The 109,127-nt window shown below is 38.1% G+C and overlaps 5 protein-coding genes across 14 annotated transcripts; 1 reads left to right on the top strand and 4 right to left on the bottom strand.

Moving 5' to 3' along the window:
* Positions 1-1,505: 1,505 nt before the first annotated feature.
* LOC102217627 (inactive phospholipid phosphatase 7) lies at positions 1,506-7,589 on the bottom strand. Its single transcript, XM_005810066.3, has 3 exons — positions 7,369-7,589; positions 6,513-7,246; positions 1,506-2,078 (listed from the first exon to the last, which is right to left on the bottom strand). The coding sequence occupies exons 2-3, from the start codon at positions 6,991-6,993 to the stop codon at positions 1,690-1,692; spliced, it is 870 nt and encodes a 289-aa protein (XP_005810123.1). The 5' UTR covers positions 6,994-7,246; positions 7,369-7,589; the 3' UTR covers positions 1,506-1,689.
* Positions 7,590-9,199: 1,610 nt separating this feature from the next.
* fam78a (family with sequence similarity 78 member A) lies at positions 9,200-22,204 on the top strand. 3 transcript variants are annotated; one of them, XM_023338581.1, is made up of 4 exons: positions 9,200-9,370; positions 10,501-10,804; positions 16,900-17,390; positions 21,635-22,204. In XM_023338581.1, exons 2-4 carry the CDS (start codon positions 10,542-10,544, stop codon positions 21,736-21,738), a joined length of 858 nt encoding a protein of 285 aa, XP_023194349.1. In that variant the 5' UTR covers positions 9,200-9,370; positions 10,501-10,541; the 3' UTR covers positions 21,739-22,204. The 3 variants fall into 3 exon arrangements, with proteins under 3 accessions (XP_023194349.1, XP_023194347.1, XP_005810115.1); XM_023338579.1 differs by having other exon boundaries at positions 9,200-10,804; XM_005810058.2 differs by lacking the exon at positions 21,635-22,204 and having other exon boundaries at positions 9,200-10,804; positions 16,900-20,957.
* A 7,918-nt stretch (positions 22,205-30,122) lies between these two features.
* On the bottom strand, positions 30,123-57,970 carry nup214 (nucleoporin 214). Of its 5 annotated transcripts, none has more exons than XM_023338115.1 (36): positions 57,798-57,970; positions 55,956-56,151; positions 55,674-55,828; positions 55,179-55,377; positions 54,997-55,067; positions 54,846-54,909; positions 54,349-54,452; positions 53,896-54,002; positions 53,700-53,766; positions 53,149-53,272; positions 50,131-50,289; positions 48,854-49,307; positions 48,623-48,750; positions 48,398-48,486; positions 47,276-47,359; positions 45,764-45,913; positions 45,201-45,359; positions 44,967-45,070; positions 44,695-44,877; positions 43,745-43,833; positions 43,579-43,665; positions 43,108-43,407; positions 42,795-42,956; positions 41,336-41,447; positions 40,909-40,966; positions 39,836-39,905; positions 39,554-39,638; positions 39,403-39,455; positions 37,772-39,310; positions 37,115-37,182; positions 36,860-37,028; positions 36,056-36,214; positions 34,851-35,022; positions 33,578-33,723; positions 32,719-32,752; positions 30,123-30,756 (listed from the first exon to the last, which is right to left on the bottom strand). In XM_023338115.1, exons 1-36 carry the CDS (start codon positions 57,837-57,839, stop codon positions 30,720-30,722), a joined length of 5,979 nt encoding a protein of 1,992 aa, XP_023193883.1. In that variant the 5' UTR covers positions 57,840-57,970; the 3' UTR covers positions 30,123-30,719. The 5 variants fall into 5 exon arrangements, with proteins under 5 accessions (XP_023193883.1, XP_023193885.1, XP_014328398.1 ...); XM_023338117.1 differs by having other exon boundaries at positions 37,772-39,307; XM_014472912.2 differs by having other exon boundaries at positions 40,915-40,966.
* A 1,263-nt stretch (positions 57,971-59,233) lies between these two features.
* LOC102217118 (nucleus accumbens-associated protein 2) lies at positions 59,234-96,394 on the bottom strand. 3 transcript variants are annotated; one of them, XM_014472913.2, is made up of 7 exons: positions 95,954-96,394; positions 71,277-71,451; positions 70,423-71,193; positions 67,268-67,444; positions 65,642-65,747; positions 65,320-65,417; positions 59,234-65,227 (listed from the first exon to the last, which is right to left on the bottom strand). In XM_014472913.2, the coding sequence occupies exons 2-7, from the start codon at positions 71,386-71,388 to the stop codon at positions 64,710-64,712; spliced, it is 1,782 nt and encodes a 593-aa protein (XP_014328399.1). In that variant the 5' UTR covers positions 71,389-71,451; positions 95,954-96,394; the 3' UTR covers positions 59,234-64,709. The 3 variants fall into 3 exon arrangements, with proteins under 3 accessions (XP_014328399.1, XP_023193869.1, XP_023193870.1); XM_023338101.1 differs by lacking the exon at positions 95,954-96,394 and adding an exon at positions 72,536-72,879; XM_023338102.1 differs by lacking the exon at positions 95,954-96,394 and adding an exon at positions 72,115-72,243.
* Positions 96,395-99,378: 2,984 nt separating this feature from the next.
* On the bottom strand, positions 99,379-102,375 carry tmem250 (transmembrane protein 250). Of its 2 annotated transcripts, none has more exons than XM_023337968.1 (2): positions 102,175-102,375; positions 99,379-101,941 (listed from the first exon to the last, which is right to left on the bottom strand). In XM_023337968.1, exon 2 carries the CDS (start codon positions 101,787-101,789, stop codon positions 101,370-101,372), a length of 420 nt encoding a protein of 139 aa, XP_023193736.1. In that variant the 5' UTR covers positions 101,790-101,941; positions 102,175-102,375; the 3' UTR covers positions 99,379-101,369. The 2 variants fall into 2 exon arrangements, with proteins under 2 accessions (XP_023193736.1, XP_023193734.1); XM_023337966.1 differs by having other exon boundaries at positions 102,186-102,375.
* Between the last annotated feature and the right edge of the window lie 6,752 nt (positions 102,376-109,127).

Below are 109,127 nucleotides of genomic sequence, written 5' to 3'. Positions count from 1 at the left end.
ATAGAACCTTGCAAACATTTTCAACAGGATGTGAACCTTTTTCACTTTTTATCATATTGCAAAAACAAAACCTAACAATTTTACACTGGACTTTTTTTTTGTTAATAGACCAACTTTGCAGACAACTTTGTAATGCAATAATTTCTGTAAAGGTTCCGGAAGTAGAATAAGGAATTTCAGTTCCTCATTTTAGCTGTGTTAAAGACCACAAAGCATTGCGTTAGTGCTGCTTCTTTTTTTGTGATTGTGAAATAATACAGCTTACTGCCCAGATCCTGTTCAGTTTGTGAATATTTGGGTCCCAAGTATAATTGAGGTATGAAGAAACAACAGATTGAAATGGTATGAATGAATACAATTTTGCTCATGTCCAACATTTCACATGGTAGAAAGATCTCACGTTTAATGTGCAGTAATTCTGGGACAACTTTAAACAGCTACACAGAAAAATGTATGTGCTTGTTTCTCCGGCACATACATTGCAAATTGAGAAGAAATGAGAAGGTACTGTAACTTAGAATTTCAATGAAGACACATCTTTTTTTCTTTCTTGTTTTTTCTTTTGGTTTTTTTTTGCTGACCCTGTTGAATCACATATGATACATTGAAGTGCATGTGATGTTTGAAGCGAAATGAATGTATTCGAATGAAGCCCTACAATTCAGGTAAACATCTCATTAATCATATTTATTCCTGGATAGGATTGGTAAACCTTAAGAAACTCAAGTCACGATCATTTCTGCATAAAAAAAAACATTTTTGTTATTGGAAATTTTGTGCCACAGAATTGATAAAACCCAAAGACATATTTTGCAACTGTATATCTGGATTTATTTTTGAGCTGCAGCAACAAAGTGTAAACATTGTACACAGATTTCTGCACAGTACAAAGCTAACTCATGTACACTATACATTGTTCATTTCAAATATCAAACAAGTTCCACCAAAAAGTAAGAAAGAAAAAAACACACACTTCATATGCACGCATATGCTGAAGCCTTTCAGTGAGGCAGAGAGCCTTTAATGACAAATCAATATCATTTGTAAGGTTAATTTTTGAAAGAACAAAGAAAAATGTTGAATTCTCCTTGTAAACTGTGCATAAATGGCTCAAATCAGCTGCATAAAAAAGGGTAAAGAGTGGAACATAACAATAAAAAGTGCAAAAAATCCATTAAAAATATATAAATATTACATCAGGGCCAAATAAGAATAATGAAATGTAGGATATGTTCTACAACCAACTCCCTACACTGTTCATTATGGTGTCAGTTAAAAAAAATCAAAGAAAGGAAGAGGAAGAATGAGACATAGCAAAACTGAATGGAGGCATGATACAACCAAGAGCCAGAAGAGAAATTACAGGTTAAATTACTGATGAAAACAGGATAACATTTTTCAGATTTTTTTTTGTCTTCAGTGTTTGTTAAAACTGGAGATTAAAGATGAAATCTAGAATTTCTTAAGTTGTATGAAGATTCTGAAGGGCCCAGGGGACCATGTGCCTTTTTTTTTTTTTTTTTGCTTATTGCATGCAAGTCAGCGTCTGCATCCAAATATCAGCTTTCAGTGGTCACAGCTTAGAAAAACCTCCCTGCTGCATAAATAGCTCCTTGAGACCAAAGATCAAAGTCTGCAGTATTGCACAGTTGAAATATTAGTTGCAAGATCATTTAAGCCGAGCAAAGCTCAATAAAAAGGGCTCCAGCTGAGTGTACTTATGGATATAATAGTCTGACAGGTGTTTGAGGACAGCCACACCGTCTCCATCAGACTAAAGTGAAACATGCCCAGAGCAAAGCCACACACCATGTCAGTTAGGTGGTGTTTACCCAGGAGCACTCGAGAAATGCCCACCAGGAAGGCCCACAGCACCAACAGGATGCGCAGCGGCACGGCCAGGACCAGGTGAGACAGCAGGAATTTGGAGACCATGGCGGCCCGACTGGCATGAGCAGCAGGGAAAGAGTACACATCCATGGCGACGCAATCCAAGAAGCCTGGCGTCATCTCCCATGGTCCTCTGCGCTTCACCAGTCTCTGGACTCCAGCCACCGTCATGACATCAAGGATGAGGGCTATAAGAACAAATGAGAGTGTAAGAATCAAAATCTTAATGCATAAAATGTTCAAAGAGTTTCACTGCATAAATGTTCCCACCAAGGGAGTCATTAGTTTATATCCACGACATAGACAGTAGATCTGACTTTTCCTTTTAGCTTTTCTTGCAAAGGATTTGTGATATGCAATATGCAATGTTAATTACAAAAAAGTGGAAATATATACTGTATTAGAAATAGTAAAAACACAGATTTGCTGAAAATAACAACAGGCAACAAAACAGTTTAAATAAATGACGTGAAATAATTCACACCTAAAATTGTGTTCGCACCATTTTAAAACTAAATAGTGAATCTTCCTTTGACAAACATTTGGTACTGATTGACCAGGAACCACCCTGAGGTAGTGGTTTGGTGTATTCATATATATGAAGATGCTAATACATCTAACCCCTCCATCCATTATGTTTTCATGCTAATGCAGAGCCATATCATTACACTCCCCCCACCTTGCCTTGTTGTAGTCATGAGTATGGATTCACTGGTAATTCTGGCCAGATTCATTCAGAATTATGATATAGTTTACCAAATATTTTTGGTTAAAACAGATGACATGCAGTCAGTTGTAACCCTTGTCTATGTGTATTTTATCAGTGTTTAAATTTTTTAATTCCCTTGTTTTTCAGTTGAGGTTAATGTCACTTAGCAGTTCTCTCATTTCTTGGAATATTTCAAACTATCAATCAATGTATTTGTTCAAGCATGCAAGCAGTAATCTGACTGTCACATAGGTTGTGATAAACTGTACAATGTCCTGCTTTACACCTCTTGATAATAACTGCAAGTGAAATACTGATTTTTATAGGCTATGAACCTGCATGTACTTGTTTCATTATTGTAAGGTCTCGCAATCCTGCTGAGTCCGAAAACAACTGGAATAAATGTGTAAACAGATATCTTGGCAACTAAGAATAACCAGTGTGGCATACAATAATACCAAGCAACATTTGCTCCAAGCTCGCATGGCAGAGATTTGTAGAGTCTTTTTATAACTCAGCGACAGTCCCAGAAATACCCATGTCCCCTTTGCTATCTCCAACTTCAAGTCTGCCATCGTCACACACTTAAAATCAACTGTTGGACAAACTGGTTTTGGTGCCCTGATTCAGCGTTCTCATAATGCTATTTATTCCAGCCAGAGTTACCAAGGGAATGGTTTAAATCAAAACATATTCATTTGTTAGAATGGCCCAGTCAAAGTACAGTCCTTAATCCAAAATTGAATAAGGCTGGATGGTTTCGTTGAAAAATGTACCACAATATAAGTGTCTCATATCAGTCGATGTTGATAATAATTGATTAGTTGTTTTTTTTTGTTTGTTTGTTTGTTTTAGATATCTGAAATAGTGCCAAACTGGCAGCATGACCTTTCCTGTTTCATCCACAATTTTCACTCCACGCCGCTGTTGTTTATTTTTAAGCAGTAATGAGGCACAGTGGGGGAAGCTTAAACTGTTGCTGCACATGTTACTCAACAGGTTATTGCTAGGTAACCAAAGAGTGAGTGAGTTAGCTAACAAACCTTGCTAAGCTGGCTGCGAGACTTTGAACAGCTAAAGTCTTTCCTCTGCTTACATCCCCCAGAATGCTGCGTGGCTTTGGATTGGAGTTAAGTGAAATTATTGAATATTCTATCAAACATATTATCTATAAATATTGATCATGTGTCTATTACGACATATCTGTGGCAAGACTTGATATTCAGAGGTCCTCTTCATCCTATCCAGATTAGTTTGTGCAATTTAGCAAAAAGAAAAGGGCAAACAAATTCACTCTCTGAAAGACAGCTGGTATGGCCCAAAACATTTCCAGCTGGAATGTAAGGTGGTTTTACAGACTAAAGAGGTGGGTGGGTAAGTTCCTCCCACTGCACTATTAAGCACTACTTCGTGTTGGTCCATCACATAAAATTCCAATAAAATGCAATTGCAATTTCAGTTGTGAAGGGTCCAAAGGTGATAGACGTTTTATAAATATGAATTATTCTGCAAGGCATTCAAAATGCGGTTTCAGGAGGTTTATATATCTAAATATTCAAATATTCAATTTCAAGATTCAGATATTAGAATTTTGAAGTGATAGTTTCAAAACAACACAACTTTAAAAAAAGTGTATCATATCAAATTCAACTGATATATATATATATATATGTATATATATATATATATATATATATATGTATACTGTATATACTGTATATATAGTATATGGTAGTATATCTGTACTGTATATATACAGTATATATATATATTACTGTGACAGCAGACAAGCAGACAGCTGTCGCTTCTGCTTGTGGATTTTCTCCTGAACAAAAAAACCCAAAAACAAATAATGAACAAGCACTGGAGCTCAAATAATACCCCAAACACAATGCAACAGTGTCCCAAATCCAGAGATTTGTTGGCTTCCAATCAGTTCCAGCATGGCTTTAGTGAGTAGATTTGTAATACTTTCAATGTGATTAATCTGCATTTTGTGCTGAGACTGGGCATTTGACTGCATACATGTGACTACAAACACACAGATGTCTGAATGATTCTGAAAAGATCAAGCTTTGTTTTTGATGCAGGCTAAAAAAAATGGACATTTAACAGAGCAAAATTATTTACGAGTCTGAACATGACACAACCTAAAAAATTAAGTAATGCAAACAAGCTTTTCACTGCTTAGGTTTCAGGCGTATGTGTTGCTCTGCTGGATCAAAATTAAACTATTAAAGTTTTTGAATAAGGCTATGCATACAACCTAGCATCAAATATGAATCACGATAAATATCTTATTGTAATTGGGAAATATCTAATTTTTAGTTTGATGTTCATCTTATGTTTCCAAAATAAATTGAATATGGGAATGATGTTGATAACTCTGAAATGTAATTTTTTAAAGGAATGTCAGGATTCATGTTTCTGTCTGAGCTATGTTTTGAGTCCTTGGCAAAAAATCTAAAATATTTTTGAAAGTCGTCTAAGCAGTTTTTAATGTATAGCAGTAAGCAAAGCCAAAGTTTCAAAGTAAAAATTTGTTTGAGATAAAATTGTACTTTCTAAAAGATAGTAAACTATCAAACTTCTTGACAATAACATTATTTTTAAATTGCTAAATACAAGAATTATTGTTCATCGTGCAAGTACATTTCTCTTGATTCACATATTCCAAATATCAAATTGATAAACTTTATACAAATTGTTAAAACTTTTACACAAGCAGGCTTTCACATTGGGATTAAAACCACACAAAAAGAAGGGATTTTCCAAGATTTCGCTCTACCTACGGTTGAATGTTTTTAAGATGTTCTTGCATTATTTTGGAGCTTGCATTATTTTGAGCATGTCATAGGCATGGACTTTCTAAAATACTCGTATCCCTAATCATTTTCCACATGTTGTCACTTTACAACAACGAATTTTAATGCATTTTAATGGGAATTTTTATGTGACTGACTCACACAAGCAGCATGTCAGAAGCTTTGAATCACACAGAGTTGTGTTCCATCAATCACTTAGATAAAAAGAGTCAGGAACTGCAAACCTATTTTAACATGGCCAACCTGACCAGGCAAGAATAGCATTAATCACTTAGGCAGTGAAGAGGACCGTGCAACTCTGGAGGAGCTGCCTTGTACCACAGTTCAGGTTGAATGATGACTAATTAATTAATGCCTACTATTAGACGTGCTATCCGCAAAGCTGGCCTTTGTCGAAGAAGGGAAAAACAAACCCATTGTTGAAAGAAATTCATTAGAATTTCCGACTGCAGTTTGCCACAAGCCTTGTAACAGAGCAAACGTGTTTATTATAAGACTTAAAATTGAACTTGCATCAGAAAAATCTATGGAACAAAAAAGTAACACTGCACATCATCCTGGACGCACCTTTCCCATGGTGTAGTATGGTGGTGGCAGCATCATGCTATTTAATGCTTTTCTTTAGCATGAAGCTTTTGGTGTTGCTAAACACTGTATACTTTCTTCTCATCAAAATATATATAAAAATATAGAGCCTATAAATACTGTATATATCCTATCCTGATCCTTGATTTAACTGTGACCTATAGTTAAAATAATTGTTTTCTTGTGTTATTTAAAAATGCCATTTAATTTAGAATTTTCTGCTCACAGTGGGAAAATCAGTATCATTAATCGCTGCTTTTACCCATGTTTCTGTTTTTGTGAAACAATGATAAATTTCTGATTATAACACTTATAATTGTGTTATTATGTATTAAATTAACGGTTATTAGCTTAAAACATTTTAGCTGATGTATCAGATTTGATAAGAATTTATGCATGAGACAAAGAAATAAAGCAGCAAAAAGTGGATGTGAATCAGAATTACTCCCAAATAATAACCCGGTGTGTTGCAACTTGGTGAATGTGATGTGGTATTTATTTACCCAGCAGCAGATTGACCAGGACCTCCTGACCAGCCAGAGTGTTGCTCCGTGTCAGACATACGATAGTGCCAATGATCCACGTGATGCCGTGCCCCGTGAGCGCTAGCAGGGCCACCATGGACCTGCAGCCTCCCCAGGAGGACGACGTGGAAGCGCACACCCCCATTCGTTTGGACAGGCAGATGTCAATGGCGAGGAGGGAATTCATTGCTATCCCTTTGAAGGAAGGGTTGAGCTGCATGCAGTCTTCCTCTGGCATCTTGGTGGACTCTCTTCTGTCCTTGCTGCCGCCGTCGGTAGGTTCTTCGCTCTTCTGGATCGCTTGGTGCTTGGTTTGAGGCGCGCGTTTAGGACCGCAGCGGTTCTCCGGGGGCCCGGAGCCGCCACGGAGGGGTTGATGATTGAGAGACATGAACTCGGGTCTGCTCAGGACGCTGTTCCTCTCCCGCGCCCTGGATCTCACGTTGTTCGCCGAGGGCATGCTTGGTCAGAATCGAGCTTTCCTTCTGAGGGCCCAATAAAAGATAAATCCCCGGAAGGTAAACCACCTGGGTTTGAGTTCACCACGACGGCCCACTGTCTCGGAATAACACCAGTCCTCCCCCTCCTGTGGCCTTAATAGCTATATTTAGTGTGTGGGGAATGCGCGATGTCCATGTTGTTTATATCACGCAGACGGGCAGAGCGCAGCTACTGAATGGCATCAGCTTCCAGCCAATCCCGTGAAACCCGACCTACAGCATGGGCACAAAACAATTTTAATATCAACATGAGCATTTCAGTTAGACACAACAATACAGCACAGCTCAGCGTAAAATGTGCAAGAAACTCTCAAGCTGCGGCGCTGTGGTCTCACCTCCGGCATCAGATCCTCCTCGCAGCATCCATCACACCTCTCACATCCTGGGAGCGAGTCGCCATATTCTGGACGTAGTAAAACCCGAGAGAGCACAAAGAAAGGAGGAAGACAATGCAGCTGTGTTGGTGCTGCATCTAGTGCTGCTGCGCAGATTTGACGTAGTTCACGCACAACCACTATTCAGATTAAGTGGTGCGCCCTGACGTAAAGCGGAGTTCTCCAAGGTACTTAAAAAAAACCCCCCACAAAACAAAGCTGATAGGCTCATTTCTTATGGATCTCCAAACACCACAGTTTATAAGAAAAAACAAAACACCTTTATTAAATAATAACTAGAGTAAATTATTATTGGAATATAGAACAAATACATATTTTTTTTCATAAATACAAACTTTAACACGCTTAAAACACATTTTTATTTTCCAAACCAAATATTCTTTAAATTATTTCACTATTTCTCTAATAATTTCTGCAATGTTACTTTACAACCCCACCCATCGCAAACAATGCGTGACTAGATGTTGTTGGTCAACACGGGCAGCTTAACCAATCAAATGTTAGGAACTGGTTGAAAAGGCAGTGACAGTTTTAATTATGTCTTGCTGATCTGCAGTAAAATAATCAAGAACTAGTTGAATAACAGTTGAAATTATTATTATTACAATTACTATTACTATCATCATCATCATCATCATCATCATCATCATCATTATTTTACATTCTAAAAACAATTAATTTTAATTAGTTTGTGATTTAGGTCCTTACTCAATAAATGTGTGGTATTTTAAAACACTTCAGGAGACATATTTATGTACATTAAGGTCCTACTTATTATTTATTAGATCTCGGTTTTTTGACAGTAACTAAGCAAGTTAGGAATATATAACAGTATTAAACAGAAAATGGAAATGTTAACAAATAAGTGCAAATAAAGTTTGGAACTTAAATTATGCTTTTGGAAACTAAGGTTGGACAAAATAGGCCAGTTACAATTTCAGCGATCACAATACTAGAACTGAAAACTTTACAAAATATAAAGTGCACCAACATTTCACAATATCTGATATTTTCTTAGAACAAAAAATAATTCGGCTTTTCAGAATTATTTTAAATAGGGCCACATTTTGCTAATACCACTGAAGTTTTTAAAATTGATGTGCATTTAATTATGATTAACCCATCCCCAGAGGTCAATGACAGACAATCGTCAGCTTTATGTCACAGTTCCTTACAGAAGTATTCACACCCCCTGTGAACTGTTTCTCATTTTGCAACATCGCAATAGGAAAAACAGTTTTCAAAGACAGCCACAAGAAACCCAATTTGTAGGCGGAATGATTTTGACCAAATTTTGTAAGAACATTAGAACAACAGACAAAAGCATCAGTTTATGTTGGGGTTATGCGAATACCCCAAAAGACAATTGGAGCTGTAATTATATAGAAAGGTGGTTTTACAAAGTATTGACTTGGGAAGGCTGAATACAAATGCATGCAGCACATTTTATATTCTTATTTCCAAAAGATTTAGAAAATCATTTCCCTTTCACATCACCTACATGCTACTTCATGTTGTTCTGTTAAAAATCCTCAATCAAATACAATAAAGTTAGTGGGATTGTAACGTGAAAAGGGGAGAAAAAAAAAGCTGCATTGTGCGGTACGTCATGTGGTACTTTTTTCTTGAAAGCGAAAAATAAAATAAAAAAATAGAGAGAGAGCTGTCTATTATGCAGTAATTATGTTGATTCTCATGCTGCCTACATTTCCCAGCGTGCTCACTGCTCAAGGCGGAAGTGTCGTCATGGAGATGCTTATAAAGCTGCTTCTCCGGCGGCTCTGTGAGCAGCGGGGTGAACCTGCCGTTGTAACGATGGGACGGTGACAGAGATCTGACAGCTCGCTCAGGAATTTCACTCCAACAGCTGCATAACAACCCGAAATGCTAGCATGCGACCCACTGGCTTCAACAATGTGACAAGATGAATTGTTTGGATTAGGTCTGTCATTTTTTTTTTTTTTTTTTACATTTATTTATTTCGGACTTTAGTGTTTTTTGGTTTTTGTTTTTTTTAATCTAGTCCTATGTTACCGATGGAACAGGGGGCAAATCGTTGACCCTGCAGTGTCCTTTGGATGTCGCCGATGTAGTCTTAAACTCTGCCGGGGATGGCTCTCCTCTCTCGGCGGGACGGCTACCGCAGCCGCCGCTGTGGAGAAGAATAACGGGAGGGGGGATAACGGAATTACCTCTCTGACCGAAGAACTGTGCGAGTCAACGCCTCGCTCCTGTACACTCCAGGAATTTTACACCGCTGAAGACACTGGATATATTACACTCTGTTGTTTTATAGGTAGACCTCGTTTTGCATGCTGTTTTTTTTTCTTCTTCTTTTTAATCGGCTATAAATAGACAAAACTCATGCATTCACACTGCACGAACCCTTAATCCGACATACAGCTGTCTTAACTCGTTAAGTCACATTTTCATGCGGAATTGGGACTCTAAATTAAGAATATGTGGACTGTAGCCTATATATGCTTCAGACAGTCACTTCATTTTAAGAACTGATCCACGACAGCGGTCTTTGATCATGATTCATGTCACCGGCTTGGACGTCGTCGTCTCCCTGCGGATTATCTTCTGATGAATTATACAAACGGAAATCTGACTCCAAGATGTAACATTAGTAGTTCTTTTAATAATTTAGGTCAGAATTGCCACCAGCCTCTCAATGATCTTGTCAAATCTATCTCTAGATCCCCTTTCCGTGCAGTTGTTTTGTATCTTGACAGTATGCGGCCATCAGTGCACGCATCAGAAAAAGTTGCGATGCCCAACTTCTGCAAGTGAAGTCGCATTTTCGCACCGGAAAGCATGCGCTCTGCGGCTGTGAAGCTTCTCTATTGGCTCGCCTTCCTCTCCTGTGACAGTATCGGATCAACGCATGGCAATTTTGGTCACTCTTGATATATAAAGGCGTTTTGGTTTTGTAGATCTTTTTTCTTTTTTTTTTCTTTTTTTTTGGAGGGTTGGGGAGGGAGAAAGGAGCGTGTAGGTCCAAACTTATGGTGATTCTTCCTGCTGTTTCCATGCGTCTTTCTTCTTCTCCCCCACCTCCTTCTCCAGAGCTTTGGGCGCTTTTGTGGACTGTGTTACAATTCAGTGCAATGGGCTGCATCCAGAGCCTCAAGTGTAAGCCCAAGAGTTTCCGAGACAGCGTTATCGTCCTGGAGCTGAACACGTCCATCGACTCCAACCCCACCAGCATCGACGAGGCGTCCAGCGTGGTTCTGCGCTACCGGACGCCGCACTTCCGAGCTCATGCGCGTCTCCTGGTGCCGCCTGTAGCGGCCAAAGAGACGTGGACCATCGGGTGGATCCAGGCGTGTAACCAGATGATGTTCTACAATACCTACCGGGACAAAGGGATGTGAGTATATGCGCCTGGCTCTTTTGGCATGTTTGACGAGTGAGTGCTGGTGTTAAAATATAGCAAAAATAATATAAAGTAAAATAAAATAAAGCAAAGTAAAATGAAATGAAATAAAATTGAACTTTTAATAAAATCATTCATCTATGTAAATTTACTTTTTAAAATTAGATATATTTTTAGATGACATAGTATTAATAATAATAATAATAATAATAATAATAATAATAATAATAATAATAATAATAATAAAAATGACTATTAAATTTATTATTTAAATGGCAAAATATCATAAGAAATTGAGCTTAGCGTTTTGACTTATTTTCTGTGCTACTTGCACTTTAATATCATTATCCAAGTTTGAGTAGAACAGAAAATCACCCAATTGGAACTGTGTCTCATTCTAGTATAAATAAATACATTTTAAGGAAATTATAAGCAGGAGGATTAAATTATGTATAAACAATTAAAATTACAGTGGTCCTTTCAGAAAAAAAATCTTTAAAAGTATTTTGAATTTAAAAGATAATTGTTCAGTCTTAAAACACAGAGAGCAGGGAATGACTGAAAGAGTGAGAGCCCAGTTGCCAACAGGGAGACTTTTTTTCTTCTCTATTTTTTGCTTAATTTCATTGGCTGAAGGTTTGAATTCCTGTTTTCGTGCAACAAGTAATGCTAAAATTACGTGGCAGAGGAAATGTCACTCAGAAGTGAAACTCTTGCAGCATCTGGGTTACACAAGAACACCTGTGGGGTTTTTTGCATTGTCTGAAAAAAAAAAGACTAACATGTTCAAAGCTAAATGTGCAACAGCTCTCGCCTATGGCTACATAGATGGGAGTATTTAGATGAATAATAATTGCTGTGACCTTTCATATCCTAGTGACAGCTAGCACTAGTGTTGTCCTTTCTTCTGTTTCCTGTGTGTCAGACATGCAGTCCTCGTCTTATTTACTGTGGGCGACCACACGCTGATCAGAATATACTTTATCTGTAAAGAAGAGGATGTCTGAGTGCTGCAGCACTAAGATTAGAGCCAGACACCCCCACCCATGTGTATGGCCCAACATGTTTCTTTTCCCTGTAAGCCCCCCGTTTCAGTGTCAGTAAAGGTGCATCCTCCCAAGTGTGTGATGGAGAGATGGATAAAAGGAAACATTAACCTTTAAAAGTTCAGCTTCATTTGTTCACCCAATCTGCAGGTGCATCTGTCAGAATGTCACCAAAAACTTCATTTCCTTTAATTTATTTCAAAAAGTGGAACTTATGTGTAATGTGGAGTCATTACACATAAATAAATATATATTTTCAAGTGTTTATTTCTGTTAAATATGATGGTTATGGCTCACAGTCAATAAAAACCAAAAATAGTTTTATTTATAGTTTTTATTTCATTTATTATTTATTAAAATAAATAATTTGCATGTTCTTACTACGCATGTCATGCATAAGTTCTCTCTTGATTCTCAAGCTTCCTTTCACAATCAAAAAACAGGACTGTTAAGTTAATTGGTTGCTCTAAATTGCCCATATGTGTTTGCATGTATGGTTGTTTATCCTTTGTGTCTCTCCCTGTAATGGGCACCCTGCACGAATTATGAACATGGACCTGTTAAGTATTTATAGAACTATTTTTGTGGGGTTTTTATAAATGTATTTATTGCCTCATTTGTGCCACTAAGCTGCTTCTGTTCAAGATTTATTGTATGTAAGGGAGAAACAGCTTTTTAGGGATACAGTAGGTGTTGTTGGTTGGAGGAATCAAATACTTTGTGACCACTGTAATATTGTTATTTGTGTTGGATGATGTTGGACATGAAGGTAGGCTGTGAAAAAGCAAATTCAGGCAATGGTGAGCAATAAATGCTTTTAAACTGATAAGATAAACGCCACTGGAGATATTGGACTTTCTCAGTTTTCATCCACAACTGTGATGTGTGCATTAACCCAGTTCGTTGTGCTCCTTAGGGTCTTCAAGCATACATAGGCCCAGCCTTCACAGTATTAGTAAAAAAAGTTTTGTCATGCCTACATCTCGCTATATGAAGGCGAAGATATTTGAGAAAAATATACTAAATAAGTTATTTTAGTAAATGCAAATGCCACAGCCCAAAAGTACCCCACATACCCATTTTCTGGAGTTTAAAAGTTACCGTCAAGATGCAGTAGAAGATGAATTCTCCTTGCTCGAATCTCATACCACATAGTTGCTTTTGGTGGTGATAACGGCCCAGCATGCTGTAATTGCACAGAACAGCTGAGGATGGTAATATTGATAATTTCTCTGTTGGGTTTGGACGGTGCACTCAGAATTCTGTGCACATTCATCACTCCCATGTGCACCGTTGGGATATTGCGAGGTATGGTTTGGTTGGTTTCGACATCCCGTGTGCGTCTGTTAGGAGGCAGGCGTATACTTGCATGCACGTAGAAATGAAAAGAAAAAGAGATTGCTGTTTACAGCTCAGACTTTACACTAAAAGGCTTCTCAGTTTTCTTAATGTAAACACTCGTCTACTCTGTCTCTTGGACACATTTACTTTGCCTTACCTTAGTAGGTATCTGTACTTATCGACAACATGCAAAGTAACAGGAAACAGCAAAGAGGTCTAGTAGTGGTTGTAGATATGTGTTTTGTCTCCCATGAAGGAAACCTGTCAGGTCCTTAAAATCATGCACAATGTTCCAAATTCATTCATTTAATCTGGGTGGTTTTGAAGCAATCATAAAACATGCACCGCTTACAAATCTTCAAGCTTGAGTTTCTGTCCGGAAAGGCAAGCAAACAGGAAGTGGACACTGGTGGTGGTTTCCACACTCGCAGTGACAGCTCCGGAGTGGGTAGAGATACAGACTCTGGTTTACCTGTGTTCACTGCTTGGTGCTTCCTGTCTCCTTTAAATATTTTGATGCCGGGTGTAGTAAATGCTGCATCTGAATAGAAGAGTCGAAGACAACGCTCTTGAATGTTTTACTTCTTGTTCCGACTTAGGCGTGTGGAAATTTTTATATATGTTTCGTGATAAATTAAAGTTGAGAGACTTTAAATAAACAGCACAGTTTCTTGGCTTTCCCATTTTGAAGAGTAGCTAAGAGAAAATCGGCTTTGCGCCACATGCTTTTGTAATAACTTGGATTAATAGTTTGTGTAATAGAAATTGTAGGGATGCCACTGATTTTGCCACCCACGCTTTTGTTTTCTCCATTATTCAGTGTGAGTTCATGCCACAGCAATAAAAGGTGCATTTATTTAATAAAGCTTCTTCCACTTTAATGCATGTAAGTAAATTTAGGGTAGAGAGGCAGTACGTTGTGTGGCCGCTCGTTGCACTGCTTCGCCTCTATTCTGCTGATCCTCCAAATCAGGGAACGAAAGGTAATCTATTATCACACTGCAGACAGAAAATCAATGTTGGACAGAACAGAGGGACTGAGTCACTTAAGATGTTCTTTGTCACCTGCTGTATGTGTCAAAATGTTTCATTACTGTATTGTAGTTTTAAGTCAGAAGGAAGAAAACCAGAAGTATTAAGCTGTCAGGCTTTGAATCGGCTTTCTTGTGTTGTTAGATAACAAGGTTGAAATGAGTTACTGTCAATGCCGAAAACAAAGAAAACACATCAAATGTGACTTGGACATAAAATGTGACTTGGTTTGCAGTTTGTGTCATTTAATCACAGATTTGGTCATTTCTTTAAGTCATGGCCATACTAATTTATTTATTTTTTACTGTTGCTATTAACATTTTTGAACTTGTCAATAATTGAGAATAAAGAATGACAGCAAGAAAGTAAGGCACACATCCTCTTACATTCACATAAAAGCTTCACAAACAACTTTTTGGTATGTTAAAGTGTATCTCCACCATGGTTTATACCAGGGGTGGGCACTCCTGGTCCTCGAGGGCCGGTGTCCTGCAACTTTTAGATGCATCTCTACTTCAACACACCTGAGTCAAATAATGAGGTCGTTAACAGGACTCTGGAGAACTTGACTGCACTTAGGAGGTGATTCAGCTGTTGGATTCAGGTGTGTTGGACCAGGGAGACATCTAAGAGTTGCAGGACACCGGCCCTCGAGGACCAGGAGTGCCCACCCCTGGTTTATACCGTTCTCTCCCCAACAAAACCAAAATAAAGTTTCCATTGTTGTCATTTCAACTGACAGCATAATAATCACAATGTTTAAATTATGAGATCATTTTTAAAAAGCCGAGTCTACAAAGCATCTCTCTGTGCAGTTGATACATTTCTCCCTGTGATTCTGCCACAGTAGCCAAGCTTTGCGGATCCTTTTTAATTTTTTCCAAGGCGAGATATATTCTGTTCCAAGGTGACCCAGCCAAAAGTTTTCGGATCAATACCTGCTGCAGGAGACGGCTCTTCAGCTCAGTCCTCAAACAGCAGACCAGTCAGTGGGCTGGATTGTGCATCTACACACTGCCTGCTTAGCAATCAGTTGTGCTGTATTTTCTTTGAGTAGTTAACATAAATGACCTGAACGTTTGTTTTGCACATTGTGAAAATTCTGCTACCCTGCATCAAAACTTTACCTGCACAATCCTATGAATTCGTTCAGTATGTGGCTTCCTGCCACTTGTCAAAGTTAATGTCAAATGAAGCTCATCTTAAGAAGTTCTGATATGGGCAGAGATTTATCGATAAGAGATTGTAGGCTGATGTTTCTTAAAACTTTGTCATGTCTGCTAAGATTGTTTCTGACCTAGTTTCTCGCTAAAAAGAAGTAATTACCTGGCTTGAAAGTAGTAGCCGTTAAACAGTGTTTAACCGATTGAAAACAGTCAAAATGATTTGAGTTAACACAGGATAACTAATAACTAAGAGATTGGTCGTTTTTCAAAAGGTTTGTTGGTTTTGGTGTTTTTGTCACTTTCAGCTGTCTCAGACAAATGCTGATTTAATGAGCTAAATTAAAGAGTTAACAGTTTGGATTAGATAGAAAATAGTCACTGTAATAGAGTTTCTACAAATGGCAGCATCATTGCAACAGAGACTTGGAGGACACCTGCGTGCGTTTGCATATCGCTGTTGCAGACCAGGTCTAAATACTGCAAAGCCGTGCAAGGTTTTCTGCTGTGTCTTATCTGATTTTCAGTGAGGGAGATGTGACTCTGTCTTTTACCCTAAAAAAGTCAGTCAGATTCATTTACTTCTCCTGTGCATGACTGTCTGTCTGGACAGCTCACGCTAAGATGAAGCAACTTTAAAAAAATAAATAAAATTGACTTTCCTACACATTGTGAGTTCAACTGAACCAATACAGAACAAAATGTAGCAATTTCAAGGGGTTACTTTTAGCTTGCCGTTGTTTAACTGAGGCTTTATTAACTTCTCAGACTTCAAGGGATGATCAGATTTTTGAGTAAATAAAAATTATGCAGCATAAAACATAAACTTGTTCTGCCTCTTTTAAAGATGGGGAAGCAGTTACTGTCCTTGGTCATTTTTCAGGCCCCTATGCTATGGTTAGCTTTACTAACTGTATTCATTTGTCTCAATTTGTATTCTGCAGAGATTTGTAAAAGGCTGCCAGTAGTTATAAATCCAGGATGTTCTATGAGAAACAGCTGTAACAAGCTTAAAAGGTTGAAACTTTGCCATTACACATTCTCCCATCATGGACTGAAGTTGGCTGGATCAGTTCTCCTTCATCAATTTGACAAAATATCTATTGATGTTCTTGAGCTGATGGCTTCTTTTCATACCAGACTTCTACCATGCATGATATAATCAAAACTACAAAAGTACAAAATAGTGAAGGTCAAATCAAACTGACCAGTACCTGTTGAGGCAGCCGAAATGAACAACCGACATCTCTTTGAAGGAAATAGTTTTCATTTAAATTGTTTTTTACATGTATGTTTTTCTGCCCGATTGTTGTCAGATTTCTAAATAGTTGTGTCCCCTTGCACTTAAAATAAGACCTCCATAATTTCAAACATTGTAATCGGAGAGCAGATAAATTCAACATTTCCAGAGTACAGTTTCCATACATTGACCCTTGATTACTTAAAATTAAAAAAAAGCTAAGTTTCTGTTTAAAGCCTCATTTGTGTCTCCATTTCTAACATCCAGGTCAAGTTGGGAGCTTCCAGACCTGCGTGATGGCAAGATCCAAGCAATCAGCGATTCAGACGGCGTCAACTACCCGTGGTATGGCAACACCACAGAGACCTGCACTGTGGTAGGGCCCACCAAGAAGGACAGCAAGTTCGCAGTCAGCATGAATGACAATTTTTACCCCAGTGTTACCTGGGGAGTACCGGTCAGTGACAGCAATGTGCCTCTGCTCAGCAGCATCCAACGCGACCAGAGCTTTACCACGTGGCTGGTTGCCATCAACCAAGCCACCTCAGAGACAGTCGTTCTCCGGACAATCCGCTGGAGAATGAGGCTTCATATTCAGGTGGACCCAGAGAAGCCTCTGGGTCAAAGGGCTGTTTTAAAGGAGCCTGTGGCCCAGGAACAGCCTCAGATACTGGGCAAGAATGAACCCATCCCCCCCAACGCCATGGTGAAGCCCAACGCCAATGACGCCCAGGTGCTTATGTGGCGGCCAAAGAAAGGTGATCCCATGATGGTCATCCCACCTAAATACTGATCTGCTCCTCTGACCAGACTGGCCTTTGATACCTGCTCTACTTCATCCCTTAACTATATGTTTTGTTTACGTTTCGCTCTCCGTTTTCACCAACCTCTCAGTGCTTTAATCCGTTTTTAATTGTTTTTTTTCTCCCCAATTCTTTACCTCTATAGTCCCCCACGTTAGAGAAATAAACACTGACAAACAAAAGAAAGAGGTTAAAAAAACCACAGCAGACAAAAGGAGCAGATGATCCTTTTGAGGAAGGAATTTACTGCAATTCACTGCAACCATTCTACCTTCAAACATAAGTCGGGTCTCACTGTGCTGAAATGCAAAAAATGAACAGAAGCAGTGTTTCATTTTTAGTTTTACACTCTGGCCAACTGAGCCAGCTGATTAGACCGTGGGTAAGGATAAGCAAGATATGATCGCGTGTGCAGACATGCTGCACAAGCCGTGTACGAATACAAGTCGTACTTTTTTTTTACTATTGTTATTGTTATAGGCTGGAAGAGGGTGCATTCACTTGTGTTTTATGTTGTTTGGTTATTTACATGACGAAATGCAATGAGTGACTTAGATTTTAGTCATTTTTAAGGAATTCTAGATCTTCGATCCATGCTGCCTTAAGTTTACATCGCTTTCCACTGCAAATGCTTTCGCCTTAAACTGAAGTGCAATGCAGTTATTTAGTCGGCGGTCCCAATTCTTCCAGGTGCTCGGTGCTGGGATGTGTGGGTTTAGGACTGGAACCAGAGCACAAAAGAAAATTTTTAGATAGAATCTTTGACGTGTAGAGGAATCCAGTGTCTAGCACCCGGCGTTATGAGTGGAAAACAGTTACACAATCAAACTAACTCAGTGTGTTGGGTTTCAAGTGCATTATGCAACAAACGAGATGCTCTGTGAAGCCATCAGTTGTACTTAGCACAGTAAACTAAGAACATCTGGAGAAAAATCTAGTGAAAGCACAGTTGACCTCATTTTTGTCACTTTATTCTGCCGATAGGCTGTTGTAGAATTGACTGCATCAATCCATCTCAGGGCCTTTGTTTTACTTCCTCCTTGTCTGTTTTCATCTAGCTTTGTCTTCCATGCTTCTTCCTACCTCTGTAGCCTACACAGGACATAGAGCAGTTTTGTTTTTATCTATGTGTAACTAAAAACAAGAATCTGTCTTTGAAGGAACTCCTCATGTACAACAGTATCCTCCACCCACCCTTTCTCACATTTTTTTTTTTCTCTCCGCTGTCGGGGCTGACTAGTAGAACAGGAAGCGGGCGAATTTAAGGCCGACTGCTCGGCTGGCATATAGATGACCCACTTCTCTTCTCTGCCTGTAGTAGCTCTCGCTGCATGCCGGGCCTGTCTCCCTTCATTTTACCGCCAGCGAGAGTTAACGCAGGCACACATGCATGAATAAAGAGCTCCGGTCAGCTAAACATCAGTGCTCAACAACCCAATGCTCATTTATCTAGAAAACTTTGAGAGGAAACCAAAATTAGAGCTGAATTTGACTTCAGAAATTTTCTTCCTCCAGAGACAGACATTTTTTTTTTCTTCATTTTTCAATTTTTATACCACCAGACAAATTGAATACACATAAGACTCACCAGTTTATATATTTAACTTCTTATTTAAATGCAAACCTTTCTGAAAATTGAATGAGAAGTGCAGCATTTGTCTCATATCAGTATTCTAGATCTGAAGCGGCATCCAGGAATTGCCCAAAAACAATAATAAAACTGCGACTGCCACTGCCTTTTGAAGCTTAACAGTTAAGCCATTTTATCTCATTTGCATAACATGCAAAAATAGAAGCATAGCTTCTTTTATCTTAAGGCTGGACTAAAGCTAGTATATCCTGACGACAGCTGGGAGAGGCTTCACCCACCCACCCCGTGACCCAAAACAGGATAAAGTGGATATAAAAAAATAAAAAGTATTTATTATTTTTTTTTTTTTTAGATGAATGAACATTTCTGAAAACCAATTGAAATTGTTCTCCTGACTACAGAAGTGGGTTAACACTGTTGGAGAATAATCTCCGAAGGCCCTGCAGCAAATGCGCTAGAAGTCAAACAACATGACAAAATTTACAGATCAAATCCATCTGTGGATTTAAAGTCAAGGAAAGGCAAAGTTCAGAATTTTTAAATTGAGGTTTTGTAATGTCTTCCCTGCAGTAGATAACACTCTTGCTGTTTTGGTTCAGTATAAATCCAGATGAGTTTTTCTCTAAGGCTAACGCCAAGAGGGACAAAGGTTCGAGACAACAGCAGACGTGTACCATCTTAAAACAACTCCTATCTCAAAAACGCCGTAGAGGTTTATTCAAATGGAGTTTTTATAAACCATTAAGCTAGCATGTTTACATCAAGCCTTTATTTAAAAAAACAAGCTGATGATTATTTACTCAGAAAATGTACATAGGTGTTGCACTACCAGTGGTCTTCCTGTACTCTGAATGGAGAATGCAGAAGTATTTGAAGTCAAAGTTTCTCTCAAGTAAATATTATAGCAGCTTGAATGAACGCTTTTTTATTTTTTGCACTGCCTTACTTTTCTTCTTGGTGGTTATTCTGACGGGAAGGGCTTTACTTCTTTCTTAGCATGTGTTTCACAAAGGAAACTAATTGGTGGTGCACTGCATCCTACCTCCATTTTCTGTGTAGATATTCATTATTTTTTTATTTTGTTTTAAGTAACCACATTGTGTAAATGTGACAATGACTTGAAGGTTTGTGAAATACTGTTGACGTACAGTAAATCACTATGACTATTTAATGATTAGAGCTGTTTTAAAACTATAAAAGTCTGCTTTAGTTTTGGCCTGTCTTGAACTGTCCATTTGATTTATCCTTCGGGACAGATTAATGCGGATTTCAAGTAAACGAAGACACCAAGACAGTTATCTGCTGTGGATGAGACGTTGTCCGCTGATAACTTTTTAACCAGACTTGACTTCTAAAGATCATGAACTATCCCTTAAATACTTTCTAATTTCAAGCATGGCTGACATCCATGCTTGGCATGAGACGGCCACAGTCCCAGGCTGAGTCACGGGTGAAAGAAAAGGGAGGCTCAGGCTTCCGCGGGACGGCTGTCACATTTAGATATGCAGTGACACACTTTCTGAAGCCCTCTTTGGGCCCAACAGAGCTGAGCTGGACTAGCTCGAGTCACGGCTCAGGCTTAAGGAGGCCAAATAATAACAGTAAAGGGCTGTCACAGTGAGAGGACTGAATGTAAAGGTGAAGACAAACTCAATCCTCTCATAAAAACGACGTATTTTTGGAAGCAACCTGGATGCGAGCCAAACATTATGAAAAGATTATTATTCTTTTTTTTTCTAATTTTATCCCATCACCCCGCTGCATGAGGACTCTATTTCACAGACTTTGTTCCAAGATCCCAGCCGGACAATACGTAGCGTAAATACTCCACTTGTCTGCTGCCATTTTCTCTCCTCCACATACAAACACACGCCCGCACACCTACACACACACACACACACGCACACACGCCCACACACGCACACACGCACACACACACACACACACACACACACACACACACACACACACACACACACACACACACACACACACACACACACACACACACACACACACACACACACACACAAAAGTACAGCTGAGGTTATGTCCTTGTCATAAAGCAGGGGTTGAGCGAGCCCACACCAGCATACAGCCTCCCCCCGAGGGGAAGGGAGCAGGCCGGTATCTGATTGTCACTGCGGTGTCACATTGGCAGTGTGTACTCATTTAGAGGGGGGGCGGCACGTGGATCATGCGACGACAGGCACGAGCGAACAGAGCCATAAGCACAACACACCTGCTCACTACTAATATTTAGGGAGTGATGTGCAGATGTGCAGCTTGTATTTTTAGTTTGTTTTAATATTTGAATTTTAATAATAGTAATAAGAAGAATAAAAAATGGAATTTAAGAGGTCACTGAGTGTGTGTTTGTCCATAATCATCAGTGTTTATATGTTGGATTGAAGCTAACGGGCACTAAGTGTCTTCTCTTTATCTCAACCTGTCATGCATGATCATAATGTGTAAGCTGTGTTCACACCAATGAAAAATGTCAGCAATGCTACATGTGCTTCCTTAAAAAAAAAGCCAGAGGAAAAACAAAACTTCCAGACTTAGCAGAAGGGTTGTTTTGTTGATGGTCTTTAATTTTGTTGTTCAGATGGTGAGATGTGCCAATGTTGGACAAGAGCCAAAACTATGCAGTGTGACGCTGATGCCCTCATGAACCTCCTGGCACCTGAAGTGGCCGCTTGGTTTGAATAAATGTTTTTATATTCCCAGAGAAACACTGTGGATTGAATCATGTCTGTGAGATTGTGTGCCAAGTAAATTGACATCTCCTCTCCTAAACTCACACCTTCACAGTTCTTCTGTGGGCAGCTACCTTTCCTTTGTGAAGAAGGTATCTGCTCTCCCCTGAGCCACTCAGGAATCCCTCGCCTCATTTCCTGGCTTTTGTTTTTGGTTTTATTTTGAGACAAATCCACTTTCCATAGGCCGTCCGGCTCTCTCATTATTTCAGTAAATTCAGTTCATCATTTTAAAGGTAACCCTCTCAAATGTAGCACACAAGATGACTAAAGAAAATGAGTTTGATTACTTGGAAGCACAGTGCACCACTGGAGTATTTTGGGCAGAATGTGTTCTTTTTTGTGTACCAATACTTGAAAATTGGTTGGTTCTGGCAATTGTTTAAAACTGTGAAACTGCACAACACCAGGGATACAAAGCCCATATATATATATATATATATATATATATATATATATATATATATATATATATATATATATATATATATGAATGAAAGATTTTTTCATGAAAGAATAAAATATACAAAACAGAAAATATTGTGCTTTCTTTATTTTAATCTGAGATGTGAATATTTCATCATATCTCTACTTTTTGGTATCACTTAAATTATTACATTATTATTACATGATTATGACATAATGGTAGAAAACAATAAGGGATGGAAGAGTGGCAAAGTATAGGAGAGCTATACGTACAGGTGTGCAGGTGATAGAGCAAGAATGAAGATGTTTGATATTTGCATCTTCCATAAATGCTTTTATGAAAGATGCTATGCTAAGGGGAAAAGAAAACTGTCTTTAGCTTGTACACATCTGAAGGAAAACTGCCTCATTAGGCTTTGTTTGTATTACACAATATCAAAGTGAAATAATAATATGAGCAACAATCTTGGAAAAACAATTATTACTCCTCATCTATCTGAGAAGGCTTGCTAGCCAGCATGGTTCTGCAGAGGTAACCAGTGAAGGTTGAGACAATTAGAAAAATCATACAAAAACTATGGCTTAAGAGGTCAGCAGTAAATACATTTTCCTTTAATGGAAGATAATGGAAGCATGCCTTACTTTATGCAAAGTTGCATCTGATTATAACTTCTATAACTCTGATGAATAAAACCAAAGTAAAAGTGCCTGGCGGGAAAGTACAATATCATGTTCCAGTCAAAGTGTAGATCTCATCCTGACAGAAATACTATAGTGTGTCCTGATGTGAGTTATGCAGGAACAAATGCTGGCAAATCTCACTGAATTGAATCAAGCTATAAAGAACAGTGGGCCTAAGTTACTCAACAACTATGCAGGCGATAGATAATATTACACAGGAAATAACTACTTCAAGGTGTTATACAAGCTGCTAAATCATGGTGTGTAATTAGTGTTTCCATGGAATATTAGTTTTTGTGTGTTGACATTTTCAATGTATGCCTGCCATTTAGAAATGTGTCATAAAATAACTTTACTTAGTTTTGTAAAACATTAGGAGAGACTGTAGCTAGTGAAAATGAAAACTGCAAATGTGCAAGATTATTTTCAGCCGTGGAATAATTGTCATTCGACATGGAAGCAAGAACTTACAAAATGCCGATTGACTTAGACTAGACCACAGCTCTTTGGGTCACACGGTAGTGAGGAAAACATAAGGCGACTACTGTGTGTTTCTCAAAGAAGAGCTTTTATTGAGATAATGATCAGGATTTTTGAAATAGAGAAATAAAGCATGAAGCTCTGGCAGAGTTAAATCAACACTGTGCTGAATCTGTTTGGTCTTTTTCAGAATTGGTTATTTCATTTTAATATTTCAAACAGTTAAACCTACTCAATGTTTTGTTGATGCAACTTTGTAAGAATTAAATTAATACCAATTCTGAAAAGGACCAAATAGACTCGACACAGTGTTGGCTTAAATCTGCCAAATTGCTGCTTCTGCTGAAACTGAATTTCTGCATAGATGTTCTCTGCATGCTCTGTTAATCTTCCCTTCAGATTGGATTATAAAAGAAGTCATCAGAAAATATAAACTCCCTGCTTCTGCTGTAACTGACATAAAATTATTTGTATCCAATTAAAAATAAGTTCTTAGTTAAAATAATAAGAAAAAAAGAAGGAAGATGCAAAATAAGTAGACTTCATCTTTCCTGTGTGCTAAATAACTTTTTACTTGAAGTATAAAGTGTGGGTCACTCGGGTACTTGTAATTTCTTTGCCAGGAAATTATCTCAAAAGATAATTAAACAATATAAAAGGATCATAAATCTAAAAACAAACATCTTTTTGTCCGTATATTATTGGAATAGCATTGTTCCTTAATTAGCTTTTTGCATGTTTTCACAGGAATTTCTGGATTTTTTTTTTTGTGACGAGTTCAAAGTCTTTTGATGAATGAAAAAGCCAGAGGTGAGTATCGACACTCCTTTGCATGGAAAGTTTACTTGACCCCAGTCAGCTCCAAGCATGCGGTCTCTGCTATCCTGGTCACATTCCTGAACTGCACATTCACGACTATATTTACATCGCGGCTGCAGCTCCCTGCAAACCTCCACCTGTCCCTATTTGTTCCTCCAAATAATAACCAAAGTATCTATTTAACTAAATTGTACTGCACTTCAGAAAATGCCAGGAAAGCTTGATTCCTCTGTGTGACATCACCTGTTAAGCAAAGTAAGACAATCCATTTTGGGACGTTGAATTGTCATGCTGTGTTTTTGTTTCACGCTGGTGTAAATTCTAAACTTAGTTGTTAGTAACTTGCAAACTGAGCCCAGCGCTGACAAAGGCATAAATATTTAAACAGTTTTATAAACTTCATTCAAAGTAAAGAAAGAAAGAAAGAAATCAGATTTTGATTTTCTGTAAAAGTAAATAAATACATAAATAAATAGGCCAAATTTAATGCCTTCTACAACATAAAGTGAGTTGGAATCTGACCATGCTCAAGTCAATCATGAGGAATGAAGGATGTTAGTCGGACAGGTAATCAACTTGAGAATGACCCCAGTGTAAGAGTAAAATCATAGCAGGTGAATCTTATTCAGCCTGATTTAAAGGACAAGACAGTCTGCTGGGAGGCTGACAGAGGGCACCTGGCTGTGCTTTAGACCAAGTTTTAGGAGTGAAGTCTTTGGATGATTGTCATTTGATGAAACAAAAGGTTGAGCTATTTGATGATGAGGAATTTTGAAGACTGGATTTCCTCATCATAACATTCCTATAGGTAAAAAGATAAAAAAAAACTGTTTTGTCTAAAGTCATCATTTATTTTAATAGAAGTTTAACTTGATTAAGTTTGTCAGATTTGATTTGGTGAAGTATGTGAATAGTTTTACAAGGCACTACAAGTAAAGGGAGAAACAGTTCAGGGGCTCAAACTCCAGTCCTCGAGGGCAGCTGTCCTACAGTGTTTAGATGTGCCACAGGTACAAAACACTGGAAAGAAATGGTTTAATGACCTCCTCCTTGTGTAGATCAGTTCTCCAGAGCCTTGCTAATGACTAATTATTCTATTCAGGTGTGGTGCAGCAGAGGCTCATCTAAAAGTTGCAGGACTGCGGCCCTCGAGGACTGGAGTTTGAGACCCCTGGTACAGTAAGGGGTATACTGGCATCCTCATGATGTGTTACTAAAAACACTCTGAGTTTTTAGTGGAGGGCATCATGAACAGGTGGAGATCAAATCCCTCCATGATTAATTGGATGTCACGGCGGCTGTGAGCCCCAGGGTCTAAAGGTTTATGATACATTTAGATTATCCACGTTTTAGTATTTATCCCAGAATAATGGCCAAAGCACAAATAAATCTATAAAGTTTTTATTAAACTGATAGAAGGTTGCCATGAGTCTCCTAACCGAAACAGGAGTCCCAAGGCCGCATTTCCAGACAGCTTTGCAATATGATAGAACGGCGTTTTATTAGTGAGATCAAACCCTGGGGCAGTCCTCTGCGAGTAAAATTTGAAACTTTTTAATACCCTCGAAGGCCGCGACGCTGTTCCGCGCTCGTAGATGCCATCCAGACAACGTAATGTAACATTTATTGAAATGAAACGCCGCAACAAAGCAGATAAATCACTCTTAAGCTCCGAGCCAGCCATTCCGGCCGCAGTCCCCGCAGTTATGTAAGAGGATGACGTTTGAGCGACACGTACATCTGGACCGTCAGGCCGAGGCTCGAGGTAGGACAATGGTTGATTAGCGTACACAGCATAATGTGATATTCCATTTAAATTAATGATAGCTATTAAGAGATGAACATCCCACAAGCCGAGGCAGGACGACTCGGAGGCAACCTTTGGCTGCCATCAGTGTAATTACAGCAGGTGATGGAGTTGGAGCCCACACCTCCCACACGCTGCCAAGGCTTTTAGTAATAAACTCAGACATCACAAGCAGCTCCTAAGGGGAAAGCATCAAGATACTTGGTGCAATTATAAACTCAGCCTTGTGTGAGAGTTAAACTCTCGTCTGACTCTAGTTCATAATTAATTTGCGTGAGTTTGAAAACTTTAACTCCCAGTAATGAAATAAAGCCAAAGGGTCCTTCAACTTAACGGTAACTTGCACTTTGATCTTGAAAGTTACACAACGTTATGGATAACAAAGACAGATGCAGGAAATGAACGCAAGAGAATGTGTGGAAATAGGCGAAACTGGTTACATTTTATGTCAGTTGATCATACATTCATACATCCTGCATATGATTTCACACAATTAAATATGACTTATGTTGCTCAATTGATGGGCTGCAGTGGAATCCGGACTCGACAAAAGATGTAATCTATAGCTGGATATTGATTTATCTGATTTAAGTTCACAAACTTTGCAGACAGAACACATCTGGTGACAATCTGCAGTGTTTAATTTGCATTGATTTGGAAGATGCTTGTTTGGTAAAGGAGGGGGAAAGTCTTTGATTCATTACCTATTCTACATATCGACAGAGTGAAAAGCTGAAACCAAAATGTTCTCAAGAGACCGCTTGCTTAAATAATGAACTCAACAGCCCCGGTGTTGCAAAATGTTAAAGCTACCGTCGTCAAACGGGGACGTCAGTATCTAAATTTAAATCCGGGGGGTGGAGAGAAGTAAAGTCAGATATCTTCCATTCTGATTAGCACTTCTTTGACCTTTCTGACCGCAGCTCTGACGATGCTGAAATCCTTTCGCCCTGACATCTGTGGTAATGCCCGACATCCACGACCATGCCTAATAGATAAGACTTTAAGCTCATTCTCGGTAATCCATTCTCACGCAAAGAAGCCAAATGCTTAAATTGCTGTAGCATGCACCTGTTTTTTTTTTTTTTTTCTTGTTGGGTTCCAAGTAAACAACTTTCCCTGCAAAGGTAAGAGTACTTTGTGTGAGCCCTTTGCTTTGAATAGTCAGAGTTTGACTGAAATTAAAGCGTTTAGTGTAAAGCTCCTTTGAAGTATCAAGATAAGTAACCTGCCTAATCCTCGAGCAAGTTAAAGGCAGAGAGAAAGTGAGCAAAGAAAAGCAGCTGAGGCAGGTAGTGTAATTAAAAGCTGTGAGGTTAAGGATGTTATCATTTGTGCTCCTCAAAGCTCAAAGTTCCTCTTTCAGCCCTTTCAGAATGGGTTACACTTTGACGGGTTGTGAATAAGCCTGTAATGACACCGTCATAAACATGACATAACCCCTGTCATGAACATGAGTAAGTCTTCATGATTATTTATCACTGTTTGATAACATAAAGCTACATAATTTTAAAAGTTTAATCAGTAATACTTTTATAACAAATTTATGTCAGATCATGATTTCTTGGTTAATGACAAGTTGTCACAACCTCATTCACAACCAGTCAAATAAGGCGTTACCTCAGAATGAGCGCTCCTACCGTCGGTATTTTAACAGGAAGAGAAAATGCAGAAAAGTCCCACAATTCACTGAGCGTCAGACTTAAAACCTTGCTATCTATAGGCTCCATTTAAGAATCTGTAAAACAGGAAGAGATTGTAGGAAAATCGTATAATTTTCTCACTTGTTTCAAGACAAATGTATACCAAAAACATAAATATCTTCAGAAACAATTGAATCTTGTTTGAATTAGATTAATGTAATTTCAAAAATGTTGAAACCCAAGAATCAAATGCAGACTTAATAAACATTTTCTGGATTTTTTCCCCCATCTTCACAGTGACATAACTTCTTACTCCAGCAGTACAAAGATGAAGTAATTTAGGCTCATCTTAAGATAAAATCACAAAAGTTCACAATCATTTTATTTCTGGTCAGGCTTTATAAAATGGAACCTGGAAAACTTTGAGTGAACGATGGAAATAAGGGAGGAAGGAGAGGAAAGAAAAGAGCTTTTGGACAAAAGGACAAGAATTAAAATATGGATAAAAAAAAACAATTTCCAAACCTGGAAAGTACTGAAATAAAATTTGACATACTGGATACAAACCCTGTGTGTGGATTAGAGAAAATCTGCATTATATTGTATAATATTGTATAATATAATGCAGATATACTGCAACTCTCAAATCAGCTCAGATGAATCGCTGAAAACTCTCCCCAGCATTGTACTGATGGATTTGGATGCATAACGCGGAAGTAAAAATGATCAGAGGAACCAAAGCAAATTCTTGCAAATGGCCCAGAATGAGGCTAAATACAATGACATGACATTTCTTTAGATTATTTCATGTAAAAAGAGCTCTTCACTAACTTTTCAGCACCTACTCACTACTGTAGACGTTGCTTCAGCAAAGCACTGCTGGGTTTATTTGTTAGAGGATTATTAGATCATCGGTGCACATAAAATTACCCACCAGGGTAAACGGAAGCCATTGCTCAGCTGAAACCCATGTTCAACAATGCTGTAAATAAAAAGAAGACGACAAAACTAGCTCACATTGCTGTGAGAAGACCAGAATGGTTGGTATATGTACAGTAAAGGAGACACCTGACTGACCACAACTAACATTTGCCAGAGAAATGTTCATGGAAATGCCTCATGGCACCAATGATGCTAGCGGCATGAAGTGCAGCCACACATGAAGAGATGATGAATATGTCAGCAAAGCGAGGCAGCGAAGAACTGCTAATCATTTCACAGTGGAGGTGGGACAGAACCAGGGTGCAGCTTGGGGAGCTTGTTTGGTTTGGACAAATCTATTTTTATCTGGATTCCGTGAAGACAGCTGCCAACCTCCTGAGCACTTTGTAATCACAGGGAACAAAGAGACAGAGACGGGGTACAATTACATTTGCATACTTCTGTCAGATGCGAGGTAAGGCGCAGTACAGCAAAAGGGACTCTGTTTTTACCGCCGTCATGGGGGACCCGTTGTGGCGTGGGCGCTGGGAATCTCATAAGCTCATCCGCTTTAGCTGAAAGCATTACAGAGTTTGGGGCTGTGCAACTGCCTGTATGGCGCTGTAATCTGTCAACGTGTCCGGCTGTAATTCCTTAACCAGAATGTGGAATAAATAAGTGCTGCGGAACAAACATCACTGTTTGGGTAACCTGATGCTGAAGAAACCTGCTCCGTTTCAGTTAACAATAACACTGGCCTCAAGATCCCATTTATATACACACTGAAACTCCAATGTGGACTTTACAATTTTAGCGGGTCTCTGTTAGAGGTCACATACTGCGACCCTGACATTTCTCAGGCCTCTTTCAGAGCTACTTAGGAGCTCTGCCACATGTTCTGGCCAAAGACAGAAGATAAGGGCTGATGAAGTGACACTGACACAATCCACAAGTCATACAACTCTGCTGCCAGAGGCTACATGCCACAATGCCACAGACCACACGACCCCCACAGAGTGGTGCCACGGCAGAGTGTAGCTCTGTATACGAGTGGATGTGCTCCTTGGTGAAGATGGAGGAATGAGCTGCATATAAACAAGGATTTAGCATTAATTACCAAACAGTGTGAAGGAGGCCCAGAGCTTGCTGCTGTGGCAATACATTAAAGCATAGTGCGCTATTGGGTTATCTTAGTACTCTTCTCATAATATTTGGAGGCACCTGCAATTATCAATCCCTGTTCGTGTTAGAATATTGTAATGCTACAACACAAATCCAGAATTGGGCACATGTACAGTGCTTCGAAAAACCTTAAATTAGTTTCTTCCTGAATGAGAAATCCGAGATTTAACACTGCTAGATCTGCAGTGTCAGAATAATACTTTTGTTTGTGGTAGAATGTAAATGAAGGGTTCCTACATATTAAAGCTGTCAGTCTACAAAAGTTCAAAACTATAAACACAAAAGCACATCTATAAAAATCCTATTAATTTACCAGAATCGAGCTTTAAATATCAGCAAAAATTGCATCTGTAATGTAAAAAAAAAAAAAAAATCAAATTCAGAAAAAGAATTTTTATTTCCATGTAAAAAAAAAATACAGAGATTTTTTTCACAAAAACAGACACCCTTGATTCTTATTTTAATTTAAAAAACAAAACAAACATGCATTTCTAATTCTTTTTCTAATTTAAACAGACCCATCAATGGTTTCACAAAGTGTTGTGGGCTGACTCTTAAAATACATCAACATTGTGACTAAAATTTGACATATTCACCTGAATGCTTTTGTACCGCTGCATTTTTATTTTTGAGTACAAAATATCTTAAAACTTGCCACAATATTTTGATTAGAAGAAATATCCTGTGACGAACATTAAGTATATAATTTCTTCTGCTTGTACAAACGGTTGCAGGTAAAGGACAAACTGAGCTCACAAAGTATGTATTGTGCTGAAATGTAGAACATGTAGATAAACAGCGATACTCTATAAGTTAGAGATTTTATTGTAATCTGAGGAAATGCATGATTTGCTTCACTTTATTTGCTCCTTTAACAAAGTTAGTCTCCCTTTTTCCCCGCATTGTGTGGCTCCAAAAGCTTGATTGCAGACAGAACTGAGCCTTGGTCAGTTTCTCTTGAAGATATCATGAACACTAGCTTCGCCAGCTAGAAAAAGTTTGGGAACTTGACCTAAAGAAAACAATACAAGAAAAATTATTATAAAGAATTTAAAAAGTCTGAACAGACAATAGTAATAAATACAAAGAAACTGTTACAACTTTTTATTTTTTTGTAATATTTTTGTTATTACAGTTATTAATGTTATTGCATTAAACAGTGCACGTTAAGAGAAACTTCAATTCTTTCAGCAGAATTGATGCATTGATATATTAATGTTTAATTTCATTACTCAACCATAACCTATTGTCTTTAATCTACAAACTGAAAATAATGTTTTTTAAATCAATAAAAACATCCAACTCCTGTAATCTGGGTGGGTAACTAATTCTCAGACAGTAGTCATCATATGACAATAAAATGACATGTCATATTGATAAGTAGAACTTTATATTATCTTACTGCAAATGATTATAGGCTAGAAAAACAATTGTTAAGCAAGAATAAAGCAGCAAATTCTTCTACATCTCTGTGTGTTTAGCCTAGTAATAAATAAAGTGCTATTAGTTGATTAGAACCACTTTAGCTTTTTACGTCAGTACAAAAATGAGGAAGGGACTGTAAGGTATTAGGAAATTTGACCAACAGGTAATAAACTATTATATTCCAAAACTCTGTGACCTTTAGCATCTGTATCAGCAGCTACTGCGCTGAGACTTTAGCAAAAAGGCTGAATATCCAATGGCATGCAAAGTCTGTATTCATGAAAACTGGAAACAACAAACACAAAACTTTGCATTAAAACAGTCCTTTGCTATGAAGTTTGCTATATTAATAAATGCACAAGATTATGGCTCGAACTGACTACTTGACTAACTTAAAATAAAAGTTGTTAATCTGTTTTTTATTATGGGAAAACCAAAGAGGGTGCTGATGTGGCTGCTCAGAGGTTTACAGTAGTCACCTTTAAGATTTTATTTTTATTTTTTTGTTAAGAAAAGCAGCAAATCAAAATTACTGTGCAGAATTAACACTTCATGCTGGCTGAATTTCAATTTTCTGACTGACCACCAACTGACCGGTTAGGGACCTCTAAAGAGCTGGATGTGAACCAGAAGCTGTAAGATGTCCAGTCCTCCCCTAATAAACTGAATACATAAATCTAAAAGAGTGGTTTCTTATCTCATAAACTACCAAAATGTTACTTCCAGTGTTACAAGAGCTATTTTGGTTAAACAGAAAACAGTGACGTAGTAAATCAAGATTCCATTGAGAACAGCCAATTAATATTAGCTACATTCAGTCTAAATTGTTTTTCTCAATTCTCAGTTAAGATAGTCGGCTTAAGTCTGCGTTTTTCTGCACTTCTCAGAACACATACACAAAAAAATACATAAAAAAAAAATAGAGTAATTATAAAATCAGAATATCAGAATGTGAATGTGTCCAATAAGCTAGGACGAGTCCACACAGTTCTGTGCACTTTAGTGTGCATTCGCTGGAAGAGACCCCGGGGCAACACTGGTTGCCATGTGACACACGGCAACATAAGGCAGCAGAAATGAAGAAAAGAGAACTAGAAAGGTAGGAGATGCACTAGCATAAAAACAGGAAAACTAATGACTAAAGGCAGCAGAACTGATGAGCCAAGCCTCCACAGACTTCAATACACATTTAATATGCCCAGCACTCTAACATCTTTAATATGAGCCAATGTTTTATTAATTTGGCTTCATTCATATTCAGTGGTCAAACAGAAAACGTTCTCTAGAAGTTCAATCAAATAACAGAGACCACTTCTAAATTCGGATAAATGGAGGGAAGAGAAGGGATGAGGTGGGGGAAGGAACCAAATTAGGCTGGATCAGGAGGTAGTAAATCAGAAAGGTTTAACCGAGAGCAGTGTTGTGGAAGAAAGGATGTGAGCTTCAAAGCCCCACAGGCGCAACGCACAGCAAACACACAGATATGTGGCTCTGTTCGCTCGTCGGCGCTCACAGAAAATGTCACTTCAAACACATTGACCACACTTACTGGCTCGCAGACCCGAACGTGTTTACTGGGAATCCTATGAAATAAAGAGGAGAGAGATTTAGAGTTATAGCAACATGCAGATAAACTCAATCATGGGTGTGAGTTGTCTGCAGATGGGAGAGCGTAACGGATAGATGGGCTGATAAATGGACAGGCGGATGGGTGATGGGGGGATGAAAGGACAGACGGGCAGATTGATGGATGGATAGTTGGATGAATGGATGAATAGATGGACGTACAGACAAATTGATGGAAAAATGGACAGATTGTATTTAAATGCATGGAAGACAGATAGATTGAGAGACTGCCAGAATGATGGATGAATGAACTGATGTTAGACAGATTGCCTAGAGGGATGGATAAATGTGACTTTTAGACAGCAGAATAAGTTATAATGTCTGGAAGTAGAAATGTTCTAAAAGCTCCATTTTCTTCTGACCCGGAAAATACTTAAAATCTAAGTCCATGCTTTTTCCAGATTGTGTAGCAATCCTGCATCATTTTTGGTTAGCAGGGGGAAAAAAATTGGCCAATTATTTTGATTCTTTATTTCGCTTTGAAAAATACAAATTTATTTTAAAAGCAATTAAGACAACACTATAAATGAATGACTGTAAAATTTAAGATAATTAACAAAACACCTGAGACACTGTTTGTTTTTATCTTGTAACCAGGTTGCTATGTATTGCAAATTTTTGCTCAGGTCCCTCTTGAAAATGAGAAGGAAAAATATATATATACTGTTAAACAACTAAAACTGTAAAAATTTGTTCCTGGAATTTAAAAATGGTGAGAGGAAACAACTACAACAAGAACAAAAAAAAACAAAAAACAAAGTCAAGTGAAATAAATGCCTCACCTCCAGTCTGTGGCTGCTGTCCAAAGCCTGAGAAGCTGCTGGGCTGACTTCCAAATGTGGAGCCCTGCTGGGCCAAGGTCCCGAACGAAGGAGGAGTCTGACTGGCCAGAGCACCAAACGAAGGGGCACTGGGAGCTGAAGAGAACCTGAAACACAAAGATAGTGTTATAGCAATACATCAAGGTTGAAACGAATTGGCACTAGCACATATAAGCCACCATTTGAATCAGTAATTTATGTAGACAAGCAGAAAACCATAATTCCCATCCTTGCTTGTAAAATTCCAAGGAAACATGTCTGAAAGGCGGAAGAAGTAGAATAACGTGCGAGGATTTTGAAATGAGAGGACACGATCTGTTCGTCTTTAATCTGTCCTACAGAAACCAAACCCACCGATTCCTGAGAGGGAAAACAGAGTATAAGCATCCCAGTGGAAGTAGTAGAGACAGCAGGCCTGTTTAATCTGCAGGCAGCATGACCCCAAAGTGGGATTATCTGAGGGGAATAATCTACTCCTGCGCAGAGATCCATAGTTTTAGGCCCAGAGCCAACCAACCCAACCACTATCAAAACACACAATCAGGAAGGACAACACAAGAGCTCAACGCTGACAGCATCATTGGATTTGAAAAGTTATGACAGGTGACAAAATTATATATTCCATTTCCTGTTAAATTTTAATTGTATTTTCTGTAAGAATAGAAATCGAAAAGCAAAAGGTAATTTGACAAATCACTGATCCAGCAAGGCTGAATACAAAGTCAACCCACACATTTCAGAGTATAATATACAGTAAAAACTGAATATTTTCAATTTCTGCCAACTGAAGTCTTAATGGGACAGGTGATTACTTTGAATTTGAAGATACATGTGATTTGACCAGGTAAGTGCTTTTCTAGACCACTGTATTTTCTTTCTTCGTTTATTGTACCGCTATAATGTGAAGATTTGCGTGTATGGTTTGTGTGTTTGAACTGAGCACACAGAGATGTTCAGATTTTCAAAAATGCTGGCTTGGGCTGCAGGCTGAATTCTGCTGCCGTTGCGCTTTCAGCTCAGCACCAACAGTCTGTTCATACCGACGTTTTCAAACTGTTTGAAACCGCAGCAATAAAATGACCCAAAACCAAGGATTGTATCCGACGCATCAAATAGCTACTCTCAGCAAAAGTCTGTCGTTGTGCAATTGATAATACAATTTATGTAAAATATTTTGTCTTTTTTTTTTCCTCCTGGTATGGAGACGAACTTAGATGCTAATCAAAATTCTTACCCAAATCCTCCCATGTTTGCAGCAGCCGTTCCCTCTCCAAACACTTTACCAGTTGAGGGATTCATTGCATTGCTGAAGGAGGGGCTTGTGCCAAATGATGCTGTATTACCAAAAGCTGGGGAACCACCAAAAGACGGGGGACTCCCAAACACTGGAGGACTGCCAAAGCCCCCTGCATGAAGGAAAACGCAAGTAAGCTTAGCAACTGTGCACAGCAGGAAAAATGGAAAACAAAAACGCTATACTTGGACATTGATTAAATTTTAAAAAGTAGTGTAAGACAAACTCTTTATAGGTAAAAAGGTTTCAATTTACACACAAAAAAATTTGAAAGTATTTTTCTTGAATGCATCTAAAACAAATTAAACTTATGAGTGCTGTGTCATTTATTTGTAGTATTTTTTACTAACTTAAAACAGAGCACTGTGATAACTTACAGACAGGACAAATAATTCACACCTAATTCGATGCTTCTGAGCAGCAGGGGAGAAGCGCAGTGCTGAAATTACAGCCAGGCCAGCAACATGCCCCAGTAAATAATTGATTGAGCTAATGTAACAAGATTACATTCCCCTTACAAAGGCCAGAGGTAGGACATTAATGTGCTGAGCTATACCAGTATCCCAGTGGAGCCAATAGCTGGGATCCCAGCAACAGCTAATTAGAAGAAAAATGACAAAAATTATGTTAGGATGAAACTCAGTTTAAATTTTATATCCCAGATACTGGTTTGGAATAAGATTATATTCGATTTTATGGTAATAAAAAAAGAACTCATTCCCAAGTGAGATCTCTTTTGATAAAACAAAATAAAAATGCTGTTACTGCTCTGTCCAGCAGATTAGACAGTTTAAGAACCGCAGGTCTAATTCAACCTCATCTAAAGGTTTAGAGAAATTAGTTTAAAAAAAGAGAAAAAAAATGCTTTTTTATCATTTTTGAATTTGTATGTTTTCAGTACGTGCAGAAGCAAAATATGAATAGAAAATTTGTTAAAATCAGCTTGTGATGTTGTAAAGCAAAGATGAATCATGTCAATTTAACAATATGGAGAACCAAATCTTTTTTCCCCACACCTAATTTTCTATTTCCATACCTATGCAGACCTGAAAAATGGTAAAGTAAATTTCCACAGTTCCTAGACTTTTCAAGACTGTATAAGATCTCTGATGTTGTGGTATGATTAGCATTTTATTACAACCTACCAGGTTTTGTTGGTGATGAAAAAGAGCCAAACCCCTGTGAAGCGACACTCCCTCCACCAGTGCTGAAAGTCCCACTGGGTTTCTGGTCTCCAAAGGCAGAGGAGGTCTGGCCGAACCCAAAGGCCTTTGCACCACTATTCCCAAAGAGATTGTTGGAACCTAGCAAGGAAATGGGAAAACAAAGGTCACAAGTAAACCTGCCGCAAGCCTGCCCATCATGCAATCACTTTATTGCATGATAAATTAAAACGAGCTCAATGATTTCCATTCTGAAGATAAATATTTTCTGAAGTGGAATTACTAATACAGAGACATAATAACTCATTGTATTTATTGCTTTGGTTGTGTGTGTGGTTTATTTCCAATTCATTTATAGTACTTGCTTGTGTTTTATATTTAAAATATCTTCCAGTTGCAGTTTGGAGTGTTCTGAACAAAATGAAGGTTTATTAGTCTTTGAGAGGGCAAACTTGCATTATTATGCCATTAGCAATACATTAGTTGAAAATAGTCTCAGAACGACAATATTATCATACATTGCAGTAACTCCTCGGACAGCAAAATGTGTTTTCGTGACAGGTTTAATACAAGATTAGTTCAATCAGAATCAGAACCAGTTTGTCTAAATTTGTGCACACAAATAGATAATTTGCTGTGGATCCACTTTGTTCTCAATGTACAGACATTTAAAAGTAAATATATATAAATATTAAATAAGCTACTAATTAAATGGTTTTTGTTTACATTTATAGTGAATGTGTACTCTTATTTTTTTTTTTTTTAAAGAAAAAATAACCAACATACCAGACTGAGCGGGCTGCCCAAACCCTCCAGTTGAACCAGCGGCACCGAATGGGTTCTTGTTGGCGGCATCCTCACTCGGTTTGCCCCCGAGGCCGCTGAAGAATCCTCCAGAAGATGAACCTGCTACATTGGCTGAAGTTGAACCAAACAAACTGTTCCCTGATGACGACTGCAGATGGGATAAACAAAGCAGGAAGATTGCAATTTTTTTTATATGTTCTACTTTTCAAATTAGCTCTAGTTAGTGAATCATACTTGTCCAAATACACTTCCAGTTGCAGACTGTTGGCCAAATACGGGGTTGGCAGCAGAGGAACCAAATCCTGAGACAAAAACATATTATTTCAACGATAAATGATTTCATAAAATATAATGAATGAGTTTGTAAAAGACAGGTATAAAAGGTTTTCTAAATTCTGGCAGATACTTGAAAACAAACATCATAGAATGAGAATATTTGAGAAGAGAACTGTGTGCAACACAATAAGATTGGCTATTAATAACAATAATATTAAAAAAAGCATCCACTTGTAAGATTCTGCCATTTAATACCATCAATTCTCACCAAATGAGCAGGCTGGTCAAATAAGTTGACATTTATCACACATCATCCAGCTGCTTATCGCTCTTGGGCACATATCTTTATTCATAAGGTGTCAGATGATGTTAACTTCAACAACGGAAGACACAAGAGTGTCATATTACTGCTTTTAGCCATGTAGCTCTGAGAACTTTTTTTATGGTTCTGAATAACAAGATGGTTTCTGGGTAACTGTTCTAAAATTAAAACCCAGTGAGTTATAAATGGAAAGATCATTGAATGTGTTCTAGGACATAGTTATTAGAGTTATATACAAACTGTGGTGACAAACAATATAGTATTTAAATACATTGGTTACTGCTCAGACTCACCTGAGGGTTGACCAAAACTGAATCCTGAAGATGAGGACGTGGTGGTGTTACTGCCAAAGCCTGATGGCTGCCCAAACCCAGAGCTCTGACCAAACGCAGGAGTTGTGCTTTGTCCGAACATCCCTGACCCGGTGCTGCTGGCCGTGTTGGTGCTTCCACTGCCGAAGGAGAACGAACTTGCACCGCCAGCAGTTGAAGCCCCAAAAAGACTCGTTCCCCCAGTTGCTGCACTGCTAGAGCTTGGTCCAAATGCCGACTGGGTAAAAGAAAAACCGCTAGATGATCCGGCGCTGCTAGCAGGTTGGCCGAAGCCACTCTGCCCAAACACGGATTTGTTAAAACCTGCCCCAGTTGAAGCACTAAACCCAGTCGAGCCAAATCCTGTTGCTGAGGGGGCAGAGGAAGCCGGAGGTACAACTTGTTGCCCAAAAACAGTGTTGGCAGTGGTGGTTGGTGCAGGGGTAACGGTTGTAGGGGTGGTAGTTGTGGCTGCAGGAGCAGCTGTGTTGATAACTGGTGTGGCCCCAATAGAGCTGCTGTCTGTCGTCGCAGGAGCTGGAACAGGAGCAGGAGCAGGGACAGGAGTAGCAGCTGGCGCAGGAGTAGGCTGTGTAAAAATGGAACCTGGTTTTTCGGAAATGGGAACCTGGAATGCTGGCGGGGCTCCCTGAGAGACAGGCGCCATGGTGGGAACAGCAGAAGTGGAAACAGAAGAAGTGAACGAGAGGTCTGGGGTGGCTTCTGTCGAGAAAGGCACAATGGATAGTGCTGGAGGAGTTACTTCAGCTGATGCAACATTGGCAGAAGGAAGGTCTTGGATAGTGGCAGTTGTCAGCGCAGGAAGTGCAGGTGTGGATGTTGCAGTAGATGAGGAATCCACTGCAGGTTCTGGGGCCACAGACTGACTGGCGTTTTCCCCAGCTGGTTCAGTGGTGCTTGGCTCTTTTTCAGGGGGTGGTGTAGGTTCTGAGAGCTGTGGGGGAGCTTTTGGCTCCTCTGAAGAACCTGCAAGAAGGCTACTAAAAGACGTAGGCAAGGTTGAAGGTGTGGCGCTAGACGGGGGAAGAGAGAAAGTTGGCTTGGAGTTTGTTTCAGGAGGCTTGAACAAACTGCTTGATGAAGCGCCTTTAGACAAATCTGTAGTTCCAGAATCTTCCGCTGGCTTTTGGAAACCTGACGCAAAGCTGAATGATTGTACTCCCTTGCCACTGCCAAGTCCAGGTTCCCCAAAGGTAAATGCAGCAGCTGGCTTTGTTACAGTATCCTTGATTTCTTCTCCTGGGCCAACGCGTAGTCCAGAAAAACAGCCGAGAGTTTCTCCTCCAGAGGTCTTCGGTGGTTGTGGCTCCGTCCTGAAGGCTGTGGACAGGGAGCTGTGTTTGGCTGCTTCACCTGATGTGCTTAAGGGCAGCGTGGGAGTTCCAGTGCCAATACCAGAGGCCACAGACTTTGGGGTTAGAGAGAACGGCTCTTCTGCAGTCTGACCAAATACCATCTTGCCATTTCCACCAAAGGAGAATTTACTGACATCTTTAACTGCTGGGATATAAAAGGAGAAACAACTGAAACTATGTGGATATATCGAACGATTATTTAACACTATTGATACCAAGTCACTGAAAGGGCTTTACCCTGTGTCATTCCAGCTCCTTGTGAAACAGAAGGAAAAGGGAACCCTGCTGACCTGCAAAAGCAACAAAGTTGTGATGTAAACATGTTCAACAAAGACAGTAATAGATAATCTCAGGCTGCTTTTTTTTTCCATGACTGAAGTTAACTTACCCTGGTGTGAAGGAAAATGGTTTGCTGATGTTTGGCTCCACAGAACTAGTAGGAACATCAGAAACATCTGTTTTGGATGACTGACCTTCAGGAAAAAGTTAATCAAGTTAGTAAAAAGCTACCAAAGTCAGATAACAAAAAGCCAAAAAGATCACGAGAAGGAGCGGACATACGTATAACGATTAAATGTTTGGACTGACATGATCATTTTCGACAGGTAATGAGATTAAACTTTCAAGCTGTGCTGTACATCCTCAAACAGAATAACTAATCGATACTTACCAAAAACAAAGCCCGGCTGTAGACCGTATGTACTTTCATTTGAAATCTTCTGAATGCCTGGGGTGGTAGTCTGCCGAGATACAATGAATTTATAATGAAAACATGTAATTAACAAATAAAGGCAACTTTGAACACTTCTACTTTTACATAGTATTCACTAAATTTCATCTTAAGGCAGATGGAGGGGAATAAAAATAGTATGTACAGTACAGACCAAAAGTTTGGACACACCTTCTAATTCAATGGGTTTTCTTTATTTTCATGACTATTTATAAGGCAAGAAATCCCACTTATTAACCTGACAGGGCTCACCTATGAAGTGAAAACCATTTCAGGTGACGACCTCTTGAAGCTCATCAAGAAAATGCAGAGTGTGTGCAAAGCAGTAATCACAGCAAAAGGTTGCTACTTTGAAGAAACTAGAATATAAGGGGTATTTTCAGTTGTTATACACTTTTTTGTTTAGTGCATATTTCCACATGTGTTATTCATAGTTTTGATGCCTTCAGTGTGAATCTACAATGTCAATAGTCACGAAAATAAAGGAAACTCATTGAATTAAAAGATGTGTCCAAACTTTTGGTCTGTACTGTATATGCTTGAGCCATTCTTGTTTTGGTTATTTTGGAAATGTACGAGAACAGCTTTTGTGGGAGGGTCTGCTGTGTCAACCAACAGCAATTTGTAGCCTCAATACGAGAGAAACCCGAGACATTTCTCACCTATGCAGTTAAAATTGTCCCCAGTTGAAAAACTGTGAGCAATCAGAGGATTTTTGCACATCTAATGCAGTATAGAGGTACAAGGACACATATTCAGATATATTAAACAAGAAATATTTTTTCACTAAAGTAACACTCCTGAAAACTCTAAAAAATATATATACAGAAGTTACTTATTTTTGGCTATGAGTTTGGGTATTGCTATAGTATTTTCAAGTCAACTACTTTATGTTTCAGAAAGGTAGTTACATTTAAACATTTTGTTGAGTGACTATTATGAGATATTTTATTAGGGGAAAAAAAACAAAAAAAAAAACAGGTGTCATGTGGGTGAAAAAAAGAGTTGCTCACACTCACTCGCTTGACTTGGTTGGCAAAAGCCTGATTTGTGAGATCCGGCACCGAAGAGCTGGGAAAGAAAAAACAGAAGAGGGAGAGTTGGTATAAACCAAAATATGTTACTGGGTTATTTTAAGTGAAATAATCATTTTAATAACAAAATAGTCATTCTCCATATTTTTGTTTCGTCAAAAGTCACAACAAAAATAAAATATCAGTCATTTTTAAAGTCATAAAAAACTGAAAACTGTAATATCAGTTGCTATGCAATGCTGTAAACGTTGCCATTAATGCCGTCAGTCCACTTAAAGTGATAATTGTTTAACATAAATCCAAGATTTTACAATTTTCTTGATTTAGATTGCCAATAATTATCTTGTTTAAATTCATGAAGCTGACACCAGAAGTAAATGTGGTCTAAATTATTAGTAGTGTCTACCTGATGATGGAAGAAACCTGAACAGGCAGCCCTTTTTCTTTGAGCTCCTGAACATTGACCACCTGAGGAACAGTCTTTAAGGTGGACTCTGTCAAGGAACTGCTAACAGGAGCTGGAAGACATAAAACATCAGCATTGTACAGGATGAATGTCTATAAGGTGTTTAAAGTATCAAAAATGTTTCTATGATGAATTAAGTTGTTGGAGGAATAACATTGCCAGATGTTATTGTCTGGAGCTCAAAGTGGTTCAATTTAGAGTGTTTTGTCTTCAAGCCATTGTCTCCCTCTAGTGATTTAAAAAAGGCATTGCAACATGAAGTAGAACAGATTTCCTATTTATTACATATTTTATAGATCTACTGGAACATATTCAATGTTCAGAGTAAATAAGGATTAATTTTGAATAGAATTCAAACAAATCTAAGTAAAATTCTCAGCTTGTATCTTAATAGCTTCTACATTAATGGTGTTTCTGCTGCTTTAAAACACTTCCTGATCATCTCTTAGGCCTGAAATGTCCACCCTCAAAACAGATAAGACTAATAATGCTGGCAGATACTGAAAAACAGACTAAATGGATTATTTACCAATATGAGTCACTCAAACAACATTAATTACCAATAAAGCTGTTCTGGCCCTTGTCAAAATGGTTGCACACTTAATTGCTGCATTTTCTTAAAGAAACTCAAAAAAGTATATTAGCATGTTCTATGGGAATTATATAACCATTATAATTAAGCTGACTAAATACTATAACTTAATTATAGTATTTTTCAAATGATGTCATTTTCATTAAACTATTGTAATGACGTCAACACAAAGATATTTAAGAGATTAAATGGAGCTCAATATTTACACCACGGTCAAACAAGAAATTCCTCAAACTTTAGTATTGTTTTAAGTACTTGTTTTAAGTGGTCAATATTGCTGTACTAAAATATACTGGATGCATGCTCAATAACTGTGTGTCATAAAAAAAACTATATTCTTCAAACATGTAATTAAAAAAAAAATATCCAAGATGATACCCAAGTCATGATTTAGGACTTGAGTATCATCCAAAAACCTGATGCAAACTAAGCAAAATATAAAAAAATTTGATACACTGTAGCCAGGTAGCCAGTATTTAAGTGAAAGAGATGCTATGGAGTACAACCACAAAATCATTGATGTCTATATCGCATCTACCTGCCTATTGGCTATTAATTTTCCTTTCCCTGAGATGTGCAAGCTGTGTGTCCAAGAGGAGAAAGCAAAAACTTAAAACACAGGAAGAGTTGTTCCATTTAGAGAGAAAGAAATCCCAAAGACCTATTATTTTAGAGTGAAGCAAAATAAATTTAAATGCAAAACGAAATTAAATCTAATAAGGAGAACTGCAAAGAATCGTTGGTCTCATTAGAAAAAATGCGTTGGATTAAAGATGGTGAGACATCAATTTAAGAAGTTCCACCTACCTGGTTTCTGATTGGCCATTTGTCTGCGCATGGCTGCATTGGCTGCAGCCTGCTGGGCAGACATGGGGACAGTTCTCTCTGTTGGAGGAGCGCCATGTTTTACCGTCTTTGTGGCAAGAGCAGTGCTGTCAGCCCCACTGAGATTGATTTTATTAGTTGGAACTAAAACATAAAAGCAGCACATATGATGGTAAGTAATTTTACTGTTAAAAGTGACAGCTTTATTTAATATGAAAGATGGAAAACTCTAAAAGAATCCAGTTTATTATTTTAGCAATTTGAACTCGATAATAAGCAGGCAGTATATAATTACCAGGACTGGGAATAGGGCTCAGTCCAAAACCCAAAGATGGTGCTGAGTGAATCTTTGGTAGCGGGGTGGACTGAATGCCTCCAAAGCCTGGTTGGATAGACGGGGTCCTTACAACAGTGGGGTGGCGGGGGGTGGATAACGCTGTCACAGCTGGGGGCTGTAGTGGTTGTAGTTCTTCCTCTTCCTGGTCCAAGTGAGACGGGTGAGGCTCCAAGGACTGGGACAGAGAGGACGTTGAGCTTGCATCATCCAGGTCCTCATAGTATTTTGGGGAAAGGAACGCTGACCGAGACAAGTTGGCTACAATGGGGAATAAAAAGTAAAAAAAAAAAAACAATTACTTTGCAGTAACTTTTTTCACTCTGTTTGAAAGTTATTCATTCTTATACACATCTGGGTGTTTGTTCAGACTTTCACATAAATGAAAGCAAAGATTTTCAAATTGCATGCAACTATCTAAAATGAAAGTACCTGGTGCAGTTGAGCGTACAGGAGGCATCTGTCCCTTTGAGAGGAAATTGCGAAGTTGGGACTGTTTAATTGGTGATATCTTGACTGCTGATAAAAACATAATGCCAGTGTTTTAAAATATTCAAATATTGTTCATGACTTTATATTAAATAAAACTGGGAAATACCTGAAGATCTGGCTTTGACTTTAGGTGGAGTAACATCCAGCCTGGCTTTCAGGAATGCATCCTTTAAACTCTCAAGCTCATTTTCAAAACTATGAAAACAGAGAAAAAACATAATTTAGCTAGAATTACTTTTAGTCGAAGACCGAAAGCACCACAATGTCTCTGGTAGCAGGGTGGACTAAATGCCACCCTGCTAACACACACACATCTTTTTTTTTTAAATCTGCCTTTAAAAACAACGTTAACAGTAATAAAGTCAAGTTTGTGAACATTGACATTTTGTTAATTGAATGCCGAGTGCTAAAAGTTTTTGGATATCTCACTTCTTCATAACAAAAATTGAAACTCTTAAAGGGTTTTTCTTATCTTTAAAGAAAAATTGGTTTCATTTTCTATCAGAAACAAATTTCTTGGTTGAATTACATTTTTACATTTAAATCTGCTGGAGTAATAAGCATTGCTGTTCTTAACTGTATGGAAGCTGAAATCTTTGTAGAAAAGTAATATATTTTGGGGTCCAAATTTGAGAATGTCCTCTGACTTGGAGTCAGAGAAGTTTCATCTGAAATTTAGAAACAACATAAAAAGTGCACAATTGAAGCAATGACTTTTTGTTCTAAGTTGATTTCCAACAATTTTGTTTATTAAAATAGTAAAGTCTGTCCATACAACTTGATAAGTATATGAACTTCCACAAAAGCTAAACCATTAAAGTTAAGAGCCAATTTTAAAGAAAATGTAATATTTTAGGAAAACCTGATAGTGATTGCAGTCTGGAAATAAAAGCATTTTATATTCTTAATTATCTTTTTTTTTGATACTCGTATGGATTTGGAAAGTATTCAAATTCTTTATATTAGTTGTAAAAATGTAACTATGGAACCAATAAAATGTTGCAGATTATACATCCTAAATACAAGCGTAACTCTCTGCCCAATCCTTTTATTTACCCAGCAGCTGTAGATCCAGTTGCAATGTTCTGGCTAATGGAAGGAGCAGCATTTTTACTGTAAAGGCGCAGTGATGTGAGCTCCTGAACCAGCTGGTCCAGTCGGTTCTTTTGCTGGTTGATGATATAGATGTTGTTGGACAGTGTAGTGAAAAGACCCTCCCGTCCAGGAACAACCATGTGTCTGTAAAGAAACAATAAGCAAACACAATATTCTAAGTATTCAGAGATTTTAAAATGCTGGTGGGATCATCTGTTAGGCTTTAGACTCACTTCTGCTTCTTCTTCTTCTCCAGGTGTTTTTCCCATTCCACGTCTAAGACGTCATTAACGTCTTCCACAGCAGATGTGACATACTGGTAAAGTCTGCGAATTTCCTGAGTTAGAAAAAACAAATCCACCACATTTTTTGGAGGGGAACAGGCAGGTAATTTTTTTTACATGACTCATAAATACTTAGTAATACTACAACTGTGGCATTAGTTAATATTTTACTGCACATCTCACCTTGAGCTGTTCTTCGCTGCGTGGATCTAGAGACTTTTTGTACAGCAGCTGTCTGTAATTTTTGTCTTTGCTCAACTCGCTCTGCGTTTTGGCTTCCTCTGCCCCAGCAAAGCCTTCAATTAAAGTGGTCTTCAGCGTCCCAATGTCCCCATGGAGAGACTTTGAAATCAGAAGAAAGAAAATGATTGATGTCAACTTCAATTATTTTTCTTGGTCTTCACTTAGTCTTTTTGCAAATTAAGGTTACGAAAATGGAACACAAAAAGGGATCTTTTAGTTGCTGTGGAGCTGCCAGAGTGCAGGCAGCATCTGATTTTGCAATTAATAATAAGCGTTACAGTATGCTTTGATGAATAGTACATACAATGTTTTACTAAATTCTTTTAATGTAAAAAAATGCAAAACAAAACATTCACTTAAAATATTTTCTTCAAAAGGAAACTTTAAAAATAAATATAACCACTATCATTTTTTGTGTGAGTAATAAATTTGAGCTAGATCTTGTGGCTTTAGATCAACTCAAGTTGTTTTTGAGCAATAATTTTTATTAAACACAGTGTTACCTCAGTGGTTTCCTTTATTTCCAGGGTGAAGATGTGAAGGTCTTCAGATTCTTTTCTCAGATCCTTCATCCCGTCGTTAGTACCAACCTTAAAGTCAGCTTTTGTGCTGCGCGATTTCAGGTCATCTAACTCCTTCTGGAAGTGTGCAATCTGACGACAGGCCAAAAACATTTCATTTCTACTGTGTATTAGAGCAGTTTTACCAATTATATTATAGATCTAGAACATGTATTTATAAAATACAGCGATGTTATGAAACATTTACAGATTTTCCAAAAACGTTTGAGTATAGACTCCTTTACAAGCTGATAACTGACTAACCTAAAAGACTTAAAGCACAAAAATGAAAGAAAAAACATTTTAAGTTTATTACCAACTTTCTTATTTGATTTTAACTCACATTTTGTAACTGTTCTCAGTGATTTATAATCTCAATAGAATGTTTCCTACTCTCATCTTTGTCATAAATGTTACTTTTATTTTAATTTTTAAAAATGCAACAAACAGCTTCAACAAACTTTAAAAGAGGGTGCAGAAGTTGGAATTTATTGCATTTTTTTTTCTATTCACACAATTTAAAAATTACACACATAGCCCTAAATATGCATATTCACCCCCCACTAATGTTTGCTGAAATGATGTTTAGCAGTGAGCAAAAAAAAAAAAACACCCACTTGCTATAGACCTCAAGAAGCTTCTGACATAATCGTTGCTGGATATTTTACCACTGATTTTAACAGAACTGATAGAGTCCATTTGTCCTTGTTCATTTCATGTCATGGACTTTGCATCAAAGCATTGTCCGTATCACAATAAGAATTGAAACATTGACATGGTAAGGTCGGTCAACTACAGTAGATGATCCCAATTTTTGACTGGGGCTGTACCTGAAAAAAGTTAGCAAACTCAAATTTGAGACATTTCTCCATTAGTTCAAAAACAGCAGTTTTTAAAAATTATTTTTGTTTCATTTTAATTGCAAAAACTGCTCATATTGTGGTTCTTGTTCACTTCTAAAATGCTCCAATAATCCACAGCTGAAATAATTCAGACTGTGCCTTTTGTCTCTTCGCACATTATTGTGTATTTTATTTTGAAATAATTACAATTGGGGATTTAATATGAGGCTCGCAATGTTTTCTGTCTAACATACAGTAGTTAACGTAATAATCAGTGTTTTGAGTGGAAGGCCATTCATAATTCTGCATGGGTCATATTTTTGAAAGCTTTATCAGCATCTGGTGATTGTTCACTGAAATAATAACAGGCAATTACAAGAGGAATCTACTTAGTCTAGTCATTATTAAAAAGTGAGAGGTAACCCACTGTTATTTTTCAAGTAAGAGATAAGCTCAACATAATGTTCCAGCCAATAATAATAATAATTGGAAAAAAAAAAAAGAAATCAGACCAGGTTTGAATAGTACCTTCAATTGTTTGGGCATCAACAATGTCACCAATAAAAAAGTGAACCCTCGAACATGTCAGCATTAGCAGGAGGATGCATCTTACCTCCTCCAAAATACCAGTCATAATGGGATCAGATTCTTTCTTCTGCTGCAGCTGCTTCTCCAGAGTCTTCATACTAACTGTTGCCTGAATAATGATAATATCAAGAAATGATTATTTAAAGCCTCTCCAAAGCTTTAGAAAACACTGCAGTTTAAGTAAAAAAAAAGAAACAATTTGACAAAACCCATTATAGCTTCACTTTTCTTGCCTTTGTGACATTATTTTGTCGCTGGTGGCAACCACTAAAATCAAGGTTTTGTAACAACTGAATTTTCTGTTTGCTGATTAATTAATCTTCACTAAAAATCGCTTCACTGATCACATCTAGATTGATAAGAGGGATTATACACTGTTACTACTCAGCTTTGTCCTTTATTCCTTTGAAAAGATGCAATTTCAAACCAGTTGTGTACTTTAATAGAATGTTTTTTGCAAAACATCTGTATCTAAGCATATTAGTGTTTTTGCACAGGTGCTCCGATATCTGGTTTAAAACCCCCAAACACAGAATTGTTGTGTATGTTTATACTGAGCTGTACAAAGTGGAAAAATAAACTGGACACCAAATGGTAATAAAATTAGCCAGCAATTCTACAGCAACAAGGTAAAAAAAGAAACTGCCAAACTTGCTTCTGCTTTTACAACATGGCAAATAGGTAACAACGGCAAAAACAGACTATATGAAAGGTTGGCAGTTAACTAGAAGACGGTGTCACGCCTAACAACGGGGGTCAACTACACCTCCTCACTGAGAGGAATTTCTGAGTCACTCTCAGCAGCCGACTGAATCACTCTTAAGCCAGGACTCGTCGGCAGAAAGTATAATTCTGAGAGAATCTTCGAGAGTACGGGCTCTGGTGCTTTTGCAGACCATATCACTTACAAAACAACTGATCCCTTCTAAACTTGAGCAAATATAATGGTTGTGAAGGACTGTTTATATGCTTCAACAGTGACAAAATACTTTAGGTTGTTCAAATCTTGCAAGAGGTCTCTAAATTTTGTAGATTTCTTTCGATAATTATTTTTATTAAATATTCAGTCAAAGAGACATGACATAATTTTGGGCAGAGCAAAAAGTCAAGCTCTATGAAGCCTGAGCTTTACAACAAAAACAAGTACCTGTGGAGGTTGGGTACGCCCTTGTGTAGTAGGAGCCGGTTTCTGGACAGCTGAGGGAGGTGTGCCTGTCTGAACTGGACGCACTGGGGCTGACAAAACAATTAATAGATTAAAAACAACAACCCATGCTAGGAATATTGTAGTTTAAATTTAAGCTTTTATTTAATTTTTTCTTTAAAAAAAAAAATCAAAACAAAAAAGTCGTGTTTGCAAACATCTCCTTACTCAATACAACTGGAGGCTTCGTGGCTGGGAGTGAAAGGGTGCTAGCTGTACTGGAAGAGGAAGCAGCAGCCTTGGGAAGTGTGGAGTTAAAGGAGAAAGCTGGTGCTGGGGTCTCCCCTGATGTAAATCTAAAGAAAGAAAAGACTAACTTTTGCATCTCCATATTCATGCCGAAATGTAAAAAGAAAGCTTCGGTAAAAGGAGTAGTAAAACAAAAAAAGAGTTGAGTACCTGTCATTTAGATTTAATTTGACAGAAGGAAGGGAGGCAGGAGGAAGGCTCTGAGGGGTCGACACTGGAGCTGGAGCTGGAGCTGCAGGTTTCATGGAAGGGGTGCTGAACGAAAATGCTGAAGCAGAAGAGGGAGTTTCAGAAGGAGGTTTGGAAGCAAAAGAGAAGCTCGAGGATACTGAGCTAAAAGGTCCAGATCCCCCAAGGGAGAAAGCAGGAGGGAGGGTGGTGGTGGCATGAGTGGTTGGAACTGAAAAAGTAAATTCTGATGAAGAGGATGACACTGGAGCTGTAGGAACAAAATTGAACGGGACAGCCAAGGAAGATGCAGCAGGAGCAGACGAAGCAGGAGCAGACGAAGCAGAAGAGACGGATGCAAGAGCAATGTTTGGGAACGCTGCTGGAGCAGATCCAGCAGAGGCAGCGGTTTTGGCTGGTTGGGCTGCCAAGGAAACTGTGCATAGAAAAACAAACAAAGAACAACAAAAAAACACTTGTAGTGCATCTCATCACAAGCTGAATTATAGCCATATGTAAATGAGAACTTTTAGATTCAATTTGATAATAATTGACCCGAGACACAAACTTTCATTTACAGTTGTACAATTTCTGTTTAACAAAAAACAATGTAATGTTAAATACAATTGGATGCATTTAATAGAAGATATGACAAAATCCGTGGAGTTTAGAGATGTGATCAAATGAATCCAACAATATTATTGGCCCCAATACAGACATCATTCATGGACTGAACAACAGGCTGAGGCCATCAATTAATCAATCAATTAATTAAGCAATCCAAACAGTGTAGCTATATTTTGCTGCAGGTCATAGTTTAACTAATTTTATTGCAAAAACTTTTCCAAAATTTTCAGTTCAATTCAGTTTATTTATGTAGTGCTTATATAATAATGTTTAAATCTATGATTGTTAATGTTGAAATCTGTGGAAGAACTAAAACCCTTAATGGAAAGAAACTAATTCAAGAGAATGTGAAGAGTGACAATTTAAAGCAATGTTTACTATGCCTACTGTAAAAAAAAAGTGTTAAGGCTCCAGTAAACATCTGTCTATACGAGATCAATTATTTTGATTTGATTAAAGGTCGTCATCATTGAAACAACTTAAAAGAACAGCTTGAAAAATGTTTCAGTAACACCTATTTCAAACATCATATGGTCAATTGGGGAATAAAAAAAAGAGAGAGAGAGATAATCCTATCATGAGAGAAATAATGAATCCAAACACAAATCGGTTCAGTTTTCAAAAAGTCTTACCTGGCTTTGGCTGCCTCTCTCCTTCCAAGGTGAGGGCAGTAAATGGTGAGACTAGCTGCTTAACCCCAGGATTCAGGTTGAGAAGAGCGAATGGGCAGAGTACTCCCTCTGTGGACAGCATTAGCATTGTGGGAGCTGGAGGCAAAGTCTTCTCGTCAGCTTTGGGAAGATAGAGACGGATATTAACGTTTATTCTACAAAACGTACAACCACAAAAAAAATGTTTTAATATAACAAAAATAATCAAACGTTTCTTAAGCAACACTTTCGGTCTCAGATGTAGGGAGTCCACTCCGTCTCATCAACTCTACTGTATTTAGCATCATTTCACTAATCAAGGAGTCAGGGGGAATCTTTACAGCTCTTTGGCAAGGGAACACTCTGTAGCGTCAATAAATTAAAGATCTAATCAAAGCTGGACATTTATATGGATTCACAAGAGAAATTATTTGTGCTTTACACTAATCACATTTACAAGCGAAAGGGAAAGCTGTTATTCTTGCTGTGCGCAATGAAGACAAACTGCTCTTTGTCACCTTAAGTGTAAAATTCATGAGAACATTTGCTCATATGTTAGCAGCACACTCATCTCACGACCTTGGCTCCTTCCGCCCAGTGTTTAGCTTAAAAAGGCGCTCAACAGCCATGCTTAAAAAGAAAAAAACTTAAGATGCTTGATTGTGTAAAACACAGCCCACTGTATCCATCTTCTTGCCAAACCTTCAAACCTTTTCTGCTCCTCACACCCACTTCTCTACACTTACAAAAATCTTGCATGGTGCTGGCTGCAGCCCAAATGTCAAAAATGAAGCCTAAATCAACATCAAAGGCTCAAAATTCAGGATTCGTAACCCATATTAATATGTTTCTGTCAAAATGTATATTAATGCTTACAGACATATCAGGAAAGAGTGTAAAACTCAGGAGATCACAACATTTACTGCTCTTTTTCATACTTTTCCACATAGTTCCATTTGGATATTCAAACCTATCTTGCATTTTGCATTCTACATAGACTAAAGACTTTAACCATTGTTGAAAGAATTCATTGTAATCGTTTTGGATTACAAAAGAACATTTTAAGCTATTTGGGAGGCAAAAGGGTGAAATGGAAACAGCAAAAACAAACACAGTAGACCTCATCAGTATTCTGCATTAGGATCGTCTGGGCTTTGTTGTTTGTTTTGGTCCTATAGCTCGTCTGAGCCATTTTAATGAGTACATTTGTTCTCCCCAGATAACTCTGCAGTTCCCCCCCTCCCTTCTTGCTCTGCCCTACCTAATGCCTCTCTCTAGATCAAAGTTTTGATGAGCCTACAATCATGCCATAATGTTGCTCAAATTGCAATTCTTTTCCTCAACAGGGAGGAAGTTCTTCTTGACATGAACGAGTAGAGATGTGACTAGACAGCAGCAGCAACTCTACGTGCGTGTCTGCCAGACTGGGCCGGTGAGGATGAAACGGTGCACTGAGACGGTAGCTTATCACTATTCTTTACACACGCTGCAACGGAGCACTGCAGTGGATGCTGTGCGCACAAAGCAGCCTGATGGATTTCGGTTTCATCTGATCAATAGAGGTGTGTTCAGCAAAAACATTTTGAAGATGAAACAAAGAGGTGATGTATTGCTGCACGAGAGATGAATTGAGATGAAATAGAAATAGTTTGCAGAGTTTCTAAGACGAGAGTAACAGGCAGCGCTTTTGCAGATCAACTTGTGAAACAAACGGTCGCTTCGTTGCGGGAGGCAGACACAACTATCACCTTGAAACTTTTCTTTTTGATTATGACATCTGGCCATGTCACATCTGAGAGGCTACGAGACAATGGGGAGACTCAACAATAGATTCTGAGAACCTCTCCATTTTTTCCTGTTAGTAAACACCATTGTTTCTGTGATTACTTTTTTTCCTGTTTGTTTGTGTGCCTTTCCTACACTGTCAACCTCCAGACGATAAAGGCAGATGAACACCCATCGTGAGATGTGATTCTGCTTGTTTAGAAAGTTCTCCACTCTACTGTTGCTTTGTTCAGCCTCTAGACAAAGATGAAATGCAAGCCACTGTCTGTGGAGTTTCTTCTTTGTCATCAACACTAATCCACTTTCTTAATCTAATTCCAGAAAAATATTATCCTAAATGCATTTCCATGCTGCAGATTGCAACCTACTCAATAGAGAATGTACAATCCAACACTGCATATTTGACACATCAGTCGTTCTGCAATGCAGTAAACAAAACAGTCTAGAATGTGTTTTGATTTAGTTTAATAATACAACTTCATTGTGCTTCATCTGCTTAAAATAGGAAAATAAAAACAATGTCAGCCTCACCCTTAATGATGCTTTCCTCCAATGATTTAGTCATATTAATGTGCAGCTGTTTTATTCATGACAGAAATGTACAACAGTAACTATACTAGCAGCAAAAGGAAAATAAATATAACAGCAGTGGTTTGAAAATAATGTGTGTTTGCATTAGTGTACTAATTAGCACATGCTAATTGCTTTCCACTAAATACCACAGTACATTGACTTCACAGAGATGTGGAGGTGAGGCGTATTCAACACAGTTCAAATCAATCAAGAAATAAGATCAAACAGCAAAAGTTCATATCTTCAGTACGACAACTTTTAGGAAGTGTGATTATAGGAATAAACAACATCAGAATATATGCTCTTTTTAGGTTTAAACTGGAAATACTAATAGGACTACATTAGCATGAAGTCAACTGAACTCAAGCATCATCAGGTTCAAATTATATTTAGAATTTAATTGTACATTTTACTTTCCTCTGCAAATCTGTGGATTTGTAGGTATTTTCCAACAGGCCCAGTCTCTTGAAAAGTTCTTTTTACCTTGTTAAATAAATTAGGTTTCTAAAGGATTTCAGATTTGTACTGTGAAAACTGTATTTTTCTTTTAATTATTCAATCTCATTTAAATATATTACTTTACATAAGCAATTTAATTTCTATAAATTTTAAAGTTTAGATAAGGACTAATCTAAAACTTACTGATTTGGATCTCCTGCTGGCTTGTGTAGTCTATAGCTAAGCCAAGAGGCAGGGTGTCGTCATTCGTCTCCGTCACTGGAAGTTCAGCTCTACTAGCATCTTCTAGGAGCCAAACCTCCCACATCTACAACAACAAACATCAGAACAAAGTACAAATCATTATTAGCAAGTTCTAGCAACTCATCACTTATAGCTGTTATGCTAAATCCGGTAACACTTCATTTGACGGGCTGTGAATAAGACTGTCATGACACCGTCATAAACATGACATAACACCTGTCATGAACATGAGTAAGTCTTCATGAATATTTATGACTGTTGTCATAAAGTGTCATTAGGTAAATCATGACACTTTTAATACAAAGTTGACATTATTCAAAATGTCTTTGTTATGACAACTTGTCATTAACCAAGAAATCATGATCTGACATAAATTTGTTATAAAAGTATTACCTATTAAACTGTAGCTATACTGTATGTTACTAAAGCTAAATTCAAAAGAGATTTAACATGTTTGATTTTTTTATGTTGTTTCTGTTCTTGTTACATACCCTGTCATCTTGTCTTGCAATCACGCTGACCTCAATCGACGCCGCTGACGCAGCTAACATAAGATCCCTTTAAAAACAACAGTAGGATGCAGCAAAGCTATCAATTTAGCATGACAATGAAATTCTACAAGGGCAGTTATTTAAGTAAAAAGTGACACTTTTTCATTGTAGGCTTAAAAATGATGCTGACACTTACCAGTCTTCTATGTGACTGAGGAAGTAGTGATGCTGTCGCTCTGTACAGCTGCCAAAAACACTCTCACCGAAGTTCAAATACTTTGGCTCCACTTTCTCATCCTTTTTCTGGAGAATTTAAATACATGCTACAAATTATCAGTGATAAATAAACAAAAACACCTGACAATATACTGTGTTCTGACACCAATTTGTGGTTTGTTTAAATGTACATTAATAGTTATCATGTTTATATTACAGGCTTTCATCCATCTGTCATTTAGACAATATCCTTAAACAGTTTCATAATAACTTATATGAAACACGAGACATTTTCGATATGTATAACCTGCTCTTCAAAGTTTTGCTATGGAGTCTGGCACTTTTTTTCTAACATGGGTGGTTTCATATTGAAGACTATAAATTGATTTAATTGAATGAATCGAATGAGCAACAGAGGTTTTGTGGTACTTACAGGGAGGGAGATCAGCACCAGCTCTGGAGGGGTCTCAAGACACCCGTCTGCATAAGCATATGCCACTGCAAACACAGGTGTTCTAAGCCACAGCACATCCAGAGCTGCACAAGAAAATTTGAAACAAAGAGTCAAAAAGGTTTTAGTTTTGGTCAGAATATCAGAAATTACCAAATAAAATGGAATCAGTTTATAACATGGAATATTTACAGTGCTAAAGCAATAAAGTAAAAACTGTATTTGCTGCTGTAGTTTTTTGTGTTTTGGTTGAACAAACTTAGAGTGTCCTACATTTCAGCTGAGACCTGGCATAAGGAAAATGTCAGAGAACAGGAAACCCAGAGCATCACAGAACCAAGTAGGTTTATTCAAAGTATCTGCCTTTTACTCAGGGCTTGTTGACCCTGCTTTCTGAAATAGGGCCCTGATATATCTCATCAATATGGAGACGACTACCTGGGCAGAAACAATTTCCTTTTCAATAAATCTATTTATACCTTTGACTGGGTCATCAGAATTGTAGAAAGGTGGACATGGGATAATTCTCTTCTCTTCCAGAGCCTTTTGAGCAATAAAAGCTAATCAGTTTCACTTCTCAAAAAAACAAACAAGAATTTGATCTCATAATTGCAAATAAAATGCACTTACTGGTGTATACTGGCTGACGGTGGCATTCATTTTTCCCACAGCAACCTGCTTTCCTTTAGGACTCCAGCTAACTGTATAGAGTAAAGTAAACAAGCAGCAACTGAGCCAAACAACAGGTATAAATAATGTATGAACTGAATTAAAAGTATATTTATTTCTAACTTTATACAGGTTAGACTTACGGCAGGTGACACCACTGTTAGCAGGTAGCTGAGCCTGAATCTTGACACTGTCTATAACTTCAAGAATCATCATGCTGCCATCTGACAAGCAGGCAGCCAACATGGAAGGCTGAGCAGGGTTCCACTTCAGGTCCTGAACCAGAGCATCAGAGGTCACAGCTGGCTGCAATGACGCAAATGGTGACTTCTGTGGTCTGGCCTGACAAAAGAAAATATGACAAATCAGTAAATAAATGAATGACTCACACAGTTTTTCTGGAAATTCTGAAAGTAAAAGGCTAAAAAGCTTAAATAGATATTTTTGAACGCATATTTTCATATTTGAAGGTTATGTTTTACGTGCTTCTCACAGCTTTACGTGTGCTTAAATATTTCCAAAAAATAGTCTTGGCGATCACACAAAGTTTCGTCACGCATTCGTTCTTCTTTTTTTTTACTTTGCTAATCACAAAATACTAACGCTAGCATTTTTACAACAAACATTTAAGCAGTTACCTTGTTTATGAAGGTTCGGACATCATAAAATGCGATGGACAAACCGGTTTCCTCGGATGTCCCACAAACTGACAAAGTGAGTTCATCACAACTCAGAGCCAAGTGGTGCAAAGACATGTCCCCAGTCACTTCCACCAGAGCTGGTATACCTTTGACTAGAACACAATAAAAAAATAAATAAATAAAAAAAAAAAAAAAACAGTTTCAGCACCTCAACAACATGATATTCAGAACACACTATTACAAAAATGTTGAATCAAACTTCCTTGGACATGTTCTTACCTACTTCGTAGGAGCTCCCATCAGCTTTATCAGCAGCAAGAATATTTAAAGTAAGATACACTTTGAATGTTCGGCCAAGGCCAACAAATGTCAAGCCATATTTGTTTGAAACAGTAAGTAGACTGGATCTGTCTTTTGGCATATCTTCAGCAGCCTCAAAAACTTGTACTTTCTTCATCTGTCGAAACTGAAAATCCTAACAAGAACAAAACAAAAGTTTACGTACATCATGGTCAAACAACATGTCACTGTATCGGCTACAGTACATCTTTCCACTTAGTACCTTTAAACAAATCATTTTGTAACCACAACACAGCTATGTCCAAACTTAGTCAGATCCCTAGCTGGTTTAATTATAAAGTTAATTTCAATCAACAGAGAAGTTTTTTGACTTGCACAAAAAACGGAATGCCTAAAATTATTTACATCTTTCTCAATAATCCGTGGAGAGTTATTGCAATCAACCCCATATCAGAGTTGCTGATCAGCTTTCTGTGTGTATTCTCTGCTGCTCTGTAGATTTATCTCAGGCGTTGAGCTCCAAATCTTTGAGGTTGAAAGGCCTTGATGTCATCACCCAAATCTGTAGCTTCCTACACAGATTCGAATCAGATTCAAGCCACCAGTGTTGCTTCCAGAAATATGATGGCAGGCTTAAAAGATTACTTTCAACTTCAATCTGCCACAGAAACGGATGCTTATGGAATTAACTGTTCATTGAACTGCCCCTCATATCCTTACAGTGTTTGCCCGTGAATATCTCCAGTGGTCATTGGGTGATAGACAGGGTACACTTAAGATAGGTCACCAGGAAATCGCAAGGCAACACGGACAAACAACCACGTACACACACACACACACTCAAACCTATGAACAATTTAGGGAAGCCATTTAACCTAACAGCCATAAGTTTGGACTGTGGAGCGAAGCCAGGGTAAAAACCCATGAATGCACAGGAAGAATAGACACATTTAATGGAAAAGGACCAAAGGTCAGGATTTCAACTCTGGACCTTCTTAATGCAAAACACAAGTGCTACCAACCACAACACTGTGAAGATATGCAGGTTCATTTAGCTATGTTAAGGTTTTTCTTTCCGCTTAGTTTATACACTTTAACTTCATCGAGTTTAAAAGTACTGTTTTTGGTGGGGGATTTTTTTAATCGGTTTTTAAACGTTTGTTTATCTCCAGTCTCCAAGCCGGGCTCACTGAAATATTGTTTCGCTTTCAGATTTGTTGTGGCGATCCCCCACTAGCATTTTAAAAATATAAATAAATAGCTAAATCGTGCTTAATAACATATTTCCGCTCAACATTTAACAATAAGAAAAGAATGCTTTCACTCTCAGTTTTTGATATTGCGCTAAAAAATAACCAGTACGAGAAAACAGGTAAACACAAGTTTAAACATAGTCATTTAAATAATGTTATACAACCACAAGATAAAACTATCCCAGTACTACACAGGAGGAAATGGTAACAAGACTTTGATATCACTGAAAATACGTGAGATAACTGGATAACTATTTTCCAAAGTTATTTATTAATCCCATGAATAAACAATATTTTTGCTAATGTTCCAGCACACATAGCTAGCTAAAAACTTAGAAAACATAAATTATCGTCTACTTTAACTTCAGAAGCATTTAAACTAATACTATGTAAAACACATTAAAGTTAATGCTAATATTGTAGTTTAGTAAATACACTTAGAATGTCAGGGCAAACTAAGCCTAATTTTAAACTAGCCAAGGCGCTCACTGGCTAAGCTAGCCACAAACATAGGAAATGAACTGACGCAGTAGCTTCCACATGCTAATCTGTCAACACAAGACTTTACCTTCATTTCCCTCTCAGGAGGGCTGTCTGCGTCGTCTCCCATTTTCAGTATCAGAAGCTACTGCCTTTTGCGAAAATGTACGGTATGTGGTTATTTCTTGAACGTCCGTAGCAGAGATAAAGTTTAGGTGAGCCGCATTAGTACAGCTGTGCACACAGCGCGCAAATTTGCCCTGAAGAAAAGATCTCAGGGTGGCAAGTCGATGCCAGAACACAGGATCACTTAGCTCAGGCCACAATGGACTTGAGCATTTAGTATTTTTATTTAGTATTTAGTAATTTCCCTGTTTATATTTTCAACACTTTTTATGTAACATTATTGTGCATATCCACATTGATTGATTGATTGATTGATTGTCTGAAAATGTCAGTACTACCTCATTGCTTTATGTTTCCAGTCAGAAGAAGTGGCAGTTTTCTTCCAGCTGGCAGAAAGCTATTTAACCCCAAATGATGCACTGAGTGTATTTCCTAAACAACTATGTGGAATGACATATCCTGTGGTTGTGGAAAATATGTTAGTCTGTTTTAAGAAGGGTCAAGTCACTGGCATGCAAAGAAAACATGTAAGGCGACTGCAAAAAATGACTGAAAATGGGAGGAAAAGCTGGAAGGAAAGCAGTGAACTATCGTCTTTGAAAAAGAAATCTGGGTGGAAAAAACCTTTAATGATCATAAATGGTGATCCATTAAGCATTAACATTTGATATCAAATAATAAAAGAAAAACAACAGTAGAACTTATGGCTATCTTTAAGAATGAAAGCGGTAGCCTTTCTATACACAAGGAAGGCATGTGAAAGAAGCACAAGGGATTTGGGCCGAGTGGCCATAAGAAAACTTAAAATACCTCAAATAAATCAATAACTGACATAATATTAAAATTAATGGTACTTTTTAAAGCTTTATGATATTATTGTTTATAGATTACATTTTTGTGACTGTTCTATTGAAAAGAGTGATGCTGGATTAAGTAGGCAGCGATAATTTGCCAGATTACTTAATCAAATTTAAAAATTCTAATAAGACAAAAAGTGTACATCTCTCTCTTTTTTTGTTTTTGAAAAGGTTTGGATTTTTCACTGGAACAATTTCCTTTATTTCTCCAAAATGGTTCCTTTGTCTTCCATAGTAAATTTGGCAAAAAAAAAAAGTAAGAAAAAAAAAATCGACTTTGTAAGACTTTTTTTTCTATCAAATATATTCTAGCAAAACCACAGCATTGGCTATTTTCTTTCTGTTGGCAACCCTTTAATGCCACGTTTGCATTGTACATATTTGAAGTACATCAGAACTTGCAAAACACATTTCTATAAGGCTCCGTCCTGTGCACAGGATTCATGGAGTCAGCACTATGGGCAGATCCCCAAACGCAGCCTTTCAGCTCTTGGAACACAAAGACACAAAGACAAATGAATAAGCCACTCAGTACAGTACATGGTGAAGTAAGGACTTTTTTTTATTAGAAAGCAGACATGTTTTTGTAATGCATTTAAAGAAATAAGGTACACAACTTAAAACCCATGATGGCAAATACAATGATGGGAATGAAAGATTTGTATGCAACATCGAAAGTGGCAACTTGCATTTCCAGTATATATTATTGATGCTTGAGAGTCAGAAGACGCATAAACATTTCAACATTTTGTCTCTTTTATGAAGCAGTATCAACACTAAAATAGCCTCATCCCAATTTGCCTGGGCCAAGCCCTGCTGATAGTCAGAAACAACACGATGATCAAAGTATGCAGTTGCATGATAACATTTCCTTCTTTTTTTTTTTTTTTTAGACATTTGTGTTGTCGTCCATCATCAGGTCACCGAAAAGCCCAGAGAATGACAGATAAGGTCCATGCCAACTGAGGACATCTCTGCCCAATGAGCACCAAGGTTTGAGTAAGTCCTTGCTGCAAACACGCACACACACATAAAACCAAGAAGGCTGCAGATGACACCATCGACCCTCCGTTCTGAAAGTAAGCCAGTACAGAATGAAACAAGCTGAAAGACAAAAGCAAATAGCAAAAGCACAGCAAGTCATTTCACATCCCCCATAGTGCACTGTGGGCCTCATCCCTTTTCTGATTGTCAGCGCTCTGAACACATGGCTTTAAAAGTTGCATCTACTCGTCTGTTGCCTGTAGCCTTGGTCATCCTTGACAGGTTTTTTTTTTCCTTTTCTTTCGGTTTTCTAAGTAGTTCTAAAGTGCTGGCATCATGTTCGAGGACACAGACATACACGCACAAACTTTTCAGTGCATTTCTTTTCTTAGTCTCTGAAGATTTAGATGCACACTCAACTGGGTAGTTAGTTTATGTATGCCACTCTTAATCAGTATTTTGCTGTCGATTATGCAAGAGATTACATTTTATGCAAACATTCAATGAAAGGCCAGGGTGTATGATTAAAAAATACAGCCCCGTTGACTGCAAGACGACTCAAGTCTCTGCTTGCAAACAGTGAAAACAGTTATTCAGCATAAAATACAGGGTGCATAAAGATCAGAGGTTTCATCGGGTCAGGGTGAACATCTGAATGGCATGCATTTTATGATACAAGTGTAATTTTTGCATATCAGTGTATAATTTTCAGGGTTAACCTTTCAGCAGAGCGAATAAAAAAAAACTTACAGTGCCCATTATTTTTTACAGTAAAAGAGGCAGAGAGCCAAAAGAAGAGGAGAAAAAAAGTTTTGAATAAAATAATGAAACAATGGTTTCTGCACAGCCACCAACCCCATCCTGTTTCTCATTTGAGCTTGCAGTTAACATGACACTGGTTTCCATCAAAGAAACATAAAAAAAATCATACACGTTATTTTACCTTTTTTTTTTTTCTATTAAGCACCTCCGACGGAGCTCATTCTCTCATAGGTTAGCCATGACATTGTCTGAGACTTTCTGATTTTAAAGTGCAACATCACCCGGTTACCCTGCACAAGATGAAAAAAAAAATCAAAGATCCCAGGAAGCTAAAAAGGAAAGTTAAAAAGGTTTGATTAAAAAGTTAACAAACTGACAGAGGGTGAGGTTTACAGAGGAAGACGCATTTGAGCGGATGCACCAATTCAACTATATCTGATTTTATTTACATATATTTGATAGGTTTCCCCGTTTTGCTCAGCATGCAAGGGTGTTCAGGAAGGAACCAGTCTTATTGTAAATAAAAGCTTAAATAAACACAGTGACCCTAGTAAAGGGAGCAAAGTTTTTACATTCAAAAATTACATGAAAGAAAGTAAGTCAGCTAAAGTATGTCAACATAGTTAGAGTCATAATTTTAAAGTTTAGAATAACAATTTCAGTAAGAGAAAAGTCTAATCCATACAGCCTTCTTGGCTTGTTTATTTCTGAACAACTATTATGGCACAGACCCACATTCACAGTCTAAGGCACTGCTCCACACTTATTTAATCACTGCAATGGAGTATATCACATTTTCCTTGGTCCTTATAGATACTGCACTCTTTTAATTAGAACTGCTCTGAAAACTGTGTAATTGAATGCAGAAAAACATTCTGTTTAAAGATACATTAGAGAAAGCAGAGATTTAATTGTACAGACTCAATATATTTTAAACTCTGACCACTTTAACCAATTTAATAAGGGATAATGGTGTTTTTTGATTTTAAGGTGACTTGCCTTTCAGTACAAATGTGTTTATTTTTAACTATTTATTTAATTTTTTCACACAGTTAGCTTATTTGACCAAACAAGAGGTGACCCCAATAGGCAAAAAAGTAATATTTATTTATTCCCTCACAAGAGCAACATCGAATAAATTAGACAAGATGATGCTATAAGTTAGTAAATATTTTCATTTCACCATTAGATGAGCATATTTTAAATCATGTGGAGTAACTGAAACAAACCTCAGTTTTACACTTATTAGGATACTGCTGCCTGTGCTTCAACACACTGGAAGACTTGTTTGTATCAATTTTAAAATATTTATGCAAAAACATCACTATCAGTAAAGTTAATTTTAAATTTCTTTTTTTTAAGTTTGCAATTTATGTGAATAAAAAAATGAAGCCACATACTAAACAAAGAGAATCAATAATTTACTATATCATAAAAATAAAAAAAAAGACTGTGACCCTCAATGCTACAATTTACATTCAACCATCAACTTGGCCATTCATGACCCTGGCTTATCTGGGGCAGATTACAGTTCTTCCCAAAGGGGGAAAAAATAGAAAATAGAAAAAAAAAAACACAAAAAAAAACTGTAAACGTAATGAACATTACCTATAGTGCAATCTTGACCCTGTTTTTTTATATGCAGGGCTATCTAAAAGCTTACCCTAAAGATCCAAGATATACTTGTCGAAGACAGAGAAAAATTTGGCCCAACCTCTAAAGTGGCACATCACTGAAAAAATACATAACAGATCAAATATTCAGGGGGCATCTCCTTAAACCTCCTTAACCTCACTTGTGCAATCACCACATTTTTGTTTTGAATATTTGTGATAAAAATTAAAATTTATGGTCTGCTTTTGTAATTAAATGTTCTTCGACTGCTGACTGAAGCCCACGACAAGCAAAGAACAAGGGGCGACATTCAACAGTGCATCATTTTAAATCAATGCATGAAAGAAAAATGATAAAGAAAGGCTCTTTGGACTGGGTCCTATGCATGGCAATGGCAACAAGCGTGAAAACAGATATCAAAAACAGAAAACAGGCTTGACGAATGCACGGCCTTAGTCCCCCCAGCAAAACACAGAAACAGTCATCGTCAATAGAGACCCGTTGTTTCTATCTGAGCCCACGGAGTGCCTGATTGAATATGTAATCAGGGTAACGTGGTGGGGATTTGCAGTCTTTTGCAGGAGCCTCTTTTCCAGAATCCTTGGCTTCCCCCACTCTCTTGAGTGCAAACGCAGTAAACTAGCGTAATTTGCTCTTAAAAGTAATCTTTAAATAATTTACCCACCATCTCATTTCCCCATTGGAGAGCGAGTAATCAAACTAACAACAAAAACAGGATGGAAACAGGACAGAATTGACTCAAAACATTTCACGACACGTCATGAAGGTGGAACAGTACTCCTCTCTGGCACTGTTTTTGTTTTTTCAGTGTAGTGCACTTCATATATTCACTGTTCTCCATTTAAGTGGACAATACACTCTGCAGAATTCATACAAATAAAAAAAACCCAAGAAACTCAAACTAATTCGGTGTCAGAAACAGTCAAAGCAGGGTTACATCAAGATCATCTGTAACGTTTGGCGGCCTTTTTCCAGAAAGAAATGGAGAAAGTGCTTCTAGTTTTTAACATCACAGCTCCAGGCAAAAGTAGCTGTTATCTTATTTCAATGCAGAAATGGGACCTTGCAGTTCTCTTTAGCAAATATTTCCAGCCATTGTTTGGACTAACGCATGCAAGTCTTGACATTATCTCATGTTTTTATTCATGTCTCTGTATCTCCAAGAATTCTGTGATTTTTGGAGTTAAATTCACTGCAACATATTCTTTTGGACAGTGTGCCATTTGATTACATCAGTACATTAAATGCTTGTATTACAGAAATGTAAAGATGAATGAATGAGTGTTTGTGTGTTTATTTGCATGTATCTATGTGCGGCTTGGGAGGTATGATCTGGAGCAGACACAGGCATCACATTGACAGTCTTGTCCGATATGTCCGACTAGATATGCACGAGAAAACAACAAATACGTGGGACAGATTTGTTATCTTGCTTTTGTTCTTAGAGCTATGATAAAAAACAAGTAGTTGCAGAAAATAATATTTTGTAATTTTCATCATAAAAGTGATACAACACAGTGTGTTGTGAAAGTATCCATACCTTTTGAACTTTTCCATGTCATATAATATCATGTATTATTGCAAATTTTTAATGTATTTTATAGGGAATTTATGTGAGAAATCAGCACAGAGTGGTGTGTGATTGTGATCACACACAAGAAAACGATGCTAAATTTTAAGCAAAAAGAAACAAAACACTAAAAATTTAAAATATTCTTAATACTTTCAATTCAATTTGACGAATTCTGGTTACAGTAAATTATATTATTTTCAAAGAAAAAAAGGACAAGAACTTTCAGACTTGCTGTGCAAAGCTGCTCAGAACATCTGAAATTGCAGTGAAGTTTAGGAAGTACTGACTCAGGGGCGGGAGTGAATAAAAATGCATTTGCTTAAAAATAGTAGAAAACTCTACAGCATTTTCTTCACATATTGAATTAACTCAGACTCAATTCACATACATGCACTGTTTTTTGTTGGTCTGTCGCATAAAATCCAAATAAAATTCAATAAAGTTCGTAGCTGTGACAAAAAATGGACAGGTTCAAGGGGTATGATACTTGGGCAAAACAATACAAGGTAAAATAAAGGAAAGGGTTTCTTATTTTCTAAACAATTCTTTCACAGTACACTCTTTACAAATAGTAATGGGATGTAAAGTGGTCTTGCTGTAGAGCTCTGTTTCTCAAATACAATTTTCCAAGTCACTTTATAAAATAATATTACACTGCAAACTACAACCTGCTGCAAACCAGCTGTTGGTGGTGTCGCACTGATATGATGAATCATTACAGTCATCTGTTTTGTTATTTGACCTTTTGGAATAATGCTGCAGATGCCCAAGTGCTGAATACATACTTGGACCCGAACTGACTAATGTCATGCCTGTGTATGCTTTTAATAGCTGTGGGTTTTTTTTAATTTCACTGCATGTAAGTTTGCAAATACACAAGCACACACGAGCGCATGCATGTGCGACCAACTTTTGTCTGATAAAAGTTGCGAGTGCAGCTTTGTGTGTGGAGAACAAAATTTCCCTGTCGAGGAAGCACAGAGGAGAGGAAAGAGTGACGGATGAGACAGTGAGAAGAAGTAAATGTGAGTGTTAAACACATTTCACGATGTGGGAGGGAGATTCACTGTCCGTTCAACCTCAGATTTTGTCCAAAACTTTCCACCCCCTGCTCGGGGGGCGTATCTGCTGATCCGACCACCGACACCAAAATCGGTGCCCCCAGTGATCGGTCCGCGCCCTCCGATCCAGCTTCGTCGTCATCTTCCTCCTGATCCTCCTGGACTGCTGCTTCACCTTCACCTTCGGCTTCTGCTCCAGCCGACCCTGCACCGGGGCTGACTGCATGAGTCCTGAGAGGGTCCTTGCGATCTGGACACAACCTTTGCTCTAGGCTCTTCAAATCATGCTCGAAGGAAAGAGAAACTCCTGACTGAGGGGCACCCAGGGCTAGGTTCAGACCAACGGCAGCAGCAGCACTCATGCCCATGCCTGCCCGGTACACTTCCATGCTATCAGGCAGCATGGACTTGATCTTTGGGAGCCATCTCTTGCGGACCCGCCTTGCATTTGTGCACATGTCAGCAGCGATCACATTCATTTCACTCTCCTTGAAGTTAGGGTTAAAGTTTTGACAGTAGACTGTAAAAGAGGAGAAAACAGCAATGTCCACTTAGTCAAACAGCTCCTATTATAATAAGACATGCACAAGATAATTTACACAATAAACCTACGTTTCACGGCATTCAGGACCCTGCTGTCCAGGGGCTTTCTGCTTGGGTCACTTGTAGAAGAGCGGATGCCTGTCCCACAGCTATTTGCCAGAGTGTTTCTACAGAATTACACAGTAAACACCAGGGGGCAGAGTCAGTAACAAACATTTACAGTAAATCACATGGGGACACATACACACTCATCTAGCTGCATTGCACAACATGACCCCAGATGGAGTATGAAAGTTGATTTGTGACAACAGCAGCAATCAAGCACACATCTAAGTGAAGAACACACATATCTGAACAATAACTGCCAACTCGTGCTTTGCTTTGCACTCACCTATCAAAGAACGTGGCTAAGAGACGACGAAGCAACACTTTGTGTTTGATACCGGCACACAGATGGCAGTTCATGAGTTGGCCTCGTGTCATGAACACCTGGGTTCCTGAGGTACACGGACAGAAAATAATTTCCTGAGAACAATGCCTCTGTCAGAATCCGTTTCTTTTTACATTTAGGTTTCTTCTTGTTTTGTTACAGTTCATCTTTTAGTTGCGTCTGTATTTCATGTCTTTAAGGGAGTCAAACAAATCATCAGCATCATTAACCAGGGAATGAGGAAACAAGTAGAAAATCACCCATATGCCTAAAGTTATTGTGCCACAATGGGTTTTAGATACTCATTGCAAAATAATTCATATTCATATGTACAACCTCCATTTCACATATTTTTGAAAGGAAAAAAAAAATATATATATATATATATACATCAATTTACTTCAAGTTTAGAACTATGGACTAATTTGTGTTGTATATCCCAGTAAAATACATTTACGTTTGCTGAAGTAATGTGACAAGAAATATTCAAGCAATATGAAAACATTTGAGGGACAGTACTGGAGACTACAAGACAAAATGAAGCATGTTTGCTTCATTTAATGCATATTAGATATGATTTTTACCACATTATAATTTTTTGAATTCCTGTGCTTTTGAATACCTAACCCTCACCAAAACTTGCTAATATTGCTATGATCATCTCTGTCTTTCAGCACATTGCTCAGTTCTTTTGCTTGAAAATATTCAATGCTACAGAAAAAAGAAATCTATTTCTCACTTTGCTCCCCGCATGTTGAGTGGTCACTGCCCATTCAGAGCTTCTTCTCTGCCGATCGCTAAGAGCAAAATCTGGCAGTCAGGCCACATCATTCAGTTTTTGAGTCATCATAACAGCAAGAGAAAAAAATCATTTCTCTTCACATTCTCAGAGCTCTGTAAGGGCCATTTGGCAAACACCTGGCAGCCAGTCATATGCTTTTTACTTTAGTCTGACTTCTACTCGGTCACTCTTCCATAAAGCCCTGATTGATGATATCTGCAGAGACGGTTGTCCATCTGCCACAGTCTTAAATCTCCACACAAGAACGTTGCAGCTCTGTTTTATTCCTTTCAGATAGAGCAAATTCACAGCACAAATTAAACCCACCACTGCAAACAAACTGAAATATCTGAGATCTAGTGACTATTCACGCTTCCCGACCCCTTCGTGATTTCTGTGAACGTGCGTCAGACAGCTTTTTTTTTTTTTTTCAATTAGCTATTACAATTCAGTTTAAAAGGTGTTGACATCAATCTCTAATTTAATCAAAATATAAACACAAATACCAAAAAAATGCCAATAGCCAGAGAACAACCTTTGACAAATTGCTGGGGGTTAGCTCTCTCATTCATGATCTGTTTGTTCTCTGATCCATAAATCGTGTTTCTATTCCTCAACAAAGCACCCCTCTGACATCCTGAGTTTATTAGTTTGAGTTAATTCAATCAGTGAAATGCAATTTTATAGGTATTGGATTTTAAATTTAAATTAGGTGCAACAGTGTGAATGTTTTCCAGAGAATTAATGTTATCTGTGCATGTTAATGTCTTTTTTTTTTTTATAAAAGCTTGTGTTTGTATGCCTACCAGCGACCAATTCCAGCTTCTCTCCTGGGTCCCCCTCAGTGTAGAGCTTGGGGTGGCAGCGGTAGCCAATCTGGCTTATGAGGCTTGCAGGAAGTGCCACCAGGTCTCTGCGGATGAGAACGCAGTTGCGATTTTCCAAGGCCAATGGCATTGCTGCCAACTCTGGCTTGTCCTGGACTAATAACATAAAAAAGAGAAATATTTTGAGGAAAAGAAATTGGAGACATAAATAAAAACACAACCTTACCATTGCTGTAAGCTTACAACAGTGTGCTAGACTACAGTACCTTGCAAAATTATTCATACCAACTTCAGTGTATTAATTTGGATTATTTGTTAAAGACTCTCTAATAGTGCTGCATAATTATCAAGTGTAAGGAACACCATACAGAATATTTTTACAACAAAAAAAGGTTGACATGTGGTGTCTACCTCCTTTCTTCAATATCCCTAAAAACATCCAGTGCAATTGATTTGCTTCAGACGACGTGAGTCTACTGTCTTCTAATGTACGGTAATCTAAGTACAAGTACACTTGTTCCCAAGAGATTTGTTAGAAAACGTTAGTCAGTAAGCAGCTTCTAATGTCAAAAGACAATGCTGTACACTTAAAATGACACGGTGGACACGTTTGGTAATCATTGGAGAAGCAGCCAAGAGCCCCATGATAAATCTGTAGGACCTGCAGAGAACAGCTCAAGTGGAAGCATGTATCAACAGGACAACAATTAGCTGAGTAAATCTGGTCTATATAGCACACTTACAATGTTAAAGCTGACAGAGGAGTTGGGGGTATTTCGGTCTAATTGAAAAGTGCTATCTGTGGTGGAAAACTAAGATTACTGACCTTTCTCCATACAATTTCCTCACGTTGAAACATGGTGGTGACTATGGAGATGGAGACAAATGCTAAATGCAGGGATCTACAAGGGAAACCTAGTAGATGTTGCAAAAAGCTTGAGATTGGGTCAGAGGTTCACCCTTCAGAAGGACACCAGCCATTAATGTGTATAATGATGTGTTTGATTGGCCCAGTCCAACTTTTACATGCATCTCTGCTACAACACACCTAAATGGAATGAATAATTCATTGCCAGGCCTATGAAGAGCTTTGTAAGTTTCTGTGGTGATGATTCAGACATTTAAATTGGGTGTAATTAGAGGACGGATGTGTTTACAAGTTGCAGGACAGTGGCTCTCAAGGACTGGAGCTGGAAGTCCATGGTTCACTGCATAAGATCTCAACACCTTAGAAGTTTGAGGTTCTGGGAAAACGTAAAAAAGAGGTAGGGATACTTTTGCAAGGCACTATGCACGCCACAAACGCAAAAATAACATTCTTATCACCACTTTCTGTTCCCTTTTTGACAATAAAGGATTTGAAATTGAGTTTGTGAAGTAGCTTGGGTAATCTGATGCAAGTTTGTTGTGTTTCATAAATGTTTCAGAGCATTGCAGATGTATCCCAGATAAGTAATGATGCTGCATCAGAAGCCTGACTTTTAGAGGGACCCAAATCCAAAAAAAGAACTGTTGGGTTTTTTCCACCATAAATGATTTGCTCTAACCTCTGTGACGACTTGGAGACATATGAGCACAAACGCAAAATAGAGAACACAGCAGGAATTAATGCATTATTTCCAACACACACATGCACGCACACACCTACACACACAAAAGATTTTTCCCTGTGTACATGTGAAGATACTTCTGCTTGCACACACACACACACACAGGAAAGAGGTGCATGGTTCTCAAATATCCAACAATGTCACCCTGCGGTGCTCTGACTGATTGCAGATAGAGTGGATTTCATGAATTACTGAAACTCTAGAGTTTAACAAACCCCATGCCATGCCTTTCAGTTTCAGGGTGATAAAAGAATGATGGAAATTGGGTGCATATGCCATGTTTGTGAACATCACTCAAAACCATCAGCTTCCTGGATGTGAATATAAACAAAACTGATGCGTTCAAGAACAGGGAAGTCTGCACCAGTGTGAAATTATGTTGAAAACATCATTACAAAGTGAAGGAGCTGCTATTGCTGTAATAAGGGCTGTGTTGTTGGTCACGATGCACTCCGATCCGAACTCCATAAGGCTATCTTTAAAATGGGAGAACCCACACAAACTCTGGAGGCACAACGTCCTGCTTTCCTGAGATGTGCAGGATACATCATTTATGAAAGATTAAATTATATAAATGGAATAAAATGGATGTTGATATCTTATTTCTTCTTTTTTAAGTCCTACTCATAAAACCTCTGGAGAAATCCTACTAATTTTTTCTGAAAATCATTTTGAGCCTTACTTAAATGTTTATGTTGGATTGGTCCCATTTCAAGTGAATATCCCAGATTTGAGCCAAAGGCAGGTGAAAAACTAATGCACTTATGCAGAACATTAATATAAAACTCGATTTCAATTCCGAGTAATACGGAGTTCTTCCTCTAAGAAATAATCTGGTTGCCTGGAATCAGTTGATTTCATGTTAGACCAGCCCGATTGGTAATCTGCCATCGGAAACAAAGCATAAGAAGAAACTTCTTGGAAGGAAAATGTGTTTTCTTTGAAGGTATTTCAGATATCTTTTAGGCTGCTTCTCTTCAGAAATTAGTGCCAACAAAATAACAAGAACCTGAACATAGCGCAGCAAAGACACTCTGTTCAATCCCTTGAGCAGCTCAATTCTGTCACAGAATATGCTGGATTAAGAACTGATGGGTGTCTTGGAAATCCCACAGTTAAGATAATGGAGTTAAATGTACAGAGGAATGCAAACAGAGATTGATGTTGATAGTTACTATTGCTAGGTTATCTGTTGTATATATCTCTGCCCCGTATTCTGTAAGATTTTAGATATGTTTGTTAGATATGTTTAGATGTTTAGTTATGCAGAGACAAACAGCTTTGTAACTGTGATGTTTTTGAGAACTCATGTCATATCTTATTGCTCGGACAATTTTGTCTTCAAATTATGCAGAAATTAGGAAAAAAGACAGAGTTCTTGCAGATAAATCAACAAGCTTTCCCTTTAAACTTTACCAATTGGTGACTGGAAATCAGTTGCATATCTAATTAATATATAGCCTTTTGTTTTGCTAATGTATTTTCGTAATAACAAGTAACGCAAGATTAGAATTTTGTACTCACTCCCATAGGGGTTAGTGGGACGTCCATAGAGCTGACTGTAAGCATCCTCTGCGATCCCGTCATATGGCTCTTCCTCAAATTCCTCGTCATCATTCTGGTAGGATGTGGGGCTGTCTGTGGTGGGAAGGCTTGACTCTCCTGGGCTGGACCTTTCCGCACCTGTTCCTCCGCCTGCCCCAGCCCCGGCTCCACCTCCAGTAGTTCCTTGAAAGTGGAAGGTAGGCATACCAGGAATGGCAGGGCCTCCAGCTGCTGTGTAGAAGGCTCTCGCCAACCGGCTCCCCAGCTCCGAGGTTGAAATCTTGGTTTGTGTTGAGGGTGTGGAAATCGGTGTTGGGTCACCCACTTCTATTTTAATTTTACGCTGCGGCAAGAGTAGGGACGACGTAGACCAGCTTTGGGTTCCCAGAACGCTGGCTACTGATAGGCCGATACCATTATTGAGAGGACTCTGCGGTTCTGATCCCGTCTCCTCTAAGGACCCTGCAGTTTGCGAGTCACAGTGAGGTGAGCTTGCCTTAAACATTAGGTCCATGCCTCTTTCAACTATATGCTGAATCTGGAGGTAGCCAGCTGTGTACATGACAACCAGCTGTTCGCTTGCTGCCATCGTTAACTTCCCTGTGTAGCAGAATGTGAGGATCTGCTCAAAGCAAGCAGGTGTGACTGAGGAAGGCAACTCAAACTGAGTCTTGGTTGAGCTGCTGAAGAGGTCACGAAAGTAGAGGCTGCTGGCCGCCAAAACGGCCCGGTGGGCTTTAAAAGCCTGACCTAGTTCAGCCAGAGAGGAAAACATTTCTGAAAAATGTGCTAATTAATAATAATAATAATTTTAAAAATTCCAGCTCACTCACCTTTTACCAATATGGATACGTCACAGTGATGTCCCAGCAGCCGCTGCTCATTGAGGGAGCCCAGAACAGTGGCTCCAAAATTCGGGATCTCCACATGGAGCAGCTGGGACATGTTGGCCGAAGGGGGAGAGGAAGATGGGCTTTCAGATTTTCACTCTTCCACCAAGAAAGACATCTGTAAAATCAAAACAGGCAAAACAAAAAATGTATGGAGGACATCTTTTAGCAGGGAAAAAAAAAAGTAGAAAATGTGTGAAATATGAATAAATTTGCCAGAGAGAGAGGAAGAGAGAGAGAGAGAGAGAGAAAGATGAAAGGAGCGACAACTGAGAGGAGGAAGCAAAGACTGAAAACTGAGATGGAATTAAGTGAGAAAACGAATACAGTTGAGGGAGAAGTGAGAGGAGTGTGAAAGAAAGATGGATATGCGAAGACAGTGGGTGAGAGATTGAGACAGGAGAGAGGAAGGAGGAGCCAAGTCACTCCACAGGACAAAAAAAAAGAAAATGGATACAACACCATGCCTACTGTATGAGAAATGTTGTGAAACCTCTTAAGGCTATGTTGTTTGACATGACTTTTAATTCCTGGAAACCTAAGGCTCATTCCACGTATTGCTTGTCATGCATGAACAGCAGTTTCCCTGCAGCTTGGACTTTGATGGCCTGGAAGATAGCCTTGACAATAACTTTTTTTTTTCCCTCAGCAACAAAACCCACTGAGTACGGACAGCTTTTCATGTCAGAGTTCATAGATTCTCCTTCATTTTGCTGACGCTACATCTTTGTCAGCATTTGCTCCCTATTTAAGCTTCGGATAGACAGATTTTTGTATTTACGCATTAACGCCGACAGTTCCTTGAATTCCTTCACAGCGCATTCTCCAGGAATACTTGCACCTTCGTTACTTCCATGAACCTTGTATCATTGTCTTTGTCTCTCCACCTACCCACACACACACACACACGCATACATATACGCAGTAGTTTCATTATTGAGCAATGCTGCAGAGCAGTTTCCAGGAACACAAACTGAAAAAATGTCACCGCCTCTTTAACACACAGACACACACATACACACACAAAGCCTCTCTCTCTCTTTCCCTTTCTCTCTCTCTCTCCCACTTCATGAACTCCATACAGACACACATGCACTCTGGCTTACTTACATAAAAGCGTGCATGCATACACAGATACACAGGCGCAGGCAGTGTAGGCTGCATAGGGAAATTACTGTGTAACCTGGCACCTAAGCACTCACCTGGATGAAACCAGCACATCATAACTTTTCCTCTGCTAACACACAGAAATACTGCTCACTGTTACCACAGACAGTTCTGGGTCTTCTGCTTTAAGCAGAGTCAGGAGCAGGACAGATGAGGACTAGTACAGACAGAAAGAAGAGCACTCTGATGTTTCTCCTCCGTCTGGCCAGCTCCCACTTTCACCTAAAGTGTCTGCCTCAGAGAAGCTTCTATGACTTTTTTTTCCCTCTTCCTGCCTCCTATCTTTATGTCCTCCAAGACCCCATTCTCTCTGCTCGCGGTCTGCTCCAGCCCCGTCTCAATGCCTCCTTATCATTATCTCGCCTTGCTTTCTACTCTCTGAGGGCTGAATTCAACAAGTGCTGCTGTACAGAGGGAAGAGAGGAGCAAGAGAATATAGAGGAGAGAGAGAGAGCGAGAGAAGAGGGAAGAGCAGGGCGAATCAATGATGAAAGGAGTGGGAGGCTGGGTTGGTGAGTGTGTGTGCATGTGTCTGCGTTCGTGTGTCTGATCAATGCAGTATCTATACGTCGCAGGGAGTGGGAGGGAGAGAAAAACACAGGCTACAGTTACAGACCGAGACAGCGACTGGGCAGAGAAAAAGTCCAAGGGAGGGAGGGGAGAGTTGAGACAGAGAGAAAGTCATTTGAGGACAATACGAGCAGGGAAAGACAATTAGATTGAAGCAACTTCTGCCACATGCCCCTTAACACGGATGTCTATACGGTGCGACAGAGCAGAGGGAGGGGAATGACTCAGACAAAAGAGAAATGAGAGAAGCCTGCAGAGGTCGTGCACGCTGTTAATTAATTAGACACGGAATAGTGAAACTTCTGAATTGCCGCTTTGACGCAAGTCTGGAGAGAATGCATCATTCCTTCACTCAGCCAGCCGTTAAACTGGAAGGTTTGAAAAGTTTGCCGAGAGGTGTTTTCCACTTTTTGAGACAATAGCGGGGGACAAATAAAGAGAGTTTTTTTGTTTTTTTTTTACTTTTCAGCAAGTGTCGTGTATGTTCTCTGAATCATGCCAGGACATCTCTTGCCAAAACACCCACACACAACCAGAGCAAAGCACTGTCTCCACACAAGCCCTATTTTGCACATGAATTGATAAATTAAATGATTAATTTACACCTCCGCTTTGGTAGCTCTGCTTATTTAGGTGGCATTTCTCTGCTTCTGCTGTTACTTTTTTTTGCCAGCACAGAAAAAAAAAAAAAAACAAAAAAAAAAAACAGGCTCCATAGATGTCGCTTGACGTGGATGAGAGAGGAGAGGAGACGGATGTTGCAGCCAGTGACAGGACAACGGCAACAAGAAGCTGAGTACCAGAGACGATAAGTACCACAAAGATTTGTGTGGGAGGCTTAAAAAAATGCAAATTGCTATGATGGATGTGCAACAAATGTATTATTGTATTTGTGTAAACACATACTGTCTGCAAAAGTATTCACACCCTTGCAACTTTATCATATTTTTTTGTCAAAACGCATCTATAAGGCTCAACTATATTTGGATTTAATGTAAAAGACCAACTTAAAGCAGCGCATAATTGTGCACTAGAATGAAAAAGGACAAATGCTTTTCAAAACTTTCATTTACATTCATTGCCACCGTGGCCATACTTTGTAGAACCACTCTTCAGTGCAATTACAGTGAAAGGTTTTTAGGGCAATGTCACTAACAGGTGTTCTCCAGATCAGATACATTAACTGATTTCCTCAAAGTGGAGGAGCAGTGACTGTACACAAAGTTCCCTCCAAATGGTTAAGTCCCTCACCTTGTCTCTTAGCACCAGCCTACAGACGAAACTCACTTAAATCACTGTATCAGTGATCTCGTTCTTCCGGAAATGAGCCATAGCTTGTGACCATAGGTCACAGACTCCTAAATCCTGAGCTTCACTTTGTTGCTCAGCTCTTTCTCCATTCATCATTACAGGCTGGAGAAATACATGAATTACAGAACAAGAGGCACAAATCCATCCATCAATAAATCTCCTGATCAGCCCTACCATAGCAGAACCATTACCCCAGACTTGATAGTTAAGTCTGGAGTTTGACCGGGTCCATCTTTCGTCAAACCATTCCTTTGGAAGTCTAGGTCTAGGGCTAGGGCTCCAAGTTTGATCTTATTTCCCACTCATTTTTTTTTCTGTAACAGGTTTACTTCCACTATTTCAAATATTTAATCCATCCAACTGCTCTTCAACTCTGACCAGCTTTCATGTCCATGATGAAGAAAGACCTTCCCACAACATGGTGCTGCTATCACCTTATTTCCCAGTAGGTATCACGGTGCACATGAATTGTGCAACCTTTCTGTGTGATGTGTAGGGTAGCATTTTGAATGTAGGTCAGAAAAGTTTAACTCTGGCCACCTTATGACCAGATTATGTTGTTGGACATTTGCTAAGCTCCCAACGTGGCTTGGCAAATGTTTAATTTAGAACTTGTTATTGCATGTCTCTCAACAATGACTTTATCTTGCCAAACTTACATAGTGACCAGATTTCTTGAGTGGAAGACTATTAGTTTTCTTGTCAGCAGCTCCTCCAGAGTTACCTTGAGTGTCTTGGCTCTCTATGCCTGGCCTTCCATCTCAGATGAGCAGTCATGCATCGGTAGATTTGCATTATCCACTTTTTATAGTTTAAAAAGATATGCAAAATCATAAATAATTTCTCTTCATTTCACAATAATGTAGTGATCTGATACGATCTATTAAATGGAAACCCAATAAAATACAAAACGTAAGAACAATTGATGGGGTATGAGCATTTTTGCAAGGCAGTATACACACAAAAGTTGCTATTCTTGCATTCTAGCTTAAAACTGAGAAGCATGATGGAAACAGCTCCCTCTAAAGAAATTTTAGGAGATGAGAGCAATCACGACCTTCAGAATCTCATTCCATCTTTTTTCCTTTGAATATGGAACATTAAAATAAATAAATAAAACGCTGACGCAGAGCACTTTTTACATCAGAGCGCATTCCCTGAAAGTGTCAAGACACACTCATTTCACTCTCTGCCAAAGTAACCTCAGGTGGAGAAAGTTGCACTTTAAACTGAGCAAACTTTTACTCCTCAGTCGCAGCGGAAACATGAAAGTGAAGATATCACCGAGGGTTGAATACAGTGAGTCAGTGAGTTTGGTTGGGAGAGCTTAGCCACAGAGTGTGTGGTATCTGCACGCCACATATAGGCACACATGAGTGAGCTCACACAAAAAAAGCTCTGTGAAAACGCCGGAGAAACAAATCCGCAAACATGCTAATGCAAACAGACATAAACTCAGTCCCCTGCGCTTTCTCTCTCTCTCTCACACACACACCCCCACACGCGCCGTCAGGTAATCTCCCCATGCACACTCAGCAATACACATTCTGTTTGTCTGTGTGTCTGTCCCATTGGGATGCTGCCAGACTGCTTGTCCACTCGTCTGTCTATTGGTTATTGTTACTATTGTGTCCTTACATTGCCTCTTGCTCACCCCCCAGCACCCCCTCCCTTTTTTCCTACCCTTCCCATCCTGCATACCACGTACCCACTGTCTCTCTGCCAATTAATGCACACAGGGCTGCATTGCAGTGAGGTTGGCGCGTGCCACGGCAGCAAGCACAGTACAGAGTCTACAGACATGCATGTACGTGCCAGCCAGGCAGAGCGGGAAAGAGAGGATGGAGGGAGGGATTGAAGGAGGGGAGGGTTGGGGGGGTTGGAGCAGAAAGGGAAAAGAGTAAGAGGGAGGGGGAGAGAGACAGAGCAAAGGAGAGTGAGCAGAGAATATGTTGAGTCAGGCAGACAGGACAGTGGAGCGCCACATAGCACATATACACAGACACATAGCTGCAAATTTATGCAAATGTATGCCTGAATGAATAAGAAACAGGAACATTATAGAGGAAAATGTGCAAAAGAAAAAATTTAAGGTGCACATGTGCATTTACACAAACAAGAATTGACATGCAAAATCCAACGAACGTCTGTGTGCCCCACTGCAAAACTTTTGTTCCCATTACCCGAGGAGCGTTTGCTTTCCCATCTTAAAACTTTCTAGCACATTAAGATGTGTTTTAATAATCATCATCCTTATATGCCTGACTCTGACTTCTGGCGCTTTGCCTGTGCAGAGATTTTGGTTTTTTTAAATTTTGTTTTATAAACTCGACTGAAATGCTACCCTGATTGCGTTTTGTCTGCTTTCTTCGAAATGTGTTGCATTCATTTTTAATTAGGGACTCATACCTACGCACAGTGTTATTAAGCTTAGCAGCAGGTCCAGCCTTATCTGAATAATACGAAGACACGAGAGGATCCTCCAGATGGCAAACAAACACATGCACAATCACGCATACACTCGCAGATTTTAATTACCAGTTCTACTGTAGCTGCATAAATGACAATAGGGTAGGGGTTAAGCACAAACTAACTCAAGTTTGAGTCTTTTTGGGCTATTTTTGAATAATTCGAGTGAGTTCAATCTTAAAGTAAAGCAGGTCTCACACAATGGAGATTGTGAAAACCTACCCACAACTCCAACAATTATCTCTTAAAGACACAGAAAAGTAATAGCATCAATTAATGTCTCATTTCAAGTGCAAGAACCAATGCAAAGAGCAAACCACGTGAAAAGTTTCGTGTGAGCCTGAACAATAGTAGAGCCCTCTGCTATTGCTTATGTTGCTTCTGTACAATCTCAATATGAACAGTCCCCTCGTTATAAATATTCAGATCCTGCAGTTGTTCTCATGTCTAAAGTGTACCAGACAACAGATTCTATCCACGTTGAGAAGGCAACGCTCCCTGGCAACAGTTCTACCAATCGGGACCGAGCAGGCGTCTGCCTGAGTCTGTCTGAGCATCATTATGGGATGTCGGGAGGGTGAGAGAAAGAGAGAGAGAGGCTTCTTGCCATTGCTTATAGTGTAACTGTCTGTCTATAGACCCTGCTGGGTAATGTTGTCTCCACATAGCTGGGGAAAAAAAAGAAAAAAAGGGAAAAAAATCTAAATAAACTCCAATGATTCATGCCGTTACGTAATAAAGAGACAACTATGAAATTATTTGTTGTGGGCTGAACATTGTCTGCTATCTCTCCACTTGCATTCACTCAATATGCACCAATTATATGAGCTGACGATGTGGGCTTATCTTGTGTCTGAGGAGTAGAAAAAAAAGACACTTTCACTTTAGGCCAATAAAAGAATGTTGTCTGAGACAACACAACAATCACACTATGATAATTAGTTCACTTTTAAAAGCCTAAGTCAGCAAGGGTTTTATGTACCATTATCATATTAATTCACTTATTTTTCTCTTAATTGAAAAATAAGAGAGCTGAGTGAATCTAACCTCTAATATATCTTTGTTTTGTCTGGGTCACGTAGCTAGACTGTAGAGTTAGAGTTTAGACACTTTGTGTTATGGGAACAAGGTGTTTCTCTTTTTTCTGCATCTCAAAAGTAGATAGATTTGACTGGTTTTCCAAAATTCAAATAGAAAAAAAACAACAAAGAAAGAACAAACATGCTTACTCATATTTGCAAAATGCCATGAAAAAGTAACCTAAGCAAATACAAAAAGTAGTGACCAATGGTGATTTCATTTATTAAAAGTAAAAAAATAAATAAAATCAAACCCTTGTCTGAAAGTATAGTTGACTCCTTTGGTAAATTATGTATCTATAGTGATTAAAGAAAATCTTTTTGGTTCATGTTTACCTGCCACACAAACAACTGATTATTGCCTAGCCCCAAGAACTATGAAATCACTAAAATACAACCTGCCTGAGAGCATGAAGTAGGATAAAAAAAACCTCAATACTTCATACCCTGATCTTAAGAAATTCAAGAATAGATAAGAAACAAAATCCCTAGAAAGGGTTATATTGTCAGTTTCAAAGCTTTTTAGACTCCAGCAGACCACAGCAAGAGCCATTACCCACAAATGGAGAAAGTATGCACCAGTGGTGAATCTTTCCAGGAGTGGCCAGCCTTGCAACAACTTGACAATTCAACCAGGAGATCACAAAGGAACCTATAACAACATCTGCAACAACAGCATGCATGATCCAACAGGACGAAAGACTGGTCAACAACCGCAACCATGGGAGATCCGAGCTGCGACGCTCCTGTCAAAAGAACATAAAGGCCTGTTTCCATTTTACAAAAAACATCCTATCCATCCATCCATCTTCTTCTGCTTATCCGAGGTCGGGTCGCGGGGGTAGCAGCTTCAGAAGGGAGGCCCAGACTTCCCTCTCCCCAGCCACTTCTTCTAGCTCCTCCGGGGGAATCCCGAGGCGTTCCCAGGCCAGCCGAGAGACATAGTCCCTCCAGCGTGTCCTGGGTCTTCCCCGGGGCCTCCTCCCGGTGGGACGTGCCCGGAACACCTCACCAGGGAGGCGTCCAGGAGGCATCCTGACCAGATGCCCGAGCCACCTCAACTGGCTCCTCTCGATGTGAAGGAGCAGCGGCTCTACTCTGAGTCCCTCCCGGATGACTGAGCTTCTCACCCTATCTCTAAGGGAGAGCCCAGCCACCCTACGGAGAAAACCCATTTCGGCCGCTTGTATCCGCGATCTCGTTCTTTCGGTCATGACCCAAAGCTCATGACCATAGATGAGGGTGGGAACGTAGATTGACCGGTAAATCGAGAGCTTCGCTTTTTGGCTCAGCTCTCTCTTCACCACGACGGACCGGTACAGCGCCCGCTTGACAGCAGACGCTGCGCCAATCCGCCTGTCGATCTCCCGCTCCCTTCTTCCCTCATTCGTGAACAAGATCCCGAGATACTTGAACTCCTCCACCTGGGGCAGGACACCCCCCTTGACCCGGAGAAGGCACTCTACCCTTTTCCGGCTCAAGACCATGGCCTCGGATTTGGAGGCACTGATCCCCATCCCGGCCGCTTCACACTCGGCTGCGAACCGCTCCAGCGAGAGCTGCAGATCATGACCTGATGAGGCCAGTAGGACCACATCGCCTGCAAAAAGCAGAGACGAGATCCTAAGGCCACCAAATCGGATCCCCTCAACACCAACACATCCTAATGATCCTCAAAATGTTTGGGAAACGACTCTGTTGCCAGATGAACCAAAAATGCAGTTTTTAAAGGAGTTATTTCCATTGCATCTGGCCGTACATCTGACACCATTTTAGTAAATTAATACATATCTTCCATGGTTGTGGCAGATTGAAGTGAGATGTACTCACTAAATTTTGTGAGTAAACCTTATCAAGGACCAAGATTTAAACCTGTTTTGCAGACTTCTGTGGTTTCCAAATGAAGTAGGTCAGTCAAGCACTAGTGCTGAGACACTGCACCCATTTCTTTTAAAGACACCTTGGTGACTTTTGAAAGCACAGGAATTTAGACTGATTCACAGCTTAATTCTTATAATTCAAAGTGCATAAATGAGAGGTTTAATGATGCATTTGCTCAGGAGATAAGAGTTTTGGCATATTTTGAAAAAACTAAGCACACCCAACTTTACTTCCCACAAATAAACAAATAATTTTACTGATCACAATCCACCATCATCACAGGACATTTTGATTTATTTTTCATACTTGTGCAATAATTTTAAATGCTCACTTTCTGTGTTTTTACAAATAAAATAAGTTTTTGTCGGTCTCAAACTGCATTTAAATAATAGTGTACAAGCATCTAGTTCAGGTTTGATCAGCTCAAGCATATTGGATGTTTTTTTAACAAAACATTTTTACTTGAAAATGTTAAACTCAACCCTGACAAACAAAAACTTGTGTGGTCAAAATAATGGAACTTTTAAATGAATCAATATTAAGAAAAACTTTTTTTAATGTAATCTGAGCTGTTTCCATCCTCTCACACTGGCACACAGCAGGGCTGTGGACAAACAGATGCTCAGGCCCTTCCCTTCCCAGTAGCCGCTTGATGACTGATCATGAAAACCTAAGCGTTGTTAGGTGTTAACAATTTTCAAGTCATAGTATTCGCATCACTTAGATCATTAGTAATTAATTTTTCTCTCCGTCACTGTTTCCCTTTTCTACTGCATACCAAAAATTCTTCCACATAATTAAAAATGGTGTGAACTACTTCAAAGCTTTTGTAGTCAAGTGTTGTTGGCCAGTCAGATCAATTATGACTTCCTTCTTCCCTCAAGATAAATATCTCAAAGACAGAGACAACTGGGTGAAAGCATAAAATGCTCCCCTTCACACCCAAGGCTCATAATAATAGCTAAACATGTCATACACAGTTGGTGGTTGATCCAGTTGAACATAAGACTACAGGAGTTGAAGGATGTGGTTTTTAATGAAATAATAAGGCCCAGAACTTACACAAATACCTGAAACATGAAGTACTGCTTAAGAGAACCAGAAACCATGAATGAACAGCAGAGGCTCCTGCAAGGAATGGAGGAAAGATGCAGGCTTGAAAAGTCCAGAAGAGGTGATTGGTAGAAACCAGGACCAGGTGAGTTTAATCAACTGTTAAAAAGTCGCTGGAGACGAGCCAGCCTAAAAGGCTGAGCGCAACTAGATGAACGATACAGACAAATGAGAAGGTTACAGAAGAACATATAAACATGGGCTAACCAGAATGTCAACTGAAACACAAATGAACAAAGCGAAAAAATCAATAATAAAAATAAAAATGTACTGAACAAAAAAATCAGAATGCAGACCACAACAACCTGGTCAAAATACACCGTTTATCAGTATGTATTTATAAGTAAGACAGATGGTGAGATGAGCATAGATTCAAGCTGTTGCTATTTTTTTGAGTCAATCATTCCCTCATAGTATCGTGTTGCCCAAGGAAGGCAGTTGTTTTTAGTTGATAAGAAAGTTCCTGCCAAAGCCATTCAAATCTACAAACCACATGAAAGCAGAACAATGTTCCACTCAAGATATTTTTATGGAGCAATTTTTAAAAGCCAAAAAAGATCAAAAGCCAGGAGTTTGCAAGAAACTAAGTTGTGGCTGATTAAGAAGTATTTTGTCAGTTTAAAGCAGATAAATAATAATAATAATAAAAAAACCTCAAAGAGAAATCATTTACAATTTGAGTGGTTCTTTTTGAGGCAAAGACATTGTTGATGCCTTGTACATGGCATTTGTTAGGATAAAATCAATTTAGTGGTTACTACCCCAGACCGAACTGGAGTGCATGCTCAGTTGAACGTTGGCAGACACTTGGATGTCACTCCAAATGCAGTTGAACATACATGACAGACTACGGGTACACAAGGGAAAGTTAGACAAAGTGACACTAAAGAGCGAGATGGATTGAAATGCACATAAGAGCAGTAGTCTTAAATGAGAGCAGAGGCAAGGTGACTGAGAGCGGGCAAAGTAAGAATTCAAGGAGATGGGAAGAAAGAGGTAGTGGGAGTGGAGGATGTTAACAGAAAACAAGAAAAGAGAAGCTGACATAGCACAGTCACAGTGAAAACAGAGTTAGAAAAGAACAAGGAAATGAGGCAGAATCACACAATTGGATAAATGTAAAAAGAGTTGAGAAACTCATCTGATGGGAAGAAGCAAGCATGAAAACAGGGTAAGTTCTATTTGTCACCAACTTCTGAAGAAACACGCAGAGCTTATTAAGTTGCACAATGAGCTAAACCAATGAGTATCTACACTGAATCAATTTTTAGGTGGAGCGACATTATGCATATGACAAATAATAAAAAAGCAAAAAGAGAATGGCATGAGAAGAACAGGTAGGTTGTGCAGATTTTTGTAATATCGAGCACAAATTGCAGCACCACGGGGGCCTGTGGGTCATTCCAGTTTGTAGCAACACATCCTACAAAGATATTTTGAACCACCACTGACACAAGACCAAAAACTCCCTAAAGTTACAGCTTTAAGGGAAGCCATACGTCAGCAGCACAAGTAGAAAAGTAAGGAAGAGAAAGCCCTCCAGTCGTTGAATAAATGAGTGAATGTGAAGTTTCAGTATAAACCAAGTCATAACTGCCATGTGACATGTCTTCTTTTAAGGCAGATTTTAATTAAAAAGTATACATATGTACATGCTGGCAGTGTCACGGCTGCCATGTGACTGTTAGGAGTCAAATATATACTGTATGAATATTTTCAATGAGCCTCAGGGACTTAATTTCATGCTGGCATACAGAAAATGATGAAATTATGCTTCGCTTTTGCCAGCACATGGAATGATGCACTGCTGTTGCCGACAAAGTATAATTTTTAAGTGGCTCAGGAAGTTTTCTTTTTTTTTCTTCTGCCTTTGCCGATTTTATAACTTGTTTTTTTCCATCAACTGTCTGGAGATAGTTATCAAATGAATAAATATGGCTCTTGTAAGTGTGACTGGCATGTAAGAGTTTAGACTTGGGCTCAAGAACCTTTGTTGTCCCCCAAAATATAATTTTTTTTTATTCAACAAATTGATGCTTTGCAAACCCTGTATTTTAATGGCTAAAAATGTTTTAATTAGATTCTTGTAGGTTGTTTTAATTTGTAAATCTTATAAGTAACACATACTTTAACTAATCGAAAACAATTATGCCATAGCCGAGATTCTAACCTCACTTTCAATCCCAGTAAGAGAAATTAACAGCAAGCTATCATTCTTCTTAGTGTCTTCTAGATAACATGTTACAGGCTTTGCATAAATATTTCGGTTTTTTTTTTGTTTTGTACGGATGAAGATTATTGTAGAAACAACATGTTCAATAGGATCCTTTTAGAAATAAAGAACATATAGTTAGATTTCGTCTTTAATCTGCGAAAACTGCCTTTCCGCAGATCCCTTCAAGATGTCCTGACCCATTGGCATCGTCAAAATAACCTTATTATTCCATAAGCATTTTAATCAGTTTAGATAATGTCTTGAATGCTAAAGTGCGCTTCATAAACCTTCCTTTTTTAGTCTGTTATTGGGAAGCAGAATTAGCAAAGTTCAAATTATGCTATCTGTCCATTTTATAGAGAGCATGCTACACTAATAATTAAACCTTAAATATGCCTGAAAAATCCCAATAAAGCTGAAACGTCAACAACTCATAAAGACAATATTTAGTGGTTTGAAATGATAGCACTAATTTGAATTTGAATTAACTAAGTTGCACATTCTATTTTATGACAAAAAAAGCTGAGAATTTATTCAGTTTTGTTTGCCTGCATAGCTACAGTATGTGCATGACAACCGACAAGTCTAAAACAAAGTGAACTAAACATGACACATGCTTTGCCCTTGGCCCCACAGTTAGGATATTGCAGCTCTGCCTTGTGACTCCGCTTTGACAAGGGCATTGGTTTTACTCTTTGGGGGGAACTTTGGTGTGCATCTCCAAAGTGCTCATTTCCAAACAGCCATTACGCCACTGCAGGGAGTCTGTTGGCTTACAAAAGAGATAATTGGCTGTACAGTTTTTGGATGTTTGCTTTTAGAAGCTTGATAATTTATTTCAGCGAGTACAGTTATGAAAGCAGGTGTGCCGTTGTTCTTAGCATGCTTTAGCACAAGACAGCTGATAACAGAGAACGCTGAAAAACACTGAATTTGTTTACACATTTAATTTGCTAAAACAGGGTCCAAAGATATATATATATATATATACCCAACTGACTATTGTTGTGAATGAGAGCTTTATTGTTTCCTTAAGCAACTAAAGACTATTGAACAGTAATTTTTTGTATAAGTGCTCTTATTAAGGAAATACATCTAATAAGAAATCTCTGGTGTGAAACATTTTCTTGTTTTTCCTTTTTGACACCATGATATACAGAAAAAACAAAGATTCACAGCAATTTAAGGATAAGATATTCAGCACCCTTTAAAAGCCTTAAAATAAATTAAATGTTTTAATGCACAAACATAATCTTATAAATAAAGTTTGTCTTTTAATTTGAGCTTTGGAGATTTTTTACTGTCTTCATTTGGGTGGATAATGGCAAAATATACTTGGGTCCTCATCCAAACTTGTCTGTCATGGATCCATCTATTCTTAACTTTTTAATTATTATTACTCTTACTGAATATATGGGCATATTTTGATGATTAATAATATTTTGTAGCCACTTTCTGACTCCCTCTTTCCCATTTTGAAAAGTTAAAAAGAAACATTTTTGACAATCTCATTCTTATATTGTTGTGGATTACTACTTAAAAGTTCCAAGAAACTTGGAACTAAAAAGTAAAGTATGCACTAAAAATGCTTCAATTACATTCATTCTGTGGAAGGTTTCCAATAGACCTAAGTAAATATTTCAATTAAATCAGTAAATGTCACAGCAGTGACGAGTATTTGTTAACATAGGACGTTTTTCCTACATAAATCAAGGCAATTGTTTTTTTCTTTTTCTTTTTTACTGTAAAGCTCTATACACTTTAAGACTTTTTATTCATCATTACCAGAAGTGACAAAAATGTATTTAGTAAGGGCTGTTGACTTGGAAAATGTCAATCACATTCTTCAAGTTAACAGCCCTCAGAACCTAGTTGCAATATGACATCTATCAGCTCAAATCGCAACCAACAAAAAGCCCCTATCTCCCTACTTATCGTAAGAAACACAAAGACAAGTGGCAGTGGTTGTTTCCCCCCATCTGTTCAACTGTTTACGTGAATTCTTTATTTATAATAGTGGATAAAATCTGACTTTTTAATGAAAAAAAAAAGTATTCCTGTCATTTGTGTTGCACTTTGCTAGGTGGGTAATCAAATGGCGCATATCCTTTACAAAAAACAAGAAAGAAAGAAAAAAAAAGAATCTGGAGACAAAGTGGCCCGGAGCTGGCCTGCTGACTGTCACTGAATGTCTCCTAGGGACCACAATTGGGTTAGATGTCACAGGATGTCTGTATATTTGTCATTGTCTTTGCATCAGGTCATGGTGCAAGATGCAGCATTACATAAAAAAGCTACAAAAAAGACCCTTTGAAGGAGTGAATCAACCAGTTAATGACAGATGGGGCTTTTTTAATTAGTCAGCAGGTCTAAGTGAGTTGTAATTTTTGGAATAGGGCATTCTTTGACTGGTCTTGTCTTAGATCTCAAAACTTGCAAATGCTTCAGTTTGGTAGTCTAGGCATAACAAGACCTTACTGTTTGATAAATCTCACATCTCAATCAGTACTACCGTACCTAAGTGACTGAAAGCAAAGAGTGTCTTTTATTGTAGAATAATTGAGTCTAGCTTTAGTCCTTCCAGCCTTTTGCAGCTTTCATGTCTGACCTTATCTAAGCTGGTCTACAGGACAAACCCATCATTAAAATAACTTTTTGTGTTTTCACAACCAGATAAAAACATGTCAAAGTCAAAAAATTTTTAAAGCATTTCTAATCAATTTATAATAATCCAACTTATGTGTCTTACTTCATTTCAATTTTATTGACTATCTTATGATAAGGTGCATGCCAAAGGGTACAGCTTGCAGATGTGTATAGTTGTAGTGTGTAGTACTGTAGTGCAGTACCAGTACACATGTTATAATACTGAGAATAGAAGGTGTGGCCACATAAAGCAGAGATGGGGATTTAAATAATTGTTGGCTAACCAATTATTCAGTCAGGTACTGACAGATTAGTCGTCTATTTAAACAAGTATTCAGTCAGACTGATGTCAAGGATTACTGATCAGACAATTGCTGATGTTTTTCTTTTTAACTTCATGTTGACAGAAATACTTTGAAAACAACCCATTACCCTTTTCACTTTCTGCATCAGCATTTTAACTCTAACAGGGTTATATTGACCATTTTATGTTAGATTTATTCTATCACACTACCTCATGAGAACGAGAAGTTTTTTTGTCATGTCCTGGTAAGTTAAAACGTAGAGCTGTGGACTACAAGTATGTTATAATTTAAACATAACCATCATTTTAAAACTGAGAGTGGCATATGTAAACTACATTCTGAAAACAGGTTTGAAATAATTTATTTAATAAAAACAAAAAACATGATAATGAAGGGTTTAAATATTCATTTTATTTTAAAAGATTACCTTGGATTTATAAAGTGAGATAAAAAAATCATATGTGAATCTTTAAAACTCTTTGTAAATAGTAAATATAGATTGTTAGTATAGCTGAAAAAACTTCAAAAAATAATAATAATAAATAATAATTTTTTTACAGAATATTATTTCTACATCTCTAGGCCAGACTGAAGTCTTTCTTTTTGACTGAAATGCCTCCAGATTCATGAATGACGGCTTAAAAGTTATTAGGACATATAAGACCAGCAGTGACTAAAGGAGTGAACAGCAGGAGGGTGACACAGAGAGAAGAGAGAGATCTGGAGTGAATAAAAGAGTCATTTTGATCGCCTCACGTCGTTGTTTAGGAGCTGACTGCAAAACAGTGACACACGTGTGACATCAGGCAAAACAACATGGCTGCCATGAGAAGTCCGGTGCGAAGTGAAAAATGAGGACACATCTTTCAGCATCACTGCTCCACTGTCTACAAACAGGGATGCACAAACACACACCCACACAAAGAGACAAAGACATAGTGAGAGAGCTGTGGCCACAATGACTGAATGCCCCATGTACATCATTCAATCAGGGCAAAAAGAATGCATTCAGTCCACAGGATTTAAAAAAAACAAAGTTTTAACTAAAAATTAGAAACTAGAGAGGGGTGAAACAGTCTTCTGCTTTAGAATTAAGGAAAGTGAATCAAAGATACTTTCAAATGACAAAGATGACTAGCACAAAGATGTGTTATGAAAGATGGTTTTCTCCATTGCCCAGAGATGCATGCATATTTATTTTAAGTGCATTGCCCCCCACCTCACCCACCCACACATAAACTGTGACCTAAGAATCTTCCCGTCAGCGCCAGACTAAGCCAGCATACATGTACTCAAATAACATGTCACCCTGGATAACCATGTCAACTGTAATGGGCTGCGGCTAACGTCTTGTGTATCTCTGACTGTAGTCAGAGATGAATAAAGAAATATAAAGTGGTTGGGGCTCTCGAACCGCAAAAATGAGAAAAGGAAATAAAAAGGAAATCCCTTGTCATCTGTAAAGTGGCTCATTTGGGTATGAGTAAAGTACTCATACCTCTATATGGAGGTTTCTTAAAGCAAAGACAAACCAATAAGCTAAAGGTGGGCCACACATTCCTCAAGTGCTTCTAGGAAGTGATTAATTTAAATCCTTATGTTATTAACAACATGTTCCTACATGCTCTGGACATTTCTAGTGCAGAAATATCCCAGCGCTAGCACTCATTCTTGGAAACTAAAATTCTGCAAGTATAATTCACATCATTCTCAACTGAGAAATCTGTATACATTTTATATTGAATCAGCTGGCTTCCATTTAGTTGCTAAACATTCTGGCCAAGAGTTTAATTCAACACACATCTTTATATTAATGTTAAAATGCAGTACTGTATTTAATTCTTGGAAAAGCTGAGAAAAGGTAACAAGGAATTGATATGTAGTGGAGGGACTATGTGTGGTGTCTGTCTGTGCTGCTGCAAGAAATGTGAGAATTACTAATGATTACTGAGCCATATACTAGCCATATACTGAGGCATATACTAATGTGACACAAACTGTTAAAACAACAGTGAAAAGATGTGACAAAAACAATCTGACAACACCAGTTTATCTAGTTCCTTACATTCATTGGACGGCTGTTCTCCCTTTTCAAAGACAAGTACAAATCTTTGTTCAATCTGTGTGGATAACTTCTGCTTTAAGCTAACCGGTGATCTGTGGAATACTTCATACTTCAACACTGTCAATACTTGACACATCTGTGTCAATGAACTCATCAACAAATCGCACATTCTTCTGATTCGCTTCTTGTTTTAGCATAGTAAAAAAATCAGACCCAGTATATGCATTGATCCATAAATAAGGATTATCCTACTTTGCTTTAGACTACATCAAGATATTTCACTTTTACATTTTTGTCAAGATTATTGCACCCTACAGAAGCATAGACATTCAAAACATCGCAAGATGCAGATTTTCTTTCCAAACATGGAAGAAAAATATATCTTTACACAAATATTAACATAAGTGTGGCTAGGGCGATACAATAATAACACAGAACTGTGAGAAAGACTCACAACTTTCACAGAACTATCATCTATGTTAGAAATCCCAAACAAATCAGGAAATCTCTCACGCTTATTGGATGTAAGGGTGTGTGCAGTATTGATATTAGCTTTGGTAATGAAAGTAAGAAGAGTAGTAGCAACAATGACTACTTACCTCACACTTCTGTTTTTTTCCACTGGCCCTGTCAGGCATTCTGTCCAGCCGTTAGGACATGAAGAACACGCACAACATAGGTCATCATCACAGAGGAAGGGTCTGCCTATCTGCTTTCCTCAGCTATTATCTTATATACTGATTAGCAGGTTTTGTTTACTGGTAGCAGCCTTGAGTGAGGCTTGGAGTTTGCAGCAATTTAATTATGTATGGTAGAAAGCATACTAGCATGGAAAATTAAGGTGGGCTGCAGAATAAAGGTCACACAGAGTGCTCTTTCTGTACTGACTACTTTTGCATAAGTCTGTGTTGGTGTATGGTTCTATTTAGGTCCTTCTGAGAGTGTGCATGTGTATTTCCTCAGGTTTGTCTCCATTATCTCCTAAATGAATAGTTTAACTTCAAATAAAGTCAGGAGAGCCTTCTCTAAAATATAAAGATCAAAGCTCTGTAAATAGGAATGACCCCATTTAAAAAGCGGTCTTTAATTTCAGAAAAAAACATTTGGAGCCAGAAGGTCCAAATATACAAATTGCAACTTTTCATAGCTTTTAAAGCATTACATTACAAGATCAATGAAACAACTTGTCTATAAGACTATTTAGGCTAAATAAAATTTTAATGGACTGATACCACAAAAACCATTAAATGAAGCAAAACACTATTGACTATGATGTATCATTAAGTAAAGAAATCTAATTTTTCATCCTTTTGGAGAATTCAATCTCATGACTATTTCAGCAACACGTCCTTGTCATACTTTTTAGTACTTTGTAATTCACTGCCATGGCTACGTGCTTCTATTCATGCTGAAAATATTTGGAGCAATCACATGTGCATATGCTGCCTTTCATTTCGCATTCTTTTCTTTTTAATAATCTTTTTCCATCCATGCACAACTGCACGGACATGCACGATCACACCACTAAACTTATACGCCCACACAACACAGGCACGACATTCATGACATGTGATCTTCCTAGGAATTCTGCCAACAGCTAAATATGCCACTTAGCTGAAATCTCTGAGACAAAGTGAAAGAGAGAAAGAGGCCCCGCATCCACACACACACACCCCCACACACCCATAAAGTGTGCACTATAGCACTGTTGTCAGTTTGCGCCAGTTCCTTGTCAAGTGTAACTGCAGTGCGTACACAAGGAACATGAGACTTTGCTGCTAGTTATCTGCTATGGAGTATGGTGTGGGGGCAGTCCGTTCTGAGAAAAAAAAAAGGGACAGAGAGGGAGAGAGCCACGTGATCTCTAAGATCTAATGTGGAATTGTTCTAGGAACATGCCATGTTTACTGTTCATTGTCTAAATTCTTGGAAGGCTTCCTGAAAAGCACGTAGAGAGCCAGAGCCAGCCAAATGCGTTTGAAGATTCCTATAGGCTTTTACCGATTCACTGTGCCTCACACTTTTCACCTCAGTTTATAATATTTTCTCACAGTTTTCAGCAAGAACTTCATCTTTGTGCTCAGCAAGTGACTGCGATATAGTTTTAAAGTGCTTCGCAAACTTGGATTTCTGGCTGCAAAACCCTCTCTCTGCGTGTGTGTTCTCCAAGTCAATAGCAGATTATATTTAGAAAAGTGAAATAATAATATAAAAAAAAAGAAGAACATCATGCAAACACAATGTTCCACCACAGCTGACGGTTGAAATGTCTCACTTTTTTTTTTTTTTGATACATTAGATGATTTGTTACAAGTGTTTCTGTGAAAAATCACATCAGAACATTGGCATGCTGGTGAACAACAGTGAAAAATGCAAATCTCGGGAGAAGAAAAAGGATAAAAAGACGTTTGGCATATTTTTTTAGGAAGAGTTTAACTGTTGTAACTTTAATAGCAGTAGTACCCTAAGGGAATCAGAGTTAAATAGTGGTCACAAAAATAGTTATTAAATTTAAGTAAATAAAAAATAAATTAGGCATGCAGTGTCCCTTGTTACATACAAATTATATCAAATTTAAAGCTATTAAAATTATTAGTAAGTATGTCTGCATTGACCAGGACACATAAGGAAAACAGCCCCACATACACCAGTAAAGATTCATGTAGCGTCAATCTTACATTACTATTAGCTAATCTATTCTGTAATATGTGTTAGTGTAGTGTAGGTCTGAAATAATAATGTTTTGGAATGTAAGCACAGTTAAATCCAACTTAACACATCTCTGTAACTTCAATTTGATTTCCTCTTGAATCTATTTTTCTCGAAGAGTGTCAATCCTTCATATAACCCAAGGACGGGTTCCAACAACAGTTCTTTCAACACAGCTGTTTCAGCTCCAAATCAGGCCTGGTGAAAGAAACAGTTCTTTACTGGTTCTATGAATGAACTAGATGGAGCTTCCTCTGACAGCGATGGTAACATCCCTAAAATTATTGCAAATAAATGTTTTAACTTCCATCTGCTGTATTATTTTTAAAGGGTGAAGGGACATCTTAACTACAAAAAAAATGATTTATTCCAAGACTCCATGCAAACAGGTGAATAAATATCACATGTTTAATTTATTGCTGTTTTTACAGGCCTTATCGGTAATGGCTGTAATTCACGATATCGCTAATATCGGTTTTTCGCAGTGTTGTCCACTTTAAACTATGTGACATAAGATATTACAATCAGTGCGAAGATAGGCAGAAAGTTCATTCCATAGCCTTGCTAATTCAACTTTTTGTGAAAGTCAAAGCTCTGTTTTTTTGTTTTTTTTTTAGATTCAGCAGATCTGCCGTTTAGCGCACACAATGTTTGATGATTGGTTGTTGGTCTCCATAAACTTGCCCTCAGGTTCCAACAGCCATGTCTCTTTCATCTTGACACATCTGCTATCCCAGTAGTGACTGGGAGCACTAATTTATTGTTGCAAGAGAGCACCTGCAAAATCTGTAATTTAACTCAAAAACCAGTGATTGACATTGGGGGCTAGAAAAGCCTAATAAGTGCATTTCTAGCCCCCAGCAAGGACCTCTGGTGATGTAACAAGGTGTGTTAATTCTGGAAATCTTTATATTACAAAGATAGAATCACAACTTCTTAAAGGTTTTTTATAATAATTAACAACCAATTCTGCCTGTTAACCTCCTACACTGACATGAACTGGTTTATATTAATGCCCCAGGGTTACCTTTTCCAAACATTAAAAAAAACCTATAGAAGGAGTTTTAGTTTCAACACCTTATCAGGTTGTTTCAATCAAACCTATGTGGCTGAAACTCTGTGAGCAAGTAAGTGAAAAAATGACATAATTTAATTTCAAAATTCCTTTTTAGGAGACAAAACAGCCTGTAACATTTAATAAAACATGTTAAAGTAAAGATATTCAAGTTAGAAACATTTGTTCACTGTTAATTCTTTAGTATTTTACCCATCTTTAAGAGGAAACTGCATTAAAACATCTACACATGATGACTTTTTCTTGAAAACACTCTTCTGCTGGATAATAAAAAAACGTATACAAAAAACCCTGCAAATTTTAGTGTTCAGTTTGTGCCAACTCTTTTGCTTGTTCTTTGAGTAAATGTGTGGTGTTTATTACTTTGAGTTTGCACCATATTTGAGAGCGCAGATTAAAACCATAAAACAAAGTCAAGGCTGTCAAGGTTTCAAGCATTTGTTCCTGTAATTAATCTATTTACATTAACTTTTAAATCGAAGTTCCCGTCACAACTTAACTTCTCTTGGTGTGATAATGTCTGTCTTTTTAAGGAATTGTCTAAAGTTACACTGAAAACAAGGACATGTTTTCACAGTTACTCTTAACTGTTTGAATTCTCTTTTCCACGAATGGCAACATGCCTGAACAAAACAGGCCAAGCAGGTTTTTATCCTTCAGGGTTTTCCTCGAACAAGCCCAGCAATACCTAGAAAGCGCTCCACTATTGTTTGTGAATATGATGTATGACTGGTGCTCTGTATCGCAACCCATCAAGAGTGAGTCATTCCAGCCCAAAGAAAATTATGGGCATCTAAACACACCCTTCACACATGTTTACATGGGTAAAAAGAGGGCGGGATAAGCACCAAGCATTAACTTTCATAAAAAAAAAAATAAGACGGATTCACGTGTACACACGCACTTCCACACACAATGACAAAAGAAAAGTAAGACAGTAGAAAAGATGTTATCATTATCTTTGTTATGTATATAAATCCTCATCAAACCACTATCTTAAAGCACGGACGTGTCTGGGTTTTTTATGCTAAAGAAGTTATTTAAAATGAGCCAATGGAAGCTTTCAAAAACCCTTGCATGAACAAGACTTATAGATTTTACCAAAACCACTCATAAAACGGCGAGATTCATAAAATTATATTAAAAATATGCTTATGGTAAGTCCAAACATTTCTTGATTAAAGTTAACACTTGCTTCAACCTTCACACAACCTTTAGCAACTTAGCTGCTTAACCAGCATACATTCAGGACTTTTAAGTAGTTCAATTCAAAATTATGCAAAATATTTAATCATTACAAACCAATGTACTAACATTTACCAACAGAACTGAGCCTTGTACACTAACTGTGATTAATTAAACAAGTTAGCAAAAAGCAAAATCAGTCATCTCCACCATGAAAACAATTTAATGGTTCATTGGGTCTCATTTCTTTCTTTTTCACTTTTTTTTTTACTTTTTACACACATTTTATTGCCTCTAATGGCATTTATCTACAATGGTGATTAAGTAATTTCTCCATCTGAACATTAGCTAAACATATCAAGCTTTTGTTCAGACATGATCAAAGTACATATTACACCCTTTAAGATTCACACCTACTAGTTGTTGGCATGAGAAGTTGTACCAAAAAGTAAAGAGCTCCAGGGCTGTTCTGAACTTGCGTAGATGTCAGGGTGTCATCATATCAAATTAGAAGGACATACTTTAAAGGTTGACACATTTTTAAAGTTTTGATTTTTCAAAAAGTCTTACTACTCAAAAAGCTGGACACTACAACTATTCAGTCCTTTCATCCTTAAACTATATGCAAATCACTGTACTGTTTTAAAGGGTAAAATAAAATCATAAATCTATAACTGAGATAGTTTAGATTGTTTCTAGAAACAGGTTGGTGCACTTCATGTATTTTGTTACTTTTATAATTAATAGGAAAGAGATGTTGACTATAGAACCCCCTCCAAACACTGTCTTTGTGTATTCTAGGTGGGTCAGTCTCTCCAGAAAAACAAGTCAAATATTTGCTTTTTAAGTTTCTTAAACTTTTAATTTACATTTAGACATCAATAGACATCTTCTACAGTAGTTTATTGATGTGACAAACGGATAAAGGAAATGGGGATGAAGTAAATAGTTTTAGTTGGTTTTTCCCCAACTGCTTAACAGGTTTATCAAGTCATGAACTACACTACCTAGAATCTCCTTCCAGGAAATCCATACATGCCAGTGTACACTTTTTTAACATTCAAATAATATCTTCTCTACTTGGAGTCCAAATATTTATTTTATTCTTATTGTTAATACCCTTTTAAAATGTAACAAAAGATAATAATAAAAAATGTTTTTCTCTCTTCTTGACACCCCCAGCCTTGCATCCACCTCTGGGCCTCGTTGGAAAGCCATAAACTGAGAGGCCTATAGAACAAGGGCATCCTGAGACACGCTAATGCACCACCAACTCACACAGATGCACACAGACACAAACAGACAAATACAGCTGTTGAGAGCAATCATAAACTCTATGGCAGTCATCCAATTCAATGCTGGTTGACTGTTGGAAGGAGTCCGTTCAGGAGAACAATAAATTCCCACATTTTCCACGTATGTTGTGATAAACTCGGACGAGAGAAAACAAAACTTTGCAGCACACGCCTACATCCCCAGAAACGATTTCCTCGTATTTGAGCGTGGGTATGATAAAAACGGCTTGAAGGAAAAACAAACCTGTGTTTGTCTTGCCTCGGGGTAGCTAGGTGCACCTATACATATATATTGATTTTACAGTTCTCTTACAAGCAAATAAAAATGCTCCTATTCACTGTGATCTTTTAACTCTGGAGGAAAAAAAAAGCCAGTTATTTGAAGATATAACTGAAATGGGATTTGGGCCCAGGATGCTAAAAAAAAAGAGAGAATAAAAACCCTTTTTCAACAAATTATTAAATTACAAAGCTGAGATTTATAATCCAAATAACCTCTGGATATACACAAAATGCAACCGTTTAGACAACAATAATGACAACATGGTGATAGAAAGTGTTTGCTGAGGAAAGAACACTAACAGGAAATGAAGAAAAACTGCCACAAACTACTTGCTGGCTAGCCACACATTGCACTCTTGTACACACAATAAAAAGAAAAAGTGTGTGAGTGTATGTGTGTGGAGGGGGGGGGCGGGGGGAGTGAGGCCTTGAATGTATGGTCTGATGTGTCTGACAAAGTTCAGATGAGGTAAACTGCACCACAAATCAGACTTGCCTCTGAATAATTTAAGGTTAAAACCAACATTTCAGGGTTTATTTTTATGTTTATTATATAATCCTATTTAAGATTGATTATTTTTGCTCTATTTTGTGATTGCTTTAGTCGATTTTTTCTTTGTCTAGCTGTTTTAAAAAAAGTTTCATATTTAATGTATTAATAGAGATAAGAAGACATTATTTGACAATAATGTCTTCTTATCTCCTCCCACCTCGCTCTTTCACCCCCATACCTGCAATAGACATGCCACTTCGCAACTTATTGAGTTACAGTCCTAGCTGGTGATTGATTTATTTATATATTTATTTGTGGCTAAATTATGACGTAAGCCCCATCATAGCATCATGCCAATTCTACCCCTTGCAGTAATGACAACACTCCTTCCTGAGGTTTAAGCGCTATCCAACATCAACACCGGATTTTTTTCGAGTTTCAAAAAATTCTTCGACAGTCGCGCTTTACGCATTCAAGTGGACGGGAGGAGGGGAGGGGGGTCGTTTGCTCCTCCACGCAAAAGCTCCTATTACTTCTTATTAAAGTTGTAGAGTGTTGACTTTTATTTAAGGATGAGCAGCGAATTTGCAGATGATTTTAATGTAGAGCCAGGAGAGTGTCGGGACATGCAGCCGCTCGCAGAGTGAGAAATAAAGGTAGAGAATCGAGAGAGTAATGCACGGCAAAACCTATGCGTCATACAAAACAGGCAATGTATATCACGCCAAGAGAGGAGGGTAGTGGTTGGGAATATATTTACCCGATTTGTCGCTATTCCATAGACTGAGGCTGTCAGCTGGCGCAGATGTGGTAGGCTGGATAACCTCTAAACTTTGTAGGATTCTCTTGTCTTCTTCTTCTTCTTCTAAAAAAAAAAAAAGGGGGGGGGGGGAAAGAAAAAAAAGAAGAAGAGACAAGCAGGCCCCGGGTTTCCTCCTTCGTCTCGTCCGCTGGCTTACTCTATCACTTTTAGTCCTGTCTCGGCCGCTCGTCCCCCCATCTTGCTATCCCACTCTCTCTTTCTCTGCCCGCTCCTGTCCCTGTGCAGGAAGTAAAATGCAGCTCTCACACGAGCAGCGCACGGACCGAGAGCAGGCTGACATCATGCAGCAGTCCGTATAGAGTTCTGCTTAAAGACGCAGACATGGTCGGTCCCTCACTTTACTGTACACGCGCTGTCCAACTGTGGTCTGCGCGGTAAATGAACTGTCATATCATGCGCCTCTTTCTGTTCTTTTTTTTATACACAAATACACGAACTCGGTGCACTCTGGGGGCTTAAAGGTGTACTCTTCTGTACTGTTTATTAGTTAAAGAGCTCTAAATGACGTCTAAGTTTGTTCTCGCAGTGTTTGGTGCCGCACTTAAACACAAAAGCGTTGGAAATAGGACGTCGGAGTACGAAGGAGATCCTGAATTACATTGACATGTGTGGGTATCTCACGTGTCACTGTAAGAAGACAGCCCAGGATACATGATGCGCATGTGTGTTTGTTCTCCTAAATTACAGGCGCCAACTGCTGGCGGAGTGACCTCAAGTCAGCATTGTTTTATATATGTATGTATGTATGTATGTATGTATGTATGTATGTATGTATGTATGTATGTATGTATGTATGTATGTATGTATGTATGTATGTATGTATGTATGTATGTATGTATGTATGTATGTATGCATGCATGCATGTATGTATGTATGTACGCATTCAATGAATATATGTATATAATAAATAAATATATGAGCCTTATCCATACATATTTATATATACATAATTGATCTACTATGTCTGTCTGTATGCAGACTTTTTACAGATTAGCCCCAAACCGATTTAAATCTAAAATAATTTTCATTTAACCAAGATTGTTTCAAATGGGAAATGAGACAGATATCTGTCATTACAAACATATTCAATATGTAGAAAAAATCAGAACATTTTTATTTTCCCAAGCTTTTATCTCTTGATTTTGTTGTTTCTTCTGAGGGTTTTGTGTTTTGTATGGTTTTTAAGGTTGATTTTTATTGTACAGCGCTTTGTGATTTTATGTCTGTGAAAAGAGCTTTATAAATAAACTTTACTTACTTACATTAAAAAACAAACACACAAAAAACATAAGTTTTAATAGAAAATGGCACATTGAATATAATTTATGCCTTTCTTGTTAATAAACGACATAGGCATAGCATTGCAACAGTCAAACAAGTCAAACAGTTCTTGTAACAGCAATAGCTTTTAGCATATTTCCATGGCTGTTTTGGTAATTTATCATTATTGATATGCTTTTAGGTTTTCATAATTAAAAAATCTCCTTTCCCACACCTTAATCTTTAGCTGCCTTTGCAGATTCTTTATTAAATGCAACTAAGAGTAGTCTGTTCGGACTACTCTGAAACAATAATATAACTAAGTAGGTAAATAAGTAAAGTTTATTTATGTAGCACCTTTCACAGATAAATATCATACCATGCTTAAGAACAACAAAACAGGATTAACATTTCATCTGTTGGTAATACTAAAAGATTAGTTTAAACTTAAATCTACCAGCAGCATGAATAACTTTGGTCCTAACTGAAAACACAGATATTATTTCACTTTTTAGTGATCAGCATGGTGGAGCTGAGAGACCCACCTGGATATCCCAGGATATGTCTATATATCCCAGTATGTATCTATGAACATCTGAATGAATAGATATAGGTAAAGGTATGCATGTCTGCAATTGTGTATGTAAACAGAATGTCATGGACCTTCTAATTAGTAATCCATGAGATTTTAACTCTGTGAGGTATAAACATGACGTGAGATGGAGGCCCATTTTCTTTACCCACTGGCGTTTAGACTGGACAATGAGCTATATTTATTTTACAACCCGCCATAGTAAGAAGGGTCGTCATGCAGATGATTAAAATCTCCAAATATTATTTTTAGCAAACAGCAGCTAAATGTGGCATCTTTATAATTTGTTGTTTGTTCAGCTTGTCTTCCTTTACTATTTTTTGTAAAAAAAAAAAGAAAAAAGTTACCTTTCCTTTTATATTAGCACTAAATGTTGTTTTTTTTTAAACACAGATGAAAGGTTATGACATTGAAAAATGTCAAAGAGACCATATTTATTTTGACATGTCGTAATAGTTAGCAATGTTTTCTTACAGTTTACTTACTGAGCAAAGTAGAAGTAAGCTTGAGGAAATATGAGAAACATTGCCGCTATTATTATTATTATTATTATTTTTATCTGAACTGATAACATCTGGAACAGATGCTGGCAAGGGTTCACCAGGACAGTAATACGTAATCCAGAGCACACCCTAAAGTAGTTAGTCTTTTTCTTTAAATAAATAAATGTTTTATGTTTTAGGTAGGTGCGACAGACTGGCAACCTGTCCAGGGTGTACCCCTCCTCTCGTCCGAAATATTAGCTGGAGATAAGCACCCTGGCCCCACTAGGGACAAGGGTGTTTGAAAATGGCTGGATGGAGGGCTGTTAAAACCTAACATTTGCCTCTGAGAAAATCAGGCGTAATATCTCTAGGGGTGCAAGCCTTTTTGCTGTATTTTGGTGACTGCACTACAGTCTGGCAAGAAGATATTTCTAAAAATGTTTTAATTTTTTCTTGTAAAACTGAATGACATACTCTTAGTCGCCATTAATGCCATTTTAAAGTGAGTTATAGATTGAGTTTTTTTTTTGTTTTCACCTGGAAAAGACTATTATTTACATTTTTTATGATCTTGTGTGGTTTCCAGCTCACTTGTATTTGTAAAAACTGTTACAAAATCTTGATGGAAAATATGGTAAACAAGGTGAGAAGTTCATGGTTTTTGCAGAAACAAATGCAACAAGTGATTAATTAAGTCTGGCAAGTCACTCAGACTAAGCAAACAACTTCCAGCTTTTAAAGCAAAAAAGAAGAAATGAAAAGGGGTGATGACTTGTCAAAACTACTTCTTTGTGGTTCATGCGAGCAGTTAGATCAGCCCAGACTCAGAATATGAGGCATATGATGTGTTTATCCTGTGCACAAAAGCTTATTGTTGCCCCGATTATCCATTTACAGCCAGAGGCCAAATGGGTCTCAAGCATGTCTCAGTCAGCCCACCAGCTAGTGTCAAAAGTTCAGATCTAAAGCTGGCATTAAAACAATTTCCAGACTATTTTTTGCTTGATTTAATTAGAAAACTAAAACCAAAATCTATATTAAATAAAATGTTCAGTTCCTTAGAATTAAGTACTAAAATGCATATTTCAGCTCAGCCAGAGGTCTCAGCAGTTCCTGTTAGCTTCCTTTATGCCAAGTGTAAATGAGGCTATATAAGGCTGTTGGGAGCCAGCCATGTCCATTGTTATGCTTGGCAGAAACAGAGGCGTCCAGTTGTGGTTGTGTGCCAGAGGAAGCTAAACAGAGAAGTCTGTCAGAGCGACTCTGAGACCATGTGAAGAGCGACTGATGGAACACTTGACCCAGAGGCGTTCTCAAGTTGAACTGTCACACACTCTTATGACACAGCTCGAGGCATGATATCATGGGTGCAGGACTGCATGGTAAACACATTCCCTTGGCTTTGCATTTTAAATAACAATGCAACAGACAAGAATATTTATTAAATAACTTAAAAAAAAAAACATGTTAAATGTCACACTAACCACAAAATCACACATCAGTGCTCCTTTTTCGCTTCCATGGGTTGACATATAACTGCACATTTACTTAATCTGGAATATAAATGTATATTTAAAAGATAACGTTTGCACAGGGCCTAATATAGCCAAACGTATCTGTGGCTTTTAGAGCAAACCTCAAGATATGTCGAAACAAAAGACAAACTTGCATCATACAGTCATACGTCAGTATTTCATGCAACTGTGACCTTCACATTTCCTGTTATAGTTAGTCATAGCTTTATAAAACAAACACTTATTTTGATGAAAAGGTTTACAAATTTATGAAATACAAGTTGCTGGTCCCCTTCTAGTAAGTTTGAGTGTATTGTTTTTTCCATATTGGATGTATATGGTTTCAAACAACTGCATACAAAGACCTCCATCCATTAAACAATAACCCAACAAATGTCTTTCTTTAAATAGTTTGTCAAATTAATTAGTCTGTATCTTAATGTGAGAAGACAACAAAGTAATTTTAGTTTTTCTAACTGAAAAGAAACAATGTAGATTTTTTTAACAACTGTTCAGTACATTTTTAAAATGGAATTTCATTTGAAGTCACAAATCAACTTGTGTGGCGTAATGGGATCCTCTTTAGGAATTTAACTGAATAAGGATTATGGTAAAACATATTTATTTTTTAATTATTAAAAAATATGTTTTAAAAAATTGCACTTAGAAGTGAGTAAAGGCAATTTCTTTGAAATTATATAAGCTGTTATCCAATTTTTATTTCATCTGTTTTAATTGAATTTGATTAAAAAGTATAAATTCAATCAAAACTTGGGGTCACAAGTGTCCATTGCTATTTTGTGGGTCAGGAGCTAAAGAGTTTTGAAACTACTGCCGGTCAGGTGGACAGAGGTCAGTGCGCTCCTCTGCCATGTTGTGCTTTTGCAGTTTCATACTTGTTTTCTCACATTTTAGTGAAAATGTTTCCATTTTTATCGGCCTTGACAACTGAAGGTTCAAAGTAATTGTCCGTAAGCAAATGAGCTTTCTTGACACATCATATAAAATATATATCAGTCAAAGCTATGGTTGGTTTAATCAAATTCTATAATTTATTATTTATATGAGTCAATATGAGTATATGAGTCAACCACAATTAACAAGAGCAAGACGGAAGATGATTTTTTTCCCCTGATCGTAATGAGATTTTAAGAAGCTTCTATGTGCTATTTCAGCATTTTTATGGCAAATTATTTACACAATTTTTCAAAACATTTAATAAGCATGATCAATGATCAAAACTTTATCAATGGATCAAGTACACAGAACCCTGATGGTTTGTTTATAAAGACGAAATAGTGATGTGACTTGGTGTTGAATGGATCAGAAGTCTAGCAAGACAGAATTTCTTTTTTAAGGATGACAAATCTTAGCTGAGCAACAGTTGCATCGCAAAAAATGTCACAGGTACTTTCCCGTCTAGCGCCACATGATGCTCAAGTTGCCGTGTGATGCCTCCTCATTGCGCCCTTTCAGTCTTTTCAACATTCTCAGCAGTTCAGCTACATGTCCACAAACACCATAAAGCACCAGCCGAGTCCCCCCACCAGAAACATGGTGATGTGCATGCTGTAGATAATCAGATCGTTGAGCACGCCAAAGTCCAGGCGCCGGTGTCCGAGCAGAAGTAGGATGACGGAAAGCTTGTACTGCAGCCGAAGGAGGACGCGCACACTGACGTACTGCAGGAAGAAGAGGGCAGAGAGGAGCACCCAAAGAAGGGAGGTCAGCAGGCTGCAGCCAAAGTACAGCAAGAAGCGCAGGAAGCTGTACATGCACCGGGAGCGCAGGTAAAGGTCAAAGTTGTTGTACTTGGTGCGCACCAGCTTGTTGGTGTGCGCCGAGCCGCAGGCAGAGTGCATGCAGGTGGTGTGGGGGCCATGGAAGCTGCGCACCCTGCGTGGGATGGGGATCACAGGCATGGAGGGGCTACTAGAGCCCAGTGTGGTGCACAGGAGTGACAAGTGGGGGATACACAGTGGGACCTGCTTCCAGCCCCCAGACCGGCTTTAGTGAAGGAGCTCAGCAATGCTAATGGAATTTCCAGATTCCCTCTTTAGTATGCAACAAAACTCTGCAAAAAGAAAAGCAAAAATAATCATAGACAGTTTTTATTACTGGAACCTGTAAATGCTTTTGTAAATGCAAAACGTGTTAGCAACGCTACACAAAATGCAGACTTATGCAAACGGTGCATTCTCAGGTGTGATGAGACAGCTACGAAGTACTTTGACGCACATTCAGGTAAATCACAGCAACACTACAGAGCAGCATGCAGAAAATGCAAGAATGCCTGCAGGATCATACATGAAACAGACCGTGTTGATTCAACGCAAACTGGGGCTTGTTGTCTTCCGAGGCGTCTGGTGGCTGAATTACATTTTGAAGCGTTGAGCGGAAGATTCCCCAAGAAGCATCACTTCTGGTATTATTCACACTATGATTTATATTTTTCTGTCTATGGATGTAGCTTTAGCCAGAGAGAATTTGAGCCGGTGCGGTCGCAAAATAAACGAGTCATCGTGTTGTGACGTCAGCGTTAGAATTAAAGGGACAGTGTTCATCGATGAACACGATCTATCTATCTATCTATCTATCTATCTATCTATCTATCTATCTATCTATCTATCTATCTATCTATCTATCTATCTATCTATCTATCTATCTATCTATCTATCTATCTATCTATCTATCTATCTATCTATCTATCTATCTATCTATCTATCTATCTATCTATCTATCTATCTATCTATCTATCTATCTATCTATCTATCTATCTATCTATCTATCTATCTATCAGCTGGTAAGCATGCTGGTTAACTGTGTATGACATGTTTCCCCCTCCCACCATGATCAGTTCCAAATCCACCTGTACTTTTTCATGTGGCACATAATTTCACATATGAATATTTGTGTGGATCACAAGCGAGTTTACACGTGGTACAACATTTTAAATGTGAAATCATGAGCTTCCTGGAAGGGCAGAAAGATAGATAGTGCGGTGTGCTCTGTCAGCCTCCGCTTGATGCTGATGTGGTGATGCAGGAATAAGACTCTACATGCTATAGACTTGGTTGAACAGCAAAGCTTTATAACAATACGGCAGCCTAAGTCAGCACCACCAAATTGCGGGGAAATCTTGGCCCAGTCATAGTGAAATCCACATCTGATATTTATATGTATCAAATATTTTCACACGACTACCGATATGTGTATCACACGGTACACTCAAGGTGTACATATATTTATTACATGTTTAGACATGTATATCACTTGGGACACATGAGCCACAAATTGGTATCAGTCCATTCTTTTCAAACTTCCTACTCCTATTCCTATCCTATTATTGAATGTTTTAAGAAATTGAAGATATTTGCATAACGTGTATCGGCATAATGTATGACGATCTATGCTGGTGAGACTGAGTGAAACACACTTCGTCTTGGTTTGCATTGCACCATGGTGGAGGTGTTAGAAGACAGCTTTAACACAGAATAGACAAAATAGAACATACACTTATATCATTGTGCAGAATTGCCTTTACCTAACTCCATCTCTCCAACACCTCTCCTACAATAAACAGATAAAAAAAGGAGCAAAAAGTTAAACTGAAAAAATTGGGAACAAATGAACAGTCTTATAATAACCCAAGACTCATAATGTGTCTTTGAGCAACTCACTATGGATTGCTACAGTATAATTACGGTATACTGCTGGATTCTTAAATATAAATGCCTGGGTTTGCAGTTTAAATGGTATTAGATGCTCCACATACTTGTACATGCACACATGATGAGGGTATGACACTAAGCACAAGCACATGATCTGCACATGGAAAGGATCTGATCACATGTGATGCGCATGTGGTATTCTTGTGACCACAAGTTTACCACACATGTACAAAAATACTTGATAACATGTTGAAAATATGAGCTACATGTGGGAAATGGAAATACATGTGAAATTCTCATAAATTTTCCACAGCCGTAAAGTTTTCAGGAAAAGGTTTTTCATTCGATTGTTTGTTTTTTTTAACAAAAATTTTTGCTTCCTCTTTGCTCAGTCTTAGCAAAAATATTGTAAGTCTTATGTCTGCAGACATCCATCCATTGTCAAGACCTATTTCTCAATGCGGGGTCACAGGGGTGCTGCTGCCTTGACCTATTTTGTCATGCAGTGCCCCAAATAAGCAAGTAAGGGAAGATTAACAAGTTAGAAACATTTTAATTCATTGGTTTGAAAGTGTAAATTTCACTTCAGGGTGTCCAGTTTGGAGTGGCCATGTCATTTTGAATCAGCATCTTTTCAGTCTATGGAGATGTGGAACTTACTTTGCTGTGGACACTATGTTAGTTTTTCATAGAAGATCTTAGCATTTCTTCACCATTTCTGACCATTCTTATATATTTTCCTACATCTGAAAACATAGATGCAATCAGGAGCTTCTTCAGAAGGATCAAGAATTTCAAAAGTGCACTCCTAACGTGAGTCATTAAACGTCTGATTATTCTTACACATGTATACATCTTGAGGTGTGAGAAAAGCAAATACTAGTTCCTTGTAAAGATAAGGATTCACACATTGTGAAGATTATATTACTAAATTTACGTACATATTTAGACTTCATATGTTGTAAAACATCATCCAAAGTGGTAAATATACTCAGATGCATGGTCATATGCATCTGAGTGGTGCATAAAGTAGTGTTTAACTATGTTACATTAGACTATGTTACATTAGATTGTGTCTCCTTCCTGTTTAATCCGCTTCAACTGAAAATAAATAGGGGTGGCAAAATAAAACGCCCTAACTCAATAAAAGGATTCATTGCAGCTCTGCATTGATTTAAGTGAGCTAGTAAAGTGGAGTCTTGTGACTATGCTGGCAGCCATTTGCAAAGAAAAGGCATTGCAAAGGGCATGTGTGAATCTGAATTCATGTTTCTGTAAAGCCAACACAAGGTTGCACAGTGTGTGGACTTGTGCACGTCCTCATACTGTGAGTGTGCTTCACTCTGTAGATCACGTAACCTCCACTGGACCGATTTATGAGCTAGAAGAAGGATTATATCTCCGCTGGCTGTCAGCAAGCCAGATGGCAGCAGGTGACCATAAGTCAAAGTAAATGCACACACTAAAAAAAAGTTTATTATGGTTGTTAATAGTGTGCTGGGTCACATTGGCAAGAATTTAAAGGTGTATTATGCAAAATGAGAAAAACAAACCTCAGAATGTTTAATCAAACACACATAAAGGTGTCACTGAGGCTGGATATATTAATCCATGTTTGCTTCATTAATGTAATTTGTTCTATGAAAATTTGAGTCAGCTCAGATCATTCAATCTCAGTGGCTGTATTTATTAAAACTGGCTATTTATCATGTGTTTTTACACAACTCAAGTCCAGGAGTTGCAGTTTGCCCCTGATATTTAATGTATTAAACACACAAATGAACAGACTCAGATTTTCTTAAATAGCACAGTTAATAACAAAAGGGACTACACACAGTCACAGTTGTCTGGGTTGAGTTATAGAAAAAGATAGAGGGCTCACAGTTTTATAAGGATAAAGTAAGTATTTTCATACATCCATCAGTCTTTCAATACACAGGTAGGTTGTGGCATTTAAGTGATGCTCAGATAAGGGTCCAAAGTATGTCAGAAAAATATTCTGAATGCCATTACACCATCAGCCCTAACTTTTACTTACCAGCCAGGATCGATTCATACTTTTGTGTTGTTTACGCTTGATCCTTACCCTTCGATCTGAACACAGAGAACATTTTTGTTAAAAATTGTCCAATTTTGGTCAGCCTTCATCAATTTTTGTTTTAGATTCTGTTCTTGGATTACAAGAATGGCACTGAATCTTGTCTTCTGCAGCTGTAGCCAATATGCTTCAATGTATGATGTGGTTTATCTTCTCAAACCAGTTTGTCCATTTCTCCATTGATTTCTGATTTATCCACACGTCTGCTGTCCTCTGGGGAATATTTTCTGTAAACTCAATAGATGGTAGTATGTGAATATTTCAGTAGATCAGCAGGTACTGAAAAACTCAAACTAGCTTGTTTGATACCAACAGGCACTCCATCATAATCTCGTATTCAACATATGTCTATGTAGTTGTACTTGATTAGAAATGCATCCACAGCTAAAATGTTTTAAATACACCATCCAAAGTTATTTTTCAACTTTAGTAGTTTAATAGTTACTGAATGCTTTTTGGAAGACAAGGTCATGTTACACTTTTTGTAATCATTTCTATAAAAATCTGTTAAGAATATATACCTAAAATTTTGTTTTTTATTAACATTTCTCAAATGTGTTTTTCGTTATGATGAAAGCTATTCTTATGTGTCCCTCTTAGACGTGAACAAGAGTGAAAATTGCGCTGTTCACCACTAGAGGGAGCTGTTTGTTCAAGTTTAACTACCGTCAGCAGCACTTTTTAATCCAGTGAAGAGTAGCTCATCCAACAGCATGGAATCGAGCCTTCTAGGGACCTTTGAACAAACTCCAGCTTCTAAATTATTACTCATTTTGAAATATTAATACATTCAGCACCATTACTGCTGCAAATAGCCCTAAATGGTGCCAAAATCTGAACGCAGCATCCTCACCCTGCATCTGGGTAATAACCGCTTCCAAGCTGAAGAAGCTCTTTTTGTCTGCTGCCATTACTGAGAAAAACGATGTCAATAAAGCAGACGCTGGTGATTTAAGCTTGATTTAGACCTTATAAAAGACGTCTACAGGCTATAATCATGCACCATGGCCAGAGAATTTCGCTATATTTCTCCTCTTACAAGACAAAAAAACATTTAAAACACTACTTTAAGGTTTTAAATATAAATTATGTTCTTCCCTGTCAAGTTTTAATTTTTTTTTCTGCCATCATAGCCCAATTAGTTTTCTAGGGTGAGCAAGATTAAACAGTCAACAAGTCAAAATGCTCTTTCACTCCTTCAGATGTACTTGGGCTAAATCAATTAATTCATTAACTAAGTAGAGGTCACAGCCAATAGTTGAGCTGAAACAAATTAAATCAATTAGTCGAGCTAATAAGATGAGGAAGGCTTTAATTAGTGAAAGTTTAATCAAAGCTGTGTGTTACGAAGTAGCTCAGTGGAGCTCCAAAACAGGATTCTGTCTCAGACTAAACTTTGGACACAAACATCTTTTTGTACATGTAAATGACTTTGATATTCTATATTACATTTATTCTTGAAAAATGAATATTTGTTTCTGGGGAACATATGTAGCATGTGGATGTCAGTCTCCCTTGCGAGTGTTTTTTGCAGATAATAGGATTGATTGAATGTTGAAATTATACAACTTCGGTGTTCTAAAAATTAAAATCTAATATAAAAAATATATATCTGATGCAACTAATTGGATTTAACTTTCGCTCTCTATTTATATTGTTAACCTATTTGGGAAAGAGCCACAGAGCTGTTCAAGCACTGTTAACCTTCTGCAGTGCATTTTTCCTCTTGCTTTCATCATCTCTTGTGCTCAAGAGTCTCTTGTGTGCACACATCTGTGTGTGTGGGTGTGTGTGTGTGTGTGTGTGTGTGCGTGTGTGTGTGTGTGTATTTCCTAATCCTGTCAGCCATCTGCTGTCATTAAAAACCAGCTCCTGTTGCACTGCAGATTTATCTGTCCAGATGTTGCTTTGAACTATTGTATCTCAAAGTTTTGGTGGGATGTTTTGTGAGGCCGCGACAATATGCCAAACATGTTAAACCCGCCGTGGAAAACAAGATGGGGTTTAGAGGTTGTTTTCATAAAAAAATATACATTAAAAAAAAGCAACATTTGGGAAATGTGATATAATTTTAGCATAGTTCAAGCTGATTTTAAAGTTCAACTTAATAAACAAACATTAATTTTAATCATATAAAGCTTTCCTTTTGGCTTGTGTGTGTGTATGTTCTGTTCTCTTTAGTACCCAATTGGGCCTGGCCACTGTTAATTCTTGGCATGAGGACCTGAGGCTGGATTATGAATTTATAGGGAAACATCTGTATGGGAAAGTGAGAGTTGTGAAGCTTGGACCTACGCATGGACTAAGGCTTATTGGAGACCAGCAGCAGAGGTAATGTTGCTGAAAAACAGGTAGAGTATTTATTTATTTTATTACATTTAAGAAACATCAGAAAGTAAGTAAGATTGAATTTATGATAGTATTTGCACTGTTCCAATTGTAAACTCCCGAGATGGTGTAGTATCTTTGAGGCTGTCACAATTTTGATTATTGGTCTCTCCTTACTGTTTATCTAACAAAATACAAACAATGTGTCATTTATAAAAAGAGTTGTTTACTCAACTTTACTGTAATTTTTCTGTTATCAGGATTTTGACAACCACAATAAGGCCCCATTTTTATGTTTTGCATATTGATCTGTTTCTGGCTGGCAGTGAAGCATAGGATATTAATATGCACAGATGATTTAGAGAGCAGGGGAGTTGGGGTGTGTGGGGAGGAGGCTGCCGGGGGGATTAGGTTTGCTTCAGGAAGGAGGAGGTTTACATCAACAAGCTCTGATTTATGTTGGTGAACAGATGGCAGGGAAATTGCTCTGTTTGAAAAAGATGCACAGTTTATTTCAGTTTATTTTTTTCATGAAAATGAGAGAAAGAAACGATTAATGACTGCTGCAGGATGAATGACTAGGATGATGTTGCCATGGAATTAAGGGTAGGGTGGACAACAACACTGCAGAGCGAAAATGGATATGGCTGGGATCTTTATGTTGCAAAATTACAAGATGCAGGACATAGTTGGCAGATGGCTAAATAATACAGTAGCAAATATTTGTGATCTTTTATCTCTCTTGGCAGAACTGCAAAAAAAAGGCATGATTATGTGTTAAAAATCTCTTTATTGGCTCAGGACATTTTCTGAAATCTATTACATTACAAACAATGATGCCACATAGTTAAATGAAAGTGAAACATTCTTTAATATACAGAGACGATAAAAAGCAAAAAGTGTTTCCACTTTCCCCTCTTCTGTCCAAAAGCAATTAGATTTCTCAGTTCCAAAAATCTTATTAGGGGTCAATCCTTTTCATCCCTTCATCCTCATTCTTAGCCTTAGCTATATGGTGATCAAAGTGGTTCAGTGAAGTTAGGGAAGAGCAAGGAAGCCAGGATACCAAGCCCTTAAAAATGTTTTTTAATGAACACCCTTTCAAATGTGATTAGAATGAATAGCTCTCGGTCTTGATTGTAGGCTACATTCACAAACTTTAT

Source organism: Xiphophorus maculatus, chromosome 8 (genome assembly GCF_002775205.1).
Source record: "Xiphophorus maculatus strain JP 163 A chromosome 8, X_maculatus-5.0-male, whole genome shotgun sequence".
NCBI lineage: Eukaryota > Metazoa > Chordata > Actinopteri > Cyprinodontiformes > Poeciliidae > Xiphophorus > Xiphophorus maculatus.
Note: the sequence above shows the minus strand (reverse complement) of the source record. Positions and strands in the feature narration are given on the sequence as shown.

Excerpts from the sequence above, each read along its gene's own strand:
- tmem250 (XM_023337968.1), bottom strand. The coding sequence starts at position 101,789 with ATGCCTGTGATCCCCATCCCACGCAGGGTGCGCAGCTTCCATGGCCCC.
- nup214 (XM_023338115.1), bottom strand. The coding sequence starts at position 57,839 with ATGGGAGACGACGCAGACAGCCCTCCTGAGAGGGAAATGAAG. Across the intron at positions 48,487-48,622 it reads GAAGCCTCCAGTTGTATTGA|CCCCAGTGCGTCCAGTTCAG; the intron begins GTAAGGAGATGT and ends TTGTTTTGTCAG. Across the intron at positions 45,360-45,763 it reads AAATAAAGGAAACCACTGAG|TCTCTCCATGGGGACATTGG; the intron begins GTAACACTGTGT and ends CTGATTTCAAAG.
- fam78a (XM_023338579.1), top strand. The coding sequence starts at position 10,440 with ATGGTGATTCTTCCTGCTGTTTCCATGCGTCTTTCTTCTTCTCCCCCA. Across the intron at positions 10,805-16,899 it reads ACCTACCGGGACAAAGGGAT|GTCAAGTTGGGAGCTTCCAG; the intron begins GTGAGTATATGC and ends TCTAACATCCAG. Across the intron at positions 17,391-21,634 it reads TATGTGGCGGCCAAAGAAAG|ATGGTGAGATGTGCCAATGT; the intron begins GTGATCCCATGA and ends TTTGTTGTTCAG.
- LOC102217627 (XM_005810066.3), bottom strand. The coding sequence starts at position 6,993 with ATGCCCTCGGCGAACAACGTGAGATCCAGGGCGCGGGAGAGGAACAGC. Across the intron at positions 2,079-6,512 it reads CCTGGTCAATCTGCTGCTGG|CCCTCATCCTTGATGTCATG; the intron begins GTAAATAAATAC and ends TTGTTCTTATAG.
- LOC102217118 (XM_014472913.2), bottom strand. The coding sequence starts at position 71,388 with ATGTCCCAGCTGCTCCATGTGGAGATCCCGAATTTTGGAGCCACTGTT. Across the intron at positions 71,194-71,276 it reads CGTATCCATATTGGTAAAAG|GTCAGGCTTTTAAAGCCCAC; the intron begins GTGAGTGAGCTG and ends TGGCTGAACTAG. Across the intron at positions 65,228-65,319 it reads GGTCCTGAATGCCGTGAAAC|TCTACTGTCAAAACTTTAAC; the intron begins GTAGGTTTATTG and ends CCTCTTTTACAG.